The sequence below is a fragment of the Dreissena polymorpha genome, chromosome 3, assembly GCF_020536995.1.
Source record: "Dreissena polymorpha isolate Duluth1 chromosome 3, UMN_Dpol_1.0, whole genome shotgun sequence".
Lineage (NCBI taxonomy): Eukaryota > Metazoa > Mollusca > Bivalvia > Myida > Dreissenidae > Dreissena > Dreissena polymorpha.
In genome coordinates this window covers 63,628,277-63,772,455 of record NC_068357.1, presented here as the reverse complement: position 1 = coordinate 63,772,455, position 144,179 = coordinate 63,628,277, and the positions used below count along the sequence as shown (strand labels likewise).

Here is a 144,179-nt window from a genome sequence, read left to right as displayed (position 1 = left end):
GCTACTATGTATGGTGGCTTGTGATCAATTGATACACCCTTCTCATCAATATTGTAAAGCAAATGGGGCTTATCTTGGAGATCATGCTTCTGTAAACATTTCTGGTAATTTTCAAAGAAGTAAGACACCATCTTTTCACTCGCCATTTTGGCCCTCACATGATCAAGTGCTCTTGGTTTAACAACCCTCATTTCTGGCCATCTCTTTAGAAACCCTTTCATCCACATCATGGAGAGGGGTGTGTCAACTGTCCTCTTACCCAACTGCACAGCAAACTGTGAAGCAACATCAATGCACTCCTGCTGTGTATAACCATAACCTAAATCAGCCATGGCTTTGAAATGGTTTACAATTTGGGCCTCTTCAAACTCATCAAACAATGGGACCTTCCCCATTACAACTGTTTCTGGGTCAACTTTCCCCAAAACCCTGTCCCTGAGTGTGTTTTCTGGCACCATATAAGTCCTGGATGCTCTGAGAACGGACATTCCATCATCTTTCACTGCTTTGAAAGCATTTATCAAAGAAGATGGTGAATAAAGTCGATATTTTTTCCTAATAGGCTGTGGGTGTTTCTAAAATAAACAAAAAATGGTGTTACAGGTGTGAGTTTCAAAAAAACATATATTTTGAGATGCTTGGCCTTACTATAAAATTTCAGTCACGTGACTTTCATTCATGGACGTAAACACTTGCAGCCGACATGTAAAAAGTAAAAAAAAGTTATTGATAAACAAAGAAAATATTGTATATCCATGGTAATATAAATGGGTATAACAAAAGATGTTAAATTTTGGTACATCTACGAAGACCTAGTGATACATACCTGTTTAAATCTCATGTTTTCATTTTTGACTGCAAATACGATCGAGTACACTTTGTAGTAAATGTGACGTCACTAAAATCACCGACCCGTGACCTCTCGCGAGATTTCGAATCAAAACAAAAATGGTCGCGAATCAACATACATTGCGATTTTAGATACATCGAGGATAAGTCTTATAATTTTTGTCTTTTGAATTAATTAAACAATCTGCAAACGAAGCTATTTTAGCAGGACACTGAATTGGACGACATTGAAATTATTGTATTGTTAACAATTTGCTTAAATTTGTTAACACGTAGAATACAACACATTTGAACTCTACCTGATAGACGGATAGTAATAAAAAGAAACAGTAAATCCGGTATATATTTACAACATTTATTGGTTTTTTCCTTGTATGCAAGTTGATCTTTTAAATGTGTATTAAACACATTAATTCCTTTTAAAAAATAATACGTTTTGGATCACTATATAAGAAAAGATCTAAAAGCAAAATCGCTCGATGTCGTTAGTGTGAAATATTAATTCTTGGTCCCCTTTTATAGGTTCACTCTGTACACATTTATATTATTCGGAGTAATATATATCATTTTCATAAAAGATTACCTTTTATAAACTATTCATCAAAAAGCTTATATGTATAGGTCTCGTTTTCTAGTCGCAGAATAAAATATATAAAAGAGTGGTAAACACCTCATAGGTTCTAGAAAATGAGTTTTAGTATTAAAATCATAATGAATACAATTCAAATGATTCAGCTATCTTCTGATAACAGTAATGTTTAAACTTCTTATTGAAGAGCATGAATTTGAAAGCATGTATGTTAATCCCGTTTCTTTTATATCGAAAAACATATTTTTTACAATGCACATGTAAATTTCCTAACTCGTTGAGCAATATATTGTGTCTACTAAAGGGAAACAAATTGAATTAGTTTGAATTTTAGTCCATATTTAAGTGAAATACCTTTGGTATACCACTTAAATTTGATTGATTGTATTCTCAATATATGAGCAAAATAATACGAATTTAAATCAACGCTCTTCATTTTCGTAAAACATGTACCAGCGTTCGTCAGAACTTTTGCACTCCGTTAAATTAGTTTGAGCATACCAAGTTTAATACAGTAACTGTGAATTATATTTGTTAAAAAATGCGAATACATGTGAATAAATATAAAATCATCGAATGTCCAGCTTTTTAAAAAGAAAATTGAATATAAATCACAATAAAATAGCATGCGTGCATAAGGATTAATTTAACATATTTTTCACAACCTATAGCATTTTATGAAAACGGATTTGACAGTACTGGGATGTTATACTAGAAAATAATAAAACGTTAAAAGACAATACACTAGTTTTATCTTGCTTATTTTCAGAATCATGTCGAAGGTGTGTCCGTGGAAGTTTGCAATATAATGACCCTGCTGGGATACGGGGATGGGATCAGACGGGGACGTTTTGAGAAAAACAGGACATGGGATATCCTAATTAACGCAAGATTCGTTGCTGTAACTTCCATTACAGCTGGCAGCAAGGCGGAGGGGTTGACCTGCTTTAAAGAAAGTGACTATGACCGTTTATTCGTTCCAAAAAAATGTCCTCTGTGTTGAAGCTAGAGTCGATATAAACACCATACCTGACGACATAGAGTGTACAGGATGGATACACATGTATACCCCGGGCACTGCATGATGGTATTGGAGAGACCTTCTTCCACACGTCTTACTTGTATAAATCGTATTATTAATAATGGTCTGTGTGATGAGGGACAAGGGAACGTTTTGCTAAGCAGCGGAATATTCCTGGATGGAATGTCAAAATTAGAAATGAATGAAGGAATTCCAATTGAACGCGCCGGGCCCTAAATAACGAGATCATGGGGATTAAGATGCCTTAATTTTACTACCGACAGAGAGTTTGCAGTACGCTGTCACTGCCCTAGTATCCTGCAGAGATGGGCTCAACGACCTCGACATTGGCCGCCACCGGATGTCATGCAAAAGGTTGTATCGTTGGGATCTGTTGTTACCCCCATAGGATTTAAACGCAGCGAATTTTACTATTTAGAGTGGAGGATTTGCTTTAACATGGGTGAAACGGAACTCATTCATAATCTTAATGTCACTCAGGTAAAAGTGTACGTTATTCTAAAAATGATTGCAAAAGAGGTTCGGAAACCTAAAAATAAAGGAAAACCATCATATTTGCTGAAAAATATAATACTTTGGCAAGCTGAAAGCAATTCATCCGCGATGTTTCAAGAAAGGAATTTGATCCACTGGTTACATGACGCACTGGGAACACTTAGAACTGTAATATCCTCTACATAGCTGCCGTATTACATGATTCCAGAGCGAAATTTGATGGCAGCGTGTGGATTGCAGGACGTACATCTGCGTAGATAGGTAGCAGATATCACGGGTATGATGGACGAAGGTCCCAAGCCGATACTTCGATTGGAAAGATACGACAGGCTGTTATTTGTCACCCAGAGCCGCTGATGTGGTTCAACAGGAGAAGGATGGAAATGGAGCTGCTGATGCTTGAGGTGATTAACAGACTGACAGAGCGTGATGATGGGAACGGGGATATAATCCTGCAGGAGATATGGAGACTCCTGATGGAGATATTGATCGAGGTCTGTCTATGGATCTTGATATCAGAAAGCGATGCTTATGATTCGACTGATATATTCGGCAGAATTATGATGTAAAAATGTATTGAAATAACGTTTTACTCATATATGTGAACATTTGATTTCACCTGATCTGCATTAGATTCTTTTTGTATTGTATGCTAAGCTGATGCGTGTAGAAAAGCAAGAGATACGCATAGAGATATCCGCCTCTCAATGAGCTTAACTACTATATTAACTTAAAGTGGGTATGCACGATTTTTTCGAATATTTATGAATTTATATTAAATGTGTGAAAAACTTATTATACATATATTTCAATATAAATTAAAATAAAAGTTAAGAAGGACATGTGTCGAAAAATGTGAAATAAGCCAAATATTTAATTCTGAAATCAAAAATGTCTGTACAGTTGAATTCGCCATTATGTTTATCATGCATGTACGATGTGAATCTAAATTTAGTTTTACGGATCATTTTATTTTCCTGCAACGCTATGTATTCTACGACACTCGAACACTAACTCCGATCCTAAAAATCACGAATGCTTCGGTTATTGTAGGAAAATATGTACAAAATATCTTCGTCACAATCGGCTCGGGGCGCTAATTTGTCGTTGCTGCATTTTATGAAATTCGTCTTCAATGTTTAATGTTTCTTGCCTATTTTGTGTTATTGTAACATATTTTTATCAATAAATTACAATTTAAAACATATCAAAATCGTGCATACCCTCTTTAAGTAGTACATTTATGAACTAAAATGAATTGGTAGCTGTCTGTGTGATGAAGGAAAATAATTACTGCAAATGGGATACATTCAATTAACATAAAATACTAATTGAGTCCCTTTTCCAGCGATGATATAACAAATTACCATAATCACCTAAGTTTTTACAACTTGTTTTAAAATACAGACTAACATATATTCTCAATTCATTTTTTAGCTTGCTCGGTTATTTAACCCGTAAATTTAAAGAATAATCGCTGCTCGTTGCTTGTTCAACTTTTAAACAGACTTTTTCAAAACCTGTAAAGGGAAAATCATTTACATTGACTTATTAGCAGATTTTCGTGTTTGTTTTTTTTCTGTGGAAAATGTCAATAATTGAGTTTACTAAACAAACTGTTATGTTTGTATGTTTGTACTAGTTTCAAAAAAATACAATGAGGAGGAAACTGATATAGCACATTACAACAGACTTCCTTGCGGATCGGCCTTGGGAACACCAGAAACATACGCTGAAGGTCGTTACATGCCAACAGCAGGGTTAGACAGCTACACCGCGAGACGCAAATTGAAACAATCTAAAAATAACGGCCACCGGAAAAACTTTGCGAAACCGAAATTTCGCAAACTTAAGTACCCTTTTTCTTGAAGGTTTGCTTATTTGTGATAAAGTATAAGATACAAGTCTAACTTGTGATTAATAATTGGTTATTTTTGCTTGTTAAATGCGTTTTCTTCACTATGAACTTTATTTGCAAAGTTGGGGTTCCCATGGGATTTTTGTATTTTCCCATGGGATTTTTCATTATCCCATGGGAATTTTGGTTTCTCCCATGGGATTTTTCTCCAGCTTTTTTTATGGGAGAAAAAATCCCATGGGATTTTAAAAAAACATAAAACACGTTCGTTTGTGCTTAGTTATCGATTTTAAGCATTGTTAAAGCATTTGTGCTTATTTTCGTTCAATTTACTTTGATAGAAAAAAAATCCCATTTTTTTATGGGAAAAAAATCCCATGGGATTTTTTTTTCTGATTTTTAGAGATTTATTCATGTAACCTTCAGAAACACTACCTTTTAACAAATGATGAGCATTTCTCGCGATTTCAACGCGTTAAATCGTGTTAAAAAAATAAAAAAATCCCATGGGATTTTTTGTCCCATGGGATTTTTTAACCCATGGGATTTTTTTTCCCATGGGATTTTTGTTCCAATGGGATTTTTTTTAATGTATAAGTTTCTGAAAGCTATATAATAATAATAATAATAATAATAATAATAATAATAATAATAATCGTGCTCAATATGATGAATTTGTACTTTTAAGCGACTAACATTTTTATTCGAGCCGATCGTCGAGTCCGAATGGTGAGTATAAGAGCAATTTACCAGTACAAATAAATCTCACTTGTGTAGAGAACGCTACCGTACTATAAAATAATCTTGATAATAAGTCATATCATTTCTCGACAGAAAATGAAAACAGTATCCATATTGATGTCAGCAATGTCCCCTGCTATGATAAATATTGACAAAATGAAAAACCTTGACAATAATTCCGTGTCGAATACGCATTAGATTTTAGCAATCAAATTCATATAAGCATTGATAAGATAATATGCGAAAATGGGTCATATGTCAAATACGGCCAGCGTAGCTCCATTCCATAATGTCCGGTATTAAGTCACGTCAAGTTTCGTGGTCGAATTATAGCATAATAATCATTTTCACATTACGCGAATCATATGAGTTTCCCTACATATATTGTGTTAAAATTTATGTTACACTAATGTGCGATGAGGAAAAGGGGATTTCGGTAATTCTACATTCGCCCGCCTAGTACCGAAATCCCCATATTTACGCCTTAAAGGGTCAATAGGTCATCGGTATGAATGGTTTTTGACTTCACATGAATGTTAAGGTGCAAAAAAATGATATTAATTTTAATTATTAAGCACTCTTGACAGCATTAAGTTGCCTCTCAGTGGGGATTTCGGTAATTCTACACTAGAACTTAAACGCGCGCCGGTACCGAAATCCTGCTGTACAAACCTTCAAGTGTCAACAAAATTATTATAGTGTTTTTTTTCATTAGCAACCAGTGACGTGTATTATCTCCCATTCGGTTACTTCTTTTGGAAAATAATTAGCGGGGATTTCGGTACTGCTACATTCGTACGCCCAGAGCCGAAATCACCCATGTTTACGCCAATCCCCCATATTACGCCTTAAAGGGTCTATATGTCATTATGTTTGGGTTTTGGCTTTGCATTAATGTTGATTTGTACACAATCATATTAGTGTTAATCATTTAAACACTCTTATCAGAATATTTTTTCCATTATTAAATAGTTTACTAATGTGAAAAATGTGTAAACGAATGTAAAAAAGGTAAAATGTACATTTAAAACATTGGTTACACAAAAGTATATGTAAATATAACATGACATAGTAATAATAAGTCTTCAGAAAGTATTTTCCAAACAAATCTGATGAAACAAATGCTATCGTACTACCTTATTTACAATATGCTATACACTTTTGCAATTTAGTTATCAATGTTTAATCAAAGCATAAATCAGCATATGTTGCCTCTTAGCGGGGATTTCGGTAATTCTTAACAAGCACATAAACCCGCGCCGGTACCGAAATCCCCGCTGTACAAACCTTCAAGTGTAAAAAAAAATACTGATTTAGGTTTAAATAAAGGGAACAATAGTATTTTTGGCCACCAAAAAGCACTTCCGCGTCAACAAAAAGATTGCAATTATGTCAGAAACCCAGCTTTTCATTGTATATATTGCAATACACCATCGGCCGCCGAGAGCGGAATACTGCGCTTGGCCGCTAAACAATGTGGATTGCATCAAATTAAATGTCAATTTTCGATTTTATTACAAAAATAAACACTGCCTTTTTACAAATATGTCAAGCACGTACACTTAACAAAAAAATCGATATATCTTTATGGAATGTAGAAAAGTAAAGCGCTTTATATATAACAATGTTTTATAATGTCTCTCTGGTTGAGAAAAAAACTAAACAAAACCATGTAGAACATATAATATGTTTTCATAATTAAAAAAAAAAAATTAATGATGCACGTGATGTTTTATAATTGATATAAGTTCACGTGTCATTGAACGAGTTAAGGAAGAGATGCGAATTAAATTACACATAATTAAAAACTGATACTATACTGTCAGCTTGATTTATTAATTGTGTTCCATCGCGCCAATATATTCATTGTTCCATGAAATTGTGTATAAAAGCAAAACGATTGAAATTATGTCAGAAATCCTGCTTTTCACATGAAATGATCTTTAACACTTTATTTATTCCAATCAGGTAAATAACAAATACAATAATAGGGGAAGTCTATACTGTGTATTAGAAACTTGTTGTGGTGATCCCTATCTTATCCGCTCAATACACATCCACCTGGCTACTGTACAGAAAAAATAAGATTTACTTCCAAAATAACTAATTTCATTAATTGCTAACTTGTTGTCTACATTTTAAATTAACAACGATAATGGATCAACATCACCGTTGCACAATTATTAAGTTCACAGTAATCTGTACTTTAAATAGAGGTAGACTAATTAAAGACGGTGCTAATAAAGAACAAAGCGTGAATGTGGATATTAAGAAATTAGATCCTTTTTTGCATGACACTGGAAGTATATCATTTTATCTTATATAAATAAGCCACATTTAAGACATGGATAAAATTAAAATAAGACACATTTGCATCTTTCATTTCTTGAAAAAAAAATAAGCACGCAGTCACATATAAATAAGATACATTGAAGACACAGAAAAAAATAAATAAGACACATTTGCATCTTTCACTATATTTTCTTTAAAAAACATGTGAAACTGAAGAAAAACATTTATTACTGACACATTATTCTAAAAGTCGACTGACAACTTAAGTTCAAAGAGGGATTTACAATTAAATAAGATCCATTTTCGCATGATGCTGGTTGTAGAGCAAGCAATACATTTCTTACTGACACATTATTCTAAAAGTCGACAGGCAACATAAATTCAAAGAGGGAACCACAATTAAATAAGATCAATTTTCGCATGATACTGGTTGTATAGCAAGTAGTCACATATTAATTACAGCTTGCATAAGTTGCAATAATTTTGTTAAGTGCGCGTGCTTCTGAACGTTGCGTTAAGCGAGAGTGTTGTCATTTTGTTAGTTTTATATTTTGGTATTATGTATGATTATTGCTTGTTTTGAATTTGAAATAAACGCTTTCTGGCAAATAAGCATCGTCTTAATTTTAATACAAATAATGAACATTTGACATACAAAATGTCCAATAACATACCGGCAATAACATTATATATATGTTAATTTCTTTGCATGTTTATACCGAAATTATAGCCGACATCGGCAGTTAGGGAAATTTTGTGACACACTTTAACACATCAAACATGCATGATAGTTCTTTTTTCATATGATATTCCCCTGGTTGCTTACCGGTGTATTGGTGCAGTTGATAACCCCGCCGGGACTACAGTAGGGTGCTAATACACACGTGTATCGTGTTCAATACAATCGTCTTAATTTTAATACAAATAATGAACATTTGACATACAAAATGTCCAATAACATATCGGCAATAACATTATATATATGTTAATTTCTTTGCATGTTTATACCGAAATTATAGCCGACATCGGCAGTTAGGGAAATTTTGTGACACACTTTAACAAATCAAACATGCATGATAGTTCTTTTTTCATATGATATTCCCCTAGATTGCTTACCGGTGTATTGGTGCAGTTGATAACCCCGCCGGGACTACAGTAGGGTGCTAATACACACGTGTATCGTGTTCAATACCCGATCCATGCTACAACGTGTAAGAACGGGAATTTCGGTAATTCTACCTTTTTAAGCTTGCGCACCTCTAATGGGCACATATCCAAATATAATTTAATTAATTATTTTCCTAATCAGCATCATTTCACTTAACTACATGCAAATTTGTAGGTAGGCTTTCCATGCTTAAAAAAAACAAACGATTTTTTCAAAACCTACCTTACGCTCGGCTTTTGTCCAGTTTATTTTCACCCCTGGGGTATATAAAAGTTCCATAATTCATTCAAATTTCCAAATATGGGCATGCAGTTGGTGTGTACAGATGCAGTAAAGGTGTTTAAAGTTTAAACAAGATGAAATAAGTATTCTTTTACAGACATTTATTTTTTACAAATTTTAATCTATGGAATAGCGCCGTGAAATGTAAGTGATTTCAGCCAAGTAAAAATTGGGTCGGTTAAAAACAAAGTGTCATAAAATTCAAAATAGTATCATTTAAGTTATATTTTAAACTAAGTTTTTATAGAAACACTATATACAGCAAAAATACCAAAAAATAGACAGATTTACCGTTTACTTTTTGAAATAAAAATAAAAATGCAACATGCATCATTCGTATTTTCAGCAGTAAATTAATCAATTTAGCCATAACGTTGTTTTAATTTTAAAATTGAAGGATGTGCATACAATTGTCAACATATTTAACAATAAACATAGCTTATGTGCTATATTAAATCAAATTACGTTAGAAAAGAAATAAAACGCGTCGCAAAAAGTATGCGATGTCGGCAGGAATCGAACCTGCGCGGGAAAATCCCAAAAGATTTCAAATTCATCGCCTTACCCACTCGGCCACGAAAACTTCACATCTGTGTAACCTTAAATTACATATATATAAATAAACAGGTAAAAAGGCTCGCTCGATCTTTGAAGAAATCGCGAAATCGTATTTTTCAGATGATAATTGGATCAAAGTCAATATTTATAGTGAAAATAATGTAATCTAAATGAATAAGTTAAACATATATCAAAATTCGAAGTTTGAAAAAATAAAATGCATCTCTCGGAAATAAGCGATCATTGAAGATCGGCAATGGCTTATGTATGAAGTGAAAGGACAGTTGAAAGTTTCCATTTTGCACGTTAATGATTCTGATAATATGGTGACAAAGGCAGCAGTCCTATGTAGTATTGTGTTTGACCGGAGAGTAGCGTGATCTGTGTCGGTGTTGGGCGCTCTGAGGGCGCAATCCGGCTACATAGGTACATAGGAACCTCTTGTGGCTATAGTCCATGGATCGGGTTCGGCAGACAGGGAACATGTAAATTTTTATATGTATGTTTTATATCTTAATTACCTAAACGTATATTTATCCTGGTTACTTATTTACTGAGGTTTGAGTTAGTCGCAATGATTGTAGATACGTTGTACTATATTTAGTAAGTATTTGGAGGACGAGTGGCACGGGCACGCGCTTTATTATCACTTATGCAAGGAACGCGTTTTGTTTATATACGTATTTTTGATATTCCAATAGGCTTAAGGGAGGTAACTTATTCAAGTAAAACGCGATATTTTTTGCGATGCCTTTTTATAACTCTTGTTTAATTAATTACATACGAATATACAGCTAAATTTAAGATGATTTTTACCAGAAAAAAAATTCGGAGAAAGATATATTGAGATTTTGATATTCCATAGAATGCGAGTCTCCATATATATTTTCTATTGCAGGGGAGGTAATTTTAATTTTTTAAAGTCTCCGAATTGGTCTTTGTTGTATCTATTTACGTTTATTTTCAAGCTTATGGCGATTAAAAAATTAATTATTATTAGTATGTGCTCACATGGATATTGGTACGGATATATCGTGTTCATATAACTGTTACTACATCCATTTCATTCATCATTCAGGTTGGGCTACACAAATCTCGAGAAGAGGCCAGTAGGAACTGTAAACAAACTCTCATACGCACACTCTTCACTCATCGTGGCGCTCTCGCATGTCTGAGGCGATATATAAGACCGATGTCATATATAATACTGTATTCGCTGGTATTTTCGGTTGATATGTTTGATTGCTTAGGACGCAATGAATATAGTGTATTTATATTTAATCGAAGTGAGCTCATTGTTGTTTCTGGCGGTATTCAATTTCTGGTAATAGTTTCGCGATTAAAGACGTCGGTTCTCGGTTAGGTGTGGAATGTTCTTATTTGTTAATGTGCCAAGTGCTTAAAGGCGGTTTATCGCACTTTATTAGTCGGCGTTTCAAGAGAATGGGTAATAACTGCAAATCAGTAGGTGCTTAGAAGACTTAAGTACGGCAAGAACCACAACTCACTCTGCTAGGAACGATTACCACTGCCTGTCTGCAGCAGACGACAAATGATTCTGCTCTAGCAGTGAATGTATATACCAGCTTGTAAACGCCATTGGCCAGTCTAGTGTTTATCATTAAAATATGCACATATTGGCTGCTTTCATGGAAAACGAGGCTTAATGCACGTCAAATAAGATTAGCCTGTGCACAATGATAAGCATATGCAATGCGAACAAGCTAATCAAGGACGACAACAGCGAACAACTTCAGTGCCTTCAGCGCTTTGATTTATAATATACATTATGTCCTATGTTATATGGCGTATAGCTACTAATATATGTGTGTATAAAATATGTTAACCGTCTTTATTTTTTAAATAAATGAAATCATACTGAAACTCTACGAATTGAGGATTTACATGTTTTTATGAGCTGTCAAAGATTATTACAAACAACAATTATTATCTTTTTTAATGCAGACACTTTAAAAGACTGTGGGTGCGGACCCAGAATCCTGCGATAAATCAAACGGAAAGGTACTTTAGGTACTTAAGCTACGTTGAAGAAACTCGGACATTGTTGACGCCCTGTCTTCAATAAATACTGTTTTTGAGTGAGGTAAAACTTACAAATGTATTTGTTAGCCAATTGACGTGTATCGTGGTATTTTGAAATTATTTTTAAAATAACTGGGCTAAGCATTGGTTTCGGTAGAAAAGTCCTGCAACAATTTCGCTAGATTTGAACACATTTTAACACTCCGCATTATGATATTTTGATTCAATTTTTCATATTTATACCAAGTGAGTTTTCATTTGACCGCCTTGCGGATACAGATCCATTAGCATGTGCTTGTGTATTATAATAACAATTAATGAGTTAATTTACTACTTACAGTATCTTTATTTTCATCAACATCATCGTTTTCATCGTTATCATCATCATCATCATCAACATAATCATCATCTCATCATTATCATCATCATCATCATCATCATCATTATCATCATCATCATCATCATCATCGTCATCATCATCGTCATCATCATCATCATCATCATCATCATCATCATCATCATCATCATCATCATCATCATCGTCGTCGTCGTCGTCGCCCTCGTCCTCGTCCTGCTCCTCCGCCTCCACCGCATCATCAGCAGCAGCATCGTCATCAGCAACAGCAGCAGCATTATTGTCACTATCACCAACAACATCGTTATGGTCGTCATCGTCGTGATCATCATCATCAGTGTCATCATCATCATCATCATCGTCATTGTTATCGTCGTTGTTCTCCTCCTCGTCGTCGTCATCGTCATCATCGTCGTCATCGTCATTCTCATCATGAACAATTTCAACAACCGTAAAACCTATCGCTCAGCTCATTTTTGCAGTGAATTCGGATGTTATATCAAATCTTTTTGATTAATAGAGTTTGCTGCTTAATGTATTAATAACTAAATAATAAATTTGATAATATTGAAAATAAATGGTTTCAATTTTATTTATCCGTTTAAGATGCAGTATTTGACCAAGTCAATTTGTCGCTAAAAGTATTCATTACACATTCAATCCAAAAAGCGTTACGAGTTGCTATTGAAACTATAATCGCATTCCGATAACGAGAGCGCCGATGGCGTTAAAAGCATAGGTGCAAGATACAGGGAAGAATGGCGTCACGTGGTATAATGTAGTTCGATATCGCCATCCGCGAATTTCTCAAATCAATAATTTCAAACAATTACCGACTATTTAAATAGATAATCTTTCCATTTACATCAGTGTTTGAAACGCTTATGAAAAATAATTACCCAAGCCTTTCAAAATTTAAGCACGGACAGATCTGTATCTTTTCACAAATGAAAATAGACGCTACCCTATTCGTCTGCGTCAAGAATTTGTCGTAAAACTTGTGGTAAGCGTTAGATGCAGACGTGCACAACAGATTGAGTTCTGAATACAGATTTCTGAATGCAGATTTTTATAGAAACTCCTCAAAGCAGTTACTTCCCTTGCTTCGCCCGGTCAGTAACTTCTAGTATAAGGGAGGCCACTGCGTAGGAGATTGAGATTTATAGTGCAGATAGAATTGTTTTACGAACGAAATTTGTTTTAGGTTATAAGAAGATTTTTTGACATAAAACGGTCTTAGAAAAATTCACTAAAAACGGTGTCAGCAATATTCTTGGAAGAAAACGTTAGAAAAACGTTTCCAAATTTTTTTTGTAAGAATGACCATATACTAAATTAAATAGATATTTCGTCTGATTTTTGATCAGGTAAGGCTTCATAATGGGTAACCATTCGATGTGGATTTTTGAAATGTGGTATATACCATAAGCATAGGTGCGTAAACGCACCTATGCTAAAAATGGTGTCTGTATTAGGGCCTGTTTAATTTCTACGCTTCATTGCAATTCATAAAAATATTTTTAAGGGTACCGGTATATCTAGACACACTCTGTTATCCAAACAATCCTTGTGATCATAAACACATAAACAATGAAATATAAATAAAATTAGATGATAAAAAATGGTATCTTCCTTTTTGCTGTTGCAAGTTATCAACAGAGTAGCAAAACTTTTAAATATAAATTATATTCAATTCATAGCACGCTTACAGATTTGAAGTTTATCTAAATCTATAAGCACAAACATATTTATGTTTGTTAATACAAAGCTGTAGCAGTTTTCTGATTGCGCTTGAAAAGATGTGATTGTTGTTGTTGCATTAATAGTATCATTAGTTTGTATTTCCAGAGTAGGTATTCCACCATACATTTTGTTTTTAATCAGATGTCTTATAATTGGCATTGCAATATTTCAATAACGAGTAATCAACACAATTGACTTTATGTATTTTTAATTGTTTATCCATATTATCATTAACACTTGAGGGAAAAATAAGCTGTGTCATTTTTTATTTTTTATTTTACTTATGGTTCAGACAACTCTGCTTTTACTATATGCCGTAATAATTATAAGTTTCCGTTCACTTAAAGATATTGTTTTTCGTGTTGGAAAATTTAAATACGAAAAATATTTAGAGACAAGTGTGTTATGTTTGTTTGTCAATTATTTAATTGAAGTAGAAATAATACATCAGTGTACATAATTTTATTGTGTTGTTCCCTTCGTTCTTTACTTTAAAAATACAACTTAACAGCTTTGCAATCAACTGAAATAATATATAAAAAGTAAAAAACAATAAACGTTTGGCTTTCTTAATACGATATCATTTCAAACGCTGTTGGAAGGAACCATTGCTTATTAGAGGTTTACAAGGTAATTTACCCAAGTACGCAAATGTAATGGTCGATTGCCCTTAGGCATGATTCTGTTTTATTACTTTAATCCGGTTGTAAAAATGCATGATCGAAGGGTCATCAGATAAGCAAAAACAGGGCCAAAATCTGATAAAATAGCGCTGTTTAACTGACTGTACGAAAATCCGTATGTCCGAAAATTTAGAATCATGAAAACATAAATATTTTGGCTTAAAAAGGAAATGTAAGAAAATTTAGAATGTAAGAGAAAATACGGTGGTTTTATGGTGTTTAAATCGATTAGAAATAGCATAACCTAAAGACATTATCTCAAGTGTGATTTTCAAAAGATTTTATATGAATGTACACACACGGTAAAACTAGTCTATTAAAATGCAATACCTTCATAGGTTCTCATGTTTTAAATATTTATTAAACATAGGTATTTGTGAACACTTGTTGTTATATAATATTGAAATGTACACGCATACTAAACATAAAATCATTAGCATAACGGCTAAGTTGGTTTTTACTAAGATTGCAATAGTGTTTATTTTATTATTATGAATCTTATGAGGATAATTTTGAAAGTATGACACAGAGTATCTGAAGAAGATATATACATAATCACATATGTTGTTGTTGTTGTGGTTATTGTTTTAATATTTTTATGAGTATCATACATTCAATGACGAATAGCTATTACTTTGTCATACAAACACCATAATTATTATTGGATTGCGGAGATTAAACAAATCGATTCCCTAGTAACTGATATAACTGATACATTTTTTTGAGCGACAATTTGAAACTAAATCTATTGTTATTTAAATTTGATTATTTTAATTGCATACTTTTTTATTAACCCCAATTAATGTAAACGCAACGTTTCTTTTATTTAAATCGCTGAGTACAAAGCATCAAGCTATTTTTTAATTAATTGACAGTAATCTTTAATGTATGTCATAATATAAATTGAAATCAATCTTAATTAAAGCTTGAGTGGTTGGTTTGTAATAAGTTTTGTAAATGTTGCTGTAGGATTAGTATGCACAATAAATACTAACGCTCTGGCATATTGTGATGGTGATATGATTATATATTGCACAATGAATATGTGATGATGAACTTGTGATAATATTGAGGCTATAATTAGTTTTTGAATTAAGCTAGCTAATTTCAAATAAGATACAAACACATCCCAATCCTAAAATTATCAGCAAGTTATAGTATTGTTTGCCTCTAGGCGCATAATTAATTGAAGGCCTAGTTTATCTGTTAATCCTCGCCCCATGTGGTGTCCCAGTGGGTACACTGATATTAATACACGATGTATTGGTCCACAATTAAATCTCTTATAAAAATATGTCTCTCAGGTGACTGAAAAATGGCTGTGTAGATACAACAAATACTACTACAACGGAGACTAAGTTAACACATGTTACAATTAATTTGTCTTCCTTGCGTTCTTCTTATACGACAAACACTTCTAAAACAAAAAAGCAAAAAGCCGCTACTGCTACTGCTTCGGCTACTCTTACTGCTACTGCTACTGCTACTGCTGCCGCTGCCGCTGCCACTGCCACTGCCGCTGCCACTGCCGCTGCCACTGCCACTGCCGCTGCCACTGCCGCTGCCAGTGCTGCTGCTGCTGCTGCTACTGCTGAGCTACTGCTACTGTCACTGCTACTGCCACTGCCGCTGCCACCGCCGCTGCTGCTGCTGCTACTGATAGTGCTACTGCTACTGCTGCTGCTGCTGCTGCTTCTGCTGCTGTTGCTACTGCTACTGTTACTGCTACTGATACGGCTACTGATACGGCTACTGCTACTGCTACTGCTACTTCTACTGCTACTTCTACTGCTTCTGCTACTGCTACTGATTCTGCTACTGCTGCTGCTGCTGCTGCTACTGCTGCTGCTGCTGCTACTGCTACTAATGATAATAAGTCTCCTTCTACTTCTCTTTCTACTATTGCTAGCGATGCTTCATAATTTATTTTTAAATGTATCATTTTGTTAAAACAGGAAAGAACTGTTATATATATTTTCTTAAAGGTGTAAAGAATCTAAACTTTTCTGCGATTAAAGTTTTATTTAACTGGATTAGTATAGGCCACATAACAGACGCTATTGTACTGATTTGTACTAAACAACATTTTGTCATAATCAACAGTTTTAAAATGCCGCAGTTTCCTTGGAAGTTAACCTTTGATTGGAGTTATGTATAAAACATTAACAAGGTATTTGTTGACAGTTTGTCCTGTCACAATTATATATTAGTTGAGCCAAACGTGTGATAAAGATCCCTTTTGGGGTGGCGATAGATACTATTTATATTGTTCAACAGTGGGAGACTGAGAAAACATATGTTACAATTAATTTGTCTACTTTGCCTGCTTCTTCTTTATATATTTTTCTTGCTAATCGTTTAAGTTTAGTTTTAGTTAAGTAGGTATATCAATTTACATTTTTTTATAGATATTTATTTGGATAGTAATAGTATGTTTTATTTGACTTGACATCATTGAACCGGTTTATTCATTGATAAGATCGGGATCTCCACAGGTGTTTAATCTCGATTGTTAGGTGGGGAGAAGGGTCCGAATGATAATGTTGTCGTCGGCTTACGAATCACATTTCACAAGTTTTAGACAAATATGCATACGTTATAAACCTAATTAAGTATTACATAGATAATAACTTATCTTTATTTTGATGAACTACGTTTAAGTTATAAAACTATAATTATCTATGTGTTGTGTGCCGCATACATACCATCTTGCTTTTTTAAATTTGATCACAACGGTCCGAAGTCATAAACATTCATTATGCATGGTTGCTAAAGCACAGTGTATACTAACTAACCTATGTTTATTGTTGTTTGCTAGGGTTATTATTATTATTATTATTTTTTTATTTGGGGGGGGGGAGGGCTTTTATAGAAGATTTCAACTAGTCCTTCAATTAACGAAAAAAAATATTGGTATAGGAAATATAAAAGAGTAATAGACAGCTTCATTCATGCTGTTCTATTATGGTGTTTTAACGCATATAATTATGTATGGTTGATGAAGCATATTGTATGCTACCGATGTTTATTGTTGTTTGATGATGATGTTAAGTTGGTGTTGCTGTTGTTGTTAATGATGATGATGATGAGGAGGAGGAAGAAGAAGAAGAAGAAGAAGATGATGATGATGATGGTGGTGGTGGTAGTAGTGACGACGACGACGATGATGATGATTTTGATTATGATAATGAGATTTGAATTAAATTAATGCGCAAAGATTTTTCTTTTTAGCGGCCAAGTGCATATATCTGCGCTCGGCCGCTGTAAGGGTTATGTAATATTTGCAATCTACATAGGAGTCAATAGCAGATACCAAGCACCATATGCTTATGAGAAACAAAAGCAAAATATTGGCAATCGCTGAAATCTCGAATATGACTTAATCATTTTATTAAAATGAAAACCGGTAACTATTTTAAACGGTTATTATATTGCATCAACTTAGCGTTGTTTATCCAAAAGACCATTGTTATAATTACAGGGACGTCAATAGGCCAAACTATTCAGGAAATATGATTTGAGTCGTCAAGGATAGATTTTGAGATCAATGTACGTCCGATGAGATTTAAAGGGAGTTGGAGGCGTAGGGACAGATTCGTTCTAGTACGCGATCATTTGAGAACAAATAATGTTGAAGCTTTACCGGAATTCCGGAAATTTGCGATCGGTACCGATTTTCCTGGTTCTTTTTTATTGATTCTGATAAGTTAGCGGCCGGCACGGACATGAATATTAACTGACGAAAACCTCTTCGCTACTTTCCGAAAATCTTCGACATGTTGCAAATATCCGTAATATTCCGCATTGTACTCACCAGAAATTGCAACTAGAAAGACTACAATAAATCAATTAGCTACGGCTCGGGCGGGGATTTACCTTTTATCCCTGTAAGGGACCTAATGCCCCAGACTACCGGCTATTTTTTCCGGAATTCGAACTTGATACACTTGATATCCCTGAATTAAATATTTATATCCGCAATTTTGATCTCTAGAGTGCTGACTGTTAGTATTGTATTTGACTGGAATGACTGTCGATTATGTGTTTTTAAGATTAAAACAAGCTTACGAAGAACTTTGTGTTTGCTTTTTTGTACGCTTTCTTTTTAAAAATGTATTGTCCGCCACGGACGCAACAATTGACCAAATGTACCAGATTGTGGTCTCTTTAAAGTGCTATGTTTTTACTGCCGTGATATCTTTAACAAACTACACATTATTGATCGTGGACGTTTTATACTCTTATTGAATTTGTTTCCCCAAAATATGCTCTTCTATTAGTAGATGTTTAGGTGACGATGTTCTAATTATAGATCTTACACGGCCAAGAAACACTAGATAGGTCTTTGCAAAGAGAGCTGTTGGATATCGTGAATGCGTTCAATGTGGCCTGTTTATTTCAGAAAGCTATGTGCAATGTTTTATGGGGATTTCTATCAAATTGCCAATTGCAAAATTTGATTTAATTCATTCGGACATACAAGCGGGAAACTTCTTCATTAAAATTCAATGGGCTTTTAAGAAGTTCGTTGAAAGGCCAAATTTGACGTTAAACAGCAACGCCGAAAAAATTGCTACTCAGTCTTATTTATCACTTTTTTGTAAGATTTACCAGTAGACGTTCTTCAGTGAAATTAAGCAAACACACAGTGCCGACAAATATGGAAGGGTATTTAGGTAAAAATTACATCCTTCTTTGTGACTGTGTCATGATTCTTGATGGTACTTTCAATAAGTATGTAGACACCTTTTCATGCTTGATGACACTTACATCTTGCCTGATGTCCAATGTCTATTTACATTCTGCTTAATGGTATCATGCATGTGTACAGATGCAACATTCTTGTTCGTTAATTGCATGCTGCATATGTGTATGTTGGTTTGTGCAGAGAGACTTGTGCAATAGGCGCAGTGCATAATGTAATCAAATATTAATGCGTTTAATAAATTAACGCGATGGTAAGATGTGAGTTTCACCCAAGCACAAAGCAACATACTATCATGCATGATACAATGATGTCAATTGACAGTCATTCCGAAATGCTACGGAGGACTACGTAAATTTACGGCGTATAACGGAAATTTTATGTTATAGGAGAAGTTGCGCACCTTTGTAAGATATTTGCTACTGAACCGAAATTAACCGCGTGTTTGTAGACTTAACTTTTTTTGGTTAATGACTAACCATAATTTTTGTACAGTAATTTACCTTCAATAACCAAAGAAAGTCTATGGATATAGTTCAATATATGCTACTAATGCATGTATGCAGAGCTCCAGATAAGACGCTTAAAGTCGTAAAAAATTGAATTAAATTTAGTAAAAAAGTAGACTTAAATTCTGTGCGTACGGTTACACATTGGAAAAATAAAATAAGAATTCAAAATGTGTGATCATGCGTAAAACTCAATATCAATGCATATAATGTAAACATTTTATCAATGAGTTCCCACTCGTCTAGGCCCTCATTACAATTATGAAATCAACAGCACTTTAACGTTATTATGAATAACAGACCATCTTTACAACAGTCGAAAAGCCGAACGTTTTCCATTATCTGGTCCTTTTATCGCAAAAAGTCTGCTGTAACCCGGCAATTGTCATGAGCTCTTCTTAGACTATAAACCTTAATGCGGATGTGCCAAAAATTATATTTACCTGATAAAAAAGAATTAATAATAGACTTTAAGGCTGGATTATTATAAAGTGTAAACCAAGATTTTGCTGAAAAAGTTATCTGGAACTTTGCATGTATGTTGAGAGGAAATCGATTACATAATTTCAAATTTACAAGAGTACTTTTATATTGCACCACATAAAATGCTATAAAACTATAATATTGAAGTGCACATATAAACTTTATTATAGATGGGTAGGTATTTCGTGTCAATCTCTTTCACATATGAAAGAGCTGTTGGCCATGCTGCTTTAAGTACATAAAGATGCATGACACAATTTAGATTAAGCAAAATAAAACACTAGGTATTTGCCAAGAGTCAAATATATACGAGCAGTAAGAGCGTAATCGTGCACAGCGAGACTTACTCATGTAGAATTGAAACTCTTATTGCTTTCTTTCGAAATAATTTCATGTGTCCGATCTAATATGCAATATGCCCGGTGTTTTTTTGCGGATTAATGTTCCGTTTTAGATCCATAATTAACGAATGCCTCAATATTTTCAAAAATTAACACCGGAATAATTTTCACCGACATTTTTTCATACAGATTGGATATAAATATTATAGAGTTTAACAAAAAATACATTAAGCCCTGTTCTCCCGGCACACGTGCTGGACACACAGGTGGTTAGCGTGTGGCTATGATAATAATTAGTGAAAACATCTTTTTGAATGATAAATAATCATATTAAAACGAAAAATCAAATTTTCTATAAAAAAATCATTATCGTTTTATATATAACAAGGTATCCAACTCGAAATCATCCGAAAACTGGGTGCATTGTTTTGAGCAGCCATTACTAAATTAATTTTGCAGCGATTTTCATGACCCGGTCTTATTCAACGCAGAAATGAATTTCCTTTTAGGAAATGTATATATATTGTTATATTTCTACACATGCTGGGTCAAATTTTAAGAAATAAAGCTATACATAATTCGCTTGACCCAGTTGTGATCGATCAGACCGTATTTATGAATGAAATCTCCAGTTGTAAAGACACAACTCCGCATTGGAGCAATGAAATCACTCTTGTGTTTAAAATGTCAGTTGGTTGAAATGTATGTAAACAAAGGTTTGAAAATGCGCTGGACAGTTAGTTTTGATGCATAATGCTACGACAAGCACGGTAAGAATGTTTTTTTCATACGTTTTATTGAATTATGGTATCGAGGTTCGTGAACTTTGCAGGGAAAATGCCCTTTTCCCCGTGAAGATTTCAGTCATGAATACTGTCTGATCGATCACAGCTGGGTCACGCGAGTTGTGTATCGTGTTATTTCTTAGAAGTTGACCCAGTATTTGTAAAAATATTGCAAGACATATACATTTCCAGAAAGGAAATTTATTTCTGCGTTGAATAAGACCAAGATCGTGAAAATCGCTGCAAAATTGATGAAGTAATGGCTGTTTAAAACGATGCATCCCGTTTTCGGATGATTTCGAGTTGGATACCTTGTTGAATATATATTTAACTTTTTTTTTTTAAGAAAAGTTGATTTTTCGTTATAATATGATTACTTATCATTCCAAAATATGTTTTCACTAATTAGTATTATAGCCACACGCTAACCACCTGTAGCTGGACACTTTTAAAAAACACTATACAAATTCAAGTACTTATGCACTTAATTGATTGTAAACAATGACGGTTGAAATCCGTGCGTGGGAATTTTTCTGGTAACCAAGAGCGACATCAACGTTCATGACAAACCTGTTTATATGACATTTATTTATTTATTTTTTCCAACTTGATTGAAAATTATGTTTTATGATATTTTAAAGGGATCTTTTCACGCTTTGGTAAATTGACAAAATTGAAAAAAGTTGTTTTAGATTCGCAAATTTTCGTTTTAGTTATGATATTTGTGAGGAAACAGTAATACTGAACATTTACCATGGTCTAATATAGCCATTATATGCATCTTTTGACGATTTTAAAACCTTAAAATTATAAAGCGTTGCAACGCGAAACGATTGAATAATTTGGAGAGTTCTGTTTTTGTCGTTAAATTTTGTGAAACTACGAAGATTGCTTATATAAGGTATAACATACTTCAAGTATATGTACTCGGCGGAATAGCTCAGTAGGCTAAAGCGTTTTTACTTCAGGACTCAGGCAGGACTCCAGGGGTCACTGGTTCGAAATCTGGTCCGGGCAATGTTCTTTTCCTTTTTTTAATTTTATTCTTGATTTTTTACTCGAGCTTTTACGATCCAATGTTTACATTTATCGATATAAAGCATTTAATGAATAAGTAAAAAAATGCCAAAATCTGTGAAAAGGCCCCTTTAATACATGTAGATGAAGTAGTTGTTTTCTCAACGAGGAGAACAATAGTTGTACAGTACTAGACACGAGTACTTGTAACTTTCAGGTTTCTCTTTATACCACAGACATTATAAAGTCATAAAATGATAAAAATGTGTTTATAGAAATTGTAATTATAGCATGGTAAACAGACTAGAGAAATCTGAAAGTTTCACGCACAGGTCTGTGGCAATGGGGGTTTGGGCTACTTTATAAATATGAGGTCGATATGCAATGCACATCGGTAGATTACGTCTACTGTAATTATTTGGACTAGGGAAGGGCCACAATTCCAACACATCAGCCCCGTTATGTCCTGAATAAAATACATGTATAATTTCTTGAGTGCCAATTGCATCTTACAAATATCAAAAACATTCACGGCAGTCAATTCATTGTGTAAACCTACTGGTCTTCATGGCAATAATGAACGTATTTAGTTTAATGGAGATTATATAACGAAGGGAACTAATTCAGCTTATTCAGTTTACTAGTAAAAATGATTCGGATGTTTTCGCTTTTTTTTCCGAAAAGTAATTTATTCAACATACGGAAAATAAACGCGCGCCACCTGTTGTCATAATTTAGTAACTTGCATTCTGCTTACTGCCTGTTGCTAACTGCCGTTGTTAATGACGCTTAGTGGCAAAACCGATTATGACTGGTTTCAGGAATAATGAACACACAAACATTGGATAGTCACCAAGCATGTTGAAACAATCATCAAGTATAACCGATAGAGAACAAGCATGTTGGAACTGTCATGAAGCATGTTAGAATAAACATCACGCATAATGTAAATATTCATCATGAATGATGTAATGTTGCAGCAATTATCAAGTGTAAACGAATAGACAACACGCATGTTGGAATTGTCATAAAGCAAATTAGAATAAGCATCAGTCATAATGTAAATATTCACCACGAATGATGTAACTTTTACCTAAATATCCTTCCATAGACCTGTGTTGTTACTAAAATAGACATAGAGATTTGAGCATTGGGAGTGACCTAATCATACTGTGCTTTAGCAGTATTACGGAATACCGTTAGTGCCATCGTGGTTACACATTAAAATCCAGAGGGCGAGAACGCGATAGTACGATGGCGACAATGTGACAATACGATGATGACAGGGTGACAATACGATGGCGACAATGCGATAGTACGATGGCGACAATGCGAGAACGCGATAATACGATGACGGCAATCAGACAGTGCGATGACGACAGTGCGACAATACGATGGCGACAGTGAGATAGTACGATGGCGACAATTCTACAGTTCGATAGTGCGATAATACGATGACGACAGTGCGAAAATACGATGACGACAGCGCGACAATACGATGGAGATAGCCGACAGTGCGAAAGTACGATGGTGCCAATGCGATAACGCGATAGTATGATGGCGGCAATTCGAAAATGCGATGGCGACAGTGCGACAATACGATGGCGACAATGCGATAGAACGATGGCGACATTGCGATGATACCACGGCGACAGTACGATATGACTATCGCATTGTCGCCCCCGTACTATCGCACTGCCGCCATTGTATTGTCGCACTGTCGCATTGTCGTCATCGTACTAGCGCGTTTTCGCAATCGTACGAACGCATTGTCGCCATCGTATTGTCGCACTGTCGTCATCGTACTTTCGCGTTCTCGCACTCTCGACCTCTGGATTTTAATGAGTAACCACGGTGGCCCTAACGGTATTTTGTACAGTAAAGTGCGTAAAATCTGGTTTGGAATAACAATTTATATGCCGAAAACAGATGTTGAAAACCCGACTTTGTTTTATAAGTAGTAGTCTAAATATACAATGAGTTTTCCGAGCATTAAATAAACATATTAAAATAAAATTCATGTTCGTATCGGTTGAAGTTCTTGTTAATAGTAGAAGCAAAGAACACAATAAAACGCTGATTGGGCTTACTAATTTGAGGCAAGAAAAAACACATCGCGCTATTATATATAACATATAACGCGCATCCGCAAAGTTCGAGCGCCCGTCTCGGTGCCATCGTTTCCGGTGAAAGTTTCGCACAGGAGCTACCGAGTTTGGATATGAGACCACGAATCATGGCTTGAATTTATATATCAGTCAGCGTAGAACCTGACCAGACTGCGCGGTTGGACAAGCTAGGATGGACCAACTTTGGCCGCATATGACATAAGACCCATTTTCGCATGACGCGGGGCATCTGACCTTTGTAATGTGTATATAGCTTTGAATGGAATTTGCACATAGTTTTTGGCATGGACTTATTGTTATGTTAATGTGTTGCACGCTTTCAAAAGCAGAGGGCATATATAAGATCAATTATACTACGGAGTTCATTTTCTGTTGCAAAATGAAATGCAATAAAGATTGTTACTCAGCGGTGTGTACAGTATGACAGCGTTGTCTGTCTGCGATGCATTTATACTGGTTCTAAGCTGGCATACTCACCAATTGGACTCAACCATCTGCTCGAACAAGAAATGATAAGTTCTACTAGCATAAACCTTTAATTGTAACTCATTTTAAAAATATTCATGTTATTTATATTATTCAATTTATTATTCAAAATTATAATTATTATTTCCTTTATTGTTGTTTTTCGCATTAAAAAACTTATTCGGCTTACGAAACTGAAAAATCCCATTGGAAAAAAAATCCCATGGGAGAAAAAATCCCATGGGAGAAAAAATTTCAATCCCATGGGATTTTTTGTTTTTTTTTTAAACACGACTAAACGCATTAAAATATCGTAGTTGTTCATCATTTCATAAAATATGCTGTTTCTGAAAGTTTCATGAAAAAATTTCTCAAAATAAGAAAAAAATCCCATGGGATTTTTTTCTCCCATTTTAAAATGGGATTTTTTTATAACTATATAGGATTTTAGGATTTATTTCCAAATACATCGGGGCAGAAATGCCCATGAGTACACAAAAGTATACAAAAGATGTTCTACACATATCAAAGTCAAGGTCATAATAAAAACATGCATATTGTTACACAATGTTATGAAGTACAATATATCCTCTATGAAAATACAAAGGCATATGAACAAGTGAAATGTTTTACAATCCAATAATAAAGCATTTGTTATATAATACGTAGTACATAATAATACATGTACTGAGGAAAATATAACATAATGTAGATGTTTATTCAGGAAAAGAGGCAATATGCCTCATGCAACACATGACAAAGAAGCATATAACCGGTTAATGGTGAGATATGTTGCATCGCGTTAGATATCTGTTAGATATATGCTGATGCATTATATATATAATTGGCATGAAACCAATATACAGTCCTTAAATAACGTTAAAATGCTTGCAAACGCAAATAGAACACGTTTTTTAAAATGTTCAAAATCCCATGGGATTTTTCTCCCATTTGCAAATTATGGGAGAAAAAAAAATCCCATGGGAGAAAAAATCCCATGGGAAAATCGAAAATCCCATGGGAAAATGCAAAAATCCCATGGGAACCCCAACTTTGCTAATAAATTTCATAGTGAAGAAAACGCGTTTTTTGAGTGAAAATAACCAATTATTAATCAACGATAAGACTTTTATCGCATACTATGTCTCAAAGTAGCAAATCTTCAAGAAAAAGGGTACTTAAGTTTGCGAAATTTCGGTTTCGCAAAGTTTTTCCGGTGGCCGTTAAATATTGACTTTCAATTAAAACAATTTAAGATAAATCGCAATTGAGCTCGCACTTCATACGTTTCCTGTCCTGTTTGCTCGATCAAATGTATGTCAACTCATTTTTTTCGGACACAATGACACATACAACTCATCGTAAATCATGTGTAATAAATATTGGTGGAATGTTCATCCACCCCGATTACGCGCCAATTTAATTTCCCGTAAGCTAGCAAGGGTTGGACTACATTTGTTTTCACCCATGAGAAAAATGCTGTATAAATGATAGGATTGGATTATTTTGTTGTCAATCCAAACGTTCCTTTTGAGTGATGTGATACTTGTGTTCTACATGATTTACACGTGCGGTATGAACCGATGTCAATTCACTGCAGCTCTAACGATCGCAAAGTCTGCTATCGTTCACACGCTGTTTTTATATGTAAAACATACAAACGAATATGTCTTTTTAATCAGATTGTTCTAAGAATGGAATAAATGTGAATCAAACTCTACATTTTTTTCGCATTATTTCATGTACACTTACAGTACGAGAAAACAATACATGTGCATGGTCCAGAAGTGTCAGATCGTCGTGGATTAATAATTAATCGCACAGGAATAATTTAGGATGCGTTCTCCAATAACAACTTGAATATGTTCAAGTTCAATGTTGATCTCGAGCTGTGGTTGAGAAATTTGAGTTATAAAATATGTGCGTTAACAGTGCTCTTGAGTGTTTGTATATATACATTTTCAAATTATTGTTTTTGTTATACTATATTATATATAAATATTCAGATGTATGTGTGTTTATTATGTTTTATATACAGTTACTTATTTACTATCAAGTTAAATGAAGCATTATATTTTGTAATCATTAATATCCGTTATCTTGTTATTGGTATTATTGCATATATCATATTTTCGGACTCACGAGTGATATTAATGAACTGTTGTTGCATGTTTGAAAAGATAATAAAAAGAACGAATCTTTATCTGAATATATGCAATGTTTGGTAGTCGCCGACGCGCCTGTTTTGTGATTACTTTTACCGTATACACAACAAGTAATAAAAATAGTAGTATTGGTATAGTTTTCATTTGAGTTGCCTACACAGCATTTGAAAATGCACACAGCACAATCTTAAATCATAGCTTCAATTTAATTTGTTTTCCCCAGTTATGACTTGGTATCTTCAAAATCGATTTAAACAAATGCATTTAAATAAATTTTATCACTTGAAAAGCAAGTAAGTATCAGATGATTGCAGTTATGTACTTCTCTTCCTACTGCCCCATACAGCGGTGTCAAGTGTTCAATGTGGTTAGGAGATGTTGAGCAAGTCTATGTATTGACGGGTACGTGTTTTTAAAACACATTTTATGGTTAACAAAAATAACATTTCATCTCTTTACAACGCTTGTTTAATGAGTTATTTAAGGGCACCACGCTAAATAAACTTTTTATTTTTTAATTTGGTTGTCGTAAAACATTAAATAAATAAATACATTTAAAACGTATTTCGAAGAAAGTCAACAGCCACTAATTAGCTAGTAAGACTGAAAGAACAACTTGTGCGAATGGCATATATTCACAGATTGAAACAGCTATCAACAAACTGCTTTGGTCCGCATAACACGTTGGAATGGCAATTATAAAAACTAGCTCAGTGTAAGCATTCCATCAATACAATCTCGATTGCAAACTACAATGTTTTAAAAGTCATTTCTAAATACAGATAGAAAGAGATATAAACGAGAAATATAATCAATACAATTATATTTTTGGAAAAGAACGGGTACAGGACGGACTAAAGAATAAACATTGTCAATAATGTAACACCATTTTGGCATTAGATGGATAAACAAAGAACACTCACAATGTCTTTAAATTGTTACCAGACATACATTGATTGCATACTAATAACTTAAAATAAATGACATTAAATTTGAAAAACAATCATAATGCAGGCAAACACCACTAAATGCAGATATTTAATCAGCATAGTTTTACTGAGAAATTAACGATTAAAGATATTAGGTTTGACTATCTCAAATCACAATGTTCGGTCCTTAAGGCAATACGATAATGTATAACCCTATGAAGGCACTGCAGTAGTTCTGGTCATTGTGGCTGCTAAAAGTGATGATGCAGACAAGACAAAAGCTATAGATCTATCTATAAGCAATAATTTCCCTTTAAAGTATGCTGAACATATATTGGTGATTACAAGGCGCACTACAGCAATCAACTCTGATAGTATGTAAATAATGAAAAACAATTTTTGATTATGGTTGTAAAACATTCGATTAAAAACCAACACTTAAACTGTCTTAAATTAGCGTAAAAACACATAAATTGAATACTAAATTATTACGAACGACGTGCATATGTGATAAAATAAGCTCATACTCCGTCAGTATACCGAGAAGCGGTAATGAAGAACATAATGTGCTGACTAAAATTGAAAATGTGTCCGACTTCTTGCATGTTTTTCTCAAAAAGATCTACGAATGTTCGAACACCCTTATGCAGAATCGAGTGGAATAGCTACAAAATATTTAGTAATTCAAAGATCCATTTGGCCTCTCTATTTTTTTAAATAAATATATAGACCTTAAAGGGACTGTCAACCACGACAACGAAGAAAAGAAAAGTTGTAAAATACCGTATTTTATTACAATAATTAGATTATGTTCATTAAAATATCACGACTGGTATATTACATTCCTTGAAAAAAGTTGTTAAGTTTTCACATTTTCAGTATATTCGGTAATAAATTTTACTGGGTATGTCTACCAGGTAACTACCAGTTAATTATAAAAATAAAGCCAGTAGATTGATCATCATCGTCACGTGGTAAACCCAGGAATGCAAATTGTGCATGCGTAGTGAATTGTTTATATTTTATATATAAAATGATCAATCTACTTGCGTTATTTATAGTGTGTATATCGTTATGTCATCTATTTTCGCGATGTACTTTCGATTTCACACCGCGAAATTTTATTACCAAAAATACTGAAAATATGAACTTTTTCAAGCAATGTAATATACCAGTCATGATATTTTAATCCATATAAACTAATAATTGTAAAAAAATATGGTATTTTACAACTTTTCTTTTCTTGGCCGTCGTGGTTGACAGTCGCTTTAAGACAAAGTTCATCAATATTGGAGTAAAAATGACAATAAATTGATATAAAAACACACATTTACCTTATCAATTTAATGGTATATGGTTTGGTAATAAAAATGAACCATTTTACACGAGAGGCCCTTTAAATCGGTATATGACAACAAAAAGATTTTTCAAGCGTCATATAGAAGCATTCTCCGGAGTTCTATGAAAAAAAACAACAGTCAGCTAAATAAGCAGACACTAGCCTTTCCACAAACATTGCACCTAGCCTGATTCTCTTCAAGTACTCCACCCACTATTCGCAGCACAATGTGTCGTCATAAGAAGAGCTTAGATGATCGATTTCTTTTCAATTAATGTGAGATTGCCTGTTCTCTTGTGTCGTTGGCGATTATAAATTACAGCCCACCTTGTGAAAGTAGTACATCCACCTAAATAATCTCGCTTGGAAACAACAGTTTATAATGTTATTTTTATGATAACATTCTAATTGTTTCCTACACTTATCTACTATTTCGATATGATTACTTTGTGTTAGAATCAGGAACCAAGAGATACAATAACAATAGAATTCACAGACAACTGTTAGTTTTTTAGATGGTTCATTTGTGTGAAAGAGGATTAGAGTAAGAAAGGTTCTGCGTGACTGGGGTTGCTTAAAGTGGTGACAAAGGATGGTCTTGTCCGTACAGTCGGATTGGAATCGCTGTTCAGATGGTTAAAAGCGACATCTGTCAGTAACCATTACCCAGTAGCATTATACGGAAGAAATATCGGTGAATAAAGAGCGAACGGGGTGAACAAACATGGATTCTATACCATGAAAAAGAGTTTTGTATTTAATCACGGTGAGAAATACACGCACATCATCTTGGATATGAACTCACAAATACATTAATTGCATAAGTATTTGTCAAAATAAATAACATTAATATTGAAACACCTTACCCATGATGCGATCTACAAGCCATTTAACAATACGCTATTCAAAATAACAAGCGTACACAGCGGCTACCGCGTACAATCCATTCTTGTCATAACTAGCCTCGGCGTAATTGTCCGTGACCTTGTTCCACAGACAGCGACTGACTACACGGACTCCTTGGTTACTGTCCTGACCAATGGTCACCGTCACTATATACTTGTAGCGCTGAAATCCCATGTCCTTCACGCGCGACTTGATGAGATCCGTTAGCATCTGTGAGAGGCTTCGGCACTGCGTAGGGTTGTACTTCTCACCGTTCAGGCATTCGTCGAGCACTTCCTGTATAATAATACGCACACTTTCGGGTTTGAACACTTCAATGTGGTCCGGCTGCAGTTTGTACGTATTCTGCAGCTTCACTGGAAACAGTCCAATATTCTTAATTCCAAAGGAACTTCCGGTAACGCTAGATCGTGACACCATGGACATCCGGCGGCTATACTGGACGCTAGGGCGGCCCTCGAAACGCGACATCCGGCGCATACTGGGATTGGTGGTATGAGGACCTTCGCTGCCCTCCTTTGGGACCAGTGATTGCCGCTTACTTCCGCCGTGGTCGCTATGGTGATCCGCAAGATTCTCCACTGTTAAAGTCTGCATTTTAGCCATGTCTCTCTCTGAAAAGTAAACAAAAACCGGATAGTACTTAATTGTAGCATAATAAACAGACTGTAATATGTTATAACCGCATCATCAACATATCCATAAGAACAACCCCAATTAACTTTATATTTGAAATCCATTAAACAATATCATATTCAATAATGTGCAGCATAAACACTTTATAGTTGAAACATGAGTACAGTGTTGATTAATGTTACATTATACATAATAAAGCAAAATAAAGCGCATGCCACGAGCCACGAACATTATCCACAACTGATCCTTTACCTGGGCGAATGCAATGAGATTGGCATTTTGAGCGCATAAAATTGCTTCAATGATGTAATATAACCTTATGTTCCTACACAATAACAATCCAAACGATCAATCAAACCGCTTTTGTGAATTAAACGGGTACAGCGAACATTAATATGATAAATCGATATAATACCATTCGCTTCTCTATAATAAGAAATTAAAAGCTAAAGCTAGGCACATCATACACGTCTAAGCTTGCATCGTTTTATCGTCAGAACAGTTTCACGTAATGCACTGTTTAATTGTAGATTAATTGCATAGCACAAACTATGATTAAAAATATCGAATGTTTGAGACAGCAATTACGGGGTCAAACACATCGTTTAAATAATAATTTGTGAATCAAAATAAAACAATAAAATAATTTGCTTTAGTAGTGAATTTCATTTAAAAGCCTCTTAATAAATATCGTTATAATGTATAAGGCTGCATTAATACACAACAAAGTTCTGCAATATATGGGAAATTGGAAATGATATGTTTCAACATATTGAAATGTATCGAAATATACAGGAATACATCCAGTTTGCGCACTGTCGCTGGAGATATGTAGAAAAAAAATCAAATAGTTTGTCATCAAATGCAGTTCTAGTCACTTATGCATCAATTCATATGTTCCAATAATTCCCCCAAACGCATATGGAGTACAAATGTATATGCTCTATTTATGTAGAGTTTAGGTGTGCCTATGTAATTACATGTAAACTTGGCTTGAAGTTGTTCGGCAAAGTTTTTACAAGTGTCATGTATTTTACAGGTTTTCATAATGTCATTTGTTCCATGTGCAAGATGATTGTTAATAATTCAACTGTATACATTTTCGTTTTATTAACAGAAACCAACATGTATTTATTACACAAAATATATACACAGCTATTTTTCTGTCAGAAACATATCCTAAAATAAATATTGACAGATTGAAATAAAATTTGTATTTTCGATTTAATATAGAAGTATTGTTGAAAGCTTGACAAATAAATGTTAAAAAACAATATCCTTTACGCAAGAGCATAACAAAATACCCTTATCTGATCGACGTCTGAATCAGTTGGCACTGAGCAAATATTTTACAATCATCGCCCAAGTATACACACAAACTTGTAAATATTTTTTAAGATATTGTTTAACAAACAAACCATACGCATTTTTCATTCTTCTTATTTCTGTTCATGGCATATGACATTTAATGTATTTTTGAAGGACGAGTTGTAACTTTAAACAAACAAATGTATTGAAATGGAATTCAAAGACCAAAGACCAGAAGATAAAATCGCAGAAAACACACTTTTTAAACATAGCAAAAATGAAACTCCTAGTCATTTTTTTAAGAGAAGTTCGTGTTACAATCATAATGCATTTTATTTTCTCCTAATGAGGAAAAACAATCAGTAAAATTCAGTGAAGTCAGTAAAATGCAAGTAAAAACGTGCATGGCACTTTATTCGATAAATCATAAAATACAAAATGTATTAGGCCTTGGAATGCCAATGCAAAGCAGTGGTGGTTTACAACGAGTGAAACGCGTGCTGGACATTTAGCTTAGCCCTCAAAATCGAATATAATATATCACAAACCTTACAGTTAAAACAATTCAGATTACAAAGCAACATATATTATGTATGTTATGTATTGCATTTATTTCGCAAAGGTTGAATATTCACAAGAATAACATTGATATATTTTCACTTTTTGAGGCTAGATCGTAAATAAAAACTAGTTGCAATTTTCAATAAACAATATAAATGTCAATGTGTTACACGCAAAGAAGTGGCTAAACGATAATTTTCATATTAATATTTACTGACACATACCAGGCGTCACCGCTGTGGATGATATAGCTGTATGATAGATGGACAAAAATATCTCTACGTAACAGTGAGTTGTTCAGACAGACAGAGGTTTAGTTTTAAAATGAACACATACATGTTATGTCATAAAACAAATATACGTTCAAGCAAATCTATCGTACATAAAAGTGAACAACATACTTGAAGATTTGAAAAATAAATAAATAAATAATACCTTTTCGTTGTATAACTTTGTTTTCCTACACTGACTTAAAACATGTCCGTATCGAAGCCCCCTCGAACGCCTTTCACATCTCAGTATCGTAACCTCTCAGGCGCGAAAGAAAATCGAACGTCTTTTATAGCAAATGAAAAGCACCTTTCGTATTTGCCGCTGTCATCTCTTTGCGCAAATAATTACCCTGGCGGGTTGTTATGAATTAAAGATCTATAATTATCGATTTATAAACATACTTGGTGATATCGATGATCGAAATATTTTTAGCTAAACATTGATATTTAATGAATAGGACACTGCGAACGGATTAAAATAAGTAAATGTTGCTGACATTTATCAAGGATGTATTCTTATTGTGCTATAATCAAATTATTCAAAGGACACATGGTTGAAAGCGGAGTATAATTCAATTCATTGCACGACAAAACACAGTAATTAATCTATACAAATACACGCTGCTTGTTTAGTATATGAAGTATAGTACTAGTATATGAAAAGACCGTTACATGCAAACACACGTAATAATCCAAATGTCCCAATGGAAATGAGCAGAATTCGATAGTCACAATATGTTAAGATATATTAGATATGTCTAAATTTGCCTGTCGATATGTAAAGTCGGCGTAGTGTATCTGTATTGTTAAAATGTCAATATAAATCAGTGAGTGCTGCATAAGCAAAAGCTCCATTCTTTGTATGGTATAACTAGCATACTTTGGGAAACGCTTTGTGATCTATATCGATTTGGAATGCGGTTCTTTAAAGCTTTCTTCAAGAAATTAGTGACGTATTTAATATGTCAAGTATGTTTAGCAATTTAGCAAATATTTAACGAATGTTATTGGCTTTATGAACAACGGTGATGATGATTTCTGAAAAACTAAAACTACTTAAAATGTTCGTTTTTGTTTTGTGAATACAAGTTCGCGGCGTTTTGATCACCATTGCAACATCAAATACTATGTTTATAAAGAGGCTTATTATAAATTGATAGATCAACACAATTAATACAAATCAAATAGAAAGATACATTGATTGGTGTAGCTAATTAATCAGGCCTTTTTGACGTTTATAGTGCTTAAGCCAGGAAGGTGGCTTGCACGTTAATTTTAAACCACAAAAATGTGTTATGTTTTGATAATAGGCCATTAATTCAAAGAATGCTATTTTGCTTGCAGATTGTGTATTGTGCCCTAAAGCGAGTCACTTGAAAATTACAATAAAACTTAACTTTTTGATTTGGAATTACATGAATAACACGCCTGCCTCAATATACATTTTCAATGATAAACATAAATTATTCTGTCGTTGTGTTTGTATACGTGTTAGCAAAAGAAAAAAGGCATGGTATTTCTTGAGTGCGTTTTTCAGCTAGTTGACACAGTGAGTTGAAGTCAAGTACACAAACCAATCACGGTAAGCAAACAAATCAGAGGATAGCATGCAGGTGAGAAGATTTCATTAATTGATAATAAACACAAAACTTGCAGAGAAACATCCCATTTATTGAAACATCCCTCGCCTCTAACAAAGATCCCTGATCGGTTGGTAGAACGCAGGACTACGAATCTGAGGATCGCGGGTCATTTCGCATACCTCTGATTAAAGTAGGACAGTTGTTTGTTACTGGTATCAGTGTTTGAACTTCGTACTGATGAACCAGGTTAGCCAGTTTGAGATGGTCAACTGACTCAAATAACTGAAATGCCGTTGAACACGACACAACAAAAAACAAAAAAAAATGTTTATAACTGATCGCCCTGGCGTCAGGCAACATATACTACGTTACATAATATTTGCTATATTGACATGTTCTTAACTTAAAAACATTTTGTGTTTAAATGTCAAATGCTCTCGTAAATGCAATATTGTAAATTATGTACATATTAAGAACTGCCATTGCATAATCCGGTATTTAAATAAACCATGCATGTCATTTGGAAATCAATGCCGTAGTTCTACTTTCAAAGCTGGTAAACTGTAAATAACGATCTCGATAGGTCGGTTTTAACAAATGCAAATATACATGTTATCTCGCGCGTCAATTCCATAATTGACCAGATTGCCTGACATCCAACAACAGCAGTTATTCAGCTTCAAATAACCAAATGCCACAATATGCAAATTAGTTCTTCTCTTCAACTTGTCTCGTGCAGTGTCATAATGTGGTGTGGAATGTTTTGCAAGTCAATTATTTGAGAATCATAGAATGTTGTCGACAAAACTAATAATTCAAATATTAACACTTTCTCAATGAATGTCGTTTGAGGAGTTATGTAAATGCACTACGGTTAATGGACGACATATTTTACAGTTTGGTCTACGTAATACATGAAATACAATGTGCATGTACATAAATTACGTTTAGAGCGTCTTTAAACAGGAAATAGAAAGCAATTTATCAGCGTGTTAGAATGAATGTGAAACTTGTGCGAATTATTTGCAATATAATTGTGATTTTCAAGTACTTAAACAGATATCAACTTGCTGTTTTGGCACCTAGAACACTTTGTAATACCATTTGATTAAATAACACACACGCCCATGTAAATCAGCCAATGGCATGTACACAAATAAACTCATTGTTGAAACGATCAATTAGTCGTGTAGAAACAACCTCGACCGTACACTCACCACAATATGACAATATACCAAATGAATTGTAAGATAAATATCAATCATTCTTGCGTATCGCCGTATTCTCTTAGAGCACTCAACCCGCTTTAAGCAGTACATGTTATTCGCATGTGAAGGGTTCAGGTGGTCAATTACTGAACTCTTGCTAAGACGATTACCTTGAGGACATTCTTAAGTCAGTCCTTGTCAATATTATAACATGTGGACATAACCGGTATCGACGAATGCAGGACGGAGTAATGCAATAAAACATTATCAAGTATATAGCATTTAATTAAACTAAAGAATTCTTTCATTTGAGCCTTGAAATAAACAATATATATTGCACAATTATTTCTGAAATGAAAATCATTAAAATTGAATAAAAAGACACTACAGGCCACATGTCACTTAACTGAGAAATGTAGCTTACCGATGTTGCTTTTGACCATCTGAATAATACATGGTCTTACTCAATAGACAACACTATTATGTATTATCACTTTGAGACAGTGCACTGGTACTGGCAATTGTGTCTTCAAAAAGCGATGGTACAGAAAAAGAAGATCAACATCTATAAGCAATAATTGAATAGCAAAATGATTCTCAAAAGCTATCGGAGAATACATGACGTACGAAATCATTTTACTTTAATAGCATGAAAACAATTAAACACTGTTTAACTTAATCTTTGTAACAAATTCGTTATAAGGATAACACACCTACACTTTATTTAAATTGCGCTAATGAATATAAATAGTTTACATAATTACTAGTAAAACAACACACATGTTCTATATGATATCATTTGGATGTTTCTCTATATATACTAATGTTCTATTCGAAATGGCGAGCGTACACCGCTGCTACCGCGTACAACCCATTCTTGTTATAACTAGCCTCGGCGTAATTGTCCGTGTCTTTGTTCCATAGACACCGGCTAACTACACGGACTTCTTGGTTACTGTCCTGACCAATGGTCACCGTCACTATATACTTGTTGCGCTGAAATCCCATGTCCTTCACGCGCGACTTGATGAGATCCGTCAGCATTTGTGAGAGGATTCGGCAGTGCGTAGGGTTGTACTTCTCACCGTCCAGGCACTCAACGAGCACTTCCTGCATGACGTCACTAACACTGCCGGGCTTGAACATTTCAATTAGGTCCGGCTGCAGCTTGTACGTGTTCTGCAGCTTAACGGTATAAAGCCCGATGTTCTTAATTCCAACGGAACTTCCAGTTACGCTTGATCGCGATACCATGGACATTCGGCTAGAATGGTTGATCGGACGGCCCTCTAAACGCGACTTCCGGCGCATACTGAGACTGGTGTTGATGGGAACCTCGCTGCCCTTTTTTGACAACAGCGACGGACGCTTACTTCCGGAGTGGTCGCTACGGTTATCCGCAAGATTCTCCGCAGTTAAAGTCTGCATTTTAGTAGATGTACACGCTGAGAAGAAAACCCAAACCGGATAGTTATAACTAGGAAACCCAAATAGTAATCTCGGAAAGTAATAACTTGTAGCAATATGAACGATTTTATAAATAACGTGTAGCTTAATTAACGAACGTACTAAATAATCTGTAGCAAAATAAACGAACGTCAGAAATGAGGTGTAGCAAAATTAACGAACTTTTGTCAATCTTGCATTTCCAAAGTACATACAAGAAAATATGCCAATGGACACGTACAAACGGTGGCACTAAGGTGACATCACCGCTCCAAAAAAAGTCGGGAAAACACGTCTCCAAAAAGAAGACGGGTTTTTCGCTGCAAATAAAAGACGGGAAAACAGAACTTGTGTTTCCGTTTCAAAAAAAGTCGGCAAAACACAACTTCTGTTTTCCTGAGTCCAAAAAAAAAAAACTCGTGAAAACATACTTATTTTGTTTTTCCCAGAGTTATTATTTTTTTTGGAGCGTTAAACACAAGTTCTGTTATCCCGTCTTTTTTTGAGCGGTGATGTCCCTAAGGGCCACCGTACGATAAACCGCATTGAAAGTGAATAAATTGTTATACCCTATATTCCTCTTATAAAAATATGTATAATAACCACGTTGCAATCAGTTCATATTTAAATTAAGACCACTTGATTATTTACTTACAAATAATCATTTTAACTGTATACAATATATCAATAAGTAATATGATAGCATTCAATGTTGTTTAAAATAGAATGATGATGTTTTTAATAGAAGCACCGTTTTGAATAACGTTGAACAATAAGACAGGGAAAAAATCTTTAAAGTAGGCACAATTACTGAAACAGTGAGTCCCAAATGTATCAGTTACGAACCGCGGAAGTGACGATGTTCCTCAAGAGCATGTGAGTTCTCGTATAAAACGTGTTTTAAAATCTTAATTATCATGTTTCTTAGTAGTTTCACGAAAACTGGATAGTTCATCATTTGAACTTTATCACATTTCTTAAGTAATGCGTACATATTTAAATATTTCGATCGTGTTCAATCTACACGCTTTTTGTTCATTTACATATACCATATGCTAGATGATTTTTTTAGAAGTACGCGTTAATGAATGTTTTTTTAACTGTTGTTGTTTTACAGCATGTATATACTTAACAAAAATACTCAAAACATAAGAAAATAATATGACTTCAAAGATATTTTTGCTGTTTGGACTGATTTTAAGTTTCGTATTAAAGTAACATTAATACTCAAAATCAAAGAATATTTCGTACAATATTTCGTTAAATAAAGCTTAACAATTAAAAATCGTTATTCCTTATGGCAATTGTCGAAATTCCAATGCCAGATGTGGTGTGGTAAAATAGATGTTTGTGGATACAAAATGCTCGTTTTCATTATGGTTTTAATATGGTACCATTTAAGTGTTCGTGTGTCGTATGAATAGATATATTCGCATGGAATTTATTGTGGCCACAAATAAATAAAAACGAGCATTTTGTATCTACACAAATCTATGTAATCATACCACATCTAGCGTTGAAATTTTGGCTATTGCTATAAGGAACACTGAATTTTTAGGTGTTAACTTTATTTTACGAAATACTTTACGAAATTTTTGTTGATTTTGAGCGTTATAAAGACTTTAAATATTGAAGCCTTAGCGATAGCTAGAAAGTCAGTTGTGGACACAAGAGTATACTTCCTGCAAGTGCATAACAAATTACCCGTGTCAGGTCGATATCTCAGTGATTTAGCGCTGAGCAAATATTTGACAATCATCAACCCAATGTAAACAAAAACATGTAAATATTATTTCAAGAGCAATCTGTGTTTGCATTTGCTAAATCTATGTTACGATACACTTTTTAATATTATTTCTGTATTTCTGTATAAAAAGTTATTGACCCGCAGTCTTATGCCAGTTAACGCAGAAAAATTTCATGACTGTTTAAGTTGTGTAAATAATTAAAACCAAACAAACCAGGCATAATTATAAAATGCGATTAATTTAAAAAAAAACAACAAATTTATGAAACCGTTAACAGACGTGTAATTGGAAACAAAACGAATTCAGCTTCAAGCGAGAAAAATTGTATTTCCAAGAATAAAACAACCTCACAACACAAACTTTCATTAATCTTAACTATATTTTAAATATTGAAGACATGATTCACGGACACTCAAAATGAATAATAGCAGTTAACTAGCTGAATTCACTACCCCCCCCCCCCCCCCCCCGCGGGTAATATAAAACAACATGATGTTAATCATGTTCATGTATGTATGTTATTGACGTAGAATATGAGAGTCCCATGTCATATCTGCCTGCATTCCAGTACATTGCATGAGAAGTTACACAAAATTAACACTAAAATTCAACATAAATGAGTATTGAATGAACAGATCAAACGGATGTATTTCTTGGTAATCTATTAATAAAATATTAACGGAATTTATGAAAAGAACTTAATTTTAATGCAAAATGAATTCAAATAATAATTTCAAAAAATATCAACTGTTTAAAATAATTAAAATACGAAATACTTTTCTTCTCACTATACTTGAATACCACATACTAATAATGTTTGCACTGCGTCCATATCCAAATCCCCTACAAGCGTTGTTACATTTCAATCCTTTACCGAGTCAGGCGCCAAGAAACAAACAATTGATTTAGCTATACTAGATATAAAAAAAATTATCGCAAATTTATTTGGGTGTAAAAATAAAATCTCTGTCATTAAATCATACAAATGAAAATATTTGAAATGGCCTTATTACTGAGAACACAATTTGTAAATGGTCTTTACGGAAAATAAGTGTTGTACACTATTTGCAAACACGATAATGGAAATATTCTGCTGACATATGCCGCTTTCGATATAAAGAAACAATTACGGCAAGCTCAATTAAATACACGTGCATTTGAACTGTTAAATATAAATAAACCGTTTGTTTGATTTGCAAAAAGCTCCAGTATATGTACGATAGACGCAGCATAATTCGGTTCGTGTTTTATGGTCATTTTCTCAATAATTCAATAACGCCGATCTTCATCTTCAATGTGTATACCTTTACAATATTATCTAATGTTACTTATTAAAATCCTGTGTAAAAAGGCAAAACCTTGCAGCCAATGTTTCCTTTCGTTGAAGAGACATTAAGATGTAAGAAACCTCTTAGTGATGAACGTGTGTTTCTGTTTGTTCCCATTACCATCTTTATTCGAAAAGGTAGTGTTTCCTAAGCCGCTGAGTCTTCTTACCGTGCAATACAGAAGTAATTGGTGTTTTCGTCATGCAATCCCTTGGTAGAAAAATATGATCCAGCCGACATGATCTCATATTAGAAACAAGCCACACATAATGTTCATATTTCTATTCAAATTTAATACTGTTGATACGTTTTTATCGATAAGCATATCAATTATCAAAAAATATACAGTAACCCTGCAGTGGCGTAGAGGATACGTCGTCCGCCTAGCGACCGGGAGGTAACGAGTTCGATCCACATTGTGGGAGCGTTCTTAAAATCTTCCACATTGACAACAAATATTGGTTCTAGGCCCAGGAAACGGACTCGAGAGCGTTTCAAATAAGCCTTAGGCTATGCAACCCAGCTAAAATAAAGAGGTTAAAACTAATGTAAACAAAGACAGATTGAACCATTATAACTATGCGCGTAAAAACTTTATTTGTGGACATGTATATAAAGGTTTATCATTGATGCAGCCCACCATATTGTGTACATGTATTTACTAACAATAACCGATACATTATAAAATCTAACCGGCACATGCGAAGTATTTGTGCAGCTAAAGAATACAGTGGGTATGGTTAAATATTCAGGAAAAAGGCCTGCCAAATACATCGTTAAGTACATATAACATCCCAAATTGACCTGAAACTAAATTGTGTGTACTATGATGTTTCTATTTAATATTAATAGTTTAAGATAATTTAATGTACGCCTGCCCTTAACAGTGTTGAAGAGGCATTATTTATTGATCTAGCATATATTGGCATTAAGACTATGTTATTTTAAGATGCATTTATTTCCTTTTATGCTTAGTATACAATGTCAACTTTGTTTAAAATGCCAATTGAAAATGGTACATTTATTAATGCAGAATAGGTCATCGACCAGCATATCACATTGCAAAGTATGTATCAAAACAACATTGTTTACAATCTTATTTGATAACTACTTTCAAAGCGTTCTTTTTAAAGTTTCAATGTCACCCACTTTAATTGATTTATACGGTTCCTATCACTCAATAACAACGAAAAACGGAAAAGGAAGTCTTACTGGTGAAAAAACATCTTTAAAAAAGTATAGACAGTAGTTTTTCATCAATATAAAAAAAGCTCAGCGACAAAAAAAAGTAAAAAATGCAGTCATTTAGCAAATTAATCACGTTTGGAGTTGGAGGTAGTGAAATGCCTATAACAACGAGGGGGAGACCACATGTGCACGTAACAGTGAATACCCAAACATTGAGGTCCATGAAAAAATTCTCGACCATGTAACAACGTTGTCATTAATTCGCTTCTATTTTAAAAATATACTAAGTGTAATACGTGCACACAAGATTCGTTGTTTTTTTTTTAAGTTTTGAATGAAAAACTGTCAGATTTACGACAACAGTTTTCTTGATATCTTCCATGTTTGTTCCTGTAATACTGATAACGCGTCACGGGGCATGTATACAATGGTGTTTGCATACAATAGACCAAAAACCTATAAGAAACAAGAGTACCGCGGTCGGAGACATATGCCCCCCCCCCCAAAAAAAAAAAAACAGGGCTTTAAACTAGTGTAGTGACCCCGAGTTCAATAGGGGTCATCTACAATCCAAGGCCAGTGCGCATTTGAAGTATCAAGCCACTCGGTCAATTCGTTGATAAGTTATTGATCGGAAACAAGTTTCACACTTATCAGGACATTGACCTTGACCTTTGACCTAGTGACCCTAATTTCGATAGGCGTCATCTACTGTCCAAGGCAAATGCGCATGGGTAGTAGCAAGCCAATCGGTCGATTCGTTGGCAAGTTAATGACCATAAACGCTTTTCCCACTTATTATGCCAGTGACAATAAACTTTGACGCAGTGGCCCCAATTTCAACAGGGGTAATCTATTATCCAAGGCCGATGCACATGAGAAGTATCAAGCCAATCGGCGAATCAGTTGACGAGTTATTGATCGGAAACGATTTCACACTTAGTGTGTAACAGCGACATTGACAGTTGACCTAGTGACCCCAATTTTAATAGGGGTAACCTACTGTCCAAGGCAGATGCCAATCGGTGAATCAGTTGACGAGTTATTGATTTGAAACAATTTCACACTTAGTGTGCAACAGTGAACGTGATCTTTAACCTAGTAACCTAGCACATGGGAAGAATCAAGCCAATCAGTGAATCAGTTGACGAGTTATTGATCGGAAACGATTTTACTCATATTGTGTAACAGTGAATTTGACCTTTGACCTAGTGACCCCGATTTCAAAAGTGGTAATATACTTGACAAGGCCAATACACATGTGAAGTATCAAGCCAATCGGTCGATTTCTTGACTAGTTATTGATCGAAAACGATTTCACACTTAATGTGATAGTGACCTTGACCTTTGACCTAGTGACCCCAATTTCAATAGTGGTCATTTACTGATGAAGGCCAATGAACACGTGAAATATCAAGCCAATTGGTCAATTCGTTGACGAGTTATTGATTGGATCCGATTTTCACACTTCGTGTGATAGTGACCTTGACCGAGTGACCCCAATTTCAATAGGGGTAATCTCCTGTCCAATGCCAATGCACATGTGAAGTATCAAGCCAATCGGACAATCCGTTGACGAGTTATTGATCGGAATCGTACTGGTCTGCTGCCAGACAGATAGACCGAGCGACATCCAGCAAAACAAAATACCCCTTCTTCTTCGAAAAGGGCATAAAAAGGAATTGATTAAACACTGAAACGAACATGGGAAAGTTGTTTTGCACGCCCTAAACCTAAAGTAGTTTTACCCGGAACGTGTTTATGATTTTCCACTTTCAATAGGCGTTTAACTACGCCAACATATACTAGACAATCGGGTCTAACTCAAATAAAAACAATTCCACTCCGTTGATAAGGTCGCATATACACAATTAGTCTCTATGAATTACAAAGTATTCAGAAATGTCACGGAGCACTTTCTTCTATGGGTTGAGTGACGTCATGAGTTTAAGACAGGTCAAGATACATGATTGTTTTATGACAACGTGAACCGTTGAAGAAGTGATTGTTAATAACCACTTGATGAACGTCAAATTTAATAGTTTTTAAAAATTCATTTTTATATGGCCCAGAATATGTTTTACAAATGTTTTAATATGCGTTATAATTTCTATAAAAACAATGCTTGAGATCATGCAACTAGTTGTGCACCGATATTTAAAATATTTTGTGCACAGTTTATTTTATTTTATTTTTATTAAATATGTATATTTACAACTCTATAATGTTTGAATAGTCTAAACAAACTATAAAAGCAAGTACAACGCTGATTAAAAGCTACATTGTATCGTATCACCCAGAACAAGGGACCTCTGGAAGCAAATGCCAATGCGTCACCGCTGCACCTCGCAGGATTTGTTATTTTAAAGCGGAACAAACGCTTCATTATTTCACTGCTTTCCGTTAATGAACCGAAAAGGACAAGTGCTTTTAATTGTCACGTGTGTTTTATTTCAAGCTTAGGTCAAGCAGATTTATATAAACAATGCAAGACGAGAAACGTAAGAGAAAATTGCAGTGATGACTTATCATAACGTACAGTATACGACGAAGCATAATTCCAAAACTCTAAGGGGAAACTCTTAATTCTGTGGGTTATTAAAAGTATATATTAGAACGAATATGCGCATATTGTGATACAACATAGAAAACCAGTATTACAACTCTAATAATATAATAGAATTGTTCATACTCTAGTTCGGTTTGTAAAATTCAATTTTAAACAAAATTGTGTAGCAAGAAAAGAATATGAAATCAGAGATAAGATTTAATTGTCTGTCATTGGTTATTTAATAACAAGTCTTCTTTTGAAACGATTCAAAGTGCACGATTCGAAATTCAATAAACATAGTCCATTTAAATGTTCGTAAAACATTGGAATGTATTAGTACTTCAACGTAATATATAATTCGTGACATGTAACCAGGCCCTCGACATTATAACATAAATTAATTTTTATTTAAACCGTGGCAGGATAAAACTTGGAATCAGTCATATTTCCAAAATAATGCATGTACAATATATTGTAATATGTTTGCATGAGTACAAATCTAGTTGCAGTGCAACAGCTACAATTCGACTCTGTTAGTTCAGTTGGTAGAGTGTTGGGCTAAAAATAAATCCGAGGATTGCGGTCTCCAGCTTCCAGACCGGCAAAATAACTTGCGTGGGCATTCGTAAGTCTTTCTACTTTCTACTCACTTTCCTCGGAATAAAGAAGTGCAGTTGTAAATTACTGGCAGAAGTGAGTACAAGGAGTACTGGTAAATCAACTGTTGCAGGGAAATGGAGGGTCAGTTAACTGACCGCCGTGAAATGACTGAAATAATGATGACAAAGACAACAAAAATCAACCTAAAGAACAAACTGTAACCGTACCGACAATATTTACCTAGAACATTAAACTCAATATAGACTCCATGCAAAAAACTGACAAGGCGAGAATTATTGCATAATTGTCAAAGCCTCAGTTGCGATTTTTCCTAAATTGCAAAAAAACATAAATATAATATTTCCCGATTTGCAAAAAAATGTTTTCGTCATTAAAATTTTCCGAATGCGACGTAAATCGCAAGTGTTGTTGCCGTAACTGATGTTTAATCTCATCCAATAAAATATATCGAGCATGTAGAAGCTTTTTCGTACATTACTTGTGTTTTCCAACATGGAAGCAGAAAGTGAAATTGTTTGGTTTGAGCAGATATTTTGAGTATTTAAATTTAATTCACAGTGTTTGATTAATCTGGACGACACTTTACGCACATGCTTTAAACCCAGTTTTCACAGAACGCGACTCGACCCTGATATAGTCACTTTAATTGAAATATTAATCAGGTAAAGCTTTTTTATTTTAAAGTTGCAACCTAACGCGCGGATTCTTTCACGTGATTGGATATTTAGATACTATGTTTCTTAATTGAAGTTTAAACATGTGTTTTTTTATCAACAGAAACCAACATGTAAAAACAAAAAAACTATACAGACAAATATGTGTATACGAAAATGACATGACCTCAAATATTGACATGCTAAACTAAATTGAGTATTTGCGAACTTACACGTAAGTATTTAAGATAGCTTGAACATTCCCATGTGAAAAAAAGAATGTACTTCACTCTAGGCTTATCTGGGACGACACTTAACGCACATGCATTGAACCCCCTTTTCACAGAGCACGGTCCATATAAAGTTCAAAGCTGATAGCTCTTTAAATTGTTAAGATATGCTAAAACATATGAAAGACAGAGTAATGGCTCTTGAACACTTCACATACCCTCACTGAGATATACCCATCTGTTAAATTTCTAGTTGAGACCTCTCATAGTTTTCAAGATTGCACGACACACAATTTCAATACAGATATATACAAAGGGCAATAACGCTAAAATATGGAAGAAATAGTTTTAGTTTTTGTTCACTGCACACACAAACCTAAAAATAGATTCTACCTACAAATAAATGTTTCAAGTAAACATCTTATTTAGTTTTTGAGATATGCTGCGATCAAAATTTAAATACAAAAATACAAAAAATAATTATATGTTATAAATGGCTAAGTTTAAAAGGGGGACACAAATCGCACTTGCACAGCTTAATATTATTGAGGAACAGTTTGTGTATTATACGTTGAATGGTGTAGGAAAACGCCTCGTTATCAGGTCACGAGTATTAAACAAACAATATTTATTAACTAATTTTAGATATTGGGAGGAGAAATTTTCTCAGATCCACACATGATATTATAAAAGTGTTGAACAAAGCTAATAATTGCGCCTCGCTCTGGAAAAACGGGACTTAATGCATGTTCATAAAGTGTCATCACATATGAGCCTAAGCTGTCAGCACAAGGCTAATTAGGGACAACACTTACCCACATGCTTAATATAAAGACCGGTTTTGCCATAATGCGGCTAAATAAGAAATAATAAGACAGGTCACTAAAAAAAGATTCCTCTCCCAGCGAGTTTCTAAGCGATACCAAAAACACCAACATTCTACTTTTTAAAAAACATCAAAATTAACTATTTTCGAAACACACAGTACTACTAGACAATAGGTACAAGCTATAACTATCGGTTATGCCTACAACAACAAACAATCACTGCCTTTTTTTACAAAGAAATGTTTCCCCATAAGCTGATCAGTAATGCCTATTAAATACAATAGAGTAGCGCTCTCCGAAAACGGGGCCTAATGCATGTGCGTCAAGTGTTGGTCAAGCTTAGTCTGTCCAATTCGCACAAGCTAATCAGGAAAGCCACTTTCCGCCTAAACTTGATTTTTGCGAAGAAGACAATTCCTTTAAAATAAAAATACATTTTAAGGGGGACACGTCGTCCATGATAAGCCTGTGCGAAGTGCACAGGCTGATGTGGGAAGACAATTTACGCACATGCATTGAGCCCCGATTTCCCTGAGCGAAGATCAAATTATGATTGCCTTGTCAATTTTAGTTAATTTCAACCAATCGCTTTAAGTAACATTAGTAACACCAACCACAAAAACAGGTTTCTCCACAGTCGTGTTGTAAGTAGGGAACAACTCTTCACCGTGTACAATCTCTCTAAATGATACCAACACAACTACTACTACTACTTCTACTACTACTACTACTACTACTACTGCTACTACTACTACTCCTACTACTACTGCTACAACTACTACTACTGCAGCTGCTGCTGCATACTACAACTACAACAACAACAACTACTACTACTACTACTTCTACTACTACTACTACTACTTCTTCTACTACTACTACTACTACTACTACTACTACTACTACTACTACTACTACTACTACTACTACTACTACTACTACTACTTCTACTACTACTACTACTACTACTACTACTACTACTACTACTACTACTACTACTACTACTACTACTACTACTACTACTACTACTACTACTACTACTACTACTACTACTACTACTACTACTACTACTACTACTACTACTACTACTACTACTACTACTACTACTACTACCACTACTACTACTACTTCTACTACTACTACTACTACTACTACTACAACTACTACAACAACAACTACTATTACTACTCATTCTACTATTACTACTACTACTACTACTACTACTACTACTACTACTACTACTACTACTACTACTACTACTACTACTACTACTACTACTACTACTACTACTACTACTACTACTTCTATTACTACTACTACTCCTCCTACTACTACTTCTACTACTACTACTACTACTACTATTACTACTACTACTTCTACTATTACTACTACTACTACTACTACTACTACTACTACTACTACTACTACTACTACTACTACTACTACTACTACTACTACTACTACTACTACTACTACTAATAATAATAATAATAATAATAATAATAATAATAATAATAATACTAGTACTACTACTACTACTTCTACTACTACTATTACTACTACTACTACTACTACTACTACTTCTACTACTTCTACAACTACTACTACTACTACTACTACTACTACTACTACTACTACTACTACTACTACTACTACTACTACTACTACTACTACTTCTACTACTACTACTACTACTACTACTACTACTACTACTACTTGATATCCAGACGGTGAAGTTTAATAATGATGCTTATAGATGACATTCTGTTTTAACACTAGTGGATAAGAACAAGAATGTCAATCCTTAAATAATTTCTGTTGATCGTTTATTCTGTCAGAGACAAAGCAACATACAATTTAACATTTATCGGCTTTCAAAGTAACCTTTATTCAGCGGTAACGTAATGCGATCCCGCGCTTGCAGGGTCGTAGCATCCTAGACATTTCTTTCCTGATATGGAAATTAAAATGCATAAACTGTAATTAATTTCCGATGCTAAAAATGTTTTAAAGTATATAAGATTAAACCATAAAGTGTACTTCAGACTATATTTTGTATAATATTACTTTATTCACCAAATGTTATAATGAAGTAAATTTAGTTTAAGGCTAAGGGAGTACTACACGATGTTAAAAAGCTAAGTCGGCCTTAAGGTAGTGCACCTCTAATGGGCACATATCCAAAAATAATCTAATTAATTATTTTCTTAATCAGCATCATTTCACTGAACTACATGCAAATTTGTAGGTAGGCTTTCCATGCTTTTTAAAAAAATATACCGATTTTTTCAAAACCACCCCCACGCTCGGCTTTTGTCCAGTTTATTTTCACCCCTGGGGTATATAAAAGTTCCATAATTCATTCAAATTTCCAAATATGGGCATGCAGTTGGTGTGTACAGATGCTGTAAAGGTGTTTAAAGTTTAAACAAGATGAAATAAGTATTCTTTTACAGACATTTATTTTTTACAAATTTTTATCTATGGAAGAGCACCATGAAATGTAAGTGATTTCAGCCAAGTAAAAATTGGGTCGGTTAAAAACAAAGTGTCATAAAATTCAAAATAGTATCATTTAAGTCATATTTTAAACTTAGTTTTTATAGAAACACTATATACAGCAAAAATACCAAGAACTAGACAGATTTACCGTTTACTTTTTGAAATAAAAATAAAAATGCAAAATGCATGGTTCGTATTTTCAACAGTAAATCACCCAATTTCGCCATAACGTTGTTTTAATTTTAATAATTGAAAAATGTGCATAAAAATTGCAACATATTTAACAATAAATATAGCTTATATGCCATATTAAATGAAATTACGTTAGAAAATAAATAAAACGCGTCGCAAAAAAGTATACGTCGTCGGCAGGATTCGAACCTGCGCGGGAATATCCCAAAAGATTTCTAGTCTATCGCCTTAACCACTAGGCTACGGCACCTAATAGTAGGCTCTTCAACCTTCGAAGAAATCGCGGGAAATCATTAGAGGTGCACTACCTTAAATATTATGTTTTGTCGCATAACTGAAATTGCTGCAGATACACATATTTTTTAAATCTATTATTATTATTTTGTTTATCACATTAATATATTAAACGGACTTGTTCACCGATTTACTTGTTTCCCATTGTTTAATTTTGTCATTAACCCATTTATGCCTAGTGAACTCTCCCATCCTTCTAAATTGGATCAATTTATTTCCATTAGGGATGTCTCGTATATTTATTTCTATATTTCGAATATTTCTAACAGAACTTCCTTTAAGCAAACAGCACAGGCCCATATGAGACGCCGCATGATGCGTCGTCTCATCTGGGTCTACGCTGTTTGCCAAGGTCTTTTTACTAGACGCTAGGCATACATGGGTTACATTTATAAATGTAAACATCGAAACCAAAGAGCTCCCGTAAAAAGAAGAATTTAAGAAAGAAAATAAAGGAGTTTGCCTCATCTGGACTCGAACCATTCACATTTAAAATAAAAAGCTCTCTCATGGACCTCTTTATATAAAACATGTAAAACTATTCAATTGTTTCGCGTTCGTAAATCTTTATAATTGTATCAATTTCTAGTGATTACTCATAAACGAACATGTATTTTCAGCATGAGTCTACGCTATAAGTTTTCGCTCATTAATGTGAAATATTCTTTTCTTCTATTCATTTCGAGACCAACAAAATGTCATTTCCATAATATGTAAACAAGCCCTTCTAAAGCTGAAATACATATCAAAACCGTGTATCATGTTTCAATCGTTATCTCAGGTCGGGCTACAAAGACCTCGTGAAGAGGCAAGTAGGACCTGATAATTAACTCTGATATGCACACACACTCAATCGTTATCAATTATACTGTGCAAAGTCATACAATGACACCAACAATGTACGCAACGGTAGATAACAGAGAGCAGTAAGGTAACAGATCCCTCAGCAGTCATTGCAATGGTGTGTCCAATCTGTGTTTATTTGTGATTACACTGACGGTAAGTTCATTTGTAATAAGTCTTTTGCAGTATTGTTAATGCATACGTAATTATATTTGATGAAAGTTCGTTTCCCATGACACATTAACTGTTTTTTTTCCTTAAAAAAACTATTTTGAACTCAAGAGTGCAATATCAACTTCACAATAACATCTTTTGAAATCTGACTGTAATATTCAAATATCTACGCAAATGTTTTAATACTCTATTCCATGAGTTTATTTCAAAAGAATGTGTACAGTAAGGAAATTAAAACATTATTAAGCCCAACATCACTTATTTCCGTACGTCAAGATCCTTTTCCCGATTATCATAGTAACACAGGCCATATAGTAACTTGCTGTAAGATCAATCTCTTCAAACATGGGATGTATATGTTACATGTTAAGTCCGAAGTTATTGACATCTTCAACTTTGCAGCCGACTGAAAATGGCAGAAGGCAGGATTGATCGTACCATGTCAGACACCGGAAGATTGTCAATACATAACAGCATGTACAGCAGTAACTCGCGGGTAAGTGAGAAACTGAAAGTGCTTCTCTGACACATTTACCTGTACAGTCGTTGCTCTTGGGTAAGTCAGAGGCTCAAAGCGTTCCAAAATGAAGCAGCCGTTATCGTCAGCACTCAATGTTATGTGAGGAACTGAGAACGTTCCCCGATATAATAGCACATATAGTCGTCACTGACAGGTAAGTCAGAGACTGAAAGCGTTCCCAGACATACAACAGCCTGTACAGTTGTCACACATGCAAAGGTCAATTATTGAAACGTTACTAGACTCAACAGCTTGTTCATTCGTCACTCATGGGTATTCAGAGACTTTAACCATTCCAAGACACAGCAGCATGAACTCATGTGTAAGTCATGGACTGACATAGCAGCCAGTCCAGTCGTCGTTCACGGAGACTGAAAGCGTCCCAAAACACAGCAGTGTGTACAGTCGTTACGTATGAGTAAATCAGGGCCCGAAAGCGATCCCACACACAGGAACCTGTATAGTCGTTAAACATACACAATCGTCAATCTGGTGCAACTCAGTGACTGAAAAGGTTCACATATACTGAAGTGGTTAAATGGTATACATTTTATATTCGGCCAGTGCTCAAGAGAAAATGGTTATACATTTAAGAAAATTTTACCATCTAAAAATGTTTAAATACCCCTTGACTAAGGCTCTTAATTCATCTAGCATGAACATTTGTACTATATCTTTTTAACACTAACAGTTAATGTACCAATTTGATCTACCAATGTGTACAGATACTACTTAACATATATTTGACTGTATTGAAGGTAGGAACTAGCTAAAATATCCATAAGAAAAAAGATCAGGGGACCGTTTCTTAAAACTACGTACGTTCAAAAATCATGCGTAAATGCAGAACGTTCAGTTCGTAGCGTTTCTATAAACTTCGTAAAGTTGCGTTTACCGCATTTTTGCACGTAAAGTTACGTGTGCTCAAAGGCTCACGTAACTCAGTAATTTAGCGTAAATATGGCGGCGTATGCACCGATATTTCGGAGAACCGAACGTAGACTACAAAATCTACGAGCGCAACATCTTTTTAGGTAATTTAAACCTTTATCTATATATAGATCTTGGTAGGGCATGGGAAGATACTGTAACGGAACTGCGTTGATTGTGCAGGATCTATTGAGTACGATTGTGGATTGGAGTTTTGCTAAAAGAGGAAATTTACATGTTCGAATCGATTGTTGTTATGATTTGTTCGATTTTTCTTTTGACAATTCATTCAACCTTCGTTTTGATCAAGTTTTTATCCATCATAAGACGCCAAGTTGAACTCAACAAATGTGACGTTTGCTGAGTGATAGAATTGATTCATTGTAAACATGGCTAAACGTATACTTTTTCTGCAAGAATTATGTATTAGAATTGTATTATCTACGTTTTTGTAAATAGTTGCATTTAGGTTGTATGAATTGTACGAATGACAATTATACAGTAGTCTGTGCTAATATTAATTCAATTAATTTTAGCACAGATTACTGTATAATTGTCATTCATTGACACAGCAGTATAATATAAATGCAACTATTTACAAAAACGACGATTACTGTATATAATTTTAATTGATATGTCAACAGCGCTTCTTATAAATGTGTATACGGTTGTCACTTTATTGTTGAATTTGGCACATTTACAGTTTAAGCAGAAGTTCTGCATCAAGATCCATTTCTTTGGAAATAATATCATGCATATATCATTTTGTCAAAACTGCGTAAAATAAAATATACTGTAGAGACTGTGAGATACAACCTGTCGACATGTTAGCTCAGTTGAGTTAGATTGGTCTTTGTCAGCTCTGGTACTACTTGAAAGTTCCCTGGGTACTCTTTTGTATGCTACAATATACCCTGGTTACAGAAAATATACTTAAACATACCCAGGAATACTTAGGCTAAATCTGCTGTTGTTGGCTCTATTTTTAAATTAATAATGTTTCTGTTTACATTCTGTGAAATGGCCTCCGCGATGATATTATCGAAACTCGTACTCAAAAAAGCATATTGAGTTAGGTTTTGTTCAAAGAGGATTTTGTTTCGTATTCGGAAGTGCGTTTGATGACATCAGATTTTAGGCCTGAATAAAACTCTGTACCCAAGGTACATTGAAGTGTACTTAAGAGTACCTCGGGTACTTTTAAGTAGTACGGGGCCAACAATGACCAATCAAGCTTCAGTTGTTTAAGCGCTGCAATTATTAACTGGAAGTAAAGGTCAAGGCTCACACACTTGGCTAACTTTGCGCAATGGTTATTGTAACAACTAAAACTTAATTTATCTGAATATTAATAATGGCTAATTTTAAAGTAGGTTTGAAAAGTTTTCACTGTTGAAGTAAATTTACTGAAAACATGTATTGAAATGTACCAAATATATCATTTTATACAAAAACTGTCAAAACACTATGACTTTTAAACCAATGAGTTTTGTTTTTGGTAAGTTACAGTTGTAAGATGCTCACAGTTGTATTTTTCGCGAGGCTGTTTTCGGAGAGAGAAAACCCGAGCTATTGTCATAGCCAGCTAGTTGTCCAACGTCCGCCCGTCCGCTGTAGGCAATGTGCTAAAACCTTAACATTTGGCTCTAAAATCAAAGTGCTTCCACCTTCAACTTTGAAACTCCATATGTAGATGCACTTTGATGAGTTCTAAACGCCACACCCATTTTGGGTCACTAGGTTATAGGTCAATGTCACTGTGACCTCTACAAAATATAAAATTCTGACAAGCTTTCACAGACCAGCGTGGCACCAGATATGCGGTGCTCTTGTAAATTATCAGATTTCATCGGTAATCAATCATATTGATATCATATTGATGGCAAAACTTTGTTGTTGCCGTATGCTTTACAATCATTTTTTATGAGTTTTTAGGTTAATTTTAAAAAGAAATTTTAGAACACAAACCATGGGGACAATACAAAATCATTTAATTTTGTTTTATATATGGTATCATCAACATTCAAAATCTTTAATTTTATTATTATAAATGCAATTGCCATGAAGAAGAAGTTTTAAATTTTAACTAAGGTCATTGTTAATCTTTACTGTCTGAAATATTTAATTACCACTTTTAAGATTATTTTTTAGTTTCCAATAAACCATATGGACACATTAAATGCAGTTTGATTGATATGTTCAAATAAAATTGTTATGTCATAAGAAGTTATTTACTACCGTTTTTCTTTATAGGTGGTCACACAGATTGACAGAAAACTATCAACAATCAATTTTTTCCCCAATAACTGTGAACACATTTCTTTTAACTCTATGCTGTGTTTTTGTACATACTGTTATGTCCATTTATACCATTTAAACGTATAATAATGCTGTAAACATTGCAAACCCCACTTTATTTTATCTTATATTGTGAAAAGCAATGCTGCGAATTTTCTCATTTTTTTAAAATTCAGTTATTTTTATACCATTTTTTGTTGGGAAATATTAGAATAAGGTATACTGTCTTTATTATTATAAGTAAATGTATTTTTTAATGTTTTAAATCCCTTAACTTGTACAAATAAATAAGAAACATAAAAAAGACAATGTTTGTGTTGTGTAGAGCATTTACTACCATTGCAATCAAATAATTTAAATAATACCATTTTTGTTTCTTCACTTTTAACACCATAGTTATGCATAATATTCACATTAAGTTATTTGTCAAAAACATAACTTATAAGACAATATAAATTCAAAAGAAGTTGTTTGTTTTGCACTAAATTAAGCTTTTTGCGGACATGTATGGTATCAGTGTATGTGTTCAAAAATCAATTGAAAAAAAACTATTAAAGTTTTGAACCGAAAAAAAACAGATTTAACATGTTCTCATAATGTTGTATCTTTCCGAAACACATGAAAAAAAAACATTTGAATAGCACAAATTTTACTGATTTTTAGCTCCACTGGCCAAAGGCCAGCGGGGCTTATGTCATGGTCCTGTGTCCGTCGTGTGTGCGTGCGTGCGTGCGTGCGTCCGTGCGTGCGTTAACTTTTTCTTAAAACATCTTCTTCTCCTAAACTACTGGTCCCATTCTGATGAAATTTCTCAGGAATGTTCCTGTGGTGAACCTCTTTCAAATTTGTTCAAATGATGCCCCTGGGGTCAAATTTGACTTTGCCCCTGGGGGTCAAAAAATTGAAAATTTGCTTATATAAGGCCTATTTTGTGCAAACTTTATAAATCTTCTTGTCAAGAACCATTGGGCCTAGGGCTACCAAACTTGGTATGTAGTGACATTTTATAGTCATCTACCAAGTTTGTTCAAATTATGCCCCTGGGGTCAAATTTGACCCTGCCCCGGGGGGTCAAAAAATTTAAAATTTGCTAATATAAGGCCTATTTTGTGAAAACTTTAAAAGTCTTCTTGTCCATAACCATTGGGCCTAGGGCTACCAAATTTTGTATGTAGTGACATCTAATAGTCCTCTACCAAGTTTGTTCAAATTATGCCCCTGGGGTTAAATTTGACCCCGCCCTAGGGGGTCAAAAAATCGAAAATTTGCTTATAAAAGTCCTATTTTGTGCAAACTTTAAAAATCTTCTAGTCCATAACCGTATGGCATAGGGCTACCAAATTTGGTATGTAATGACATCTTATAGTCCTCTACCAAGTTTGTTCAAATTAAGCCCCTGGGATCAAATTTGACCGTTCCCCAGGGGTCACAAAATTGAACATATGCTTATATTGGGCCCATTTTGTGCAAACTATAAAAATCTTCTTGTCCATAACCATTGGGCCTATTTCTATCAAATTTGGTAGGTTGTGACATCTAATAGTTCTCTACTTAGTTTTTTCAAATTATGCCCCTGGGAACAAATTTGACCTTGCCCCAGGGGTCACAAAAATGAACATATGCTTAAATAAGGCCTATTTTGTGCAAACTTCAAACATCTTCTTGTTCTTAATTATAGAGCCTAGGGCTACTAAATTTGGTATGGTGTGATATCTAATAGTTCTCTACCAAATTTGTTCAAATTATTCCGCAGGGCTCAAATTTGACCCTGTCCCGGGAGGTCACAAAACTGAACATATGACGTTTACCAGGGGAGATTACTGCGGCCGTGTGGCTGTGACCAACAACAACAACAACATCTTGTAAACATGAGATAAAACCCTGTCATTTAGTGCCATTTTAGATCAGATGGTGACTGCTTACAAAGGAATTGAAGTAAGAACATGTGTTCTGAATGTTTTTCTTATAAACTGAAAAAAGTCGGGATTTATTTAAATATGTCGAAAGTGACCATATATCCGGATAAAAAAATTCGGATGACATGTTTATTTAATGTCTTTTTTGTAGTGTTTAAACCAGTTTAATGATATCTTATTGATTTTAAAACACAACTTCCATGAACATAATTATTTCCATAAAAGTCTACATATGATTCTGCATTGTAAACTCAAACTTTGTATCCAAGAGAAGGTGTTGGAATTAATGAAGTGCAATGTTCTTAACAGTCTATATGCTGCTTTTTAATAACTTATGATTCATTGTTCCATTTGTGAATTGTGATTCATGAACTGTGGAGATATGATTGTCAATTGCTCAACGATCTATATAAATTTCTGATCATTTTATAATTTTCTTAAAATAAGTTATGAATTGATCTTAGAAGTCATATGTATTACTTAATTAAATACATTTATAAATATAAGAAATAATCTTTAGATTATTATAATATTCTCAGACCTGTTGGTCTAAGGGATGTGTGGGTTGTTAATTATATGTATGCCCATCTTCGAAGAAGAGGGTATTGTTTTGCACATGTCGGTCCGTCCGTCATCCGTATGTCCGTCCACCAGATGGTTTCTGGATGATAACTCAAGAACGCTTAGGCCTAGGATCATGACACTTCAAAGGTACATTGATCATGACTCGCAGATGACCCCTGCTGATTTTGAAGTCACTAGGTCAAAGGTAAAGGTCACGGTGACCCGAAATAGTAAAATGTTTTCCGGATGATAACTCAAGAACGCTTATGCCTATGATCATGAAACTTGATAGGTACATTGATCATGACTCGCAGATGAACCCTATTGATTTTCAGGTCACAAGGTCAAAGGTCAAGGTCACGGTGACCGGAAATAGTAAAATGGTTTCCGGATGATAACTCAAGAACGTTTTATGCCTAGGATCATGAAACTTCATAGTTGCATTGATCATGATTCGCAGATGACCCCTATTGATTCTCAGGTGAAAGGTCAAGGTCACTGTGACCCGAAATAGTAAAATGTTTTCTGGATGATAACTCAAGAACGCTTATTCCTAGGATCATGAAACTTCATAGGTACATGGATCATGACTCGCAGATTACCCCTATTGATTTTCAGGTCACTAGGTCAAAGGTCACGGTGACTCAACTTAGAAAAATGGTTTCCGGATTATAACTCAAGAACACTTACGCCTAGGATCATGAAACTTCATAGGTACATTTATCATGACTCGCAGATGACCCCTATTGACTTTCAGGTCACTAGGTCAAAGGTCAAGGTCACGGTGACTTCACACAAAAAAATGGTTTCCGGATGATAACTAAAGAAAGCTTACGCCTAGGATCATGAAACTTCATAGGTACATAAATCATGACTCACAGATGGTCCCCTATTGATTTTCAGGTCACTAGGTCAAAGGTCAAGGTCACAGTGCCAAAAAATGTATTCACTCAATGGCTGCCACTACAACTGACAGCCCATATGGGGGGGCATGCATGTTTTACAAACAGCCCTTGTTTGAGATGATTCTTTACAAAGAAAGATGCTACTATTGTATTTGTTATAAATGTGTGAAAGGCTCTAAGAAGGAACCAGAGATTATTAACCCTTTACCAAACACCAACAGGATTTTTCGGGTTTATAGCTGACGACTTTATAAAAAATTATGATAAAATGAGAAATTGCTCAAGATGAGCAATTTCTCCTTTTATCACAATTATTTCTGCCCTACCTGATTATTTCCTTAATATTCCATTACAATTTAATTGTCGTCTGCAACCTTTTTCAAATTGGGAAAGTCCAAAATGTGTAGTTTGGTAAAGGGTTAAGGCATTTTGATTCCTACGGGTCTTGTGAATCTGTTTCAAATCAAATGCGTATATTTGATCTTCAGCATCTAAAAATATGTGAAATAGAAAGAACGACAATATCTTTTGGAGAGATAAATGTACCTACGTTATAAGCAATGGGACTGTGCTTCAAAGGAACAATTCACAGGCTTTTTAGTCTGTTTAGTTAACACGGTAGTAACTTTTTCCATATATAAAAATGCTCACCCTTCCAACTTTAAGCGCCCAATGGGACGAGGGATAGACAGAGAAAGTCACATGCTTGAGTACATTTCAACCCATGCGCATTGCGCGTTTTTTCGCATAAAAAACAGTGGAGCGATACAGGGCCATCATGGCCCTCTTGTTTTAAAAATGTTATAGAAATTTAATATCAAGTATATGGACACACATATTTTAATAGCATAATTATTAGGAACTTGCAAGAATAAATTGTGTCATCCTGACATGATTCAACCAGTAAAATTTAACTTCATAAAAATAGGAACATTTAAAATTGGTTTGCTTTCTCCCTGTGTTTTGTTCATATGTACATTAAGCCAGATGTGTAAAAGTTTTCCATGAATTTAAATTGATGCATTAGTTTCCATTAGTGAATGGCATTATGTTTAAGTATATTATGAGTGACTGAACTTTTTCACAAATATTTCAGTCATTGTGTTGGTGAAGCATGTAAACTGATTCAGGTTTACGCAAGTGCCCGCTTGTCATACCAATTTCCCCATACCAATGACCCAGGATGGATCCCAATTTCTCAAATTTGATATTTAGAACTAATCACAACTGGTACATACCCTGACATATATTTTACCAATCCATGCATTTTTTTTAAATATTGAACAAAAAATATAATATAATTATATATGTGAAGAAGCATACTTTATGATAATTGCAAATGCATTTTGTCTCAAATTAATAGAAGCATTCATGGACAATGTTAATTTATCACAGAAAAGATTCTCAGTTTTAAATGAATTTATGAGTAAAAATCTGTTTTTTTATTATTTTTTTTATTTTGCACACAAGTATAAATATAAACATGGTAAAAACATGATGTTGATTGTAATAAAATTATCTAGAAGTGCGACAAGTGAATACAAGCAACAGAGTTTGTTAATTCTTCTAAAACCATACTGTACTACTGTACATTATCATTGATCAGTAAATGAGATTTAAAAAAAATACTACCTTCTTTACAGAGGCCATTGCTGATGTTCTTCTCATTATAGGACATTCCATTTGTAATTCAGTGACGCACTAAACATAATCAAAGATACCCTTCCAGTAAATTGAATTCCTGTCAGGAAACTCCTTGATTATGTTTCTGTAAATTCAGATGTGTAAGCTACAATACACATGCCTGTATTGTCAGTATTATCCATCCATTTTTTTCCAGTTTGCTCCAGCAATTCCAGTTTGAAATATATCTGACTAACCTTCGTAAAAGATTTGCTTCAGTAAGAACCATCTCTTCTGTTTTAACAAAGAGCATATCCAGGACAACAAAGACTGGCCACAAATAATTTTAAAAGAATCAATAGATTGAACTTTTTTTACAGTTGACCCCTTATTTCAGCGCAATTTCGCAAACAAGGGAAAGAACATTGCTCTTTATAAGGTACTTCTTAAGGATAAATATATAAATATTTAGTCTACCGAAAGTTTGTTAGAGAAAGCAAATTAAATCTACTTTTTGAATTTCTTCAAATGTTCTCTATAAGGTCCGCGCAATCACCAGCCTTCTGTTTAGAGATTATTCAAACATAGCAACTAAGTTTTACGCTACGTTCGGTTTATAGAAATGCACTTACGCATTCAGAAAAGCGTACGTAACTTTATACGCACATTTTCGTCTGTAAAGTTACGCATTGTACCAGAAACGGCCCCCAGGACCTCTAGGCATGCGCGCTTCGGGAGAGAGATGGGAGTGACTTACATTTTGGATTTAATTTAATTCACTGAAATTCATCAATAGTGTTAAAGTATGATCTCATTTGATATAGATGAACAAGATTGTATCAAGCAACATATATTAAATAATTATCAGTATAAATTACTGTTATGATTTTAGTATCATTTAAATAATTTCAGTCAAGTTTATCGTTCATATACATTAATTTTGTAAATATTATCAATATAAGTATACTAGATGCAAACATATTTAAAATAATACAGGTTGATATTCTGCATATAATGTAACTACACATCCAAGCAGTCCATCAAACCATTGCAACCGAGCCAACTGGTGTGCCAACGCACCAGCAGAAAAAATGTCTTTTAACTTAGTGCATTTTACTATTTATAACATCTACATTAGTTACAGATACATGTTTACATTTGTATGTGTTTGAAAACATGTATAATCTTTAATGACATCATCTGACCATGCATGTCCTAGATTTCAAAATCAAGGCCCTGGTCTGACATATTGGTAACATGAAAGTTAAACTGTTACCAGGCTTCTGTAATTAGTTTTTATTGAACTATGTAAGGACTTGTAAATCAGGCACTGATTTTTCATGTTTTAAAACAGTCATAGATCAGTTGTTGCCTCTCGGTAATGACCCATTTTTGCTTACTTGTCACACCCTTAAAACTTTCCACACTTCTGTTTTAGCAAATCTGGATTTAGGTGAGCTTCAACTATACATGTACACTTTAGCTCTGTCACAGTGCTGGTAAAGTCAAGTCACATATTTAAAGTAACGCCATGTCAAACCCAAAGTGTCAAAGACAAATGAAAGATGGTTCATTAATTATTGTTCCATTGTTTACTACTGCTGTGAGTTTTATATAATATATCTGATGACCATCATGTGAGATAAAATTCACATTAATATATCAGGTTTAGCAGCCTTTTAGATAAAAAGTTGGCTAGTTATCAATGTCGCTTCTGGGGATCAAAGCCGCAACGCAACCTCCTGCAATCAAAGTCGACACTTTACCACTAGGCTTTTAAGAAGATTCTGAAAATGTTCGATCCCTCGAGAGCAACGAAACCAAAAATAAGGTCAAATATTGCCGACTCGGTTTTATTGAGTCGGTTCATAAGAGATAATGGAAGGTGCAACATCTCTCATGCCCCCTAGCAGCGCCTATCTCAACACGAAAGTGCTGGAGTAATTGATCCCGAGGGACCAAAAATAAAACACTTGATTAAAGATCAAAATAGAATTGATTAATGTCAATTCTCTTATTTGATCCAGGTCATAGGAAAAGCGCAGTCTAATCAGTATCCAATTAAACTATTTGTTATTGTCAGAAAACCGCTTTTAAGAAAACAGCTTTCAAGCGACCGCAGTCTGATCTGGATCCAAACTGGCAACAATCGCCTTAATATCTCTTTTACTGTGGCACAGTTCATTTAACAAAAAATGACATCAAGTACTAAAATAGACAGAAGAAAGAATACAAACCAGTAAAGAGTTTGTAATCAATGTTTAATATCAGGACAGCTTGGTGATCTGCAAATCCCATATGATATGTTGATATCGGGTATCATAGCCATTCAATAAGTCACAAAATGCTCGAATAAAAAGTATAAAGCAAAATATGACTTAAATTGATAACTTAAAATACCAGTATGCCAGTTTTGCCGTGTCAAGCTGTCAAGATCCAGAAAGTCCTTCGTTCACATCGAATATATTATTCGAATTCCATCCATTATAGTCATTAGCGGAGATTTAGTGAATAAATAACTTATATATCCTAAATGACAGTTTCTAAATAACCAAACAAGCCGATTTATGCTATAAAAAAGCATTGACACGACTGTCAACATGCTCTCATGGGCGCGGCCATTGTTGTTTACATGTTGGTATTCTTTATCAATGATAATCAGCGAGGTATGTCGATTGAGAAATTTAGCTAACTCAATCAAACTGGCTCGGTCTTTTACAAAGGTCGCCAGTGTGAAGAATTATTTCATGGTGTGATAACTTAGACGGGCTGCTTCGCTGAAGCAGCATCGTCAAAAGGTCGTCATGGTTTAACTGTTCATGGGTGTGAAAAAAATAGTTGCAATTTACTTGTAAAATCATCATGAATTAAATGCACATGACGTAATTAATAACTGTTATGGTTACAATTATAATTGAATTGCGGGGATTTGCTGCTATGACTTCTTATCCAAGTGGGTCTTTTATGGAAACATATTTGTGTCTGTGTATAAATATTTTGTTATTAGTTTAGGAATAAATTATATTTACATGAGCTAGATTGATACAGTTTAAACTTATTCACTTTGGTTTGATTCCGAGTGTATATTACGTTAAATACCATCGATATACTCTTTTTATTGGACACATTATATTCTCAGTATGTGATGTTGCTAAATAGCACGTTTTATTTACCACGCTCTTCATTTTCACTAAAAAGGCATCGATGTTCGTGTGATTTTATGCGTTTGGTAAAAGTATTTTGAAAATACTAATTTTATAACAGTAGCTTAAATGCTATCGGTAAATATATGTTAAATAAATACAAAATGACATCCTTCAATTCAATTTTTTATTCTTAGACCAATCAAACTTTAACTTATCGAAATAAAATAACGTATGCACATAAGGAACAATTTTACAATTAAGTTGCAGTGTTGTTCATTTTGGTCAAATTTGGTACCAAAATGCATCTCCATTCCCAATTTTGAACAGTATATAAATTAAAATAAAATGATTGCCTAAAATCCCCCACTAAAGGTTTCAAAGAAGATTTAAACAAAAATAATGTTCAACATTTAGTTTATGTCTAAAATAATCTCTATAAATTAATATGATATTGAAAACACTTTAATTCTCAATTTCAAGTATGTGTTACACATATACACATAAATCTCCAATTTAAGTAAAAACATTTGATAAAAAGACAAACTATATTATTGTATGTAAACGAATGGTACAATACGTAAATATGAAACAAGTAGAAAAATATAATCTTAAAAGTCAATAACGATAATTGGATATTGTTTATTTTTTAGACTTCTTTCGAAGGTGTTTCCGTGGAAGTCAGCAATATAATGACCATGCTGGGATACGGGGAAGAGATCAGACGGAGGCGTGTTCAAAAGTACAGGGAACTTGATATGCGGTGGAACGAAAGAATGGACCTTTTTACTATTATCACAGCTGGCAGCAAAGCCGAAGGGCTTACCAGCTGGGTAGAAAGCGATTATGACATGTTATATGTGCCGAAAAGTACCCTCTGTGTGGAAGCTGGAGTTGATCTACACTCCATACCAGACTACATGGAAGTATACAGGATGGATACTGATGTATACCCAGGGCACTGCAGGATGTTACTGGAGAGAACATATCCCCAATCTTTGCTTAAAAGTGCTCTTTGTGATGACGAAAAAGGGAACACTTTGTTAAGCAGCGCTTTAGTTCTTGATACGTTATGCAGCGCTTTAGTTCTTGATATGCTTTCAAAAATGAAATTTGAGAGAGTTCCACTTGAACGCGCGGGGCCTTCATTACCGTTATCAGTTGGACAAGATTTAAATTTCGACATTGTGTTTGCAATACGCTGTCAATGTCCAGGCATAATGCAGAGATGGACTGAACGACCCCGACATTGGCCGCCACCGGATGTCGTGCAGAAAGTCGTATCGTTGGGATCTTTAGTTACGCCGGTGGGTTTTAAAGGCAGTGCAAACAAAAACTTAGAGTGGAGAATGTGCTTTAACATGGGTGAAACGGAACTCGTAAGCAATCTTAATGGCCCTCAGGCAAAATTGTATGTAATCCTTAAAATGATTGTAAAAGAAGTTCTGAAACCAACTAATAAAGAAATAACATCCTATGTGCTGAAAAATATAATATTTTGGCAAGCTGAAAGCAATTCACCCGCTATGTTTCAAGAAAGTAATTTGATTCACATGTTACATGACGCACTGGGAACACTCAGAACTGTCATATCCTCTACACAGCTGCCCTACTACATGATTCCGGAGCGTAATCTGATGGCAGCGTGTGGATTGAAGGATGAACAACAGCGTAAATGGGTAGCAGATATCACGAACATGATGGCAGAAGGCCCGAAGGTAATGCTGAGATTGTCGAAGATACGGAATGCCATTATATGCCACCAAGAGCCGCTGCTGTGGTTTAGCAGGAGAAAAATAGAGCTGGAGATGCTGATGCTGGAGTATAACAGAATAATGCCCCGTGATTATGAGCACAGGCAGTATGATAACGCATATATCATCGAGCAGGAGATAAGGAGACACATGAATGAGCTACTGCGAGAGGTCCATATGCGGATGTTAATGGAAGGAGGTTATGTAAATGATCCGATGGACATATGGAGAAGAGTGTTGATGTAATCATAAATTGGGTTTATAGTTTCATTGATTCACACAAGTAAAACATATATTGTATCTGTGTATCATCATAATGTGCTTCAGTGTATGCTTAATTGTAGTATATAGAAAACAATCAGTATGATAGCCACTTCTTAATAAGATGTAATAAGTTATTCAGTAGGAGGCATTAAAATGTTTGTTCTCGGTGTGATAATCATTATATGTAAAAAATTATTGTAAACGGGATTAAATGTATACAGAATACTTATTGAAGCTCTTTCCTCAGGATGATATTGCGAATTATTATTATAATTAAACAAGATTTCTCTTTTTTGCAAAAACGAACAAACAAACAAACAAACATTTATTCTCAATTGAATTGTTTCAGCTCGTTCAAATATCTTATTCGCAATATGAGCTTCTTGTTTGTTGTTCAATTGTGAATAAAGATTTCCTCCGATGTACAATTCACGTTGAAATTGTTTAATAAATGACCTTTGAAAATCATATAATGCACGCTAAAATTGCATCAGTCTTTATATATCAAATCTCTTAAACTGAAAAGGTCCCAATTAATAAATCGCCCAAGTACGAACATTGCCTGAAATATTGTAACGTTGTTTATTGAAAATTGATGTACACACTTTATTATTTATGTTTATACAGTTTATAATTTAATGCATAGTATTTATAGCATTCCTGCGCTTACTTATTATTTCCCGATGTTCTTGCTGGTACTTGCAGAATATTAGACAAATAGGAAATATACATTACAAATATGTACACTTTTAGTCCAACTGCACGCTTGTGACCGTAGACATAATTGATACTACATCAGATCATATTATATGCGTCCTAAAGTGACGAAGTCGAAAATTTATCTTTAGTAAATTCTGTTTTTAAGTGCATGTGCATTTGTTATCATTTTATAAACGCATTCATCAGACCGTGTGTTAATTAGGGACAATGTCAGCCGGTTACACTGGTTAGTATCTCACGTCTAAGGGATATAATTGAATAACCAGTAAGTTGAACTGTTCGTTTTTATTTTCCTGTCAAGCTGATTGCAATGTACTAGCTTAACGTATTTTTACTGACATGTTCATGGCTTTATTAAACAACCGTCTGGTATAACAAGCAAGCAAAATTCATCCGAAGTCAGCTGAGAATAAATATAAGGGGTAATTTATTGGAAACATTTAGGGTAAGGGCTTGACGCATTTATTTTAATGTTTTTCGTCGGTCATTGTCGTGCATTTAAAAAACAAGCATTTAATCAATTTCTTATAAAGGGGAACGAACATAAAATTTAGTTAGAGCGGTAGCATTTTTTTTGTTGAATGACGCTACATTCACATGGCGTGTTATGTATTTATTATCAGCTTGTTTTCGCGATTGAAATATATTGTGCATTTGTATTTCGAAAGGACACGGTTTTCTTTCCACACTTTGAAATAAAAATTGTTTGTATTATATTGGATTTGTCAACTCCAAATTTAATCACGATACTTTTCTATAGAAATAGAAGTCAGATTGTGTTATTAAGAGCAAAAGAACAAATTTCGGTAGGCTCTCCTGGCTTTCAAAATTTTAAATAATGTAGGTAAGAAACATTGTAATATGGTTTCATGTGTCCAAAATCTGATTTCAGTGCAATTTCAACGATTCGGGCTGGTAAACTCAATTGGTAGAGCACTTCACTAAAAAAATGCGGTTTCGATCCCTCGACCGGCCACATAATGTGTTTGGGTATTAGTCATACAGGCAATATGGTTTGAGTTGCTTCCATCATTCAATCCTATTTACGGCTAGCAATTGAACTGTATACATAATGAAAACTGATTTTAAGTTCATATTACATTGGAAATTTATATTGTTTTACGATGTATAGTCATGTTAAGTACATTGATAAGCGTTGAATGTCTCTTATAATTCATTTTATGAATGGCCAATGCTTTATCTATAGCTTTATGTTTTATATGTATGCATTGTGAAAGTTGTAAATATTGGATGATACTATAATAAACTATAAAACTAAAACTACAACGCTGTGTACGGCTATTTCCCCCATTCTCTCAATCAAGACGTGCAAGTGTCAGTTACTGGCAGAGGTGAGAGCAAGGCGTACTGGTAAATCAGCTTTCCCAGGAATAGTGAGAGTTAGTTAACTGACCGCCGTTAAATGACTGAAAAACTTCTAAAAACGCAAAATAAGCCTACTAACCAAGGAAAGTATGTGAGTTTTGACAATATTTACCTTGAAAATACAACTCGTTATGCAAAAAAATCCCGATTTGTAGACAAAATTAAATAGTGTCTTGTTTAAAAATTATAAAATGCGAGGCTATTTTTATTTTTAATACCGATATTCGGGTCGACAAATAAACTTTATGAGACCCGCTCTGTGAAAAGGGGGTTCAATGCATGTGCGTTAAGTGTCGTCCAATATTAGCCTGTGCAGTCCGCACAGCATATTTCAAACAAAATCTCTTGGACGAACACAATACTGTTGTTCAAACGGTATTTGCCCTTAAATATTGATAAAAACAACAACAACAATTGAGAATTTGAATATGCGAGTCTGACTAACGTGATTTGTTCTTCATGTATAAAGGGGTATAAACCCAACCAACCAAACAAGCAGTCTTAAAGTTTTCAATTAAAATGACATTGAACTTATTTAAAAATCGCATACATGTTTGCCATATTGAATACCAATTTGGTAATGATAGTTAATTAACTATGCGTTTGATTATTACACTTTTTGCAATTAAAATTTAAGAGTTATTTATATAATCCATTTTCTGTTCATTTATAAATGTATGGTAATCTGTTGGCATCATGTTCCATATGGCTATTGCTATGAGGATATGTCTCTATCTCAGATTTACATTAAATACTAACTGTAAGATTTTTTATTGTAAATAATAATTTACATCACTTACGCATGTTGTTGTCTGTGACTGATTTATAAACATTGTCGTTATTGACTTCTTGAGAAAATGACCAAGTGACACTACTAACTTTGTCCGAGTTATGCTACATGTGTACCGAACAATTACTGTAACTTTTGCAAATCAAGCAAACGGTCGATTGATATTGAAACAAAAATAAAGTTAAGAAGCACGCCTACTTAACTTAGCGACACACACTTGACGTTATTCTTTCTGCATATCGAACTCGGCAAATTTCAATAGGAAATAACCATAATTGTCTTTGCATACAGTGTACTGTTCACATCACTTATTTGTTATAAGAATATTAAATATGAGTGGTCGGGTTTACGCCACTGTCAAAAACACTTGCATGTGTATACTTGTGTGATAGCAAAATGATTTTAAATGCTAAATTAATAAATAACTAAATAAATAAATAAAAGATTATGCTCAAAACAAGCGTGACAAGTAACAAATGTTCCGTGCGCTTTATCTTTTTCAAAAACTCTTAAATCATAGTTTAAAAAAATTATCGAGTATTAATATCTGTTCTTTCGATAATGTGTCTTAACCGATATCGATCTCGTATTCATAACTCCACGTCACTGTAATATTTGCGCCTATCTAGATAAAAGCGGTAAATTCGAAACGCGCCATTCATTTGATAAACAAAAACGTTCGACAGGGTGTTTCTTAGCGTTTGTGTGGGAAGGGGGATTGAAATGTGACGTCACTTGAAGGAGACTTGAATATGGGCATGTTGAGTCAGCGCATTAATAAATAGTTTGTTGTAATATACACGTATAGCGATCAGAAAGTGTTGTGTTTTTTTCTATTTAAGTTATTTTTAACAGCTGATTATTTTTTTTTAACATTTATTTTTGAGTTATCTTTGCATTTTAATAAAAAATACATTAATAAATTCCGTTGCTTATCTATGAATAGATTATCAAGAAATACACCCCTTCGATTTGTAATTTAATAGTTATGTATGTTGAATTTTAGTGTTATTTTTTGGAACTACTTTGACCATGTAATTGAACGCATGTGGCTATATCGAGGGACCCGTATACTCCGACAATGACATATATTAATGAAAATGATAAACTTCTTGTATTTATAGATTCCCAATGGGTTTAAAATGAAGTCTGCTAGTTAACTGCTATTATTGATTTTGCGTGTCAGTGAATATCATAAGTATATAAAATGCGGTCATGATTTAATGAAAGTTTATGTTATGTGGATGCTAACTTCTTGGACATACCCTTTGAATTCGTTTGAAAGATTAATTCGTTTTTGTTTCCGATTAAACGACGTGATACAACGCTTTCAGAATTTATTTTGGCTATGATAATCAATCAAAACATTTAATAATTGTGCCTGTGTTTTTGGCAATATCTATTGACAATACTCAAGCCATTGTAATATGTCTGCGTTAACTGGTACTGCGGTCAATAATTTGTATAGTCGATTTGTACACTAATATTATTCATCAATATATCATTACGTTGATTTAGCAAATACAAACACAGATTGCTCTTGAAAAAATATTTACAAGTTTGTTTTTATACTTTGTAGACGATTGCCAAATATTTACTTAGTGCTAAATCGTTCAGACATAGATCAAATAATGGTGATTTATTGTGCGCTTGCGTGAAGTATACTCTTGTTGTCAAACCTGATTTTCAGTTCAAACTGTAAATATATATTTGAGGTCATGTAATCGCCTTTCATAAATAAGATAATAATTTAACATTTATAAACGTGTACTTATTAAAATCTTCTTGCACATAGAAATGTTTACATATTTTTAAAAAGCGTTTACATTAATGAATATTGACATATTAAAATATATAATTATAAAATGTGTTTGAGCTCAAATGATGAACTATCCAGTATTCGTGAAACGTATTTGAAACATGATAATTCAGATTTAGTAAAGAAGTTTTATGCGAGGTCTCATACGCTCTAGATGAACATCGTAACATCCTATATGTGGTATAAAGTTTAAAATATTATTTAATAAGAAATTACTTTTCATACATTTTTGTTTAAGAAAAGTATAGCGCAAAACAATTTTGGAAATGCGAGATTAAGAGAATTTTATTTATTTCGCTACACCTTGTTTCTGACGTTCGTTAATGTTTGTTAAACGTTATTTCTGATTTATATCGTTAATTTTACTCCAAGTCATTTCTGAAGTTCGTTAATAAAGATGCGCGCTATAGATTCCTTTTCAAAGTGTGGCATGAACAAAAATATGCAGTCTTTAACTGCGGAGACTCTTGCGGATAACAATAGCTACTTCTACGAAGTAAGCGTCCGTCGCTGTTGCCAAAAGAGACAGCGAGGATCCCATCACTACCAATCCCAGTATGCGTCGGATGTCGCGTTTGGAGGGCCGCCCAAACATCCATTCTAGCCGGATGACCATGGTTTCGCGATCAAGCATAACCGGAAGTTCATTTGGCATTAAAATCATTGGACTTTATCACGTGAAGCTGCGGAACACGTACAATCGGAAACAGGGCCACAGAGAAGTGTTTAAACCCGAAAGTGTGCGTGACGTCAAACATGAAGTGCTCGATGACTGCCTAAACGGTGAGAAGAACAACAGTATAAATATGGATTGATAAATGTATGTATGTATGTATGTATGGATGGATGGATGGATGGATGGATGGATGGATGGATGGATGGATGGATGGATGGATGGATGGATGGATGGATGGATGGATGGATGGATGGATGGATGGATGGATGGATGGATGGATGGATGGATGGATGGATGGATGGATGGATGGATGGATGGATGGATGGATGGATGGATGGATGGATGGATGGATGGATGGATGGATGGATGGATGGATGGTTATCTATTTATTTATTTATTTATTCATTTATTTATTTATTTATTTATTTGTATTTATATTTATATTATATATATTAAGTTTGGATAGAACACTTGAAGAGAATAAGGCAATAAGAAAGATTGATTCAAATCAATGTTCAACTCGTTTTGTATATTGTCGTATTGTGTTAAGCACAACCGTCCAGGTTTTTTTCTATACGACATATCGTTTGAACAATGGGTTAATCTATTTATGCCTAGTGGGCTCTCCCATCCTTCTAAATTGGATCAATTTATTTCCAAAATTAGGGATGTCTAGTATATTTTTTTCTATATTTTGAATATTTCTTATAGTAATTCCTTTAAGCAAACAGCGCAGACCCTGATGAGACGCCGCATCAAGCTGTTGTCATGGCTTCTTTTTCTAGACGCTAGGCATGAATGGGTTAAAATATTAATATACCACGTGCTGATTTACAAGGAGCGGGTTTGTTCTATAACCAAATGTTGTCATTCCGACGTTGTATAGGTGCCAAAGCAATAAGTTAATAACTGTTCTAGTCTTTTAATGTTTCTGTATAAATACTTTATTCAATTGCAAGACATTCGCACAATTCAATTGCAAGACATTCGCACATGTTTTACTTTTACATTATATCACATTGATTCATTGCGTTTGAATTCCTTTTGAAAGACGCTCTTAACGTAATTTATTTATTTCATGTTTACTTCTACGAACACACTGAAAAGACGTCGTTTATTAGCCGTAGTTCCTATCTAATGACTCATCAAACGACATTCATTAAGAAAGTGTTTATATTAAGAACGTTCACAATTTGAAACTTCAGACTTAACCAGAATGGCCATAAGATCAGTGTTGCAAATCGCAGAAATAAAACCGGCGGCGGCATTGCTTTGACTTGTAAAAGTACTGTTTAGATGAGTATGAAGACGCAAAGTTTTGAATACGGAGTATGGCAAATGATCTTTAAAAATATAACCATCAATTGTGTTGGCATATATAGACCACCGGCTTTGTCGACGCCTACGCAATTTATTAAAGACTTCTTCAATTTCCTGGAGGACATTTTTTCAAAGTATTCCAACCTTTTGATCATGGGGGATTTCAATCTGCATATACACAAGGACACTAACACTATATGTGATTTAAACAGGTGTTTATGTGCTATGGGTTTGCAACAACATGTTCATTTTCCAACACAAGTGTTTGGTCAGAGTCTCGATCTTGTGATCACAAAGGTCGCAAATGGTGTTGAACGTATCTCATGTGAACCCGATCCATTCTTGTCCGACCATCGTGTAGTAAGAGTTATTACAAAAGTGAAAAAAGAAAACATCATCAGTAAGTCCATTACTTATCGAAACTTTACAGACATTGATCATTCAGAATTTTCAAGTGATATTTCTGAATTTAAACTGGAAAGTGATGATATTGATACATATGTGGAACTTTTTGAAGATGAAATGAAAAAGCTTGTTGATAAACATGCGCCTGAACAAGAGAAAATGCACATTTGCCGAAATCCAAAACTCTGGTTTAATAAGGGGATACACCATCTGAAACGAGATTTGCGAAAATCCGAGCGTTTAAGGAAGAAGTACCAAAACCCGAAAGACTAGGAAATATTTTAAAATGATCTCAGTAAATACCACCATGAACTTAAACTCGAAAAACAAAGATTTTTAAGCCAAAAAGTGCTTGAATATAAAGGAGATTCAAAGAAATTGTATAGCTTTGTGGCTGACCTTACAGGTAGCAAGTCTGAGAATCCAATGCCGTCTGTTGAACATAAAAACGATCTAGCTGATGAGTTCGCCGATCATTTTATGGAAAAATTTCAGAAAATACGAGGCGATTTGAAAGATTGCGAAAAATATAAACCAAACGTTAGAACTGTGCCCGAGTTTGAAAAATTAAGAGAACTATCTGAAGACGAAGTTAGAAAACTCATTAATAAAATTCAAACAAAGTCCTGTGAAATTGATGTTGAACCGACAAACTTGTTGAAATCATTTTTGGAAGACCTTCTCCCTTTCATTACTAGACTAGTTAATCTTTCATTGGCACAGGGAGTTTTCCCAAAGCAGTGGAAACAAGCAATTGTTAGACCTCTGTTGAAAAAAGCCGGCCTAGACTTAATATTTTCCAACTACAGGCCAGTGAGTAACTTACCATTCTTGTTCAAATTGATAGAAAAAGCAGCTTTATTCATATTGAATGAACATGTAAATTAACACGACCTTCTGCGAAAAAAAAACAATCGGCGTACAGACAAAATCATTCGTGTGAATCGGCTCTCCTTAGACTAGTAAATGATTTATTGGATGCTATGGAACATCAGGAAGTGACTGCATTGATAGCATTAGACCTCAGTGCAGCTTTTGACACAGTGGACCACGACATCCTTTTGGACGTTCTTAAGTGTCAATACGGGATCGGCGGCATTGCATTAGATTGGTTGGACTCATACCTTCGGCCACGTAGCGGCCGTGTAAGTGTGAACCAGACGATGTCTTCGGTGCGTGAACTAGCATGTAGTGTCCCTCAGGGAAGCTGTTAAGAGCCTTGGCTCTACCTTACGAACGCTGGAACCATATTTGACATTGTCCCCCCTTCCATTTCTGTATACGGCTTTGCCGACGATCACACTGCAAGCAATCGTTTTGTACCCAAGCCAGAGCTTGAGGCTCAAACCATTCACGAACTAGAAGAGTTTGCTTCGGAGTGTAACGATTGGATGAAGGGTAACAAACTCAAAATGAATTCTGAAAAGACTGAACATATAGTATTTGGAAGAGCCCTACAGCTGAAAAAGTTAACCATCCAGGAGATTGACATTTGTGGTGACAAAGTCGAGAAACAGAATACCATCAGAAACTAATGGGCATATTTGGATAACACTTTGAGTTTTAAAGATCACATAAAGATCAAGTGTAGAAACGCAATGTTGAACTTATTAAAGATCAAAAGTATTCGCAAATACCTGACACAAGATGCAACCGACACCCTCGTTCTCTTTTTAGTGATTTCACACCTGGACTATTGTAACGTCGTTTTGTATGGGATTTGTGAGTCTGATTTAGCAAAATTACAAAGAATTCAAAACATGTGCGCTAAATTAGTTTTGAATCGTAGAAGAAGAGATAGTTCGAAGCAGGCACTCTACGATTTACATTGACTGCCGATCAAAGCAAGAATTAACTTTAAGTTTCTCACGTACATGTTCAATTGTCATACTGGACATGCGCCAACGTTTTTGATTGAACTGTTAACACCAAACGTTCAAAAGCGTTCCACCAGATCTTCAGAGTCCGGCATCAAGTGTTACACCGTGCCATTTAATAAACGCAAAATATTTAGCGACCGAAGTTTTAGCACAATTGGACCCAAACTGTGGAATAATCTACCATTGAGTCTGAAACAAATCTCCTCGGTTTACTGTTTTAAAAGAAATCTGAAAACGCACTTCTTTAAAGACTATTCCTCATTGTTTTAGCAAGTCTATGAACTTTAAAAATAGTGACATTTGTGACAGTTTACTACACGATTAATATGCATCTGTATTTTTATTATTATTTGTTATCTTAATTGGTTTTAAGATGTGCTATAAAAATTTCAGTTTTATATAATTCTTATATTTTAATTTGTTGAATTGTATTATGTATTTATTTATTTATTTTTTTTATCTTTTATTTATATAGATTATGTACAACGCCATTGAATACGTTTAAACGTAGAAATAGGCGTTATAGCAAATAAACCAGTTTCAGTTTTTATATTTGAAACAGTGTTTTTTGTTGACGAAAATCTGTGATTCTCAAACAATACGTAATTATAGACTTGCCTAATAATTCAAACCCGCATTATACCACCGCACGGGACAAGTTGGTGAAAAGAATTGAATTGCACAATCTGTCATGTTGATCTTACCGCTGATTTAATGCTGTCGGAGGGTGTCAGACAGAAACGAGTTGAAAGGAGAGTCTGGTCAATTATGGCATTGATGAGCGAAATAACATTATATTTGCATTTGTTTAAAGCGACCTATCGAGTTCGTAATTTGCAGTTGACTAGCTTTGAGGGTGGATTTATGGCATTGCTTTCGAAGTGGCATGTACGGTTTATTCTAAATCAGGATCGTGCAGTTGAAGTTCTTCATTTGTACATAATATACAAATGTAGACTAATGAGTGCATTTGACATTCGGAATAAACATAGCTGTTTAGTTAAGAACATGTTAATGAAGCAAATATTATATAACCTACCATGTATTACCTAACGTCGGGGCGATCAGTTATTAACATTGGTTTAAAAGCTTGTTTTGTTTTTTGTTTTTGGTTTTGTAGGGCATTCTGCCGTTTCCTAAAGTATTTCAGTCATATCAAACACATATTCCAGTAACAGTCAAAGGTCCTACTTGAATTAGAGGAAGGGGTAGAATGACCGTACAAAGGCTTTCATTTACACTCTCCGCATAAATTATATAAACAGGCCGATGATCGGACCCGCACTCCTTCGATATGAAGTAGAGCAATTCTCCAATTGATCTAGCCGGCCCGACGTGTTAATTGCGGTTACTTATAGTTCAATACATGGGGTGTTTCTCTGCACGATAGTTGTTAGTTTATTATTATTAATAAAAACTTCACAACTGCATTATATCCATGGATGTGATTGCTTATTGTGAGTGTTTTATGTCTCTGATTACACCACTCTGGCTAAACCAGCTTTAATACCTGGCCCATACCTTTTATTTCAAGATATAGGAACAGTTATTATATTAGCTGTCTCTTTCCGCTTGTTTAAAGCTTGGTGGCTATGAAGAGTTGTGCGAACATGGTCGGCATGAAGTCAGGACTTACCGAATTTGCACTTAAACTAGTCGGATAACTCTCCAAGACATCACTATTAGTATTTGTATAGTCTTGTTTTGTGTATTAATTCCGGCCTGAACTGTTCACCATCGAAGAATTCTTTTTTACATCTGAAACGGGCAAATGACCCAAAATGCTTATTGTAAGATTTCGTAGTTGCATTCAAAAGATGAAGACACTCCAAAAAAACAATGCATATTTCCTACTCGGCACACACACACATAAAGCTTGGTACAAGATAATGGAATATGCAATAAGTACAATATAACTTCAAGAATTATGTATACGAATAATTAATAGTAATGCTTCAAATTATTTGCGATTGTTTGAACAGTTTGATTGAAATAGGTGCAGACTGGGTACTTTGAATTTGAACTGTCGACCTATTGCATTCAATGTTGTTTGAGGAATAATGCGACTAAGAAATACCATGTATTTTTTTACTATAATCACAGTGCAAGTATAAGAATTTATAAATTTATCATTTTAACATTTATATTGGTGCGTGTTTTTCGCGGATTTAAAAAATGAATAGTTTTGGTATAATTGTAATTTCCAAGTACCTCGCTTTGGGGAACACTATACATTCTGCAAACACAACAGCTTTCTTAGAATTAAGGGTCTATTACAACAGCAACAACAACAGCAACATTTATTCAGCAGTAAAGCTTATACAAGCTCAAAGCCTAGAATATATATGCATTATACAATTTATAAGTAATGGTAGAAGATAGAAATTGGACGATAGTGTTATGAACTGGTTAACATGGTTAGTTATTAAGTGAATACCTAATTGCATATTATATTGCAACTGTACATCTAATATTTACTAATAGCTTACACGACATAAGATTGGAAGAATTTTCACTATTATTTGGAGAAATAAACATTTGTGAATACGAATGTTATATGTGGGCGTGCCTGAAATAACAATGTTAAGAATCTTATCTACGTGAAATATTTTAAATAAATTACTTTAAACTTTTAAGTAAATTACGTAATGCACTGTTTCGTCATATTATAATACAATTCTTTTTGTGTGTCTGTTATGAGATATAAACAACAACAACAACATTAATTCATCAATGAAGCTAATACGAGTTCATAGCCCTCACATATGAAAATGAGCATTAATTTAATATATGCAAGAATACAACAACATTTATTCATCAATAAAGCCTATACAAGTGTATAGCCCTCACATATGAGCATTTATTATATACATGTGATAATACAACAACAACAACAACAACAACAACAACAATATTTATTTATCTATAAAGCCTATTCAGGTTTATAGCCCTCACATTTGAAAATGAGCATTAATTTTATATTTGCAAATGATGGCAAAACACACAAGGTACGCATCCTAACATGTATATGTTTCAATTTTACCATTAACATCATTACTTTTGCTGGACATAAATCTTTCAAATATATTTATTGTTGACCATCTGCAATAGTGCGGTTTAAACAGTTTTTTCGTAGGTGTGCATATATTGGACATAATAGTAGGAAATGATATTCATTTTCTATTACGTTCATGGAGCATAATTTACACTTCCGATTTTCTTGTTCGATATTGTTATACCACCCCCTTTCTATTTCGAGATTATGTGATACTAATTGCGATTCTATATTTTGTTTCATTTACTTTATCTAAATATGATTCAAATGTAAAATGTGTTTAAATAGGCAATACGATGAGAGACGTGGGGAATTTATCTCTTCACCATGCTATGTTTGTGTATACATATCCATAATCCTTTGTTTACGAAGCTGTAACTGTACTTCAGTAATGTTTTGATTGACCCATAGTCCAGACATCCCACTGTTTTCCAAAATGCTTTTCACGTGCCAAGCACAGTTTTCATCGCCGTAAGTATTATTAGAAAAAGATTTGACTCGTTTAAGGTGAATAAGTCATCTATGTTCGTATTAATGTGCTCTTGCTTGTCATTTGCGAACATCATGAACAACAAACATTAGCTGGTGCCGCCTTGTTTTACGCCATGTTGAATACTGATGGGGTCTGACTATGTTTGATTAAACTTAATTATTGATTTAACAACACTATACATTGCTCTTAAGGCGTATTGCAGAAACAGCTTCATCAACACTGATATTGATGGCTTTATTTCTGATCATTTATATGGAAATAAGAGTGCGAACACAAGCAGTGGACGTTTTAGCGGAGGTATTTCTGAATATTTTAAACATCATTTAAAAAACAAAATCAGAGTAATGGACAAAAGTCAAGCAGGTATTATTTGGATAAAATGCTGTAAATCTCTCTTTAAGGTTCATGTAGAGGCTTCATTTTGAAAAATGTGGGACCTCTAGCATTGAACTCAAATTTGACTAAAGGAAGAGTGCCACATTGAAAATACATATTTCCTTTTAGGATGTTTTTCCTTCAAACTGCTACCAATTTTGTACATCAACGTATCATACCATCCACAAAATCAATCAAAATACAGAGCGATTTTAACACAAAAAAACAACATTATTTTCAAAAATCTGAATCATGTTTATTCAACGTAGTTCGGTGGAAAAGTATAGCACAAGTGAATAATATCGACATTGACGAGGGCAAGTTACGCTTAAATAGTAAAAAGAGTTTACATATCTAGAAATATCAAATCTCGAACACATGTCATTTCATCACCATGGGGGCAGCCATTTTTAAATTAATAAAATAAAAAGACACATGCTAAAACTCACTCATCGCCTAATTGACATTCCAAACGGTTGACGATGACAAATGCATTGGATTATAATCTTTCCGTTGATGTTTGCAAACTGCACGATCAGACCTCATAAACACTCAAAAAATTAACTATGTAAGAAGAATTTCACCAATGTTTACAATGGTTGTCGAATCACATCTACTTATATTATTGCGCATAAAATAGTACGCTTACAGACTGACAGAAAGATCGATACGTAACTCCGTTCAATTCATCACGGTATCCTATTCTATTTATAATATATAACAATACATCGCTTTAACAATCTAAAAGTAGAAATAGTTCTTTAAAACGGAGTTTTTAATAACGGAAGTGAAAACAACGGAAGTTGGATGGATATTCTGTGAGATGCACTTCGGCTCCAGAAAAACAATACAAATAAACTAAAAAAGACGTGTGGGGACAATTTTCAGCTGGAAAATATTTGAAATAGGGTAAGTGATGATATCTCTACGTGGTCATTTCAGTTATTTAGTGCGATCTCTTGCTGATTAATGTTAATAGTTGTTTTACTAGTTGCGACAAAACTGTCAAAATAAGTATGTGTTTTCTCAGGTATGTGTATACACATACCCGGTTTTCTCACCACTGCACGTGGTTTCGACCGATTTGTTTTGCACGTTTTTCTTTGGAGCACAGCGAGAGCCACGCTTTCAAAATGGGTAGAAGGAATCGAAATATAAAATCAATCGGTTTGCCAATTTCTTTATATTCCTTTACAATTGTATATGTCGTCTGCAATCTATTTCAATTTGAGATGGTTTAAAATTTGCAATTTGGTTGAGAGGTAAATAACAAAATTGTTAAGCCTTTGAAATAGAATTGTGACTCTTATTATCCACCATACCTGGATTTTAAAAAAAAGTAGTAACGTTTTAGTTATTTTCAGAACTTTGTTTAGGAAATTTATCCAAAAAAGGCAGTTGAATAAAAACTCATTTGTTGTTTTATGACAATAATTTTCTGTGAAATGTTGCTAACTTGACCTTGTATATGTATATAGCTTTGTATTTATTCAACTTAAGGTAGTGCATATCCTTCCTAACTTTAGATTGAGATTTTGTAAATTAGTGTAAAAATGTATTGATTTTAAACCAAAATTTGAATAAAGCACACAAATATTGAATTTCAAAAATGTGTTTATGTTATTCTATCCGTCTTTAGCTTTAAAATGATATATAGTTTGACCATATTGTACCACATTGAATGAAGAAAAACCAAAGCGAAGTTTTAATGATTTTTTTTATCCCTCCCATGAACCTTAACATAGACGTTGATGTTTACATAGGTCATATCTACATTCCTCCAAAAAATTCTAGTCTTAATACAAATGATATAGATTTTTTCGATACCCTAGAATGTAACATTGAGCGATATAAAAATCTGGGCAAAGTGTTTATCACAGGAGCTTTAAATAGTAGATGTTCAAATGTATGCGACGTTCTAGATTTTGACATGTACATTGACGATGAAGAGTTGTCAAATCGTGTTTACATCCCCCGCGTGCAAGCAAAGACCACGTGATTGATACAAATGGTAAACGCTTGTTTGAGCCCTGCCAATCGACTTCGTTCATTATTGGTAACGGGCGAATGCACGAGGATCTAAATATAGGAGAGTTCACTTTCCACTCACATAGGGGTAGCAGCCTTGTGGACTATCTACTTTTAGAACCAAAAGATATCATTCTAATAAGTAACTTTAAAATACTTCAGCCAAATGAGCTCTCTGACCATTCGGGCATACTCCTTAGTCTCGCGTCAATACACGCTGCTGACCAGGAAGGCAACAAATCCGAAGCCGCATATGATTTTAAAATAAAATGGGACGACTCAAAAATAGACCCGTTTAAGAATGTCTTATCGCAATACAACACGCAATTGCACTCACTCGAACAGTCCATTTTAAACGAGCGCGACATTGCTAAGATATCAAATGACTTCATACATATTTTAAAACATAGTGCGATAGAAGTGTTTGGAAAAACAGAAATAAATAACAAAAAACATAATAAAATTCACCACAACAAAAAACCATGTTTTAATAATGAATGTTATACCTCCAGAGCGGAGTTTAATAAACATAGGAATACATTTCTAAAGGACAGATCCAATGAACATAACCGACAATTTTTTATCAAATCGAAAAATACATATATACGCACTAAACGCCGAGTTAAGCAAAAATGTATCGCGAATGTGTTGAGTCAAGTGAACTCTGTGTTGTTTCCAGATCTAAGTGAGGACGATTGTGATTTTGGACTTGCAAATGTAAAACAACGGCACTCTATGAACACTTTAGACAATTATATTCTGACAATGGGAGTAATACTTAAAATAGCTCGCGCGAAAATAATCACTTAAGGGCTGATCCAGACTTAGATAAAGACATTTCGCTAGAAGAGGTAACTATTGCTATCCGCGCACAGAAAAATAACAAAAGTAGCGGTATCGACACGATATGCGCAGAAATATATAAAAATTCTATACCGGAATTGTCATAAGTTATATTAGCACTTTTTAACAGAATGTATAAAAATAATGTATCCAGCATTGAAAATATAATCTATTTGTATACATCATTTTGTGTTGTACTTCTCAAATACATGTACCATGTCTTTGCTTTCTCAAACACATACTGTGTATAGGCTATAAATTTGCAATATGCTATTAAATGCCGAATAAACGGTATGTTATGTTATGTTATATGTATTGCAGAAACAGTACACCTGAGTTCTAAAATTAACGTTCGAGCGACTAACATTGCTGACGCGCTATAAACATTATAAGGGCGTCTATCTTTTTTATTCCTGTTAATTGTGTTTAGCTGTCAACTTTAAAATAAGCCTCATTATAATCATTGTAGTTGATGTTTGAATACTGATATAATCGCCGAAAATTTGCACTCACAAAACAAAAACTAACATTTAAAGAAATCCATCAGATCACAGGATCAGCATTATTACTAAAAGCCAATAATCATCGTTTACTAATCGACACATTTAAAAAAAAACTTGACATATTAAACTTGTTATTAAGGTTCTTGGGAGACAGACTTTAAAGAGCCGTATTCCCTATCGATATAAATCACAAAGCGTTTTCCAAAGTATGTCGCATATGCCATCAATAGAAAAGAGCTTTTTGAAAACATCAAATGTTGATTTATATTGACATTTATACAATACTTATACACAACGCCGACTTTACAGAGCGACAGGTAAATTGAGCAATTTTTTTTTCGAATTCAGCTACTTTTTAGTAGGGCATGTCCACAATTACTTGTCTTTCCATAAAGATGTCTTTGCATATATTAAATATGCAACACATTGTATGTATAGATTAATTACTGGCTATTGTTTGGCAGTGTACAGAATTAAACGCAACTTTCAAACATGTTTCCTTTGAATAATTTAATTACAGCACAATGAAAATAAATCCAAGATTAATGTCAGACAAATCTATTTATATTAATCCCTATCTATTTATATTAATACATATCTATTTATACTAATCCGTATCTATTTATTTTAATCTATAACAAGTGTTCAAGTCAACAAATAATAAATTATAGATAATTTGTATCGATAATCAATATGGCCAAAGATGTTTATTCATCGGTATACAGTGTATATCCTTCGTCCTTAATACCTCGAAACGGTTATTATTTGCACACAGAGATGACAGCGGTAAATACGGAAGGCGCCTTTCATTTGCATAAAAGACGTTCGATTTTCTTTCGCGCATGAGAGGTTACGGAGCTGAGATGTGAAAGGTGGTGAAAGGGACTTAGATACGGTCATGTTTTAAGTCAGTGTATGAATAAATACATGTTGTGGTGATATTATATACAAATAAGACGACGAAAAGGTATATTTATTTTAATTATTTTACATCTTAAACTATGTTGTTCCCATTTATGTACGTTATGTTTGCAATAACATATAGTTCTGATATAATTAGATGCGGCTATCGCGAGTTCAAGCATGATCCGATGATAGTCACCGGTGGCTATGCCTTATGACTTATGTATGTCCAAACATATTAATATTATAATGGCGTTTTATCAATTGAATATAGTGCAAAACGTTGACATTTATATTGTCAAATCAAAACTTTAACTTGTGGGCATGCCTCCAAAAAGTATTTATATATATGTTAGTTACTCTTGTGAATAATCTTTGAAAAATTAAATTGCTATGAATTAAACGTTGCTACCTATTTGTTTTAATATGATTTTCATTATACTCGATTTAATGGGGGCTAAATGTGCGTTACGGCGCGCGTTTCACTCTGTTCTTACCTCCACGTCCTTTGAATTGACGCTCCAATACGTCATAAAAAAATATTTAACCTATTTATGCCTAGTGGACTCTCCTATCCTTCTAAATTGGATCAATGTATTTCCAAAATTAGGGATGTCTAGTATATATATTTCTATATTAAGAATATTTCTTACAGAAATTCCTTTAAGCAAACAGCGCAGACCCTGATGAAACGCCGCACCATGCGGCGTCTCATTTGGGCCGACTGTTTGCCAAGGCCTTTTTACTAGACGCTAGGCATAAAAGGGTTAATGATTTTCTGAAAGTAGTATTGGGATTTGTATAGGCAAAGGGTCACTAGGAGAAAAAATAATTGCTGATTGTAACCCTATTTTCTCTTAAAATTATGATTGAGGATTTGAAATATGTCTTTGTTTAAAAAGCGTGCTCGCTATATGGATTTTGTATTATTTTGCTTCCTGGTCTTCGAATTCTTTTATAATCCGTGTCGTTGTTGCCAATTCAAACTCGTCTATCAAAATTGCATAATTTATTTGATAGGCACTCAGGGAAATTTAATAATGTGTATTATTTGTTTTTGAATAAATATCTTAAACATTATTTTCAAGTTTGAGTTTATATTTTGACAATCATTGTCAATATTTACTTTGTGCTAACTGATTCAGATATCGATCGGATATGGGTTATTTGTAAGGCTCTTGAGTGAGGTATGCTGGTTTTCCCACCGGATTACTCAAGCGTTCACCAATACTTCAAAATTACATCGAAAATACTAAATTTATCTCAACCCTTTAATATTTGAGGTTTAATGCATGTGCGTAAAGTGTCGTCTCAGATTAATCAGGGACGACACTTTCCGCCTTAACTGGATTTTTGCTGAGAAGAGTCTTTCTTGGAACTAAAAATAGCATACAAGCGGAAAGTGTCGTCCCTGATAAGCCTGTGCGGACTGCAAAACTAATCTGAGATCAGCATGAAACCCCTTTTTTCACAGAGCGCGGCCCTATAAACTCGCAGGCTTTTTTTAAATTAAAGGCACATTTATACAATTTCAATTATATATTATAGCAATCTAGCATATGAAAAACTGAACATTATAAGACTATAAAATACCATATAACTTGTAAAAAAAACTGTCGATCAACGCCAAGTCTAGTGTTTAACGAAAAGTCTAGTGTTCAACGTCAAGTCTAGTGTTCAACGTCGAATGAGATGTAAACAGTCGTTAAACTGCTGGACTACTGACATCCTCAGTCGAGAGCCACCGATCACTGAATGTTTCGACCCATTAATCTCGATACATTCTCCTGGTGGTGGGTCCGCAGGGGTTGATCAATCCCCTACGTGTCAGTAGACGGCTGCCAGCTCCTCTCTTCTCTCCTCAGCCAAAGCCATCTCGATGCTCTCTCCGCTGCATCCCCAAGTCTGTTGACCGCTCGCTTTCTGTCTCTTCCTGTCAGGCCAAGTGCAGTGAAAAGTCTCCAGAGAGACTTTGACGGAAATCCTCGGACGCTGACCTCCACTGGGAATAGCCACGTGTGCCACCCCTTCTCCTTGCATTCCCTCTGCAGATCAGCATATTTTGCTGTTTTCCTCTCCATCGCCTCATCACAGCGCGACTCCCAAGGAACTGTGAGTTCAACCATCACCAGACACTTGTCCTTTGCCGACCAGATCACCATGTCGGGGCGTTGTGTTGTCTGGACTACACTTGGGAAAACCAGCCTGCGTTTCAGGTCAACAACCATCTCCCATGACTGCGCACGATCTAGGATCGATGCTGCTGCTTCTTGATGGTTTCCCCTTCCTTTACAAACTGCATCTTCCTGGTCTCTTTCACAGTCCTCTTCTTTCGCCTCTCCCTTTCCACTATGTCTGCCAGTTCTTGGAGGACCTTGTCGTGTCTCCACCTGTATCTTCCTTGTGTAAGGGCTGTCTGGCAAGATGATAGTGTGTGTTCTAGCGTGCCTATCTTTCCGCAAAGTTGGCAGGTTGGGTCGTCACGTTTTCCCCATCTGTGCAGGTTTGCTGGTGAAGGTAGCAGGTCGTAGACTGACCTAAGCAGGAAACTGATGCGCAGAGGTTCGCTACGCCAGATATCCGCCCATGTCATCTTCTTTCCTGTAGTCTGCCACTTTGTCCAAGCACCCTGGCACCCCATTGCCACTGCCCTTATGCCTCTATCTTCTTCTTCGGCCAGACGTACCTCTGCCTGGACCATCTCCCTCCTTGTCCTACTGTCCGCCTTCTTCCAACTCCTCGTCTCCGCAGAGCCCAGACAGTCAAGTTTAGTGTTCAACGTCACGTTTAGTGTTGAACGTCAAGTTTATTGTTTTATCAACGTTAAGTCTAGTGTTTAACGAAAAGTCTAGTGTTCAACGTCAAGCCTAGTGTTCAACGTCAAGTCTAGTGTTCAACGTCAAGTCTAGTGTTCAACGTCAAGTTTATTGTTTTATCAACGTTTAGTCTAGTGTTCAACGCTAAGTCTAGTGTTTTACGAAAAGTCTAGTGTTCAACGTCAAGTCTAGTGTTCAACGTCAAGTCTAGTGTTCAACGTCAAGTTTAGTGTTGAACGTCAAGTTTATTGTTTTATCAACGTCAAGTCTAGTGTTCAACGCCAAGTCTAGTGTTTAACGAAAAGTCTAGTGTTCAACGTCAAGTCTAGTTTTCAACGTCAAGTCTAGTGTTCAACGTCAAATTTAGTGTTCAACGTCAAGTTTATTGTTTTATCAACGTTAAGTCTAGTGTTCGTGAATTGTTTAAGAACATGCCTTTTTAGAAAAAGAACAGTTTGATTATAACATCCGTATGCCCGTGTGGAACGCATGACTGGATGTTTTAGTTATAAATTTTATAATAATCTTTAAAAACAGATAGCAAACTATGAGAAACATCTATTTCAATACATTTTAACTTTTTGAAATATGTTGTTCCAAAAACCAATGTATTGCAATACTCATTTGTGTATTGTTACAGCCTTAAGAATCGCAAGGACATGTATTTAGCGTTTTTTTTTAATTTGATTCACTATCATAACCAGGTATATTATTGTTTGATTTTGATTCAAGAGTTATTATATAGACATGCGTTTGTCCCAGTGTTTGCTATCTCAAACATTCGATAGCTTTAATGAGGTTTTGATGTATGCAATTCTCTCGCATTTCTACAGTGCATTAACGAGATTTTGTTCTTACGATAAAAAACGATGCATACTCTAACGTGCCTGATTTGTCTATCTTTACCTTTTGTGAACGTATTTTATTACGGAGATCCGCTAGTTATTACATCAATACATCAAGTGTGTGTTTACTTTACCCGTCTCATTCACAAAAGCGGTTTGATAGATCGTTTGGATTTACCAGTATAATTATGTAGGTCCGTTATGTGAGTCTACACTATTCAAGAATATGTGTGTGCTTAAAATGCCAATCTCAAAGAATACCCCATGTAAAGGATCACTTGTGGATAAATGGCCATAAATGTTTATGGGTCGCGGCAGGCGCTTTCTTCTACCTGCTGTTGTGTAGTGTAACATCAATCACAACAGTGCGCACTTTTCAACTAAAATAGAGTTTATGCTTGATATCATTGAATATGGGTATATTGTTTAATATTTATAGCAAATATATAGTAAAATATCTTTGTTCCTAAGGAAAAACGTATGATGAGGTTTTAACTTACAAGTCTGTTAAATATTCTACAAGTTAAAACCATTCGGTTTTGGTTCCCTTTTCAGACTGAAATATGGCAAGAATGCAGACTTTAACAGTGGAGAATCTTTCGGATCACCAAACCGACCACATCGGAAATAAACGGCCATCACTGGTCCTGAAAGAGGGAAGCGATGGTCCTCACACAACAAACCCCAGTATGCGCCGGATGTCCCGTTTCGAGGGCCGCCCTAGCGTCCAGTATAGCCGCCGGATGTCCATGGTATCCCGATCTAGCGTAACCGGAAGTTCCTTCGGAATTAAGAACATTGGACTATTTCCCGTGAAGCTGCAGAATACGTACAAACTGCAGCCGGACCACAGTGAGGTGTTCAAACCCGACAGTGTGCGTGCCATTATACAGGAAGTGCTCGATGAATGCCTGAACGGTGAGAAGTACAACCCTTCGCAGTGCCGAAGCCTCTCACAGATGCTCACGGATCTCATCAAGTCACGCGTGAAGGACATTGGATTTCAGCGCTACAAGTATATAGTGACGGTGACAATTGGTCAGGACAGTGACCAGGGATTCCGTGTAGTCAGCCGGTGTCTGTGGAATAAGGACACAGACAATTACGCCGAGGCTAGTTACAACAAGAATGGTTTGTTCGCGGTAGCCGCTGTGTACGCGTGTTATTTCGAATAGGTCTTTGCTAAATTAATTGCAGCTTACATGACGGGTGAGAGATGTTTTATTGTTATATTATTTGTTCTGACAAATAAGCCAGCAATGTCTAAGCTGTAATGACAATATACTGAGCTGCGAATGTGTGTGGAAGGCTATAGGCAATGTTCCGCTTAGTAAGCTGATTGTTCTTTCCATGAAGATGAGCTAAAGAGGAGTGCTTTACCAATTTTCCATTTCATGTCATAAATCGATTTAAGATGACCACCATGTAAAATAGTATCATTTTCCAATTTTAAGACAAAATCATAAAACATTAGATTGATATCGTTCCTTTTTTTCCGATCTTGTTATTATAGTATTTAATCCCATTATTGATTAAATGTGTCCTAAATTCGTAGGTCGTTTTTTTCAACACGATAAAGGGACCAAACGAAGTTGTTTGAAAGCTCTGTCAATTATGTATATTCCTTTACTTTTCCACACAATTCGGAACAAGAGTCTATCAAAACCTTAGTTTATTTTAACTCTGTAACATTATTATTAAGAGACATCGTTTGTGTTTTGTATCGGTATTAAATGCAAAACTCTGTAACATAATTGATAATGATAATCGTAGTATTCCGTCTTATATTCACCCAAGTCCGTCCCGCTATAAAAACAAATAATAAGAAAATCAAAATTATAGTTTCTATACAGGTTTCCGAATCTGTATGCAAATGGAGTATAACATATTAATTTTTATACATTTAAACTGTATCAGAAACGATATTAACATCGTTGTCGTTTTCAGCTACTTGTACAATTCACAACGACTGCATAAGAAAGTCGTAACGCAAGCGTCTGTTCGAGAGTTTAGTATTCGACCACCTCAATCTTCACTTACGAATAAAATACGCATTCATATTATGTAAATATTTGGAGTGTTTCCAGAGAATATGACGATGAGCAATATTGAATAAAATAAAAAGTTCAAATAATATTCTTTTGCGCGTCACTCACACACGTCTCACTGTCGTTATTACACGCTGATCATGTGTTTGTGATTTCATTTGAAAAACGCTTTAAATGTAAATTATTTAGTTATTGTTTTACGACGACCAAAATGAAACATAAGTCGTTCATAAACCGTACTACCATTTAAATATGTTCTCAAAGGCATAATGTCCTAAAGCAAGTGTGAATAGTTGAAATATTTGTTGTCTCAACGGGTCTCTGAGATTCTCAAACAATGTGTAATCATAAACTCGCTCAATTCTTAACAACATTGCAAACGTGTATGTCGTCTTCAACAAGACACCATTACACGAGACAATTTAGAGAGAACAACAGATCCGTACAATCGGTGTGACTTGTGGCTTAGTGCTGATTTACTGCTATTGGTGGTAGCAAGATAAAAACGACTTGATATGAGTGACGATATTAAGATGACAAAATATTTGCAATTGCATTTGTTAAAATAGACTTATAACGAACGTAATTTAATTTTGACTAACTTTGAAAATGGATTTATGGAAACGCCATACAGTTTAATGTATTATTTATTTTGATTGTGGATTATGTAACTCCAGTTCTTCATTTGTAGATAATTACAGTTGTGAACTTATAACTTATTTTAAAATATGACACACACATTGCTGTTCAGAACATATATAATTATTTTATCTACCATATATTTCCTAGCGTCACGACGATATTTAATGAACACATGTGTATGAACTTGATTATTATTTTTTATTAATTTTAGTTTTGCCGTTTTATAACGGTATTTCAGTTATGATTGGCCGTAAGAAGGAGTTCATATTCAATTGCCAACCAAATTATGTGGCCGGGGATCGAACTCCACTCAGAGTTCTACCAACCGTATTAGCTTTAATGTAGTGTTCAATGCAAGGCGTGTTTCTCTGCACGTTGTGTGTTTTATATAACAGTTATAAGTTCTCAACCGCATGATATCATTGGAGTTCCTTCCTAGCTGTGAGTGCTTTATTTGTTTGACTACAAATGACTCCCTCAACCAGATATAATGCATTTCTATTACTATTTGTTTGTAGCAACGAGACTATAAAGAAGGCTTTGTGTGTTCAACGTGAATATTGTCGGCATGAAGTCAGGAGGTTTCGCTAAAACTAGATCTTAGACACGTCAGGTTTTCTGACATTAACCTAGTATGCAAAAGCATTATTTGTGAACATTGGGCTGAATTTTAACTCGCCCCGTCCATATAACAGTTATAATGTAAATGTATGGAAGATGACATAGTTCGTCAAATACAGTCCACACAGGCTAATCTGGGACGACACTTTCCGCTTTTATGATATATTTCATGTCAAGAAAGTCTCTTCTTAGCAAAAATCAAGTTTAGCCTGATTAGCCTGTGCAAACAATCTGGGACGACACTTAACGCTTATGCAGTGAAGCCTCCTTTCTCACGGAGCACGGCATATATACATTCCATGTTACAGGTGGGAAAGTCAATAACTTATAAAAAAAATGATTTTGATGTTTTAATGAACTGCATAAAACGAGGAGCTTTGAATCGATACATGAATGCCTCAAACTAGTGTTTTTGATCATAGACAACGGTCATTTAATTCAAAGTTGACACTTTCACAAACGAAACCAAATTGTCCTACTCAAATAATTATGACGTAAAAAAGCAGGCTTTACTAACACGTGCACACCAGCTCATGATAATAAATTATAACTATAGATGGTTTTAGGAAAACTCATAATCGATATAAGGAACGACAAGACACGGACTATCGTTACAAATTAACTAAAAACGTGAGAATCAAATAAACAACACTAAGTTAAGTTATATCTATTTTCGTTTAGTAAAATCAACTTCTCAAATACGCTCAAAATTTATTCGCCATAAATTCAAACGATCATACCCATAAAGATTGGTACACGATAATTAAATTAGCAATTATTTAAAAAGCTGTCCTCAACATTTATGTTCTATAATAAATCAAAGAGGTACTTCAAACTATTGACTACTGTTTGAACAATTTGACACTTCCAATATTCAATATGCATTACATTTCATTCAAGGCTGTAAAATGAAGTATGCACATATGAAGTACCATGTCATTTTGTTTGCTTTGGCTACAATTATTAAAACAAAAAGTATTAATGGCTATGATTAAATCATTATACCCCCAAAAACGAAGTTTAAGGGGGTATATAGGAGTGAGCTTGTCTGTCGGTCTGTCGGCCGGTCCGTATTAAGTGCCCGCTCTCTAATTCAAGTAGTTTTCATCCGATCTTCACCAAACTTGGTAAGATGTTGTATCTACATGATGTCTAGGCCAAGTTCAAACATGGGCCTTGTCGGGTCAAAAACTAGGTCACGGGGTCACTTAGTGCGTTTTAAACATTCCGCATGTTGTCCGCTCTCTAATTCAAGTAGTTTTCATCCGATCTTCACCATACTTGGTCAGAAGTTGTATCTAGATGATCGATCTTAAGGCCAAGTTCGAACATGGGCCTTGCCGGGTCAAAAACTAGGTCACGGGATCACTTAGTGCGTTTTAAACATTCAGCATTTTGTCCGCACTCTAATTCAAGTAGTTTTCATCCGATCGTCACCAAACTTGGTAAGAAGTTGTATCTACATGATCTTAAGGCCAAGTTTGAACATGGGCCTTGCTGGGTCAAAAACTAGGTCACCGGGTCACTTAGTACGTTTTACACATTGAGCATGGTGTCCGCTCTCCGCTCTCTATTTCATGTAGTTTAAATCCGATCTTCACCACACTTGTTCAGAAGTTGTAACTAGATGATGTGTAGGTCAAGTTCGAACATGGGCAATTCCGGGTCAAAAACTAGGCCACGGGGTCACTTAGTGTGTTTTAAACCTCTCCATGTTGTCCGCTCTCTAATTCAAGTAGTTTTTAACCAAAATTGGTCAGAAGTTGTATCTTGATAATGTCTAGGGCAAGTTTGAATATGGGTCAGCCGGGTCAAAAACAAGGTCACGGGGTCACTTAGGGCGTTTTTAACATCACAATGTTGTCCGCTCTCTAATTCAAGTAGTTTTCATCCAATCTTCACCAAACTTGGTCAGAAGTTGTATCTAGATGATTCTAGTTCAAGTTTTAATATGGGTCATGCCGGGTCAAAAACCAGGTCACGGGGTCACTTAGGGCGTTTTAAACATCACAATGTTGTCCGCTCTCTAATTCAAGTAGTTTTTATCCAATCTTCATCAAACTTGGTCAGAAGTTGTATCTAGATGATCTTAAGGCCAAGTTCGAACATGGGCCTTGCCGGGTCAAAAACTAGGTCACGGGGTCATTAGTATCTAGATGATGTCTAGTTCAAGTTTGAATATGGGTCATGCCGGGTCAAAAACTAGGTCACGGGGTATCTTAGTACATTTTAAACCTCACCATGTTGTCCGCTCTCTAATTCAAGTAGTTTTCATCCAATCCTCACCAAACTTGGTCACAAGTTTTATCTAAATGATCTCTAGGACAAGTTTGAACATGGGCCATTCCGGGCCTAAAACTAGGTCACGGGGTCACTTAGTGCGTTTTTTAACATTCAGCATGGTGTCAGCTCTCTAATTCAAGTAGTTTACATCCGATCTTCACCAAACTTGGTCAGAAGTTTTATGGATATGATCTTAAGGCCAAGTTAGAACATGGGCCTTTCTGGGTCAAAAACTAGGTCAAGGGGTCACTTAGTGCGTTTTAAAAATTGAGCATGGTGTCCGCTGTTTTTTGTGAAGACGACATGCAAAATATTATGTGTCAATGCATCATGTGGGGGTATTTGTCACGTCTGTGACAAAGCTCTAGTTTATATTTAGGCGTGGTCTACTAGTATTTCAAGAATCGGTTGTTTTTCAATGATTGTAATTTTAAATGACTCGCCTTGGGATGGAAGACGCACTCTGCAAGTACCAAAGCTCTATTATAATTTAGTGTATATTATCGAGACATAACACCATTTTGAGGTCTAAAGCTAAAGTTCAATCGACACAAATGGGTGAGCAAATAAAGTAGCATAAGAGCCAGTATATTAGATACACAAATCAATATACCTTGCTATTTGATTCGTGTTTATTTTGTCGAGCTATATATAAAAAATATAATCTTTATAATCATAGAAGTATGCTGATAAAAACGCCACGAACTTGCATTCACACAAAAAACACGAACATTTAAAGTTTTTCTTCAGATCTCAGGATCAACATTGTCAGTAGAGAAAGACTTTAAATATCCACAGTCGAAATCGATGTAAATCACAAAGCTTTTTCCCCAAAGTATACTTTATGACCCATAAATAGAATGGAGCTTTTGCTAATGCAAAACATGTTGATTTATATTGACATTTCAACAATACGGATACACAACTCCGACTGAATAGAGCGACAGGCAAATGGCTCAATATATGTTTTTAATCGACTTCAGCTACTTTTCAATAGGACATTGCAAGCATATGGTTTGTTTGCCTGTAACGCATATATTAAACTATTCAGCGCATTCTATATGCAGTGATTAATGACTGTGGATTGTCGTGCAATGTACTGACTTATACGCCACTATCAAACATATTTTATTTGAATAATTTGATTACAGGGACATAATGATGATCCAAGATTAATGTAAATTTATTGAAAGAAAAATCGATTTATATCATTCAGTGCGCCGTGTCCTATTCAATAGATAATAAACTATTAATTTCTGAACAAATCAATCGATAATCAATATCACCGAAGATGTTTATGAATCAATATAGTGGTTTTTTTTCGCAAGACGGTTATTATTTTCATAAGAAGATATCCAGACCATTCCGCGAGTTGTATGAAGTCTTTATTGAATATGGACCGTGCTCTGTGAAAAGGGGAGTTAATGCCTGTGCGTAAAGTGCCGTCCCATATCAGCGTGTGCAGTCCGCACAGGCTAATCAGGGACGACACTTGCCGCCTAAACTGGATATGTGCTAAGAAGAGACTCTTTTGAAACAAACACTATCATAAAAGCGGAAAGTGTCGTCCCTGATTAGTCTGTGCGTATTGCTAGGACACTTCACTCACATGCATTTAACCCTGTTTCACTGAGCACGGCTCATTTATTATTTGTTACAGGCGGAAACATGCATAATTCTCTGTAGACTACAATGACATTGGCCGAGTTTTACGGTGCGGAAGCCACTTAATATCGCGCTGCAAGACAGCGGAGAAGCCTCTGACGCACAGACTGTGTAACATGCGCGGCCGACAAATACAAACTTACACAGCTGAAGGAGGAACTGCGGAAGTCCAACGAAATTAAGGCGTTGCCAATTTGTATGACCTTGACTCCTGAAAAGCCGTTGTCAAAATGGTTGCGAATATTTAAGAGTTGTTCAAAACGCCGTTTTCAAAATGGTTGCGAATATTTTAGGGTTGTTAAAAACGCCGTTTTCAAAATAGTAGGGAATATTTGATGGTTGTTCAAAACGCCGTTTTCAAAACGGTTGCGAATATTTTAGGGTTGTTCAAAACGCCGTTTTCAAAATGGTTGCGAATAGTTAAGAGGTTGTTCACAAAGTCATGCACTTTAGAGTGTCATTGTTGTAGGAAGCATTCAGATTACAACTTTACAATATGCTTCATTTCGACAACAAAAGAGTGCTTTGAATCCGCAGGGATGGTATATTGACGACATATGAGCAAATTGTATGCCATTAATCATGTCAATGAAATAGTATATTTTTTGTTACAACGAAAAGTAAATACATACACCATACCACTTAACATTAACACGGGACACTTGTTAAGCTTTTTGGCAAGAGTTATTCGAATTATATTAAATCGTAAACATGTTCACGATCGCATTTTGAAAGTTTTTATTTATTCAATACAATTTGACTAAACAATAAACATTTAAAATAATCTGATACACATTTCGATTCATTAAACAATATTATAATAAAACTCTTATTATATTTTTCATATTGTATTTGTAAGTATTGCTTGAATATAAATTTTGAATAAAATAAATTACATAGAAAAATATATAGCAAAAACTGCAGCAAAACCCCTTACCGGTAAATGCTAAAGAAGCTGGAGTCGGTTAGATACGGGCATATTTTTAAAAAGTCTAGCAATAAACACGTGTTAGATGTGTTATTTGACTTAGATTACATATTTTACAGTGTCGTAAATATTTATGTTCAAGAAGTGTTCATTCAAATTTAAGTTCTTTTTAATAACATAACAGGTTAATGTTTATTTTAAAACTAAACCGCTGTTCTGTCTGAGAAACTCGCTGATACGTAGATGTATATTTGCTCGTCGCTCGTATCATTATATGCGACTGTCGCTTTGGAGTTAATTGATTGTCCGATAATAACCCACAGTGGTTATGCCTTGTTCATGTAAGAACTTATTAAAATGTTATTATCTTTTATCCATCTCTTTGCTTGTAAAGGAAAATTATATTGTCTTATTAACATGTGATCTAGTTTTCATTTACGATCTTGGCACGGGAAAGAGTGATTCTATATATATATAATTTATTCTTGTGAATATTCAACCTTCAAAAACTTGGATTGCAATAAAACCCAATTTACTATATATCTGTTGCTCTTTAATCGGATTAGTTTCAGCTATATGGTTTGTGTTCGTTTTATGTCTCTAAATGATAGGCCGGCGCGCGTTTCGTTCGATTAAAAAACGCTTTGAACTGATTTTTCAACACGTTATGCATTTTTGTAATCAATGATTTATTCAATGAAGTAGTCTTATTTTGTTTTAAAGTCAAATGATAACTATGAGAAAATAAAAGTATTACTCACACATTTATCTCCTATTGATCATTAAGGTGTTTCATGTTTTTTTACGTTAAAAAAATAGTTTGCAAGGTGTCTTTTATCCTTTGATTTGTGGTCTTTGAATTCCTTTGAAATCCGAGTTTTGTTTTCCAATTAACTCGTTTATGAAAAACTGCATTATAAATGTAAATGCAATTAAAAGACGTCACAGAAATTAATAATTGAGTATGATTTGCATGTTATAACATAAATATTGGGTAATAACTACAAGTTTGTATTGATTAGTGTACAGTGATTGTTATATATTTGCTTAGTGCTAAATGATTAATACATCGATCAGATAAGAGTAATTGTTTATGCTCTTCAATATAAGATCGAAATTATTGAATTCATTTCAATCTTTTAATATTTATTTTATGTCATTCGCATTCAGACAAAAAGATACGTATTGTTGTATTTCGGTTAATATAAACACGCTGGAACCTGTTAATAAAAGAACTTGTATACAGTTAAAATTATAAACTGTCATCCAGAAAATGACAAACATTATTTAACCTATAAAAATTAAAATACCTCAAACTTTTAAGAAACATATCAATCAACTTCAAGTCCAGTATTTGTGAAATAAAAACGTGAAGACTTTATAGAAAGAGAACATATGCAATTTGATTGTAAAAGCCATATGTTTTTGAGGAACCTATCAAACATATGGCGAGTGCTTTTATTTTTACTATAATTGAATATTGCGTTTAAGCGTACACAATGTTAAGTAATTAGAAAAGTACATACAATAAGCTAAAAGAACGTTGGATAATACATGTACGCAACAAGAGCTGCATGTTATGACAAATTATGTCATGTTCATTTATTTTCTACAGATCGCCAACGACTGTACGCAAACAGGATGTATACATCGGTATTTCTAGATATACCAATACTTGCAAAATGTATATCATTGTAGAGGCCAACAACTAACCCAAACTGCCATCTGGCATTAAATTGGCAATCGTATATGAAAACTCCAATGAATAACCCCTTTCACGCATTAAATATAGGACATAAGACTCAACTAAATTTTTACTCTTTATTAAAGGACCTTATATAATTTAAAAAATGGTTCTGGCATATAATGTCTCGACTCCAAGCAGCACGGGCCACCTGCGATCATGGCAAGCCCAACTAACTGCAAATAACTAACTGAAACAAATAAATTGTATATGAGTGCTGACCCCGGGTGACGGCCATCAGCACTCCCAACAAAGTCATATTTCCCCAAAAAAATGTGCCAGATAAAAAGCTTCCATCCGGCACTGATTGCCATATGGCCACCCAACAACGCTGACCCAGCAGCCCATCTATACGCTGCCTTCGAAACCTGCCGGGCCAGCTATGACAGCCCTCCCCTCGAAACCTGCTGGGCCAGCGCTGCTGGTGTGGTTTTACCGATCCGGGCTGCTGGTGTGGTTTTACCGATGGACGGCGCTTTTTCCGGTTTCGCATTCCCATTAATAAAATAAATTAAAAAATAAATTAATAAGTTAATACCGAAAATAGCCGTAACTGGCTTATAGGGAACACTGTAATACTGCAACAAAATCTTGTTGGGATTAACTACATATGAAATAATAATTGTCCTAATAAACTGGCTTGTTACTATAAAATAGTGCGCCGCCAAAAGACAACCTCTTAGCTACTCCAAGCACCGACTATTTTCGCATAGTGAACCGGTAAGGACCTTTTACTATTGCTACGTAAAACTGAAAGATCAACATTCATTCAAACTTAAGTGAGGATTTTACCCTGATAAACCTGGACATAGTGCCCAACCTAATTGAAACTGAAGCAACCCTGTCTTCCGAAATTTAATAATACAGCTAACATGTTTTGACAGTGTTGTGCTTACCAAAAGGAAGAAGTATGCTTAACAAGCCACAGGAATTTATTTGTGGCGTGCCCTGAGACATTTGGTACCATTTAGGCAAGACAAATAATAAGAAAACACATCCGACTTGACTCCTCTAAACATGCGCAAAATTTTTTATTAAAATTCTTAATGTTTTCTGTGATTTTACCGTTTATAGTATTTAATGCAGTGATATAAAATGGATAGATACTGGTCATAAAACAAATAGTTGATTTTGATCTTTTAATTTCAATGAGCTGACTCATATATTACTCCCCTTTTACCAAAGTCAGCCATGGCGGATTTATAGCCACAAACAACACCTCAACAAATGTTGACACCGATACTAGCTTGATGCTTATAATAATGTTTGGATTTAAATTGTCTTTGAACAATGTATGTGTTATTCTTTTAAACAATTTTACTTTTTATGGTTAAATGCCCAAAATTATTACAGGAAACAACATATTTTCAACTAAAATGGCGACCGTGACCTTTCTCAGTTCCTGTTATATTTTGTTTTATTTTAATTTTATAAATTAAGTTTGTCAACGTTTTCTAACTATTGAATGAGAATTTCCATCTGTTAATATATGTTATATTAATTATATATTTTACCACCTAAATTTTTCGCCAATAAAATAACATTTTTGTTTTGGATATATTCTTATATGGAAACTCTAATGCAGTCATTGTCTGTCAGTAACATTACCTCAATTTGCTTACCTTCATAACAACTGATTACATCTATTGTTGTACAAAAACTAGAATAACGTCAGACAAGCCAGCCGGAAGATTAATGGACAGACTGTGCCGAAGATGTCAATAAATATATGACCTTCTTTAGAAGAATTGTATAAATTTACTGTATACCACACGTATAGGAAATCCTTAGCCTCTCTGCTCAATGCCGGTGATATAAAAAGAGAAGAATTAGAACACTGTGTAAAACAAGCAGGTCCCTTCTATTCTACTTGAAGATGTAACTAACCATGACTAATAACGGCTCCTAATACAGCCAGTTGTGTTACTGTACATAACATATTTAAAGCATGAGGAGAAGTCTATGATAATGTGCTATTACCATGATAGATTTAAGATTTATATGCCGCAAGACCTCATTTTTATTTATGGAATATTTTTGAATATAGATTACATTTTACCTTTTAATACTTATTTTAATACGCAGTTTTTATTTTTTACTTTATATTCAGTTAATAAGCAAAAGGGACTTTAAATAACTGCAGGATTGTTTTGAATTTATATATGGTGAACATGGTATCCATAAAGCTGATGAACATGGTAACCATAAAGCTTTAACATTTTGTTTGCAACTTACTCTTGACATTTATGATCCCTGTATGTATTGTTATTTGATAGGCTATGATTCCTGAATGTATTGTTATTTGATAGGCTATGATTCCTGAATGTATTGTTATTTGATAGGCTATGATTCCTGAATGTATTGTTATTTGATAGGCTATGATTCCTGAATGTATTGTTATTTGATAGGCGATGATTCCTGAATGTATTGTTATTTGATAGGCTATGATTCCTGAATGTATTGTTATTTGATAGGCTATGATTCCTGAATGTTTTGTTATGTGATAGGCTAATTTGACAATGCTATGTTTAAAATCAATGGAAAGATTAAGTAACAATTGAACAAAACTGAGAAAAGTATGTTTGACTATGTATGTACTTAATATTTTGGGATCTGTTTTGAATTCTTTATAAAGTTATATTATGATTGAACTACTATTATATCTGAATGACTGAGAGATTTTAAAATGCAATGATTAATTAGGTTGTGTATAATTGTTAACAAGGTTTAAATTAACATTATTTTTAATGGTCAGGTCTTTTAAATAAATTATTTAAGTTTCACCACTTTTAAATCAATTATTTTAGCTACACCTCTATTTAGCTTGAATTGTACTCTCTTAACTGCCACTAAGGTTAGGCAAACCTAAAGACTATTTTCAGAAAATATTCTTACATGATTATATATCCGAATTCATAAAGATCTAAACTACGTTTTCTCATAACTCTTGGATTGATTTTTGGTATTAAGACTATTGCGTACGACAAAAGCCAAGCCACCATTCCACTGTTTCCCTACAATCGAATCCACTCTACAGAAAATCCATCAAATACAGCCCCGTAAATTCAGCATTCATCATAAAGATTCCACGAATTGCAAAGAAAGACCCTCCAACTTCCTGCTTCAAACTTTACTTTACAGATTTAAACGTGTATTTGCTTAGATTTGGAAATAATTAAAAGGAGAAAAATAACAACGACCTTTTATTGTGTAGACAACGGCGAGAAAGAAATTTTATTTTGTTAAATTCGCTACTTTATCTTACAGTTAAAAATTACCAACCATCAGGTAACTAACAAACTACCCCAGCAGATTGGCCCAACAATAAATAGGTCTATTCTAGAAATAGACCATACTATTTTCCCTATTTCCAATATTGTTCAGATCCCTATTGCGTTTTGTTGCAGCCTTATTAATTACCGCAATATTTCTTAAGCGATTTTAAAATGAGATTGACAACCATCGCCAATTATATTATTGTTTTATTTGTTTAAAAATTATTATATAAGCATGTGTAAGTACTTGCTATCTGAAACATTCGATAGTTCTAACCAAATTTGGATATATGCAATTCCGCCAGATTTTAACACCGCATTCACGTGGTGTTGTTCTTACGATAAATGCGATGCATGCTTAAACGTGTCAAATGTGCCTATTATGAATACTTGTTATCGAGATATTGCATGTTATTACACATGCATATTATGTGCGTGACATTATGCATTATACATTTCCTCACTTAGCGAAATTATTCTTCACGGGGGTCGGTCAAAACGTTCGTAAATTCACTGAGAAAAATAAATAAGAGGTCGGACACATTATTAAGGTAAAATCAATACATTACGTTGTATATAACTGCAGAAAGAAATACTGACGGAATTAAGGCATAACTTATAACATATAAACGTCCTTTGCATGTTCAATTTTCAGCGCCAATTGTAAGAATTGCAAAAAATAAAAAATCAATAAAAAATATGTAATACTATCTTTTCACCATGCCCTAGATACATTTGCAATATAAATTTAATTGTTATCGAAAATGTGGCCGGCTTAAATTAAGAATCAGTCACATTTTCAAAATTATGTAATGTTTGCATGTGTCCAGAATCTATTTTCCGGTAAATCTCGACGATTAGGGCCGGTTAGCTCAGTTGGTAAAGCGCTGGTCGAAACATCCCCGGATCGCGGTTTCGATCCTCGGACCCGACCACATAAATTGCGTGGGCATTTTTAAATGAAATTTTTTCTACAACTCCCCTTCATCTGAAACAAGTCTTGCAAATGTCCGTTACTGGCAGACGTGATCACACCTATTACTGGTAAACCAACTATCCAAAGATCACTAAACAAACAAACTAAAATAATACCGACATAACTTACCTTGGGACTACAACTCGTTATAACCCCCATGCTAATAACCGGTTAGGCGAGAACGTTTTTATTGTTCGATACTAATACCGAGCTGCGAAGTTTTCCGATATAAAAAAAATCCAAATGTTTAAAAATATAATATTTTACGCATACGAAATTGCCAAATGTGCTTTGCAAGTTATATTTTCGATACCAATTTTATGGGTCATCAAGTAAATTACACATGTAGGCGCTTTTTTGCATATTGCAAGCGTCTTTCTTTTTTTTCTCGTAAAAATTTTCGATCCGACATTTGTCAGATTCAATTTTAAAACATTTGTGTAACAAAAATTCTTGGACGAGCACAATACTATTTTTAAAAGATATTTGCACTTACGTCTTGTGTTAGGTGATAGAAAAAAATAACATAAAGAGTTGCAAATTTGAATACGCTCGAACTATCGCGATATGATCATAAAGCAGTATAAAACACGTCGAACCAATTAAATAAATAGTTCGGAAAGAGTTCAGTTATAATCAAATTGAACTTTAATTGTCACCTATACGTATACGTTTTCCATATTACATAAAGCATTTGGTACTGAGAATTAAGTTACTATACATCTAATGAGTTCATAGTTTACAGTTTCAATTTATGAGATGTAATGTCAAATTAATATTTCACAGACATTTGATTGTATTAAAACTGATGTAAAAAGCAATAAAATAATTATCGTACTTTTAAATGCAACACAACTGTTTTAATTGTGATCTTTGAGTATTAAAACTTTATTGTGTGACGTCTTTCAACAATCACATAATTTGATCATTACATGACTGTTGTAAGAACTGTTGATATATTTTGACTGTTCAAATTTTCCTTGGTACTTGTTATGTACTTTACGTTTTAAGGATAACTAAAAATCATTGATGATGACTATGAATTTAATGAAGTTGAATCCAACATTAAAAACTATTCCTTATTTTCGCCTCCCGATGATGGATCGTTTTAATATGATGCTAACGACAACTCGCCACTCGAAAATGGCTACATACCGTGTTACGTAGATATGCTCAACATTAGTGAACCACATGGAAAAACGTGCCAGTTGTCATATTTGACAGTCAACTGCTAAAAATAATCAGCAGAGAACAAAAAGTTTTATTTGCACAGAGGCACAGATGATAAATAAGCTTACTTTTATTTACCGGTAAGTCGTCCCACTTTTCACTTCGCGGGAACGAGTTAGTAATTCGTGGGAACATGTAGGTAACTCGTAAGAACCACTTAAAATTCATTATAACGACTTATTTTCTCAAAGAAACGACTAAGCTATCTCATAGGAGCGACTCAGGCTATCTCGTGGTAACGACATCACCCAATAAGAATACGTTCTTAAATGGCTGACACAAATAAGAATTTAAAAAAATGATTTAGACTGATTTGCGTTTTTCAAACTGCGTTAATTCTGATTTGTTAATTGTGTCATTCCCACGAGTTAGCATCTCAATCACACGAGTTGCTAGTTCGTGGGAACGAGTTCTAAGTCGCGGTAATGACATAGAACATGCACGTTTTACTGTTGTGCTAAACTTCATTGGGGACGTATTGATGATGTTCTAACGCGCCTTTGGCTGCAATATGCGTGAACCCGGAGTCTGTCAACGCATTCCTACCTAATACTCTCGAAAGTTGGGACTTATTTTGATCGTTTCAATTTCCAGATATAAAGTTTTAAATAAAGATTTCCAATTTGTTGTGGTCTTGTGTTGTGAATGGGAGGCGGGAGTTCCTGGAAGAAACACCATCTGTCCAGTATGGATACCAGTACATCAAACTCTCATGCGCCGAGAGCGAGGATTAAGCCCAGGTCGTCTAGACGAGACACGAGTGTAGCATCCGCCACGCTTATCGGGCAGCCAAACTATCGAAATTGCAGCAAGGTCAGGGCTGGTATTCATAAAGCTCCTAAGGGGAAAATTCCTAAAATAATTAAAAAATCCTTAAGTCTTGTGTCCTTTTTTTTTGGTGTCTTTTTTCATTTAATTGGTAAATTTAAGTAAATTTTGCATAGAAAAACAGTATTTTGGCTTTACATAACTGAAATCATTAGAATTTCAATAGAAAATTGAATTTTAAAATTTTCCCTTAAATCCAGCTTATGTAAAGATTTGACATTATAGAAGCTTTATAAATACCAGCCCTATGTGTATCTTGAGGGTATATGTCCAGGGTGGAGAAAATTATGGTAATTTGATATTTTTCTCAGACGAACAGTATGAACAGTACAGCCGATTTTAACAAGAGATGTATTTGTCAGAAACACAATGGCCCCTATTGCGCCGCTTTGAAGCCATAAATTTGACATTTGACCTTGAACGATGACCTTGACCTTCAGCCACTCAAAATGTGCAGCTCCATGAGATACACATGCATGCCAAATATCAAGTTGCTAACGGCAATATTAAAAAAGTTATGACCAAACTTTAACGAAGGTTAAAGTTTTAGGAACGAAAAATACAATGATATTTGACCTTTGACCTTGAAGGATGACCTTGACCTTTCATCACTCAAAATGTCCAGCTCCATGAGATACACATGCATGCCAAATATGAAGTTGCTATCTTCAATATTAAAAAAGTTATAAAAGTTTAACCAAGGTTAAAGTTTTGTGACACACACATACAATGACTGACTGACTGACTGACTGACACAATGACATACAGACAGACAGACAGACAGACAGACAGACAGACAGACAGACAGACAGACAGACAGACAGACAGACAGACAGACAGACAGACAGACAGACAGACAGACAGACAGACAGACAGACAGACAGACAGACAGACAGACAGACAGACAGACAGACACAGACAGACAGACAGACAGACAAACAGGCCAAAAACAATATACCCCCGATCTTTCGATCCGGGGACATAAAAAGAGATGTTGAACAAAAAACAAAAACAAACGAATAAAATTAAACAAGTATTTGTTGGAAATCACTAAATTACCGTGAATATAGAGTCTAAGGAAATATAGTTTGGTGATATTTCTAATATCCTACTGCTCGCAAGCAACAAAAACGTTGTCTTATGAGAGAACATTAACTTTAAACATCCAGTTTCACCAAGGTCACATTACTAAATAACAGCTTTAGAAAAGCTTTTTCTTCCGCGACTTGTTTATTCCGACATGTACGATCTTGAACCAAAATTCCGAGGAAAGCACGAATACCCTAGATACGAAACCTATTGCCATTTTGAATAAAGATAATTGACTAAATGGGTGAACATGTTGGTCCTCTTTTTCCGCAAAAAATCATTATGTGAGACAGCTACAACTTTCCTCAATTTAAAGTCGCAATCCCTCGTATACACAAGCCCCTACTTCCCTCTCCTTAACATGCCCGTGCATTTATAAATTGAAGCCGTGTAAAAGCAATCAATCAATGCAACCTCACGTGGACACAAGTTGATATAATAATATCGTTTTTGAAAACACATAATTATTTTTTTGCAAATTTGTGCTACAAATATCCGTGAATCAATACAAAACGGAGTTAAACAATAAACTTAGATGATCAAAACATACATTTAGTTTGAAATTTAATTCTAATGATAATTTCACTAAAATGTCTTTGAATAGCGCAACAGAAATCCAAAATATAAACATTACGTATGAATTAGTGAACATAAATTTCATTGAAATTAAAAGCATTAATCAGGCTAAAAGTTTACTTTATGAATGTTCTATTCGAAATAGCACGCATACACTGCGGCTACCGCGTACAATCCATTCTTGTTATAACTAGCCTCGGCGTAATTGTCCGTGTCCTTGTTCCATAGACACCGGCTGACTACACGGAATCCCTGGTTACTGTCCTGACCAATGGTCACCGTCACTATATACTTGTAGCGCTGAAATCCCATGTCCTTCACGCGCGACTTGATGAGATCCGTCAGCATCTGTGAGAGGTTCCGGCACTGCAAAGGGTTGTACTTTTCACCGCCCAGGCATTCATCAAGAACTTCCTGCATAACCTCACGCACACTTTCGGGTTTGAACATTTCACTGGGATCCGGTTGCAGCTTATACGTGTTCTGTAGCTTCACTGGATATAGTCCAATATTTTTAAGGCCGAAGGAACTTCCGGTTACGCTTGATCGCGACACCATGGATATCCGGCGACCATACTGGACGCTCGGGCGACCCTCGAAGCGCGACATCCGGCGCAAACTTGGGTTGGTAGTGATAGGGCCGTCGCTTCCTTCCTTCGGGAACAGGGACGGTCGCTTACTTCCGGTGTGGTCGCTATAGTGATTCGCAAGATTCTCCGCAGTTAAAGTCTGCATTTTAGCCATGGCTAAGTCTGAAATCGAACATAAACCTCAAATAAATTACCTCTATCCAGAGTTAAGTTGTTCCATCACATACGCACATTCTATGTAAATGTGCATACAGATAAGTCTATGTACGTTCGATCTTATTGAAAGTTGACACCTCCTTGTAATTTATACTTCGCTTGTGAACCAAAATATAATAACAAAGGTTGAATTTAGTTTCGTAGGTTCGTCCCGCATGACAATTTATTCCTTAAGTTATAATCCCATTTAGACTTAATCTAGCAAAAACATGAGCAATTTTAACGCTTTCTATGTTGTGTAGCATGAGCAAAACCTTGATGTAAATATACGCACTTCGGCGATAAACGTTACACAATAAACTAGCAACCAAAAACAAGATGCCTCTATAACATGTCATATTCAAGTGCTTTTTAACATAGTGAGAATGTAATAAAAAGCAAATCACTCCGTCTGATTTGGACGGGTAGGATAAAAACCATGATATATGGATGTAATTAAATGCAGATCACAAAAACAAGTATTCATATCGCAAGGCAAGACATGTGTGACATGTTTAAACATGTCATGTCCGTCTTCAGAAGACATATATATATATATATGGACAGTGCTCTGTAAAAAGGGGGTTCGATGCAAGTGCGTTAAGTGTCGTCCCAGATTAGCCTATGCTGGATAATCTGGACGACACTTTCCGCCTAAACTGGATTTTTGCTAAGAAAAGACTTTCTTCAATAGAAAAATAGCATAACAGCAGAAAGTGTCGTCACTGATTAGACTGTGAGGACTGAACAAGCTTATCTGGGACGACACTTTACGTACATGCATTGAACCCCCTTTTCACAGAGAACGGTCCATATATTTATATATATATATATATATATAGTCCAACGTGTCAGATGACAAGTACGTTCTAAGAGCACATACTCAGGCAGAATAAAGATAAGAGAGACAATATGTTTACGCTGAAAAAGACATACTACAGATATAAAACTTTTCTATTTTAAATCTGTATTGTCAAACAAGACGGGCGGTCTTTATCTAAAACGTTCATAAATATCGCCATAGACAAGGGAATGTTAAAATACGCCTGCAAAAAAGCCGCATTGCTATACATTGAAAATTATAAATCGTATTTTGTACTATATAAAATACATTGAAATGTTGAAATGTATCATTCATTATATGAACAGTCTGCAAACTGACGTTTTGAATGCCTCAGTGGCCTATGAAGGTAATATTCGTAAACAAGCTTCGTGTTGTAACTGATTCTCGTTCTGGGTAAACTGGCCGTATTGCATGTGTGTAAAGTGTTATCCTAGATTAGCATGCGCAGTCCGCACAGTCTTATCAGGGGCGACACTTTATGTCTCAACTTGATTTTCGTTTACAAGAGACTTCCTTCAAACGAACAATGCCACGAAAGTGTAGGCCTTGAGTAGCCTACAATACTGCATCGGCTATTGTATGACGACACTTAACGCTCGGCTATTGTATGACGGCACTTAACGCTCGGCTATTGTATGACGACACTTAACGCTCGGCTATTGTATGACGGCACTTAACGCTCGGCTATTGTATGACGACACTTAACGCTCGGCTATTGTATGACGGCACTTAACGCTCGGCTATTGTATGACGACACTTAACGCTCGGCTATTGTATGACGGCACTTAACGCTCGGCTATTGTATGACGACACTTAACGCTCGGCTATTGTATGACGACACTTAACGCTCGGCTATTGTATGACGACACTTAACGCTCGGCTATTGTATGACGACACTTAACGCTCGGCTATTGTATGACGACACTTAACGCTCGGCTATTGTATGACGACACTTAACGCTCGGCTATTGTATGACGGCACTTAACGCTCGGCTATTGTATGACGACACTTAACGCTCGGCTATTGTATGACGGCACTTAACGCTCCGCTTTGTATGACGACACATAACGCTCGGCTATTGTATGACGACACTTAACGCTCGGCTATTGTATGACGACACTTAACGCTCGGCTATTGTATGACGACACTTAACGCTCGGCTATTGTATGACGAGACTTTACGGCTATTGTATGACGACACGTAACGCTCGGCTATTGTATGACGACACTTAACGCTCGGCTATTGTATGACGACACTTAACGCTCGGCTATTGTATGACGACACTTAACGCTCGGCTATTGTATGACGACACTTAACGCTCGGTTATTGTATGACGATACTTAACGCTCGGTTATTGTATGACGACACTTAACGCTCGGTTATTGTATGACGACACTTAACGCTCGGTTATTGTATGACGACACTTAACGCTCGGCTATTGTATGACGACACTTAACGCTCGGCTATTGTATGACGACACTTAACGCTCGGTTATTGTATGACGGCACTTAACGCTCGGTTATTGTATGACGACACTTAACGCTCGGTTATTGTATGACGATACTTAACGCTCGGTTATTGTATGACGACACTTAACGCTCGGTTATTGTATGACGACACTTAACGCTCGGTTATTGTATGACGACACTTAACGCTCGGCTATTGTATGACGACACTTAACGCTCGGCTATTGTATGACGACACTTAACGCTCGGTTATTGTATGACGGCACTTAACGCTCGGTTATTGTATGACGACACTTAACGCTCGGTTATTGTATGACGACACTTAACGCTCGGCTATTGTATGACGACACTTAACGCTCGGTTATTGTATGACGACACTTAACGCTCGGTTATTGTATGACGGCACTTAACGCTCGGTTATTGTATGACGACACTTAACGCTCGGTTATTGTATGACGACACTTAACGCTCGGCTATTGTATGACGACACTTAACGCTCGGCTATTGTATGACGACACTTAACGCTCGGTTATTGTATGACGGCACTTAACGCTCGGCTATTGTATGACGGCACTTAACGCTCGGTTATTGTATGACGACACTTAACGCTCGGCTATTGTATGACGACACTTAACGCTCGGCTATTGTATGACGGCACTTAACGCTCGGTTATTGTATGACGATACTTAACGCTCGGCTATTGTATGACGACACTTAACGCTCGGCTATTGTATGACGACACTTAACGCTCGGCTATTGTATGACGACACTTAACGCTCGGTTATTGTATGACGACACTTAACGCTCGGCTATTGTATGACGACACTTAACGCTCGGCTATTGTATGACGACACTTAACGCTCGGTTATTGTATGACGGCACTTAACGCTCGGTTATTGTATGACGGCACTTAACGCTCGGTTATTGTATGACGACACTTAACGCTCGGCTATTGTATGACGACACTTAACGCTCGGCTATTGTATGACGGCACTTAACGCTCGGTTATTGTATGACGATACTTAACGCTCGGCTATTGTATGACGACACTTAACGCTCGGCTATTGTATGACGACACTTAACGCTCGGTTATTGTATGACGACACTTAATGCTCGGCTATTGTATGACGATACTTAACGCACATGAATAAAGCCAAGTTAACCCTGAACGGGACTCAATTATCGGCCCTTACATAGTCACTAAATTCTAGGTTTAAAGTTTGTATATTTCAGTGTTGCAACTTATCGCGCTGCTACAAGCAAGTATAGATATCAAAATACACGAAACACAAATAACACTAATCAACGTCTACGGCCCTAACATAGACGATTCCACATTTTACGAAACATTACAATCCTTTATAATTAATAACCAAGATAAAAATATTATAATCGGTGGTGATTTCAATACTGTCCTGAACCCATTAATGGATAAAAAGAATGGAAACCTTTATACTCATACTAAAAATAGAAACATTTTAAATAACATAATTGTAACCTACAATATGATAGATATCTGGCGTACAGTATACCCAAACGAAAGCAAATTCACCTGGCACTCAAACACAAAACCAACAATATTTTGTAGATTAGACTTTTTTTTAATATCTGAATCTCTTTGCAACATTATTGACACATGTAACATAAAACCAGGATTTATGACTGACCACTCTCTAGTTGAACTTAAACTCCACAATATGCAACCTGAAAGAGGCCCAGGATACTTTAAAATTAACAACAGCATTTTATTAGATACACAATATCAAACACAAATAAAACAGGAAATATTAAATACAGTTCAAAATAATAAAGATGCAAACCCAAACACCTTATGGGAAGTAATTAAAGGAAATATACGTAACACAACAATTAGATACACATCATTTAAACAAAAAGAAACACACAAACTTGAAACTGACACCATCAAAACCATTGAAACACTTGAAAAACAATTGCATCAAACAAACACAACTGATACCACCGACATTGAAAATGAAATAACATTAAAAAAACAAATATTAGATGGAATCTATCATACACATCTCAATGGAATAATACTAAGAGCGCGTGCACAGCATGTTGAACACAATGAAAAAAATACAAAATATTTCGCAAACATTGAAAAACGTAGAAGTGAACAAAAAACTGTACACAAATTAGTAGTCAACGGCAAAGATATAACAAACAGAACTCAAATACTAGAAGAACAACGTTTATTTTTCGAAACCCTCTATAAAAGAAAAAATGTTGAAAATAACACCCTTTTTAAAAATACACATCACGCTTTAAACCAGGAGGAAAAACAACTGTGCGACGGATTGCTTAATGAATATGAATGTGGATTAGCCCTAAAAGAAATGCAAAATAACAAAAGCCCAGGATCTGATGGCATCACAATCGAATTTTATAAAATATTCTGGAATGATATAAAAACACATCTAATTAATTCACTTAACTATTCATTTAACAACGAAAACTTAACTACGCTACAAAAACAAGGTATTATATCACTTATTCCAAAACCTGGAAAAAACTTAGAATCATTATCAAACTGGCGCCCGATAAGTTTACTTAACAATGATTATAAAATTGCAACTAAAAGTATAGCAAACAGAATAAAAAAAATATTACCATCAATCATTTCAAAATCTCAATCTGGTTTCATAAAAGGACGTTACATTGGTGAAAACGTTCGTCTTATCCAAGAATGCATAAACTATTTCAACAATTCAAATAATCCTGGTCTAATATTCTTTGCAGACTTTGAAAAGGCATTCGATTCGCTTGATCATTCATTTATGTTCTCTTGCTTAGAAAATATGAACTTTGGTGAAAGTCTCATTCAATGGGTCAAACTATTCTATACCGATATTAACAGTATAATCATTAACAATGGCTTCTTTTCAAACAGTTTTAACATCGAACGAGGGGTTCGACAAGGATGTCCACTCTCATCATCCCTATTTATCATTTGCATCGAGTATCTATCACATCACATCCAATCAAATAAACACATAAAAGGCATATCACTAGAACCTGACGAAGAAATCAAACAATCCCTATTTGCTGACGATGCAACTTATTTTTTAAATGACAATTACGATTCTTTCCATAACCTTATAGAGTCGCTAACCCTTTACGGAATGACATCGGGTCTTAAACTAAACAAAAGTAAATGTACTGTGCTACGAGTAGGTAAATTAAAACAAAGTAATGTTCAATATAATAAAGAAATGAAATTTAATTGGACATCCGATGAAGCCACAACGTTAGGAATTACTTTCACAAATAATGAAAAGGATACAGTTCTAAAAAACATACTACCTAAATTACAGAATTTTAAAAACTGCTTAAAATCATGGCATCATCGTAAACTTACACTTATTGGAAAAAACACAGTATTGAAAACGTTTGCACTTCCTAAGTTAATATATGTATTTACAGTTCTCCCAAATCCACCAATTGATGTTATTAACGATATAAAATCAGCAATATTTAATTTCATATGGGACGGTAAGCCTGATAAAATAAAAAGAACTCAGCTAATTCAATCTGTAGAAAATGGAGGTATCCAATTAACGAACATTGACTCATTCTTGAATGCAATCAAATGCAGCTGGGTTAAAAGATACCTAGATAGTACCAATACGAGTAAATGGAAATTATTCTACCAGAAAATCCTAAAAAAATATGGTGACTCCTTACTCTTTCAATGTAACATCAGCAATACTATCTTACATGAAATTGCAAACGAAAACATATTTCTGTCTGATGTTCTATCAGCGTGGAGTGATGTCACTCATAATTTACAAACCCAAACCAGCAGTAAAACAATAATATGGAATAATAAAGACATAACGTCAAACAATAAGACGTTTTTCTATAAAGACTGGTTTGAACGAAGCATTAAATATGTCGACCAATTATATGACTACAGAATTAAGGATTTCTACTCTTTTGATAATATATGCTACATATACGGAATACCTTCAAATAATTTTCTGAAGTACTACACACTAATCAAAAGCATACCCATACATATTAAATCCGAAATCAATACAAATAATACACCATGTACTCAAACAACATTTGTAGAAAACATACTTGGAAGAAAAAACAAAACAAATAAAATATTTTACACACTACAAATTAAAAACCCTACAGAAAACTCCAAAATCAAAAATAAATGGCAAGTCCTTTTTGGAGAAAATGAACTAAATTGGAAACACATATTTACCATGCCATATAAAGCAACAATTGAAAGCACACTGAGAAATTTTCAATATAAATACATCCATAGAATTATAGCTACAAATAAATATCTCTATAAATGCAAATTATCTAACTCAAATCTGTGTGACTTCTGCAGTGAAAACATTGAAACTATAGAACATCTTTTTTGGGAGTGCAAACACATCCAGCCTATTTGGAATCAATTAATATCTTTTCTTGAACAACATCAACTAAACATTAAACTATCTTTCTTAGATGTAAGTTTCGGAATTAACTCATTGAAATCAATAGACTGTAATAATATTGTGAATTTTATGGTTATATTGATGAAATATTTTATCTTAAACATGAAGTACAAAAAACAAGTACCAAATTTTAATTGTTTTGTCCATAGTCTTAAACTAAAAATCCAGATTGAGAAAGAAATAGCCCTCAGTAATGACACATTACAAATCTTTGAACAAAAATGGAATCGGATTAAATTCTCATAATGTTTTGTCCACTAATATACATTTCACTCTAATGTTAGTTTATCCCTATAAAATAGTTTTGTTTATATTTTTTTTCTCAATCGGACAAGATCATTGTGAATATACAACAAAACACACAAGTCCAGTATGCTTTCTTCAGACTTTATACAACTCATCATTGTTCATAACTATTTCTCTGTTGTTCTTTTCTTTTCTCTCTAAAAAATATATATATATATTAGCATATCTTGTATAACATGTCTGAACTTTATTGCTTTGTACAATCACTGTGTTGTATGCTCATATACATGTTTACATTGTATGTATGATATTGAATAAAAAAAAAAAAAAAAACTTATCGCGCTGATTCTTTTTTACGTGCTTGAATATTCAGATAAGATGTTCCCAAAGTATAAGTCTACACATGTTGTTTATCAAGATAAACAAGCAAGTAAAAACTTCACAAAAATATACAAACATATCTGTGTAGACGAAAATAACATGACCTCCAAAAAAAGATTGTTTTTAACTTAAGTATTTTAGACCTTATATTTGAGTCTTTTAGATAGCTTGAAAAATCCAATGTACAAACAAAAGTATACTTCACGCTAGAATATAATATATTACCCTTATCTTATCAATGCTTGAACAAGTTAGCACTCAGCAAAAATCGTCCAAGTATTAACACACACTTAAAAGTATTTGTAAGAAATTCTGCGTCTGTAGATGACTGGATTAATGTCAAGATTAACTGTTGAAGAACATTTCTGTACACATGGACTAACAAAGGTTGTTTGCCACAGTGATATTTAACTGTACGCCGATGATTTTAATGTTATAAAATAGGTATATTAATTAAACCAAACTAGTACAGATATTTCCTTGAAATGCGTAATGCATTTGTTTACAGACGTGGTGTTGTTGGAAAAAAACAACATTAAATAATTGCTTTCCAAAGAATACAAAATGACCATGTGACAGAAGCTCAAGACCACATACGGTAATATCGGTTAAACTTTTTGAAACTAGTTTAGATTAAAAAACGAACAAAGATATTCCTAATACATGCAAAAGGAATACTAACTGTGACTTTGCTTAACATGTGGAATTGTTGAATTACAAGAATTGCAAAATATTCCAGAATGAAATTCATCATCAGTTTTAATCGCCAGCAATCTAACAAATTTAATAGCGTTATTTTCAAATCAATTAAAAACTATTTTAATTCAGAAAAAAAATTATTACTTGATTTTATCAGAGTTTAAATCGAAAGCTAGAAGTATCAATTGAATTATTCTTAGCCGCGCTCTGTGGAAACGGGGCTTAATGCATGTGCGCGCAGTCCGCAATGCTTATCGTGAACAACACTTTCCGCTTTAATGAAAATTTTCATTTTAAGGAAATATTTTCTATACGAAATTCCTGTCTATGCATGCTGCGGCGTCTTATCTGGGTCTACGCTGTTTGCCAAGGCTTTTTTTCTACACGCTAGGCATAAATGGGTTAAGCATAGTTTCTCAGAGCGCGGCCAATATATTTTACCTATTACACATAACAATTACCTTTCCGTCGTCAAAATCACAACAAACGGTTTATCCCACACTGGTTCAAAACATATCCGTATCTAAGTCACCGCCAGCCTCTGTCACATTTCACTACCCTCCCACTGAAGCGCGAAGAAACTTTTTCAAGTGTATTTTTTATGAAAGGTAACTTCTCTATTAGCAAATGTCAACTGTATGCTCAAATTATAACCGTCGCGTGGATTTATGAATGAGAGATCGATATCGGCTCAGAGACATCATCATAGTGAAAACGGATATTGATTATCGATCGATTTTTTCACGTATAATTTATTAAATATTGAATGGATGGTCCGGATAGTTTAGACTGCATTCTATCAATGATTGCATTCAACATTAGATCCGATTTCCTTTGCAATGATTTCGCTCCTATCAATTTATTTATTTAAAATTATGTGAGTGTGCTGGATTATTCGATTCAATGTAGAATTAATGAATACAATTGCGAGACACAGTATTCAATATAAATACGGTTGACTGAGGACCAAATTGATAACATAATGTGTGAATACTTTCTCTGAGCGGTGAGTGAACTGCCTGAAAAAAAAATCAATTAAACTGTATCATGTGAACGCGGTGCATTTGCACAGAGCTTTTAACGTCAATATTTCCTTAACCAAGTTGTTTGAATATCCATCAGTAATTTCAAGTATTGCTCTTCACAATTATTAACCCATTTATGCCTTGCGTCTACAAAAAAAGGCCTTGGCAAACAGCGTAGACCCAGATGAGACGCCGCATGATGCGGCGTCTCATCATGGTCTGCGCTGTATGCGCAAAGGAATTTCTGTAAGAAATATTCTATATATAGAAATAAATAAACTAGACATCCCTTATTTTGGAAATAAAGGACAAGGGACGTTAAGGCGTGTTATTTGCCTGAAAAATATTAATATTTGTAAAAGTTAATTATTGCACCCATTTAAGATCACATTTTGAAGAATACGACGTGCGCTTTACGTTTTCATAGTTATTGCATCGTACCTCGCATAGATGACGTCACATTTAACGTTTCAAACACGCGCGTTTCTTCGAATAACGCGAATTTCGAGCATTTTTTAATGTTTATCACTATTTTATGACAACAGCGCACACGTTAACCAACTTGATTCTTTAAAAAAATGCAATACATTTTCGTTATTTGTTCATCGATATCATTTTTTTTTTGGTTAACGAGTGCGCTGTATGTGAAAAATACATGTATTTTCTTCTTAATCGACATTTGATTGAACAGCTAATAATTTATCACCATGAACGGTTGTTTCCTTGCAATATTGCGGAAGCAATCAAGTTGCTTTTTTAACATCTTAACTTAGAAAAAGGTAGTGTTTCGTATAATTCACGGGAGACCACTCCATTAACTTATTTAGGCCTATGGGAAGTAATCTTATCAAGCGAGCGGGATAAATCTACATGAAAGATACAGCGTCTGCTTCGCATCATTTTAACTGAACAGTAAAAGTAATTTAAACAAAAAATGTGAGGTTAAGTTTCATCATCATATATCAACAGACAGGTAGCACGTGTAGTTGGAACATGTGCGCACGTTACAAGTGCGCTGTGGTACCTTTGTTTCAGGCGACACCAAACTGATCAACCGTCAGATGGTCCGAGAAATTGGGCTGCAGACATTTCAGATGCTGCTAACGTGTCATATTAAATATTAAGACGCGCTCTGAGACATAGACAAAACAAGTCTTTAAAATGTGTGTTCATTTACATCTGATTAAGACAAAACAAGTCTTTAAAATGTGTGTTCATTTACATCTAATAAAGACAAAACAAGTCTTAAAAATGTGTGTTCATTTACATCTGATTAAGACAAAACAAGTCTATAAAATGTGTGTTCATTTACATCTGATTAAGACAAAACAAGTCTTTAAAATGTGTGTTCATTTACATCTGATTAAGACAAAACAAGTCTTTAAAATGTGTGTTCATTTACATCTGATTAAGACAAAACAAGTCTTTAAAATGTGTGTTCATTTACATCTAATAAAGACAAAACAAGTCTATAAAATGTGTGTTCATTTACATCTGATTAAGACAAAACAAGTCTATAAAATGTGTGTTCATTTACATCTGATTAAGACAAAACAAGTCTATAAAATGTGTGCTGAATGATTTCTCTGAGAAAAAGGGGTTAAATGCATTAATAGGCGTCAAGTGCGCAGTAGAGGGCGTTGTGTTTCTGACAAACACATCTCTTGTTTAAAGATGTGAATGTAAGCAATATTACAATTTGCAACATTGAAAATATTTTATACTGATTGTTGAAAGTCGTGTAACTGACATGTTTATAAAATTGACTGGTTTTATTTTTTTTGTTTTTTTGGTGACAAATATCAATGGGCAGAATAATGTGTGGACGGCACAGATAGAAAAAATGTCATTATTGGAAGAATGTGAACATTTACCAGATGAAAATCGTTAGAATAACAACGATTGTATAAACATAAGCTTTATACTATCGCTATATTTAAATCAGATTTGGGTTTTTCCAAAAATTGGAGAATGTGATTTGTCAACTACGGAAAAAACTAAAACGTCAAAAAAGCCATATTTGACAATTATTAATGGACAATTGTGAGGAAATAATAGGATAAATAGAAAATTATGTTATTTTTGGATAAATATCAAGTTTATCATGCTCGGCACGAACTATGTTAGCGCTCGGCATGCCTCGCGCTACATCGGTTCTAAGCCTCGCATGATAAACTTGATATTTATCCAAAACTCACATAATATTCTCTATATTTACAAGGTTACGCGATCAGGATGTGCATACGGAATATGTTATAACAATAGGTCATGATATTACACCGTATTTGTTGTTGTTTTATTAATATTTTCGTTGTTACTTATAAGAATGTTCTAGTTTTATTATGATGATGCGATTTAAAAAAATGTTATAAACAATGTGTGATTATTTTGCGTAAAACATTTAGCGATATGAAGAAATAATAATATCATATGACATGTAATATGTTACTTTGATTTATGAACATGAATTAAATCATTTCTCACATTGTGGATCACCAAATGTTTAATGCTGATTGAATAATAAGCGCGGCAATCTGCGTCGATACAATTCGTAGTTGTGACGTTGCCGTAAAAAGCAACGTTAAACGACGTCAAAATTGGAAAATAGTGGGCATCTTTGTCTCGGGCTGGAGATAACGTCTTTTGAACAAATACATGCATTGAGGATATTTTGAAAAGATGACTCTCTGCACTTTATGTTAATAGTAGATTGAAAATAATTTGGATAAAGGCAAATAACGACCCTTAACGTCCCTTGTCCTTGATCAAATTTAGATGGATGGGTGAGTCCACTAGGCATAAATGGGTTAAACATACACATTGATTAAATGCAGGCCAATAATAGCGTATAAAATTTTCTCTGCATAGCTGGAATCGATTAAGAAGCTTATGAAAGACTCTAATGTAGATGCATTTTAAGACGTGTTAAGACTAAACCGCAAACACTTGTTTTCCTATAGATTTTACTTAGAATGGAAGTTAAAGGAGCGTGAGCCACAATCGAAATCATGTGTGGGACGTTGTCATTCACACTAATCATGTGTGGGACGTTGTCATTCACACTAATCATGTGTGGGACGTTGTCATTCACACTAATCATGTGTGGGACGTTGTCATTCACACTAATCATGTGTGGGACGTTGTCATTCACACTAATCATGTGTGGGACGTTGTCATTCACACTAATCATGTGTGGGACGTTGTCATTCACACTAATCATGTGTGGGACGTTGTCATTCACACTAATCATGTGTGGGACGTTGTCATTCACACTAAATCATGTGTGGGACGTTGTCATTCACACTAAATCATGTGTGGGACGTTGTCATTCACACTAATCATGTGTGGGACGTTGTCATTCACACTAATCATGTGTGGGACGTTGTCATTCACACTAATCATGTGTGGGACGTTGTCATTCACACTAAATCATGTGTGGGACGTTGTCATTCACACTAATCATGTGTGGGACGTTGTCATTCACACTAATCATGTGTGGGACGTTGTCATTCACACTAATCATGTGTGGGACGTTGTCATTCACACTAATCATGTGTGGGACGTTGTCATTCACACTAATCATGTGTGGGACGTTCTCATTCACACTAATCATGTGTGGGACGTTGTCATTCACACTAATCATGTGTGGGACGTTGTCATTCACACTAAATCATGTGTGGGACGTTGTCATTCACACTAATCATGTGTGGGACGTTGTCATTCACACTAATCATGTGTGGGACGTTGTCATTCACACTAAATCATGTGTGGGACGTTGTCATTCACACTAATCATGTGTGGGACGTTGTCATTCACACTAAATCATGTGTGGGACGTTGTCATTCACACTAATCATGTGTGGGACGTTGTCATTCACACTAAATCATGTGTGGGACGTTGTCATTCACACTAAATCATGTGTGGGACGTTGTCATTCACACTAATCATGTGTGGGACGTTGTCATTCACACTAATCATGTGTGGGACGTTGTCATTCACACTAATCATGTGTGGGACGTTGTCATTCACACTAATCATGTGTGGGACGTTGTCATTCACACTAAATCATGTGTGGGACGTCGTCATTCACACTAAATCATGTGTGGGACGTTGTCATTCACACTAAATCATGTGTGGGACGTTGTCATTCACACTAAATCATGTGTGGGACGTCGTCATTCACACTAATCATGTGTGGGACGTTGTCATTCACACTAAATCATGTGTGGGACGTCGTCATTCACACTAAATCATGTGTGGGACGTTGTCATTCACACTAATCATGTGTGGGACGTTGTCATTCACACTAAATCATGTGTGGGACGTCGTCATTCACACTAAATCATGTGTGGGACGTTGTCATTCACACTAATCATGTGTGGGACGTCGTCATTCACACTAATCATGTGTGGGACGTTGTCATTCACACTAATCATGTGTGGGACGTTGTCATTCACACTAATCATGTGTGGGACGTCGTCATTCACACTAATCATGTGTGGGACGTTGTCATTCACACTAAATCATGTGTGGGACGTCGTCATTCACACTAAATCATGTGTGGGACGTTGTCATTCACACTAATCATGTGTGGGACGTCGTCATTCACACTAAATCATGTGTGGGACGTTGTCATTCACACTAATCATGTGTGGGACGTTGTCATTCACACTAAATCATGTGTGGGACGTTGTCATTCACACTAATCATGTGTGGGACGTTGTCATTCACACTAAATCATGTGTGGGACGTTGTCATTCACACTAAATCATGTGTGGGACGTTGTCATTCACACTAAATCATGTGTGGGACGTCGTCATTCACACTAAATCATGTGTGGGACGTTGTCATTCACACTAAATCATGTGTGGGACGTCGTCATTCACACTAATCATGTGTGGGACGTTGTCATTCACACTAAATCATGTGTGGGACGTTGTCATTCACACTAAATCATGTGTGGGACGTTGTCATTCACACTAAATCATGTGTGGGACGTCGTCATTCACACTAAATCATGTGTGGGACGTTGTCATTCACACTAAATCATGTGTGGGACGTCGTCATTCACACTAAATCATGTGTGGGACGTTGTCATTCACACTAATCATGTGTGGGACGTTGTCATTCACACTAAATCATGTGTGGGACGTTGTCATTCACACTAAATCATGTGTGGGACGTTGTCATTCACACTAAATCATGTGTGGGACGTTGTCATTCACACTAAATCATGTGTGGGACGTTGTCATTCACACAAAATCATGTGTGGGACGTTGTCATTCACACTAAATCATGTGTGGGACGTCGTCATTCACACTAAATCATGTGTGGGACGTTGTCATTCACACTAAATCATGTGTGGGACGTCGTCATTCACACTAAATCATGTGTGGGACGTTGTCATTCACACTAAATCATGTGTGGGACGTTGTCATTCACACTAAATCATGTGTGGGACGTTGTCATTCACACTAAATCATGTGTGGGACGTTGTCATTCACACTAAATCATGTGTGGGACGTTGTCATTCACACTAAATCATGTGTGGGACGTTGTCATTCACACTAAATCATGTGTGGGACGTTGTCATTCACACTAATCATGTGTGGGACGTTGTCATTCACACTAATCATGTGTGGGACGTTGTCATTCACACTAAAAGTTATTTAGAACAATAGTGCCAAACTGTCACAAGATACGCCCGTCATGTGTGGGACGTTGTCATTCACACTAAAAGTTATTTAGAACAATAGTGCCAAACTGTCACAAGATACGCCCGTCATGTGTGGGACGTTGTCATTCACACTAAAAGTTATTTAGAACAATAGTGCCAAACTGTCACAAGATACGCCCGTTTTAAGGCTTTGGACAACTTAATAACTTTACCATGACCCATATTTGAACTTGACCTACATACATGTATCATCTAGACACAACTTCTGACCAAAGTTGGTGAAGATCTGATGAAAACTACTTCAATTAGAGAGCGGACACCATGCTTAATGCTTGAAATGCACTAAGTGACCTCGTGACCTAGTTTTTAACCTGGCATGACCCATATTTGAACTTGACCTACATGTAGATATTGTTTAACCACAACTTCTGACCAAATTTGGTGAAAATCGGATGAAAACTACTTCAATTAGAGAGCAGACACCATGCTAAATGCTTGAAATGGTTTATGTGACCCTGTGACCTAGTTTCTGACCAAGTTTGGCGATTATCGGATGAAAACTACTTCTATTAAAAAGCGGACACCATGCTAAATGCTTGAAATGCACTAAGTAACCCCGTGACCTAGTTTTTGACTCGGCATGACCCATATTCGAACTTGACCTAGATATTGCCCAGATACAAGTTCTGACCAAGTTTGGTGAAGATCGGATGAAAACTACTTCAATTAGAGAGCAGACACCATGCTAAATGCTTGAAATGCACTAAGTGACCCTGTGACCTAGTTTTTGACCCGATATGACCCGTGTTCGAACTTGACCTAGATATTGTCTAGATACAACTTCTGACAAAGTTTGACGAAGATCGGATAAAAACTATTTGAATTAGAGAGCGGACACTGCTGTGGACGCCGCCCGCCCGCCCACCCGCCCGCCGCCAAGGTGAAACTATAATACGTCCCGTTTTTAAAACGGGCGTATAAAAAGTTTTCGAAAATCTTTTCAAAGAGCTACCGTCATACATGTATGTATGTGATCGAAAAAGACTTTTGCATGTGGCCAATGCGTCACTGGAAGTTCAAACGGCATTGTATTTGGCTTAAACTTGTCATATTTGACAGAAACAAGAAGATAATCATTACCTAATTATTGTCATAAGAAATACATTAATCATATTCATAAACATTAACGTGTGTTGTTTTTTTTCGATTATGTCATCTTAATCGACCTTTCAAATGAATAAATACTCATCGCATTAATAGGAGTGTCTTTAAAACATAACAATTAAACGCACGTGTTTAATAATCCAATTACAATGTATATGACCAGTCTGACATGCAAGACGTTCAACCAATGATCCGTCTTCGCACACGGAGTAAATAACCATGAAAAGTAAGAAAACGTTATGGATGATTAAAGTAGCAAAATAGTGTTTCCTTTATCGCTTTCCAACATGGTAGGTCAGTAAAACGTGCGAATTCTCTCTCAACGCTATGGGAAACTTTTGATGGTTACCATCTTACTAAAGCCGCGACAAAAGAAAAATTGGTTCACCTAAACCCCGGTTGAAACATTATACATTATACCCAACAAACAAATCTTAAATACGCATCAACCACGTCGCTATTGAAAAGAGACGTAAACCGTACGAATACTTGATTTGAAATTAGTTTATGAGTATTTTCATTCAGTTGGAACATGTTAGAAGTCCAAAGTGCAATATTGACAGAGAAACAATTAACGTTAACGTGTGGCTACATGTACAACGGTGTTTTTAGACTAAACGCCATGACTTGGGGTCAGTGGAACTTAATACTTAAATCTATGTTCAATTACACGAAAAGAAATGTATGGCTACTTATTATTATATAGTGCGTGTAGCTCACAAGACTAATAACGCACCGATAAAAAGGGTATGCTAGTATGTTACTGTCATGTCTGGTTGAGACTTGCATTTAAGTACGCTTTAGAATAAGAACTGTATAAGGTAAAGAGAAGCCCGCGAAATAAATGGTAATTACAATAGTTATTTAGAACTTGTATGCGACAATGAAATATAAACAAAGTGAAACTTCACGAGGCAAAAACAATTAAAGCGTTGCCAGATAAAATACCATCTTATAAAATACCTAAAACTTAATTCCATAGACATTTGCTAAAACAAACAAGGATACATACGAACCACCTGATATTAAAATAATGTAAATATAATTGTACAGCTACAGTGCTCGTTATTGTATATATGTACTTTCTAATTGGAAACTAATAATGCTTACACATGCTTCGTCCAAATAATACACCTCTATCACAGTCGAAATTTTCGACGAAACACGTCCTTTTAGATACACCGGTATAACAGTATATATCAGCACGTGTTTATTTACAAACTGAAAATAAGAAGTTCACATTCAACCCAAAGTGTCCCACATGACAAAAACTAATTTGACCTTTGCGCTGCAGTTTCCTCAACCATTTTTTCTTATCACTAGATCTCATACGTCAACACCTACTTAAACACAATCTGCTGCAAGTCCTGAATACGTGCCGGCAATATTCACGTCGAAAACGCTACACTCTATTGCTTCCATGCAAAACAAGAGCCGTACATTGTAGTGTAATTATGCAGTAAGTCTTGGTCAAATATTCGGTACTCAATTTTAGCAAGCTTTATTTATCCGAGATACACAATTTTCAACGGCTGTCTCAAAATATTAATCCTAGCTGGAATTATTTCATGTAGGAGAACATTAAAGTCGCCACGTCATTGGAACACGTGGCACTATAATTCGTCGATTAACATTTCGACCAAGTGAAAACATGTTGGTAGTGTTGTTGTTTCATGGGATTAGTGCCTCTGTCCCCCGCCTATTACTAACTTTCAAATTTCCACTTTTATCAATAATGCTTGTAAAAGATTATTGCATAACATATCATTTCCACAGTTTGCGTTAATTTATGTACAAAGACATTATGAACAAGGATAAACGTGACACAATTTAACCGTGATATTTAATCATACATTACATCATATGAATGACTGTAAGTACAAGTTTGTCTTTTGGTGAGTGTCATGGTATTGGTTCTACTTATCTTGCCAATCAACAGACATCTGGATTATGAAATATGTATAAGTTAGTACGCAAAAAGCTGTAATAATATTATTGGTTTTCTGTTACCATCAGCAGTTTTCTTGATTGCTGTATTTACCTGTAAACCCATTGATACCATGAAGACTAGTTAACACCTAACCAGTATAAAAGGTAATGCAGATTTCCGGATGTTTTGCATTCACTTCTGGATATCTACCTACATATAAAGCCTAAAGCGGATACCTCTTAAACTGTGAGGATATGCAACTGTTAAAATTGTGAGGATATGCAACTCTTAAGTTAAAATTGTGAGGATATGCAGCTCTTAAAATTGTGAGGATATGCAGCTCTTAAAATTGTGAGGATATGCAACTGTTAAAATTGTGAGGATATGCAGCTCTTAAAATTGTGAGGATATGCAGCTCTTAAAATTGTGAACATATGCAGCTCTTAAAATTGTGAGGATATGCAGCTCTTAAAATTGTGAGAATATGCAGCTCTTAAAATTGTGAGGATATGCAGCTCTTAAAATTGTTAGGATATGCAGCTCTTAAAATTGTGAGGATATGCAGCTCTTAAAGTTGTGAGGATATGCAGCTCTTAAAATTGTGAGGATATGCATCTCTTATAATTGTGAGGATATGCAGCTCTTAAAATTGTTAGGATATGCAGCTCTAAAAATTGTGAGGATATACAAATCTTAAAATTGTTAGGATATGCAGCTCTTAAAATTGTGAGGATATGCAGCTCTTAAAATTGTTAGGATATGCAGCTCTTTAAATTTTGAGGATATGCAGCTCTTAAAATTGTGAGGATATGCAGCTCTTAAAATTGTGAGGATATGCAGCTCTTAAAATTGTTAGGATATGCAGCTCTTAAAATTGTGAGGATATGCAGCTCTTAAAATTTTGAGGGTATGCTGTTAACCAAATAACATCTACACACTAATACATGGCAATAAATCTGTAATATCACAGCAAGAGTTAAAGCTCTTGTAAACTTAACAGTCCCTCAATGAGATACACCATTCTTATCACATGCTATACCCTGTTTCCCATGTAATACAACCATTACATTTTTTTTTTTATTACACATGTGTTATACAACATTTTTAAGCGTTTCCATTGGCTTAGTTTTCGTTTATTGACCAATCTCATTTTGTTATTTTGATGAAATGACGTTGCAACGTCAAATGACATCACGAAATGTAAACATCATTCGGGATTTATCATTATGTTTGCGTAAATATTTATTTAATTTGCTCATTTAAAAGCATGTGATAAAAAGATCTGACACTCGTTGTCATTTCATACCATATTTTATTAAACTCGTCCAGGATATTCGTTATAGTAAGCCAAAGGCTTGCTTACTAACAAAATTCCTGAACTCGTTTAATAAAATATGGTATGATATGACAACTCGTGCCAGATCCTATATTCATTAAGTTTTAACTTGATACAGCTGAAGATTTAAAGGAATGCTCCAGACAAAATTATAATATAGATATATACATTATTAAAAGGTTTATAATTCTAAAAATCAGACGAAATAGTTTTAGTTCTTGTTCACCTACCTATCAATGTTTCAACTTAACACCTAATTTAATTTTCCAGATATAGTGCGGACAAAAAATACTTTAAAAAAGGCAATTTATTATATTTTTGCTCAGTTGAAAGCAGGATACAAATGCACTTGTACAACTTCATACCAATAGGAACGATCCTGCTAGATTGAATGATATGGTTAAATAGTGTAGGCAAAGGACTACTGTCAAGATTTGCTCTACTGACAGAGACATAGGCAGAGGAACAGACATACAGAAAGATAGACAGATGGACAGACAGATATCTTATGGTAACAAATCTAAAATCAAATGCCAAGTTAATAAATAATATAATAATTTTGGTAAACTTAAACATAACAAGTGTCATCCCTGATAAGCCTGTGTGGACTACATAGGCTGATCTTAGCCAACACAAAACGCCCATGCATTAAGCTAGGTTTCCCAGAGCATGGCCCATTTTCATTTGTTGAACAAGTTTTATAATATCCCATCAAAGGTCTGGGCTGCCGACTGCAAAAGCTGATCAGGCACAACACTTACCACACATTAAGTGAGTCCTGTTTTTTTCCAATGGGAGGATCCATGTCTAATTTAATACAGAGTACCTGCCCAATAATGAGAGAATAACGCAACATTTAACCAATTCCTCCAAGTGACACTAGTAACACCAACCTGCTAAGGTTTCTGCACAATGGTGTAGTATGTAGAGAACAACTCCTCTCCCTTGACTATCTCTCTTAATGACACCAACACCACCAGTCTAAGCAGCCTGGAAAAAGAAATAACATAGCTGTTTACAATAGTGTTCCTAGTTTAGTTTAGTCAAGGTTTCTTGTAAAAGTAATATAGAATAATTGTTCTTAAAAGTTTATTATGAAAGAATAGCCAAAATATGATTATTTTAATATCACTTATGAATTTTGAAAGTAGGAATATCTACCAACATTCACCTAAAATCAAATTAAAGGCAAGTCAATGCATATCTGATAACAAAGCAAGGTTTAAACTTAGAGGCATAGCATTTCGTCAACGCCTTAAGGTTAACATGCAATCAACTAAATACGTATATCTTCATGTGATAATAGGAAAGTAAAAAAAGAGGGCCATCTTGGCCCTGAATCAATCATGGCCTGACGCACTTACCCGAGTTGAAGGTGAAACTATTCACTAAACTTGACCTGATGACCTAGTTTCTGGACACATGTCACTTGACCTAGCTATTAACAAAAATAGCATTCTGACCAAGTTTTATTTAGTAGTAACAAGATGATTCTAGAATTTCAGTTTGAGTCATAAATGGTGGAATCTAGTAAGGAAACAAGGTGTTCCTGAAATTTGATCTCCTGACCGAGTTTTAGAATCCATATGACCCTGCTTGGAACTCAGCATAGATGTTGTCAAGATGAACATTCGGACCAAGTTCCATATGGCCCTGCTTGGAACTCAGCATAGATGTTGTCAAGATGTCCATATGACCCTGCTTGGAACTCAGCATAGATGTTGTCAAGATGACCCTGCTTGGAACTCAGCATAGATGTTGTCAAGATGACCCTGCTTGGAACTCAGCATAGATGTTGTCAAGATGTCCATATGACCCTGCTTGGAACTCAGCATAGATGTTGTCAAGATGAACGTTCGGACCAAGTTCCATCATTGAGTTTCAATCATCACTCTAAGTTGGAGTCATAAATTTGGCCTTGAGGGATATCAGTTTTTGTAACATTTGACCTCCTTACCTATGTATTAAAAGCATGTGACCCAGATTCCAAATCGGCCTTGATATTGTCATGGTAAACATTATGAACAAATTTAATCAAGATTGAGTCTTAAATATTGCCTCTTAAGTGAGGACAGTGTATGTACCTGGGTATTTCTGAGTCCCTGTTGACCCCTTCGATGTGCAGACCAGCCTGTGTATTGGGCAGATACTTGCGGAGATGGGCCGGAAAGCTCAGGGGAACATCAAACTCCTGATAGGCCACATTGGCAGGGCACTCTATAGTACAAGCACTAACAGATATATGGTATCACTCCTGATAGGCCACATTGGCATGGCACTCTATAGTACAAGCACTAACAGATATATGGTATCACTCCTGATAGGCCACATTGGCATGGCACTCTATAGTACAAGTACTAACAGATGTATGGTATCACTCCTGATAGGCCACATTGGCAGGGCACTCTATAGTACAAGCACTAACAGATATATGGTATCACTCCTGATAGGCCACATTGGCATGGCACTCTATAGTACAAGTACCAACAGATGTATGATATCACTCCTGATAGGCCACATTGGCATGGCACTCTATAGTACAAGTACTAACAGATGTTTGGTATCACTTCTGATAGACCACATTGGCATGGCACTCTATAGTACAAGTACTAACAGATGTATGGTATCACTCCTGATAGGCCACATTGGCATGGCACTCTATAGTACAAGTACTAACAGATGTATGGTATCACTCCTGATAGGCCAGATTGGCATGGCACTCTATAGTACAAGTACTAACAGATGTATGGTATCACTCCTGATAGGCCACATTGGCAGGGCACTCTATAGTACAAGTACTAACAGATGTATGGTATCACTCCTGATAGGCCACATTGGCATGACACTCTATAGTACAAGTACTAACAGATGTATGGTATCACTCCTGATAGGCCACATTGGCATGGCACTCTATAGAACAAGCACTAACAAATGTATGATATCACTCCTGATAGGCCACATTGGCATGGTACTCTATAGAACAAGCACTAACAGATGTATGGTATCACTCCTGATAGGCCACATTGGCTGGGCACTCTATAGTACAAGTACTAACAGATGTATGGTATCACTCCTGATAGGCCACATTGGGAGGGCACTCTATAGTACAAGTACTAACAGATGTATGGTATCACTCCTGATAGGCCACATTGGGAGGGCACTCTATAGCACAAGTACTAACAGATGTATGGTATCACTCCTGATAGGCCACATTGGGAGGGCACTCTATAGCACAAGCACTAACAGATGTATGGTATCACTCCTGATAGGCCACATTGGCAGGGCACTCTATAGTACAAGCACTAATAGATGTATGATATCACTCCTGATAGGCCACATTGGCTGGGTACTCTAAAGCACAAGCACCAACAGATGTATTGTATATCTATTAAATGATAGTGAGTGATATGTTATGCAAATATGTATAAAGTATTTATTTCCATACATAAACTGACAAATAAAAGATCTTTACAACAAAAAAAATGTTATGGAGCAAAAATTTTTAAAGTAACTGTGTTTTAGAAAGTTCACATGAGGGATATATTGTTTCATAAGCTTTGGGCTTTCGATGCTATCAAGCTAAAATAAATAGGTCAAAACTAATTTATACTAACAATGCACAATAAAGTGCAAGTACAGAAGGTCATCTACACATGAAGGTCATTAATCTGTGAAAGTTTGAGCAAGTTCAACCCAATAGTTAAAGAGGATTCAAAGCACAAGCCTGGTGACATATGTACAGACAGACACACATACATGTATGTAAAAACATACAAAAGGACGGACAAGTGCAATGCTTAATAGCTCCCACAACCTACCAGGTGATTGGTTGTTCACATATTGTCCTACAGCCAGAGGGTTGACTGGTAGCTCAGTGAGCCAAGATGTGTCACACATCAGCTGACCACACACACTGTCCCTTCCTGAACACGATCTGCAACCAACAAACAACATACTGTAACAATACTTCAACACGAGTTGCTTCATACAATACTTATGTATGTGCTGCTTCATACAACAAGAGCACCGCATAACTGGTGCCAACGCTCTGCTGCAGGTGCAATTTTTAATAAATGAAAGATTTTTTTTAAATTGAGGTCACAGTGACCTTGACCTTTGACCAAGTGACCCAAAAAATGGGTGTGGCGTGTAGAACTCATCAAGGTGCACCTACATATGAAGTTTCAAAGTTGTAGGTGGAAGCACTTTGATTTTAGAGCAAAATGTGCAAGTTTTAGCACGGGGCCGTCGGACGGCAAACGAAATGAAGAGCTTGCTATGACAGTCATGAGAGAGCTTTTGTCCATGGTGGTTTAATGACTTGGAAGATTTTGTAAACCTCAATTCAATTCTAATGGGAGAGCTTTATCCCAGATAGCTTCTGACCTATATTCCATTCTTACTTGTACATAAATTTGGACAGCCCTGTATCCTTGCCATCAATATGTACCCCATCAGCACATCTGAACAGGAAGGGGTTGGCCAAACTGACCCAAAACACTGGTTCCCATGGCTGATATACCAGGCCTAGAAAGAAAGAACACTGGTTTCCATGGCTGATACACCAGGCCTAGAAAGTAAGAACACTGGTTCCCATGGCTGATACACCAGGCCTAGAAAGAAAGAACACTGGTTCCCATGGCTGATACACCTGGCCTAGAAAGAAAGAACACTGGTTCCCATTGCTGATACACCAGGCCAAGAAAGAAAGCAAGAGGCCCCAAAGGGCCCTGAGTCGCTCACCTGAGAGACTTAGATGGAAAGAAACAAAGAATAAAACACTTCAGCAAATATTTTAAGTTATTAGTATGACAAGACTGACTTTAAAAATAAGGTGTTCCAAAGTATTCACAATAGGCCTATATAGAAAATTACCCCACCCACCCTGGCGGCCATGTTTTTAATACCCAGATTTTTTAAAAATATATATATAAGGAAAATGCTTCTTACAAACATAATTATAGAGAAAACTGCCCCATCCCCTGGCGGCAATGTTTTTCCACTGATCACGACCATTTTCAAACTCATCCGACATATCAATAAAACCAATGTTTTGACCAAGTTTCATGATGATTGTCCATAAAATATGACTTTTAAAGTGTTCAAAGGCTTTTTCAGTATATAAATATAAGGAAAATGACCCCCCCCCCCCCCCCCCCCTGGCGGTCATGTTACTAGATGGATCAAAACCATTTTTGAACTCAACCGTCGTATCCAAGAAACAAGGGTTGTTAACATTGTTTTGTGAAAAGAAAAGGTTTGCTGTTTCGGCAGATATATACATAGTCATATATGCGCTATCAGTAGTTTTGTGTGTGTGTGTTTAATTTTTTTTAAATAGACATTTATTACCCGTTGCTACAAAGCTATTATTTTGGATAAAAGTGATATGAGGACAGTAATTTAATAATGAGCATCAGCAAAAGAAAATAGAAGTTCATTTTCCAACAAATTGTTGTCCACATTTGAGATCATGAGATAAGCATCTCAGCATCTTATAGGGGATGACTGTTTACAATCTGTTTAGCAAGAACACTTTTAGATACTGAAATTTACAAATTTACAGGAAATCGCACATAAGTCAATATTTGTTGATAAAACAAATCCCTATTTGGTCCATTTTGTCGATAAAAAATTATAAAATTTGCCAAGTTTGCGATTTAAAAAATCACAATTTGACCAGGCTCATTTTCCCAAAATGGCAAGGAAAACCACTGAAGGGCAAATACCACTACATGGGTGAGAATCTAAGTGAACAAGATAAAAACATGTAACACACACACACCAAATCATTATGATTCTCATTACGATACCTACTAGACAATTTTTAATATCAAATATTGTTTGTGGATATTATTGGAATAACAAATTAGCAGCAGCATAAGTATTTAATTGTAAAAAGTAAGACATTCTTTGGTGTTGCAAAATTTCTACCCAAGAATATAATAAAACAGAAATATTACTTGTTCTCACCAGGGTATATGGCTACCAGAGTCTGTTCTGGTACTAAGCCCTGTGTGACAAATACACCTCTTCCACCATCCTTCAGCGTACTGGCCTGTCTACCAATACTGAAACCAACTTCATTCAGCAAAATGTTGCTGTTCTTTCTATGCTGGTCAACTAAACTCAAATCACTTGTATACTCAAATTTGGTAAATAGACTAAGGAGTGTCTGTTCCACAGAGATGTCGGGTATGATCTTGTCTTCGAGCACATTTGGCACAAGCCTTGGAGAGCTGAAATTAAAATATTAATTTTTTTAAATCTGCTTTTGTTCAGCTGATGGAGAAAATTAAATAGATATAAATAAGAAAAGTGAAAATAAAAATATTTTTTAAAAAACATTAGGCAATCCAAAAGAATACCAAACTTGTAGTCCCACCTTGTTACGCAGTAGATTTCTTGCTGGCAAAATAGATAATGTAAGTTTCAACTTCTAAGAAATGGACTAAAATGTGTAAAGGCTTGTGATTTTCATATTTTGATTCTTCATTATGAAATACATATCCTTTAAATGAACATGTTCACCGATGGATATTTCTCTTTTTTGTCAGATTGCAAAAATATTGAAAATATTTTTAAACCACTCATTCATATTAATATGATGTAAAAAAACAACACTAGACCATGGTTTACTCAGCTCAGTGCAACTGTGTCAATTGTTGCAAGTCATAGGATAAAGCCAAGCTTCTTTTTTATCCTGCCCTAAGTTTGGCTTCTATGGTGCCAGGGATAGAAAGCAGTTGGAATGTTCCATGTATTTTGGACAACATACTAGGACTGTCAGACAACAAAGGAGGATGTGAGTTCAAGATTGACATCTGGACCAGGTCTACATAATAATGCTGGCTGTCTATCAATACCTTAGCAAATACAGTTTTACTATCAATCAAATCCAGAATTGGCTCTGTAACAAAGACAAAGTCAAATTGTGAGTCACAGTGTGATTAAGCTGTTGAATTATTTTTGTTATTGTGTCAAGTTGTGAAACTACTTCCAGAGCCTTTGCGAATTTTTGTTGAGACAGCTTGAGGACTCCGTATGCACCCCTTCATAAAAACAACCTCAGTTCTCTGCAGTTGATCAGTTTGCATCACTAATCAGATATGTCGTTCATAACCAATTAAGGAAAGCGATGAATAAACTTCAAAAACACATTAAATTTACCTGAATGGCAACCTACAGAAGTTACCCCTTTGTATGCACCCTTAATAAACACAATGTTTCAACACACTATTCTTGTTGACATTTTCATGTTGAAATTTGGAGCAGTGTACATATTCAAAAATCGTTATCGACTTAGGCTACATGGTGGATAGAGTGTACGAAATAATGCACCTTAGGACAAGAGACAGCGCATTCCAGCTCTCAGCAAACCATTGGGTTATGTAGCTGAAAGTTGAATTACTGCAACTAGTCCAGTAGTTGTGCAACTTGTTCTGTGTCAATGTTCTTCGACATATTTTGATTTTTTTTCTTGGTAGAAGATAATATAAAGAATAAGAACAACAATGTTTACTTTTCGGTTATATTTGCGGCAATCCATGGTACAAATCGGTATTTATAAAGCTTCCAACGTTTCAAAACATATTTAAACATTTTGTTACATGGGCGCTGCCATCTTGTATTGCTGTTTTGACAAGTGACACATTTCCCGATAGCTGATTTGACATGATGCAGATCCAACTATTATTTGTAAAAAGCAGACTATACAATAGTGTGCACTACGTCATCAGACATTGAGTACTGGGATAGGTGTATTCTCCGGAAATACTAAAAGATTTCCTTAGCAAATTCAATGTTAAAGCAATATGTTTAACAAAACAATAAGTGAAACTTTTGCGCATAGAGACCATCATACCCATAACTTTTCTCAAAGAGCATTCCAAGCCGAATTGATTTAAACAATAAAAAGGTAGGTCATGTGATATGTAAGAAAAAACTTGACGCGAATCAACACTGTTGGAGTCATTAATTATGGACGAACACCCGTATGTCCGAAAATATACGATCACGAAAAATAAGTAATTTTGGCTAAAAATGGAGGTGTCCGAAAACTAAGAGTGTCCGAATACTTAGAGTAATTAAAGTATTATTCTTTTACAACGTCATTCCATACGTGCAATCGTGACCTCTCTGTATATGACTTTGATCCCATCCGATACGGTACCAAGGTCAGTGCGCGGTCACCCTGTCTGGAAATCATCAAATAGTCGCTAGCGCATTAACTTAAGCGAAGCAAAAACTATATCTTTAGTTCACATTTTGTTAGGAAGATATTCGGCGTAAGCAATAACTATAAAGAATGCATAGCAGGTAAATAATAGGTTCTCGATGTGTTTGAAGCAATAACATGATATATGCCACTTGTGATTAATTTCATGACACTTATTCCATCAACTTGACCAATGGATTCAGCAAAATCGCGATGATTCACTATGATGTAAATGATCAAACCAAAAAGCTGAGTTGGGCAAAATCACACAAACCAGTTTGTTAGAGCGCGCGTATACATATTTGTAAAATGTAAGGTGATTTGCGTTTTTCCCAGGTTACCTTTTATGTATTTATTTCATTGAGCATAGTATTTCTGTGTTGTTTTTTTTATAGATACACATTCAAAAGTAGTTAATAATTCGACAATAACATACGGTAGAGCTGGGCCAGATGTTTATAAGCGTTATACGGTTCGTGCCGATTATAGTCGTTCGGCTCAGCTCAGACGTATGTTTACACATCGTCCTTTTTTGTTCCTTCAGAAAAAATTTATGGACGCTTTCCATACGTTTGATAATTTATAATTCATCTGATTAAACAATTTAAACAATGTATGACGTATCTCGAGAGACGTGATTTTTGCGACGAAATACACCAGTATAAGTTAGACCCTGTGGATTTTCGGAACAACGATTCGGACGAAGTTGTATAATGGTAATATAATTGTTGTAACTTTAATAGGAAGACAATAAATCGTTCTGACCAGTCATTCAAGTTTGAAAATAGTTTTGTCCCAAACACATGTGTTGTTCAAATTTAATTATATTCAGCTTTAGATTTTCATATATCCGTTAAAATCATATTTGAATATATAAAATTATATAAAATAGATATTAATAAACACAAAAAGTAAATATAAAAGCGTAAGTCAACGGACGATATGTACTTTTCAATTTAAAAAGTATGCTTCTCCGGATCTATGTTAGTTAAAATAACAAAATGTATGGCCGGCTATAAAGGAATAATACAGTTTTAGGCAACTGAAGATATGTACATTTGAATTTCATTGTAGTCTGCCTCAGCCTGATATTTGTCAAAATTCTGCTTCTATATATGTATTTAAGTATTAATGTTAAATCCACAAAATGTACTTCAGACTATCGATTATAGATTTTGATCTCACCTTTATAATTATTCGTTATTTATCACATACTATAAAAAAGTAATTAAGTTTAACGCAAATTTTATAATTCTAGTATGATAATATTCTTTTATCACTTTTATTTATTTAATGAACTTTTTAACCGATGTTTTTCTTTTTTTTCAAAGTTCGTCATTGACTGCATTAAATTGATAAATGTAAAGACCGACACTAAAGAGCTCCCGTATAAAACAATTATCGAATTTAAGAAAGAAAACAAAAGAAGTTCACTCCATGTAACAATTGTGCTCTGGAATAAAACACTTTCGCTTAAACTACTTGGCCTTTCAGCATTTAATTATCCCCACGCTTCAAAAGTTATGGGGGTTTGGGTGGGGCCGGGTCAGAGATTTTCCTGCGACCGCGATTCGAAAAAGGCTCATAACTTCTGTGTCCCTTCAGATATTGCTTTCATATTTTGTATGCGTGTGTATCTAGACAACACCTTTCCATGCGCATACGATTTTTTACCCCTGTGATCTTCAGCTTGAACTTGAGGTCAGCGTTCAGGTATCGAAATCTGCGACCGCGATTCGAAAAAGGCTCATACAGTAACTACTGTGTCCCTTCTGATATTGCTTTCATATTTGGTATGCATGTGTATCTAGACAACACCTTTCCGTGCGCATAATTTTTTTTACCCCTTTGACCTTGACCTTGTACTTGAGGTCAGCGTTCAGGTTTCGAAATCTGCGACAGCGATTCAAAAAAGGCTCACAACTACTGTGTCCCTTCAGATATTGCTTTCATATTTGGTATGCACGTGTATCTCGACAACACCTTTCCATGTGCATAAAATGTTTGACCACTGTGACCTTGACCTTGAACTTGAGGTCAGCGTTCAGGTTTCGAAATCTGCGACCGCGATTCGAAAAAGGCTCATACAGTAACTACTGTATCCCTTCAGATATTGCTTTCATATTTGGTATGCATGTGTATCTAGGCAACACCTTTCCATGCGCATAATTTTTTTTTACCCCTTTGACCTTGACCTTGTACTTTAGGTCAGCGTTCAGGTTTCGAAATCTGCGACAGCGTTTCAAAAAAGGCTCATAACTACTGTGTCCCTTCAGATATTGCTTTTTATATTTGGTATGCATGTGTATCTCGACAACACCTTTCCATGCGCATAAAATGTTTGACCCCTGTGACCTTGACCTTGAGCTTGAGGTCAGCGCTCAGGTTTCGAAATCTGCGACCGCGATTCGAAAAAGGCCCATACCTACTGTGTGTCTTCTGATATTGCTTTCATATTTGATACGCATGTGTATCTGGACAACACCTTTCCATGCACATGACATTTTTGAACTTATAGTCCGCGTTCAGCTTTCGAAATCTGCGACCGCGATTCGAAAAAGGCTCATACCTTCTGTCACAAGTTCTGTGTCCATTCAGATATTGCTTTCATATTTGGAATACATGTGTATCTGGACAACACCTTTCCATGCGCATACATTGTTTGACCCCTGTGACATTGAACTTGAGGTCAGCGTTCAGGTTTCGAAATCTGCGACAGTGATTCGAAAAAGGCTCATACCTACTGTGTCCCTTCAGATATTGCTTTCATATTTGGTACGCATGTGTATCTGGACAACACCTTTCCAAGCCCATGACATTTTTGAACTTGGGGTCCGCGTCAGGTTTCGAAATCTGCGACCGCGATTCGAAAAAGGCTCATACCTACCGTGTCCCATCAGATATTGCTTTCATATTTGGTATGCATGTGTATATAGAAAACACTTTTCCATGCGCACACAATTTTTGACCCATGTGACCTTGACCTTGAGCTTGAGGTCAGCGTTCAGGTTTCGAAATCTGCGACCGCGATTCGAAAAAAAGGCTCATACCTACTGTGTCCCTTCAGATATTGCTTTCATATTTGGTACGCATGTGTATCTTGACAACACCTTTCCATGCGCATGAAATCTCAACCATGCATGGCCCCATTACCAACCCTGGGGCGCCCCTGGGTCAAACATGCGGCATGGGGATACGCGTCGGCCTCTGCCGCGCCATTTCTAGTTTTATATGAAATATAACGCACTTTTCGGCGTTTGACGGAAGCGAAAACGACGAAAATATGTTTCTCTTGTTTATGTCTCTTTGGATAGGTGTCGTTTTAAAAGCACGACGTTTTTGAGCGCGTGTAGCGGTTTTTCCATTTAGCATTGGCACACCGAAGCGGCCAAATTGGTTTTTTGATAATGGATATTCAATAAGAAAGGGCATACTATATTAAAATGCGTGCGTGCGTGCTTGCCTGCGTTTGTGTGTGCACGGAATGTATACATGGAATGTATGAGGGACTTATTTTCTATGCAAGTAATCCGAGTATTGTCACAAAAGACAATGAAAACAACAGAAGCGCTCCACATTATTTAGTCGTTTCGCGTTTGTCACGATTGTTTATTTAATAAATTTCGAGTGATAATTACTGCTAAACGAAGATGCATTTTGATTATGAGTACACCTCATAAGTTCCTTTTACTCATTTATATGCAGTTTTTTTGTTCGCTTGCGAACAACTAAGGTTAATATCAACATGATAACGAGCCGCATCCGCGCCGAGAAAGAGTTCGCGGCGCGAAAGAGAATACTTTACATAACATGTTTGCATCATGAAAATAGTCAACTGCGTGTTACGATGAAATCGCGTAACACAGCTTGCCTTAAAGGTCACAGGGGCAGGTCAGCCAATAGATGCATTCGCGAAGACGCAGCGGGACCTGTAAATGAACGCTGAAATATATGGGATACCAAAGGGGTCGAAACTTTAACTTCTGCTCGAGCAGAAAAAAATGCTGCTCGAGCAGCAATTAAATGCTGCTCGACCAGCAAAATACTGCTCGACCAGCAAATTTACTGCTCGACCAGCATTTTTTCTGCTCGAGCAGAAATCCTGCTCGACCAGCATTTATTTTTAGATTATGGCATTAGCCAATCAGAACTCTTGTTATATTTGTCATTTGGTGCAAAACTGGTTTGTTTGGAAAAAATGGCTGCCGCCGTGATGGTGCCTTTTTCACATCTTCTGCAAGTTTATGTGACGATCTGTTTAAAGTTTAACATTGACACGCGGTAAGTGCTTTATATTTTGGCTGCAAACTAGTCGATCAAAAAATTGTTGCCATTCGCTTAATGAGAAAATCGATCATAAATGTCTAACGGCTGTTAAAACTTTTGCGAAAATCACGACGATGACTGATAAGAATTGGTCAATGGGTGGGTTCTCTGTTTCTATCGATTTACTTTCTTAATGATGTTTAATTATTGCTTCCGACACAGGTGCCGATTGCCTGTGATTGTGCCTTTCTGGTTAACATTGTTTACGTTTCTCGTTCTCCCCATATATGTATATCTGCTGTCCTAACTTTTACAATTATCCAAAATATCATGTCTGTTAACCAGTTCTCAGTGCCCCAGATAAGCTGCGTATCTGCGTCTTTCACCCTATTAAAATATTTAAAAATGCAAAGAAAAACAATATCATGAGTATTGAAAAGGCAACCAATTTGACTTTTACGCAAATTCATCAAATTAACGATACAAAACTTCGATTAAAAATGCTATGCTCATTTTAGGTATTTTCTCTTTGGAATTATTATCATAACGCGGTGACGCTTACACTCAGTAAGCTTAGCAAACGGTCATAGTTATTCAAACGCTATGCGTTTTCAATCTGACCTAATTCGTCGCTCATTGTGCATGTATTTGTAAAGCGTCTGTAGTTTCAGTTTCTATTACGATGCGAAATAAAAATAGCTAAGAGAGGTCGAAAGAAGTCCGAGATTGTTGCGCCAAAATATCAGCCGATCGCAAACTTTTTCGAATCAAGAAAGCAAGAGCCAATAAGTGCCGAATCATTCGTGTTATCGATTTTGTTAGAAACTGTGCATACAGCATTTGAGTTGACATCCAAAAAACATGATGGAAAGTCTGTGACTTAACAAATCTGTCAAAAGTATAAAAAGGCATGTCATTGGTTAGAAATTCTCGACATTTTTTAAAGTTTATATCATGGACAGTTTCAAGGATAAAAGATGTTACAAAACATCAGTTTATTAAAATGTATGATGATAGTTTACAGTTCTATTGAATCAATACAAGAGTGCAGCGTCAACGGAAGTAAATCAGCAATTATTTAAAGGTATGCATTTTTATTACTCATTTCACTCTATATGAAGAATGGAATCACCCTATTTTTTAAAATCAATGGTTGAAAACCCAATTTTCCCAAATAATTATCTGGGGCACTGAGTTCTCGAGGACTTTTCTCAATTTCAATGTAAATTATTTTTCACCGAGGCCTATTAGCTTGTTCAAAGCTAACAACAGGTAAAATGTGAGTTGTGTCTGAATTACAAGTTGTTTAATTTTTCATATTGAAATGTTTACAATTTACTATTTATTGAATAACTTGGCAGTGCATAATTAAGTTCTGGGATGTTATTTTCAGCTCTGAACTGCGAAAAAAATGCATAATAATTACATTGGTGGCACTATACTGTAATGAGTTACCTTTCATCTGTCCTTCCATTATAATGTCCCTAAAGCAGACTTCCCAAACTCTGCAGAAAGAGATTAGGCATTGTATTACACACTCATTTTAACCATGGCATGCTATTGTACAACATGTCTTGACGGAAATAATTTCGCTAAAAAATATTTGCAGGAAATAATTTTTCCATGGCGAATCGTTTGTATCTTTTTATCTTTATTCTGAAATGCCCCTCTTAAGAATAATGTCATGTATAGCTGGTTTAGAATTAAGGATGATGATATGTCCTAACAGGATTTTGTCATGTCATTTACTGTACTTTTTAACCTACATGTTTTTGAATATTCAGTCCCCATGTAACTACGCCCATATGTTGTGGACATTTTCATACAAGAATACAAACAGGAATATGTATTGGAGTTTGCTGTTTAAATTTACAGTCAATCGGAGGGTAACAGGTTTGTTTTTAACCAGAAGTGAGGAACTAAACGCAATTTGCAGGGAAAAAAATATCTCTTTATACCACTTAAGTATATTTGCATCACAGGAGCTCTGGTGTCGTGAGGTTGAGGAAACTAGTGTTGAATCTAAAACATTTAGCATCATGGACTCAAAAGTGAGAAGCCAAGTCAGACACCGCAAAATGTAAAATAATCTGTCAGATGTTTGGTCTGACAGGCTACGAAATTCTGTCAGACTGAAGGATAATTTCTGGATTCCACTTATTAGCATACCTGATAATAGCATATTTCTGTAATTAGCATATAGCAGTGCTCCAGATAACATGTGTAAAGGCGTAAAAACAAATACAATTTCTTAAATAACGATTTAGATTTAAAATCTTTGCATAAAGTTACGCATTGAAAAAATAAAACACGAATTCGACATTTTCGAACGTGCGTAAAACTTCCAGTAGCAAATTATATATGGTAAACATTTCATCCCGGTTCTGACAAGTCAAGGCGCTCAATTAAAACTACAGCTTTAAGTCAACGTCTCTTTGCTGTTAGGAAGGGCCACACTTAAGAACGGTCAAAAGGCCAAACAGTCTCGATTCTGTTCTCCTGGTATTACAGGCGAGTCATTACTGTTTATTGTACCTTTTTAATTACACTTATCGTAATTTTTATTCACAAGTAATAAACAATATACCTATTCAAAATGTCATTAAAATTAAATGTTAAATATATATTTTTGATATGACTTTAACGGCGCCCAAAATGCCATTATGACCTAAGCCGAATTGACAGTTACTGTTTTAAATAAAAATCAAAATGGCCAACCAAAGCGGTGTATCGAAGCGTGGAAGGCAAAAAAAGCAAGATGAGCAAGATAGATGTGGGGTCTTTTGAGCCAGAAAATCTGTCCGATTATGGGAAAGCAAGAAACAGAAAAGAAAGCCAGGCTTTTCCAAGACTATAAACCAAAATGTTGGATTGTTGATGTGTCAAAAACAATGCATAAAAATTATTTGGTAATATAGTGTTAAGAATTAATTTTATAAATAGGGGGTAAAATAAGAATTAATTTTTGAAATAGGGAGTAAATAAGAATTTGACCAAATTTTTATCTGGAGCTCTGATATAGAATGTCGAAGCACAGATTAATTCTTAAATTTTAATGTATTTTTCTTCTATTAATAGCATAATTTTTAACCCCAATATTCAGAATTCACTTAAAGTCTTTATAGCATAGAACATTCTCAGAATGCCAAGAAAATATGCTTTAAATCTGCAAAAATATGCTCAAATGCAAATACCTTAGAATACAATTCCATTTGATAAATAGTTATCTTAAACATCAATCATATACAATGTTGAATTTAAATTTCACTTTGACGATCAATTATTAACAGATTTGACTTATTGTATGCCCCCAGTTGCTATATTTATGCTAAAATGTGTGTTCCTGTTAATAGCATATTCCTGTTATTAGCATAATTTTTGCTGACATGGTATGCTAAGAACAGGAATCCACTGTAGCAACATATTAATCAAGAATTATGGTTTGAATCCGTGAACTATTATTTTTTATGGTGAAAGAAAATCTCCATGGCGCGTTTTCAAAAATTCCTAATCAAGCTTGGTAAAAGAACACACAGAATAGCAAATTTATTACAGCGCTAACTTCCGGGTAAAAATGATTGATTTTTTTTATATTCCTTAAAGACAAGTGCCGCATCATATCCTATGGGTGATTTAAAAAATAATGAAGCCTAAATAAAACATGCATTTATTTTCTTACCATTACAGGGGTTTTTATCTGATTTTGGGGAAAGGGCCTGGCCTTTTTTTTAGGGGAAAAAAATCGCGCGAAACGCCAGATTTTTTGGGGAAAAATCACACGAAACGCCGGATTTTGGGCAAAATAAGGAAAGTCTTAAATAATCAATAAAGCATATTTTACTTTTTTTAAAACAAATTCAAGGAAACAGAAAATTTAATTATGCAATATTTTTCTTTTTTCTACACTGGATCAGATTAACTTATATATTGAAAGGTTAAAAAAAAAAAAAATTTTTTTTTGGAGGGGAAAATGAAATCTAGGGGGAAATTTACCAGCTGAGGGGAACAAAAAATCGGAGGGGAAAGGGCCGATGATCGGCGGGTCACAAAGAAGGGGAAAAAAACCTGCATTAAGCATGTTTTGAGTTCTTTTTCTATCTTACAGAAGTGTTTCCATGTGATTAACTTAAATGTGAAAATTCTTCTCAATAACTTGCTTCATTTACAAAATATATTGAAAAATATCCTTAAAAGTGTACTGGTTTTGCGTGACATTTTATGTAAAAGGCAATTTTCAATTCTATACTTCAATAAAACTTTCAGAAATATTAGGTATTGCCATCATTAAATGAATATAAAAATGCATATGCTTTAAGAAAAATAAAACAATGCTTCTAACTTAGGTTGATATCTCTTGTAGCAAGTGTTCAAAGCAATGATGTTTTTGTCAATTTTGTGCCACAATTTTCAACTCTCTTCACGTATATTAAGAGGTGGCATCATAAAGTGCTTCAATATTTATAGGCAAAAAGTGTCCCAAGTGTACATTTTGCAAGAAAGTTATTTTAAATTTTTCATAAGATAGAATTTTCAATGTTTTACATCATTTTCTTCAAACCATTAATGTTTATCACTAGATGTACTGAAAATTTGATGCCAAAACCTTGTGAACTTTTTTTGCAAGACAAATATCGCATTGTCCCAAGTGTACGAAATTTTTATCACGTTTGATAAACAGGTGATAGCTTTTAAAAAATAAACAAAGGCACCAATTTTCTGGAAAGAAGTACACAGAAGGGTGTAATCTCCAACAGAAAAAGGTGGTTTCTTCACTCTGGGGGTGAACTACTCTTATTATATGGGTATGTCTCCATATTTTGTCTTCAGAAGAAAAATATAAGCATATAAATGATAATGTGTGGGAACTTGGGAAGTATATTTGACTTTACCATAACATTATTACAAAAATGCATTTCCTCTTCTCAAATTAATGTCAATTTTAATCAAAATGTTTCTCCAATAATCTTCAATGTTAGCCTGAAGTTGGTTAACAAATGTTGTAAATGTACACTTGGGACACAAAATAAATGTTTTTCTTATAAACCTCCAGAAAGTGAAAACAAACTTACATTATAGCAGAATTAATGATTAAATTTCGATTTAATAAAGCATTCAAAAGCAACTGAAAAAAAAGCCAAAATAAAAGTTGAACATGGTCAAATGTCAAATATGATTGATGACAAAGTCTTTCAGACACTTATAATTAAACCACGCAGACTGTCACCCTTGTGGTACAATTCCTACACATCTAAACTAAAAACCATGTTAAAACCTTCGATAAACAAAGGTACAGCACTTATTATTATTTCATTCATTTTTAATGACACATTACCTAAATATATAGAGGATATATTGTATTACAGAGGAAGGTCAAGTAAGAGGACATCGTGTTTAATGTATAAAGTTTAAAAAGAACAAGGTCTAATTTATAAAGAACAAGGTCCAATATATAGAGAATATAATGTTTAATATATAGAGAGCAAGGTCTAAATATAGAACAGTGAATTATATGTGTGTTGTTATGAGAAAACTGGGCTTAATTCATCTGCGGAAAGTCTAGTCCCTGATTAGCCTGTGCAGATTGCACAGGCTAATCAGGGACGAGACTTTCTGCGTTTACAGTATTTTTAGTTTGAAGGAAGTCCCTTCTTACCGAAAATCAAGTTTAAGCGGAAAGTGTCGTCCCTGATAAGCCGGTGCGGACTGCACAGGCTAATCTGGGACGACACTTTACGCACATGAATTTAGCCCAGTTTTATCAGAACAAGACACATATTATAGAAAACGAGGTCAAATATTATAAAAAAATATAAACATGTATCATAAAAAAGAAACTTCACATATATTTGAAAGCCATCCTATATTTTGATAAATCTGAGTTTTTACTTTAAGATACACTGCTTTGAGGCCAGGAAAAAAACTTTTAAGAGTATAGTTTTGAAAAATATGTGTTAAAAAACATGAAAATTTCAATTTTTTCCATATTTTTTTTTAAAACACTTCTGATTTTGTATTTAAATTTTTCTTAAGAACATACTGCATGTTGACAAAACACACAAAATATTGATAACATGTTTTAATGGGTTTTTATTAAGTGCAAAAGACATGTACATTAATAAAAAAAAATTCAAAACATTTGGTTAACATCTTTATTTGTGAAAAAGTGATCACATCTGACAGAGCGGCCCTACTCATTTATAAAACTTGAACCCTTTCCCTATGCAATACAAACAAAACTGTTGCCATAACTTAACATCTAAAATTTGAGAAAAGTTTTCATTTAGGCTTCATCATCCCCACGCTTTTCGGAGAAAAAGTGGGGATATTGTGGTTATCTCTGTTGTCCGTCCGTCCTGGCCACTTTCTCCTCCTACACTTTAAGCACTAGAACCTTGAAACTTACACACATGGTAGCTATGAGCATCTGTGCGACCCTGCACTATTTGGAATTTTGATCTGACCCCAAGGTCAAAAGTTATGTGGGTTGAGGTGGAGCCGGGTCAGAGATTTTTACTCATTTTTATGCCCCCGGATCGAAAGAAAGGGGGTATATTGTTTTTGGCCTGTCTGTCATTGTGTGTGTGTGTGTGTGTGTGTGTGTCCCAAAACTTTAACCTTGGTCATAACTTTTGCAATATTCAAGATAGCAACTTGATATTTGGCATGCATGTGTATCTCATGGAGCTGCACATTTTGAGTGCACCATACTACACTGAATGTCTTCAAATTGATACTGAACCTCTCTTATGGCAATACGGATAATCTCAACTATGCATGGCCCCATTACCAACCCTGGGGTGCCCCGCCCACATTGGCCACGCACACATAGACCACGCCCACCCAAAATTGCCTTTTACTATAATTTCTTCATTTCTACACCGATTCACTTCAAATTGATACTGAACCTCTCTTATGACATTATGGTTAATCTCAACTATGCATGGCCCCATTACCAACCCTGGGGCGCCCCGCCCACATAGGCCACGCCCACCCAAAATTGCCTTTTACTATAATTTCTTCATTTCTACAACGATTCACATCTAATTGATACCGAACTTCTCTTCAATGCGTTCAATTTCAACTATGCATAGCCCCATTACCAACCCTGGGGCACCCCTGGGTCAAACATGCGGCGTGGGGATACACGTCGGCCTCTGACGCGCCATTTCTAGTTTAATATTTTTGAAATCACCCATTTTTGTGTAAAGTTTGGAGAAAAATCAAGAAAAACATATTTTAACAATGAAATACATTTAAGTTGTATGATGATATTTTCATGTATTTCGACGTTTCCAATGTTCAGATAAATACCCTATTTGTACCCATTGAAAACCTTTAAAACTTTAATTTTGAATTGTTATTTTGTGTTGGGCTTGAAGAAAAAAGATTGATCTGTATGCAAATGTTTACATTATATCTCACAATCATAACAATTTCCAATTTATCGACAGTGGTGACCGGGTTTTATCATTATTATATGATTATTAGTGCTTGTGATCATATTTCAGATGCCCAGGGGCCTTTATGGTTGGGTAAGGGAGGGGTGCTCCCTCCCTTCCTGAATTGATTTTTAGCTCCACTGGCCAAAGGCCAGTGGAGTTTATGTCATGGTCCTGTGTCCGTCATGCGTGCGCCCGTCCGTGCCTGCGTGCGTCCGTCAGTTTATTAACTTTTCCTTTAAACATCTTCTTCTCCTAAACTACTGGTCCAATTCTGATGAAATTTCTCAGTAATGTTCCTTGGGTGAACCTCTTTTAAATTTGTTCAAATTATGCGCCTGGGGTCAAATTTGACCCTGCTCTGGGGTTACAAAATTGAACATATGCTTATATAAGGCCTATTTTGTGAAATCTTTCAAAATCTTCGCATCCATAACCATTTGGCATAGGGCTATCAAATTTGGTATGTAGAGACATCTAATAGTCCTCTACCAAATTTGTTGAAATTATGCCCCTGGGTTCAAATTTGAAACTGCCCCGGGGGTCACAAAATTTAACATATGCTAATATAGGGTCTATTTTGTGAAAACTTTACAACTCTTTTTGTCCATAACCATTGGGCCTAGGGCTACCAAATTTGGAAGATAGTGACATCTTATAGTCCTCTACCAAGTTTGCTCAAATAATGTCCCTGGGGTCAAGTTTGACCCTGCCCCGAGGGTCACAAAATTGAACATATGCTTGTATGAGGCCTATTTTGTGAAAACTTAAAAAATCTACTTGTCCATAACTGTATGGCATAGTGCTACCAAATTTGGTATGTATTGACATGTATTAATTCTCTTCTTAGTTTGTTCAAACTATGCCCCTGGGGTCAAATTTGAAACTGCCCCGGGGGTCACAAAATTGAACA

At 35.0% G+C, this 144,179-nt stretch overlaps 6 protein-coding genes across 13 annotated transcripts; 2 read left to right on the top strand and 4 right to left on the bottom strand.

Moving 5' to 3' along the window:
* Nucleotides 1-27,796: 27,796 nt before the first annotated feature.
* LOC127874478 (dynein light chain Tctex-type protein 2B-like) lies at nt 27,797-33,565 on the bottom strand. The gene is made up of 2 exons (XM_052418836.1): nt 33,412-33,565; nt 27,797-31,085 (listed from the first exon to the last, which is right to left on the bottom strand). The coding sequence occupies exon 2, from the start codon at nt 31,075-31,077 to the stop codon at nt 30,466-30,468; it is 612 nt and encodes a 203-aa protein (XP_052274796.1). The 5' UTR covers nt 31,078-31,085; nt 33,412-33,565; the 3' UTR covers nt 27,797-30,465.
* A 3,302-nt stretch (nt 33,566-36,867) lies between these two features.
* LOC127872280 (dynein light chain Tctex-type protein 2B-like) lies at nt 36,868-37,467 on the bottom strand. The gene has a single exon (XM_052415610.1). The coding sequence runs from the start codon at nt 37,465-37,467 to the stop codon at nt 36,868-36,870; it is 600 nt and encodes a 199-aa protein (XP_052271570.1).
* Nucleotides 37,468-50,467: 13,000 nt separating this feature from the next.
* Nucleotides 50,468-66,575, top strand: LOC127874473 (uncharacterized). The gene is made up of 3 exons (XM_052418829.1): nt 50,468-50,615; nt 51,036-51,129; nt 63,186-66,575. The coding sequence occupies exons 2-3, from the start codon at nt 51,046-51,048 to the stop codon at nt 64,530-64,532; spliced, it is 1,431 nt and encodes a 476-aa protein (XP_052274789.1). The 5' UTR covers nt 50,468-50,615; nt 51,036-51,045; the 3' UTR covers nt 64,533-66,575.
* A 13,268-nt stretch (nt 66,576-79,843) lies between these two features.
* LOC127874471 (dynein light chain Tctex-type protein 2B-like) lies at nt 79,844-86,957 on the top strand. 7 transcript variants are annotated; one of them, XM_052418823.1, is made up of 2 exons: nt 79,844-80,348; nt 85,963-86,957. In XM_052418823.1, exon 2 carries the CDS (start codon nt 85,971-85,973, stop codon nt 86,580-86,582), a length of 612 nt encoding a protein of 203 aa, XP_052274783.1. In that variant the 5' UTR covers nt 79,844-80,348; nt 85,963-85,970; the 3' UTR covers nt 86,583-86,957. The 7 variants fall into 7 exon arrangements, with proteins under 7 accessions (XP_052274783.1, XP_052274782.1, XP_052274784.1 ...); XM_052418822.1 differs by lacking the exon at nt 79,844-80,348 and adding an exon at nt 81,612-81,810; XM_052418824.1 differs by lacking the exon at nt 79,844-80,348 and adding an exon at nt 85,489-85,597.
* Nucleotides 86,958-102,667: 15,710 nt separating this feature from the next.
* LOC127874465 (dynein light chain Tctex-type protein 2B-like) lies at nt 102,668-104,366 on the bottom strand. Its single transcript, XM_052418818.1, has one exon. It carries the CDS (start codon nt 104,054-104,056, stop codon nt 103,445-103,447), a length of 612 nt encoding a protein of 203 aa, XP_052274778.1. The 5' UTR covers nt 104,057-104,366; the 3' UTR covers nt 102,668-103,444.
* On the bottom strand, nt 103,920-131,004 carry LOC127874463 (SET domain-containing protein 9-like). 2 transcript variants are annotated; one of them, XM_052418815.1, is made up of 7 exons: nt 130,866-131,004; nt 129,317-129,582; nt 127,747-127,870; nt 127,162-127,277; nt 125,428-125,560; nt 124,237-124,333; nt 103,920-104,064 (listed from the first exon to the last, which is right to left on the bottom strand). In XM_052418815.1, the coding sequence occupies exons 1-6, from the start codon at nt 130,943-130,945 to the stop codon at nt 124,240-124,242; spliced, it is 813 nt and encodes a 270-aa protein (XP_052274775.1). In that variant the 5' UTR covers nt 130,946-131,004; the 3' UTR covers nt 103,920-104,064; nt 124,237-124,239. The 2 variants fall into 2 exon arrangements, with proteins under 2 accessions (XP_052274775.1, XP_052274776.1); XM_052418816.1 differs by lacking the exon at nt 127,747-127,870 and having other exon boundaries at nt 129,307-129,582.
* Nucleotides 131,005-144,179: the final 13,175 nt, after the last annotated feature.

Excerpts from the sequence above, each read along its gene's own strand:
- LOC127874478 (XM_052418836.1), bottom strand. The coding sequence starts at position 31,077 with ATGGCTAAAATGCAGACTTTAACAGTGGAGAATCTTGCGGATCACCAT.
- LOC127872280 (XM_052415610.1), bottom strand. The coding sequence starts at position 37,467 with ATGCAGACTTTAACTGCGGAGAATCTTGCGGATAACCGTAGCGACCAC.
- LOC127874473 (XM_052418829.1), top strand. The coding sequence starts at position 51,046 with ATGGCAGAAGGCAGGATTGATCGTACCATGTCAGACACCGGAAGATTG. Across the intron at positions 51,130-63,185 it reads TGTACAGCAGTAACTCGCGG|ACTTCTTTCGAAGGTGTTTC; the intron begins GTAAGTGAGAAA and ends TTTATTTTTTAG.
- LOC127874471 (XM_052418823.1), top strand. The coding sequence starts at position 85,971 with ATGGCAAGAATGCAGACTTTAACAGTGGAGAATCTTTCGGATCACCAA.
- LOC127874465 (XM_052418818.1), bottom strand. The coding sequence starts at position 104,056 with ATGGCTAAAATGCAGACTTTAACTGCGGAGAATCTTGCGAATCACTAT.
- LOC127874463 (XM_052418815.1), bottom strand. The coding sequence starts at position 130,945 with ATGTTTAAATATGTTTTGAAACGTTGGAAGCTTTATAAATACCGATTT. Across the intron at positions 127,278-127,746 it reads CTGTCCAAATTTATGTACAA|ATCGTGTTCAGGAAGGGACA; the intron begins GTAAGAATGGAA and ends TGTTGGTTGCAG. Across the intron at positions 125,561-127,161 it reads TGTGAACAACCAATCACCTG|AGTGCCCTGCCAATGTGGCC; the intron begins GTAGGTTGTGGG and ends CTTGTACTATAG.